The 138,384-nt window shown below is 36.7% G+C and overlaps 6 protein-coding genes and 2 long non-coding RNA genes across 14 annotated transcripts in view; 3 read left to right on the top strand and 5 right to left on the bottom strand.

Moving 5' to 3' along the window:
* Positions 1-2,720: 2,720 nt before the first annotated feature.
* LOC127987007 (TLE family member 5) lies at positions 2,721-30,184 on the bottom strand. 2 transcript variants are annotated; one of them, XM_052589274.1, is made up of 7 exons: positions 29,787-30,184; positions 17,136-17,224; positions 12,852-12,915; positions 10,610-10,654; positions 7,032-7,094; positions 6,632-6,706; positions 2,721-5,937 (listed from the first exon to the last, which is right to left on the bottom strand). In XM_052589274.1, exons 1-7 carry the CDS (start codon positions 29,811-29,813, stop codon positions 5,710-5,712), a joined length of 591 nt encoding a protein of 196 aa, XP_052445234.1. In that variant the 5' UTR covers positions 29,814-30,184; the 3' UTR covers positions 2,721-5,709. The 2 variants fall into 2 exon arrangements, with proteins under 2 accessions (XP_052445234.1, XP_052445233.1); XM_052589273.1 differs by having other exon boundaries at positions 2,721-5,940; positions 29,787-30,178.
* Positions 30,185-31,122: 938 nt separating this feature from the next.
* On the bottom strand, positions 31,123-53,684 carry LOC127987912 (guanine nucleotide-binding protein subunit alpha-11). Of its 2 annotated transcripts, none has more exons than XM_052590365.1 (7): positions 52,743-53,684; positions 42,005-42,189; positions 41,490-41,644; positions 39,608-39,736; positions 35,803-35,932; positions 34,971-35,124; positions 31,123-34,839 (listed from the first exon to the last, which is right to left on the bottom strand). In XM_052590365.1, the coding sequence occupies exons 1-7, from the start codon at positions 52,876-52,878 to the stop codon at positions 34,649-34,651; spliced, it is 1,080 nt and encodes a 359-aa protein (XP_052446325.1). In that variant the 5' UTR covers positions 52,879-53,684; the 3' UTR covers positions 31,123-34,648. The 2 variants fall into 2 exon arrangements, with proteins under 2 accessions (XP_052446325.1, XP_052446326.1); XM_052590366.1 differs by lacking the exon at positions 39,608-39,736 and adding an exon at positions 40,056-40,184 and having other exon boundaries at positions 52,743-53,640.
* LOC127987914 (uncharacterized) lies at positions 53,624-58,571 on the top strand. Its single transcript, XR_008161469.1, has 4 exons — positions 53,624-53,756; positions 55,673-55,822; positions 56,286-56,399; positions 57,492-58,571. It is a non-coding gene; the product is annotated as an uncharacterized LOC127987914 (long non-coding RNA).
* A 2,697-nt stretch (positions 58,572-61,268) lies between these two features.
* On the top strand, positions 61,269-66,181 carry LOC127988016 (guanine nucleotide-binding protein subunit alpha-11). Of its 2 annotated transcripts, XM_052590512.1 has the most exons (8): positions 61,273-61,485; positions 62,643-62,809; positions 63,394-63,578; positions 63,806-63,960; positions 64,150-64,278; positions 65,184-65,313; positions 65,410-65,563; positions 65,679-66,181. In XM_052590512.1, the coding sequence occupies exons 2-8, from the start codon at positions 62,665-62,667 to the stop codon at positions 65,879-65,881; spliced, it is 1,101 nt and encodes a 366-aa protein (XP_052446472.1). In that variant the 5' UTR covers positions 61,273-61,485; positions 62,643-62,664; the 3' UTR covers positions 65,882-66,181. The 2 variants fall into 2 exon arrangements, with proteins under 2 accessions (XP_052446473.1, XP_052446472.1); XM_052590513.1 differs by lacking the exon at positions 62,643-62,809 and having other exon boundaries at positions 61,269-61,485.
* Positions 66,182-69,387: 3,206 nt separating this feature from the next.
* LOC127988015 (guanine nucleotide-binding protein subunit alpha-11) lies at positions 69,388-81,240 on the top strand. 3 transcript variants are annotated; one of them, XM_052590510.1, is made up of 8 exons: positions 69,388-69,895; positions 70,456-70,611; positions 71,552-71,736; positions 72,268-72,422; positions 73,673-73,801; positions 75,030-75,159; positions 76,671-76,824; positions 80,716-81,240. In XM_052590510.1, exons 2-8 carry the CDS (start codon positions 70,461-70,463, stop codon positions 80,916-80,918), a joined length of 1,107 nt encoding a protein of 368 aa, XP_052446470.1. In that variant the 5' UTR covers positions 69,388-69,895; positions 70,456-70,460; the 3' UTR covers positions 80,919-81,240. The 3 variants fall into 3 exon arrangements, with proteins under 3 accessions (XP_052446470.1, XP_052446471.1, XP_052446469.1); XM_052590511.1 differs by lacking the exon at positions 80,716-81,240 and adding an exon at positions 78,138-79,918 and having other exon boundaries at positions 69,394-69,694; XM_052590509.1 differs by lacking the exon at positions 80,716-81,240 and adding an exon at positions 78,138-79,918 and having other exon boundaries at positions 69,400-69,895.
* On the bottom strand, positions 73,072-93,575 carry LOC127988017 (uncharacterized). 2 transcript variants are annotated; one of them, XR_008161491.1, is made up of 6 exons: positions 93,385-93,575; positions 92,888-93,068; positions 80,825-80,947; positions 76,637-76,769; positions 75,003-75,138; positions 73,072-73,504 (listed from the first exon to the last, which is right to left on the bottom strand). It is a non-coding gene; the product is annotated as an uncharacterized LOC127988017 (long non-coding RNA). The 2 variants fall into 2 exon arrangements; XR_008161490.1 differs by having other exon boundaries at positions 76,554-76,769.
* Positions 93,576-121,789: 28,214 nt separating this feature from the next.
* LOC127987042 (C2 calcium-dependent domain-containing protein 4C-like) lies at positions 121,790-126,574 on the bottom strand. The gene is made up of 2 exons (XM_052589317.1): positions 126,317-126,574; positions 121,790-124,688 (listed from the first exon to the last, which is right to left on the bottom strand). Exon 2 carries the CDS (start codon positions 124,654-124,656, stop codon positions 123,391-123,393), a length of 1,266 nt encoding a protein of 421 aa, XP_052445277.1. The 5' UTR covers positions 124,657-124,688; positions 126,317-126,574; the 3' UTR covers positions 121,790-123,390.
* Positions 126,575-130,286: 3,712 nt separating this feature from the next.
* LOC127987995 (ubiquitin-conjugating enzyme E2 R2) overlaps positions 130,287-138,384 on the bottom strand; it is a 9,373-nt gene continuing 1,275 nt past the window's right edge. The window contains exons 2-5 of the mRNA XM_052590477.1: positions 132,883-132,969; positions 132,415-132,512; positions 131,898-132,032; positions 130,287-131,499 (exon numbers count right to left, since the gene is read on the bottom strand). Coding sequence (XP_052446437.1) covers positions 131,283-131,499; positions 131,898-132,032; positions 132,415-132,512; positions 132,883-132,969 — 537 coding nt within the window. The 3' untranslated portion in view covers positions 130,287-131,282. The remainder of the gene's footprint in view (positions 131,500-131,897; positions 132,033-132,414; positions 132,513-132,882; positions 132,970-138,384) is intronic.

Raw genomic sequence — 138,384 nt, forward strand, 5'->3', positions numbered from 1 at the left:
GTCAATCATGATTAATCAACGGCCTCTCATAACCACCCATTTAATAATCACCCTTCCGCCCATCTCTCTTTCCACACTTGACACAGGAAACCGGCCGACATCAGCAGAAAATGTGAAGTGAGTCGCTATCCAGGCAAATCACACGAAACAGGTCAACAACCGGTCCATGCCATGCCAAAAATAAAATAATATAATAAGGTAAGAACGTTTTTACTATTATTTTTAGATTTTACTCCCAAATTTTTTAAAATCTATTTCTGAGCCCATTAACACTGAAGTGTGTTATTTTTTTCTCTTAACATTCTCTTAAGATTTAAGGTAAACCCCCATTAACACACACACACACACACACACACACACACACACACAATCATATATACATATCAAGAGTATTATAAATAAAACTGAAACTAAAATTAGAACCATGAAAAACATTTTCATTACTTAGAATTAACGTAAACAAAATAAAATACTTAATGTACTATAATATCTAATACAGAAAAAAATGTATATATTATATATATATATATATATATATATATATATATATATATATATATATATATATATATATATACACACACACACAAAAACTTCCACAAATAACAAAACCAAACAACATAATTTTTTTTTACAATAAAACTGGAAACATAAAATGTGATTCAATATATTACTAAAAACTATAATTGTATCTCAATGACAATTAACATAAATATACACATTTAAGAGTATATTTTTATTTTATATTGTTTTATTATATACCAACGTAGTGGGCTTTAATTAATGCGGATTTAGAACTATAATTAAAAAATACTGTAATTAAATTGTTTAATTAATGAAAACCTAATGAGAGCAACCACTCAGAATAATTTTAATTGCACACAAAGAAACAAATACACAACAGTAAAATGTACAGGTGCATTTAACATTTTAGTTCAAATTTGATTTTTAATACATATTATTGTGTTTTTCCCATGTATACAACAGCTAAATTAAAAGCTCAACAAATACTTTTAAGTATTACAAATATATTGAGTAGGTAATATATATTTATTTATTTATTTTTTAAACCTATTACAGTTGCAGGGAACAAATTCTCTTTTAACTGTTTTCCCACAATACACTCCTAATTACTGCATATTAATAGTAAGGCAGTTCTTAAGTTTAGGTATGAGGATTAAGGGACCTAAAACTTGATCATGCAGAATAAAGCATTAATATGTGCTTTATAAATACTAATAGACAACCAATAAGCTTGTAACATGCATAGTAATAACAGTTAATACTGAATGTGTTCCCCTAAAATACAGTGTTATTATAATGTTTGATACATAAATTAATGTTTGGTAACACTTAGGGACCAATCCTCACTATAAACAAGTTGTTTATTAGCATTCCTATTAATAACATATTGACTGTTTATTAATAACAACTACCTTACCAACTATTAATAAGCAGCAAATTAGTGGTTTATTAAGGAAAATGTCATAGTTAATGGACCTTAAAATAAAGTGTGACTGAATATTAATACATTAAAGGTTTTCTTTTATAAGTTTTGATTGTTCTTTTATTTGGGGGTAAATGTAACCAGTCTCTGTGAGATTCACCCATACGCTTGCAACTATTTTATATCGTGATCCATTTTAATCTTTAAAGCTGGCTTGATCTCATTCCGCTCTGTAAATTGATCATAACAGCTTTTAAGCATTAAACCATTGTGCTAAACGCGAGAAAGTGAAGCGAAATAAACAAAACCCTGCCTTTCTGACAGCCTTCTGACAGAAAATAGGGCACTTTCATATTTTTTTAAGTGCTGGGCTCAGATCCAGAGAAATCCTGTGAGAGTTTAAGACAGAAAGAGAGTGAGAGAGAGAGAGGGAATGAGAGAGAGAGAGAGAGGGAATGAGAGAGAGAGCTGCCAGGCGCTCTGTGGCTTCCCAGCAGCAGAAAACACAGAGACAAGGGCAGACTGTCATTCAAAAACCACAATCACTAGGGAGCTTGTGAGAGTGTACCAAAGAGACGTGGAAAAAAAAAATCCTACAGATCACACTGTCACATTTAGATACAACTTAGACGGTATCTTATGAAACCAAATCAGGTTGAGCATCTCTAGCACCCTGATTAAAACATCACAATGTCTGGATTGCACAAATAAACACTATTCAAAATGAAAAGCAATCCATCGGTTTCTGTTAATGAAACTGTTGACTGACGTAGAACCAAAGACTGTAATTTTTCAATTAACATAATCCAGAGGGGATTTCATCTGAAGTGTTAAATGTCAAACATTTCACTGAGTGCATGTCACTTTAGTGAAATGTCTGGTTATAGCCACTGTGGAGCAATGCTGATCAGTGATATAATGACTCTAGTTGCAATTAATTCCTTATAGTGATAAAATTATGATACAAAGCATTTAAAGTCCTTTAAAATTGCTTGACGAAAATACTATTCTGAAATGGGGAACAAATTATATTTTTTTAATGTTATTTTAAGCTTTGTTTTGGCCTAAAATCTAATTTTGCATTAAAATTAAGTATGAAATTTTGTATTCGTTTACGATAGTTACCAAAGCTCTCTAAAACTTTACATTCAAATTATTCAACAACAATGCTATTGGTTGCTTCCAAACATTGTCAGAAAAATATTACTTCATAACTGCAGTGTTAATTCCCACAAGTATACAAACAACAAAATAAAAACATTGACGTTCTACATGGATTTGATTGATTTTATTTGTAAGGCACCAGAAGCATTTCCTTACTGCAGAAATTTCCATTTATGTATAGCAAATGATTATGTACTTTGCCTGTTTTAATATGGAATGAAGCTATTTTATAACACAATTATTTTTGCACTGTTGGTGGTACAATATATATAAAATGAGGAGTTGAAAAACAAACAATAAGACTTCTATAGCACAGAATGCTTACAATGCTTTTAACAAATGGTAAAAGGCAAGCAATGAATTCTGGGAGTAGACGGCCGTCAGGGGTTTAAGAAAGAAAGGAAGGGGCGACAACCTGTTCTCAAGTGCCTCATGAGTTAAGAGTCCTCTAAAACACAGATGCATCATTCAAGACTGACACAAAAGCATCCATTTGCACATAAAGCTTTAGGTCTATGTATAACGTACACGTACAGTACACCTGCGGCCCATCTTTATAGCAAAACAGTTGGCATTAGGCTAGATCTGATTCTGTACTCTTAATGCTTATGCAGTGACCACTACATTTTCATCCTTACTTTAAAAAGAAAGATGTCAACCGAATATATTTGAGCATATTTAGCAAGCCACGAGGATAAATCCTGGCACTTCTTTCATAAAAAAAAAACTTGAAAAAAATCTAAAACTTGAGTAGATTTGTTTTGAAAGCACTACGATATCGTCTGGTGGCATTTCGTTGACATTTCTTATGTTGGCACGGTTTCAATTGAAAAACTGTGCACTGTCCCATTAAGACGCATTAGGAAGCAGCTTCACTCCTGAATCCGATATGGTTTAGCTGTGTCTACGTTATAGGTGCCCATTACAGCAACATTTGGTCCATACAAATCTAAAGAATACACAAAATCACAAGCACAGAAAAAAAGGTGTGAAAAGTCTGGTTTGTATTTTCAGACTGAGAAAATCGCGAGGATAGAGTGTGATGTGTACTTTGGCATGAAAATGCGCACAATCTATAACTAGAATACTCCTATAGCTGCAAGTAACTTTTTAAATACGAGAAGAAAAAAATTCATCTTCAAGCTTTTTCTTGATGCTTACTCCAGACTGAACAAATGATAGACGGATTATTTATTTTTGGGCAGGTCAAAAGAAGCATTTTATATATGGACACTAAAGTGACCCTGAGGGGGTTAGTGTGGACTTGCTATGGACTTACTGCCCCCTCTTGGTAGAATCACATACTACATAATACAACATGACACTGGGAGACTGAATATTCAAAACTGCAAATCTTAGCTTCAACCTTAAGTCCACTTAAGGTAACGTATTGTGCTAAAAATGTATTTTGTCTGTGTTGGGAGGGCTTACTATAAATCAGATTTATGACTTCACATACTTCCTGTTTCTGTAGTGCTATCAAAAAAAAAAGGAGGTGTAAGAAGGTGCTTCTCATTTCTCAAATACCTTATTCTCACAACTTACTAAAGAAAACAATATGACTCTTACCATGCAGACAATCAACATTACTATGAAAAATCTTTTAAACATCATTCCTTTTCACTTGGTGAGCAGGTTAGCTAGCATCTCAGAGGATTCATCTAATATTCTCTAAGACAGCACAACAGCTTCCAAACACATTAGAAATATAGATATACAGTACATTGAAGGGCCTAGTACAAATGTTCTTTCTTCTTTCAATACCGCTTATTAAGCATTTAAAGGGATAGTTCACTCTAAAATGTAAGTTCTGTCACCATTTACTCACCCTTGTGTCCTTCCAAACCTGTATGACTTACTTTCTTACGTGAAACAAAAAATGAATATCCAAGTCGCTCTTTTCTATACAATGAATGGTGACCACAGCTATCAAGCAAAATCTCCAGTAAATAATAATTGAAATCTCTAACGTTTTGCACACAAACAGCTTCAGAGCACTTGAAATATAGTACATGAGGGCATATGGATTAGTTTTTTGAGGCTTTTATGGTGATTTTTGTTCTTGACTGCATTGGACTCCATCCAATCACAACTATGAAGCAAAGTTTGCAATGATTAATGACTTAAATTTCTCTTTTAATGTCAGTTTCTCACACAAACAGCTTCAGAACATTTGGAATATAATACATGAATCATATGGACTAGCTTCTGATTATTTGTTGTTGTTGTTTTGTCCTTTCTGACTGAGTTAAACTAAATGTTTATAAATGTAGTATTTTAAGTGTTGTGAAGCCGTTGAAGGATAAATGTAAGAAATTTAAGCTTGATGGCTGTGGTGACCATTTGCTTTTATAGTATGGAAAGGAGCAGCATGAACACTCTTCAAAATATCTCTGGGATGTCTTTATCTTCATCTTTGGGATGACATAAAAATGAAACAAATCCTCATTTTAACTTGAACCGTCCCTGTAAGGTAGGATAGATGCAACAGCCGTGCCTTCGAACAATAACATCAATCCTTTAAACTCTAAATGGATTATGCCGCGGCTATGTTTTTAGATTCAAAGTTGCTTTTAGTCTCAGAGTTACTGCCTGAGGCCAAAGTGCTTTTGACTCAGTTATTGTAGATTGTAGCTTTAAAAGGTGAAAGATTTTAAGAGGAAGAGAGAAAGCGGAGGAAAAAAACAAAACAAAGAGGAATTATTACTGAAGGGTCGATGGTCCATTAACGGTCGCACCATTTGTAGACCATTTCCACAACGAGCATAAGAAATATACTATATATATATATATATATATATATATATATATATATTACATACAAGCAGGCAAGAAATAGTGTAAATAAAATAAAATCAAACATCTGTAACACAATAAAAAGGTGGATTGGTATAAATACATATAGAGAGCTGGTGGAATGAACCAAAAGGAATGACATTAGGCATGTGAACACAGTAGCAATTTAGAGGGTAGATAGAAAGATGCAAGTAGACTAGAAAATGAAGGAAAATAAAAAGGGGAAAAAACGGGAACAAGTGCCTCTGCTCTATGTGGAGCTCTGGAGGATAATCGGATGAAGGAACCAGTTTGCCGGGCGACTAGTCGGACTTGTCTCCGTCTTCCTCGCGATGGCTGTCCGAGGTCTCGCGTGTGCTCTTATCCTCCTTAGCCAGCTGGGCTTGAGAGGCCAGGATGCTGGAGAGGGAGAAGAGGCCGGAGCTGGAGGTGACGGCGGGGAGGCCAGCCGGTTGGCTGAGGCCGAGAGGCAGAGGGGTCATGGGCAACGCCAGCCCCTGCAGCTGAGAGAGCTGGTGAGCCTGGAGCTGCTGCTACAGAACACACACATACAGTGTTGTTACCCAAATAACTGATTAGTTAATGGTAACGTTCAGTTACACTTTATTTTAAGCTGCCCTTGTTACAGTGTAATTGAACATTTAAGTAGAGAGTAATTTTAATTAACTACATGTACTTACTATATGGTTAGGGTTTGGCTTAGGGTTACTTGCACGTAATTATGCATGATTCATTGTTTATTATTATGATAGTAAGTACATGTAACGTGTAAGGACGACACTTTAAAATAAAGTGTTAACTTTTCATTATATTACTGTAAAACAGTTTCAGCTCTAAAGTATGACTGGATAAACAACGAATGAAGCTGTAATGGATCAAAGTGTACATTCAAAAATTTATTTTGCATTATTTTCAAATTTACAAAGCAAATGCTGCAAATCTTTTCACAAAATAAATGTCTCATGCCAATCAAGCATGTCAAATTGAAACTGAAATTTAAAAGGGACAGAATTAACAAATTTAGAGCCATATAAATGCAATAATTACCATTAAACAATTCCTACAGAAACAATAAACAAAAAGTATTAATAATGCATTTCTTTATACATAATAATTAGACTGCCATCAACCAAGGCAGATGCATTTCCATAAACATAGCCTACTGTATATACCTGTGTGTGCCCACATGAGCCACACACACACACACACACACACACAGTTTACCCGTATGATGGAGTTCATCTCTGGTGGGGTGACCTGTTTGGCTCTCTCTATCGCCCCCAGAACTTGCTGCTGGTGCTGAAAAAGACACACACACACACACACACACACACACACAAACACATCACATCTTGTACAGTATGTTCCCACACTCATATTACTATCATTATGCAAACATAATCATGCATTTACACTATAAATACCTGCCCCTCCAAAATAATGCACTGAACCCATAGATTTAATAGTGAAATCTTTACATCCCTAGCCTGTTCACATCAGTTATGTATGCATAAATAAGCAATATCATGAATAAGATGACAAATTAGACTATCTGTGAGCATTTAAGATGAGGCGTAATGCTATAAACTACATGTTGAGGTAACACTGCTATCGCTCTTTGTACCTCTTGAGACAGGTAAGGCAAGACTTGAGCACAGATCCCATTTAATCTCTTCACAATCTCTGCCTGCAGGGAGAAACACACACACATATACTTTTCTGTTCAGCAAATTCTTCCTTTTTAAAGTCTGCTATTATAAAAAATAAAAGCTTGTTATATATAAAACATACAGTTTAAACACACACACACACACACACATACATACATGCATATATAAACACATACTTAGTTAATTTAACATATTAACATTAACTGACAATGAAAAGGAAAAAGATATGAAGAGAGAGCTCACATCTGGAAAACGTGAGTCCTGAAAAAAATGCCTCTAAGAGCTTGAGAAAAAAACAAAAAAACAAATGGAGAGAAACATGCAGTGGGACAAAGGGAGAGCCAACAATAACCCTGTTTCAATAGCCTGCTATGCTGACACTTCATACAGCATACAGAGGAAGGAGAGAGAGGGAGAGAGAGTGTGTGTGTGTGTGTGTGCATGTGCGTATGTGTGTGCGGGTGTGGGTGTGCGTGTGTGAGTGAGTGAGTGAAAGAGAGAGAGAGAGAGAGAGAGAGAGAGCGCGAGCAAGAAATGACTGCATACCAAACACTGGAATGCTTTATTCTTTGCATTCATGCCCTGTATTTCTGTCTTGCACATACTCTTCTGTGCCTGACTGACTTTTTAAAAACATATTTCACCCGTGTCACATAAAGGGGCAGGGACTGATGAATTGTGCTCGTGAGACTGGCTGCAGCAGTGGCAATGACGCATGCCTAGATTTCCACGTGCAGTCTGTCAGACTAACTAACTGTCTGCCATATACAGATCACACTATAGACATTACAAGGTTATAAACAGCAACACTTAATGGTGCATTCCACATTTTGTGGAAAATGAAGCAATTTCAATCCCTTCATTTACTTATTTATATGTTTATATATAAATGGTATATTTGTACACACACACACACACACACACACACACACATATAATGTGTGTATAGAGTAGAACAGTAGAGTAAGAACGGTAATATTGTGCTATATTACAATTTAAAATGTGTTTTGTATTTTACTGTTATAATATAATTTATTCCTGTGATGTAGCTGAATTTTCGGAATCTCTTCAGAGTCACATGATCCTTCAAGAAATTCTAATATGCTGATTTGCGGTTTAAGAAACATTATTATTAATAGTTTTGTGGAAGGATTCTTTGATGTATAGAAAAATTATCAGAGGAACTGTTTATTTAAAACTGTTTAGTAAATAATTTTTAACTTGTTTATTTATTAGTTTTATTTACTTTATTTAGAAAAGCTTGAATAATTTTAACACATCATTTCTGATTAAAGATATATAGGACTATATACTAGATTTTCCGAAGATTCTCTGATATATATATATATTAGTCTCAACTTAACGCAGTACACATAGATGCACACAGGTGCATCTCAATACATTTGAACGTTGTGGAAAAGTTCATTTATTTCAGTAATTCAACTCAAATTGTGAAACCTGTGTATTAAATAAATTCAATGCACACAGACTGAAGTAGTTTAAAGGGGTCATATAATGCTACATGCACTTTTGCTTGAACTGAAATGTGTGTTAGCAGTGTGTGTACACAACCACCCTACAATGATAAAAATCCACCAAGTGGTTTTTCTGTAATCTCTTTAAATGTTTCCCCCTTTCTCAAATTAAGCCGTCTGACCATGTGACGTCACACGGTCCCAGGCCCCTCCCACGATTGTTTGATTGACAGAAGCGTTTCAGCACAGACTTGGCTTGTGTCTTACCTCTGCTCTGAGTGAGCTGCCATCAGTCCGAGATGCAGACGAGCATAACTCATAAGTGATTAAGGAATTTTTTTTGTTGGATTTTTTAATGAACATAGCAATAGTCATTTACTCCCGACATCTGAGTGACTGAAATCGCAGAGGATTAACTTACGTTTGGAGAAATGAAAGAAATGCGCCCTTGATCTACTTAGATGCGTTTATGTTCGCGCGAATCCTTCATGATCCAGCCTCCAGCAGTGAGTATAATGTATTTAAATTAATAATTGAAAATCACCTTTCCTAATAATGTGCTAATTAGCAAGTTTCACTATGAATGTGGCTAAAGTAAACCGCCTTTCAGAGAGCAGATCTTAAGAAAGGGGCGGAGTCAGCAGAGTTCATTAGCATTAAAGGAGAATCCCACAAACTAGCCCATTTTGAAAAGAGCTGTTTTTGACAGGGTTAAAAAAGGTGTTTTTTTACACTAAGAAATTTTAAACTATGTTACAGACTTTTCATTAAGAACCTAAAGAGTCATATCAACTTGGAAAATTGGCATTATATGACCCCTTTAAGTCATTCAATTAACAAAAACCCACCAATTCTCTATGGGCTTCAGGTCTGGTGAGTTTGCTGGAGTGTCAAGCACATCAACACCATGGTCATTTAACCAAATTTTGGTGCTTTTGGCAGTGTGGGCAGGTGCCAAATCCTGCTGGAAAGTGAAATCAGCATCTTCAAAAACCTGGTCAGTAGAAGGAAGCATGAAGTGCTCAAAAATGTATTGGTAAACGGGTGCAGTGACTTCAAAAAACACAATGGACCAATACCAGCAGATGACATTGCACCCCAAATCATCACAGACTTAACACTGGACTTCCAGCAACTTGGGCTATGAGCTTCTCCAGCCTTCCTCCAGACTCAAGGACCTTGGTTTCCAAATGAAATACAAAACTTGCTCTCATCTGAAAAGAGGACTTTGGACCACTGGGCAACAATCCAGTTCTTCTCCTTAGCCCAGGTAAGATGCCTCTGATGTTGTCTTTGGTTCAGGAGTGGCTTTACAAGAGGAATATGACAACTGTAGCCGATTTCCTCGACAGGTCTGTATGCCTTGACCCCAGCCTCAGTCCATTCCTTGTGAAGTTACTCAAATTCTTGAATCGATTTTGCTTGACAATCCTCATAATGATGCAGTTCTCCCGGTTGGTTGGGCATCTTTTTCTTCCACACTTTTTCCTTCCACTCAACTTTCTGTTAACATGCTTGGATACAGCACTCTGTGAATAGCCAGCTTCGTTGACAATGAATGTTTGTGGCTTACCCTCCTTGTGAAGGATGTTAATGATTGTCTTCTGGACAACTGTCAGATCAGCAGTCTTCCCCATGATTGTGTAGCCTAGTGAACCAAACTGAGAGACCATTTTGAAGGCTCAGGAAACCTTTGCAGGGGTTTTGAGTTGATTAGCTGATTGGCATGTCACCATATTCTGATTTGTTTGAATAGGTGGGATTTTGTTAAATGTGAGCCAAAATCATCACAAGTTTCAAAATTTGAGCTGAATTACTTAAATGAACTTTTCCACAACATTCTTCGAGATGCACCTAACCTATATAGCCATGAATAAACCAATTTTCTTGAGATGTTAAGGCATAGTTTGGTACCACACTGACACTTCTGCGTATAGTCAGTCTCAACTGAAGCACCAGCATTCAATAATGCTGAGGAAAAGCAATGAAGATGGAAATGTGAGCGTGTAAACTGCCTCTCAGGGATGTGTGTAATTCGTCAGATTAGACAAACTCACCTGCTTGTGCATTTCAATGTTCAGCCCATAGGACATCTCATAGTACTGCAAAAAAATAAATAAAGCAAGTCAGACATGAACACGCTGCATTACAGCTCTAATACACAGAACTGAACATCTAGTCTAGGACCTCAGCGTAACGTGTGCAGGGGTACTGGTGAATAGTACGTGCTAAAGTGTAAGCTTCGCTCATCATCCACACGTCTACAAGCAGCACAACACAACCTTAGCCGCTAAGCAAGAGCAGAGAGCATCAGTGATGGAGCCAGAGTTGGATCAGGGTCGGCTCTGCCAAGCAGCAGTAGGTCCCTAAAGCAATTACCACCCACGCAGAGCGGACGCCCACCCTCCCCATCTTCCAGCGGGTGCGGACAGAGCGGGGGAACCCGATAGGCTATTAGAGGGAGGGAGGGCTGGCTCTCTGGCTGATGCGCGTGAGAGCAACGCCGCACAGATTAAATGAGATTAAGCCGCTCGACGGATCAATTAGAGGCGGAATATCAGACGGCAACACGAGGCCCGGTCCGGAGACAACGAGGTTAGAGAGGAGGGGAGGGAGTATCATCGGGGGGATGGAGGAGAAGAGAGAGCAGAGCATACAGACAAAAGAAAGAATGGTAGACAAGGTGGAAAAGGAAGGGATGGGGGTGGATGACTAGGGAGGAGAGGAAGTCAAATCATACAAGATGGAGCCAGAGGCATCACAGCCAAATTTAAACTGATAGATTTTTGAGGCAAATGGATTTAGAATGCAACTTCTTAAAAAAAAAAAAACTTGCATTTTGGAAACATAAGTTACGCAGTTATTGAAAGTAAAATATTTACTGAAACATTAACTGAAGTAAAATATTTATTGAAGTAATAGAATAAACCCCTATCCGAAATGCTGAATCTCTGACAATTTTCAAGCGACAGTTGAAAACTCTTCTCTCTCTAAGCTACTTGAATAATTCACTGTAAAAATAAATAAATAAATAAATAATTAAAACAAGTCTCACTTTATTTATTCCTTCTCTTTCTAGCTTGCAGTTACTTGAAAAATGTGTAAAACTTTTAAAAGTTTATTAAAAGCACTTCCTGTGTCTGTTTGCCTCTTTAAGAAGAATCACTTTATGTATCCTACAATTGTAAGTCGCTTTGGATAAAAGTGTCTGCAAAATTACTAAATGTAAATGTATTACACCAAAAAAATATAATATTTTATAATGTCATATTATATCTATATTATATATATATATATATATATATATATATATATATATATATATATATATATATATATATATATATATATATATAAAAAACACATAAGTTTGCACACTGCAGAAACTAGGATTATATTTCGTTCAAGAAACTCCGATTGGAGAAACTAAATTAGCTCCTACAATTCTGTAGGAAATATCAGTACGTTGATTCACCAAACAGATATGAAACACCTGCTACCCGGCATTTTTTTAAAAAGCAGTGTAAACATAACTACTTCTTTTCTCAGTCTTGATGATTACACTACAAGTGATACCACTACACTACACTTTCAGTTGCGTAAAATGTGCATTTATATTCTATCTCCGTTATCATGAAACCTACGACGAAAACAAGCTCCGAACATGGTGCCCTCCATTCACCGGTGGTTGATGATTGTAAATGCCATGAATAAAGATGGTGCTGTCGGCCGCCTCAGAATTTCTACTGCGACTGAAACCAGGAAAATGTCCCGAGGGAAAAATGGGTTCTTCAGGAACAACCCTGCTGGCTAGTTCCTAGAACTACATGGTGTGAAAGCACCTAATATAATATAATATAATAGAAAACTGGAGAAAAAAATAAAAATAAAATACAGGCATACTAAGAACCTAATAAGAATAAGAAGTTGTTTGTAGTTTGCAAATATACTAAATATAGTAATAAAATATATAAATGACGATCAAATTTTAAGTAAATAAATAAAAATAGGTAAGTAAAGAAAATATAACTTCCTTTAAGTTACTAGAATACCAAGTGAGCCCAGCTACGCCACTGATGTCCCCTCAAAAAAATAGGTGCATGGCGCCTCTGGGTGGACAGGAGGTACAGAATGATAATAGAGCAGCAGCAAAGACAGTGCAGAGTCAGACAGAGAATAAGACACAATGGAATCTGACAGGTAAGGGCTAGGTCAGTTTCTTGCGGATGTGAATATGTTCAGGCACATCTAGCCTAAGGCACGTCCCTCTGGAGGAGAGCGCGTTCCGTGCAGACATACCATGATATAATGACGTTGCATTTCTGACTTCTCACTGGCCAGCTTGTCACATTCGAGCTTCAGACTGGAGAGAGAAAAGAAAGACTGGTCAATGAAAAAAAAAAATTGTAGACACTAGACATATATTATGCAACAGAGGCCAAGGCTTCAGAATGCTTCAGACATTTTTTTTAAGATTACAGGCTTCACAATTCCATTATTATGTAATTTAATGTAAATAAACGATTGAATTTTAAGAAAACCATACAAACATTAAAGGGGGGGGGGGGGGTGAAATGCTATTTCATGCATACTGAGTTTTTTACACTGTTAAAGAGTTGGATTCCCATGCTAAACATGGACAAAGTTTCAAAAATTAAGTTGTACGTTTGAAGGAGTATTTCTGTTCCAAAAATACTCCTTCCGGTTTGTCACAAGTTTCGGAAAGTTTTTTTCGAGTATGGCTCTGTGTGACGTTAGATGGAGCGGAATTTCCTTATATGGGTCCTAAGGCACGTCTGCCGGAAGAGCGCGCGCTCCCGTATAGCAGAGCAGAGAGAGCAGAGGCATTCAGTGATCAGAGCGAGAGCGTCGCGAAATGTCACAAAAGAAGTGTGTTTTTGGTTGCCAGGGCAAGACAACCCTGCACAGATTGCACTTTCCACATGTACAGTTTAACAGATTAACAGAATATTGAGTGAAAACGAGCATTTCACCCCCCCTTTAATTTATTATGCATCACATCTATAGACTCATAAATAAATAAGGGTCACTGATTTTTAGCCAGTCAAAAAAGCCATCTGGCTGACAATAATTTTGTATTATTATTTTTTTTTTTTATTAATTTGTGATGATTTTGGGTGGCACAGTTTGAAGAAAGCAAAATCGTGGACCTAAGCAAAATTGCAGAAAATGATTACATAACATTTAGTCTGTTGATTAATTTTGTGTTAAATCAACAGGGGTGTAAAAAGAAAAATGTCTCAAGGATTATTATTTTAGGGAACATTTAATCACTCAAATATTGTGTGAAAAAATTAATTGGATACAATTTCGGAGAATATATAAAAAAAATATAACAATACTCAAGTACAGCAATAAAGTGAAATTAATCGTATTTTACACCCCTGTAAATCACCCAAATCAGGATCCAAAATCTGCCACATTTAAGAATCGCTAAAATAATAAAATTAAATAATTTACCTGGACAAAATAAAAATGCCAAGAGAACATTTTATAAGTCAAATATTTGTGTTATAAATTACAATTTAACAGAATATTGGCCTCACTTCTTTATATATTAAATGTATAGATTTAAACTTTTGTACACACACATGCATACATATATATACACATACATATATGTGTGTGTGTTTATATTTATTTATTTATATTTATATATATTTAAGAAAAAGTGTCAGGACAGGATTTTCATACAATATTGACTGGAATGGAACCCGAACTTCCCACATGAGTACCACAGCCAACTGTGCCTTCAGCACGTGTGCAAACCCATGCTAAACCCCAAAAATACCCTTGATTATGCTTTTTCAGTATGTAGGAAATTGAAAAGGAAGTTCCATATGGAAAAATATCTAATCTATATATATATAAAAAAAAAAAAGTGCCACGACATACTAGAGGTTTTTGTTTTGTCGCCGTATGACAAGCATTCTGTCTCTTCATTCCTCTCCAGTCTGCTGCTTCCACTTATCCCAAAAAAGGAAGAAAAAAAAAACTGGGCTGTTATGACTGTGTAACATACATTGGGGGTTGTCATGGTGACCATCCTCCCTGCTGCCAGGCTACCTGTGATTGGCCATGCAAGCCACTGATTGGCCGAGGCCTCCTGAAGGCTCTAAAGATGCTCTCAGAAGAAAAAAAAGACGCCAAAAAAACGACACATTGATGGAGTTTTATTGCCGCTTCTTTCCGCCTCCAAATCGCTCCTGCTGTCATCCTTATTTTGATTTATGTATTCCCTGATCTATTTATGCATTTGTACCAGGGAGCGACAGCTCGGCGAGGCTCTGGGGAGCGCCTGCAGTACATTTCCTTTAAAAGGCTGAACACAGCACCAAAAAAAAAAAAGCCCTTGTCTTTTGAATCTCAATTGAAGTCAATGGCGGCGAATCCATGCTCTGAATACACACACAGAAAAACGTGGGGCCTATTCTTCTGTGAAGCAGGGTTAAATGAGGGTTTGCTCGTTGTCATGGGAAAAGGGAGGGAAAGACATGTTGCCTTAAAGACGGGACAGTAGCAACGTCTTTGTGTCTTTAAAAGAGTCCTCCGTCTCCGTCTACAGGAGTCAAGGCATTAGACGGATCAGATCACAGTAGCTGCTCCGTGTTAATTGCCAAGGGAATGAGGCACTAGGGGAGCTCGTTAGAAAAAAAAGAAAGCCTGCTAATAGTGAGTTTGGTCACATTGGTTTGTAAAGGACCTCCTTAAAGAAACGGTTCGAAAATGAAAATTTCTGATTATGTGCTGGCCGCTCTTTTATAATATAGTCTGATTCAAGAGCAAATCACTCTCATGAACTTGTTATTTTAAGGGATCGCACAAGAGACTCACAAGTATGTATCAATCTGATGATTCCTTTTAACATTTGACTTGATAAATCACCAGCCATTCATTTTGGATGTGTAACTTTCTGGTTGCTATTTTCTACTATAGTCGGATTCTAGAACACATGAGCTTTATTGAATCACACAAAAAAGAATCATGAATTATGGGACATTGAAATTCCAACTAAAAGCCCGGATCAATTCAACTGAACTGAATCTGTAAGATTTGTGAAAAAATAATTCAGACTAATTCTCATGAATGTATCAAAAAAAAAAAGTCAGGATTATCTTTGAAAAATGACAAATTTTTGTCTGTTCCTTGCACAAAACCACCACATGATTTCAGAAGAGTATGAATAAACAAATAAATTATTGAGTAAACTATTAATATGAACCAATTTTATGATGCTTTCGAGGCCTTTTGAAGCTGTTGTAAAAGAGAGTCCACGGAACACTGTTACTGTTGTTAACCAAAAACTTTAAACATTTCAGTAAAAAAAATAAAAATTAGATAAACTTAAATTTAAGTTTTAAAAGCAATGCTTCGAATTTTTATTTTTATATTTAAAAATTGAAATTCTAAAAATGCTAAAATTTACACTTATATAAATATAAATAAACATCTGACAAAATTGATAAAACAAACTTCAATTTAAATGAAAACTGAAAACATAAAAAACTAAAGCTAATTTAATATATTAATAAATACCATAATGGTTTTAGGGCTGGTGAAATAAATTGATGCATCGCAAATGGAACAATTTTCTGAATGCATCGCAATTCTTTCTTTAGTTGATCCTGAGCTTAGTTTTAAACAGCAGATGACACTGCATGCTTTAGAAACAGCCTTACTCTGCTCGCTTCCAAATCCTTACACACACTTGAACCTAAAATAATCATTTATAAAATACGAAAAGTTTGAAGCGAATTTCAAGTGTGTTCACAGTGGGCTGTTTTTATTTTAATCTCGCGTCGTGAAAGCATTTTAAGCAGAGGTGAATTTACAGACTCAGCCAAACACACAAGCGCTCTTCATCACTCTTCTTCACGAGCGTTTAAGTGTGCGAATAAAAACTAGAGTAGAGCGCCACCTGCTGTTAAAATCTAAGTTCAGAATCTATTCAAGAGACAATCGCGATGCATTCGTAAGATCTCAGAATCGATCCATGAATAGATTCTGCACTGATTTATCTCGCAGCCCTGAACGGTATATAAGAAATACTACAGTAAGGGGCCGTTCACATATCACGTCTTTTGCGTGCTCAAGTTCGTTATTTCCAATGTAGGCACGCCATCCTTTCCTGTAACAATGTTGAATCCTTTCCTGTAACAACGTTGAAAGCTCTGCCAAGATGAAGGAACAGCTGATCATAGCTGTATATGGATTGTCATTTTGAAATAAATTTAGTAGCAGAGCTACTGCGAGCGATTTTTAGTGCTGCAAATCCATTTATCCTTTGCTGAAATTTCCGCGTCTTCATGGAGAGAGCGCGTCATTGTTGCTTAGCAACGGCAGATGACTCAGGAGCGCTTCTGCCAGAGCGCTTTGGAAACAAGGAGAAAGCGGTGCGCCTAGTGCTTTCCACGTGTTTTTAGGCGCAATATGTGAATGGCCCCTAAAGCTGCCAAAGAAAGAACATCAAGTTTGAAACAATGTGGGTGAATAAATGACATTTTTAGGTGAACTATTGCTTTAAGGTACTGAAAATGCATGCGTGTGTGTGTGTGTCTGTACCTGTGGTATTGTGCTTGAAGGAACTGGAACTCGTCCTTGATGCGGTCGCACGAGTCTGACGTCGTGAACTTCAGCTGCTGCGATGAAGCCTGGAATGAAAGCAATTTACGCTGGTCAATTGCATTATTCAGAAAATGTGTCTCGCAGCATCATCTGGGCATCCGGGGGAAGAACCAGAGCTGCCGTTGCAATGCCAAGACCAGAAGAATCCGGCCAAAACAGATGCGGCTTTCTAAACACAGGGAATTTGGTAATCAAGAGTGGATTCAAGTGTACGGTATAAAAAGCAGCAAATGAAATCTCGAAGGCTTACTGCGACATTCAAAACTCATAATTTAGAAAGCGTCTGTCATGTCTGGAGCGCGACGCCACCCAAGGTTTTTGAATTACATGTATTTCGCTTGCAGGTGAGCTTATTTCCCCAGTGTGGGGGCCACACCTGTAGGGAAAATGCAGATGTTATTGGAACTGTTTTGCGCTTTTCAGGTTGGATTTTTCCTAGACTTGGTGATATGTTGGTGGTTTTCCCAATAAGCATCTGCCACACTCTTATTTTGATGAATGCAGGCCTTCCAGCTTTCAATGTAATTCTTGTAATGCAGAAATAAATAAATAAACAAACCAGGAAGATCTCTGCTGTTACCAATGTTTTCAGAGTCTGGCTACTGAAAATGAACACTCGAAATTACCATTTTGGTCTTTTTGAAAGTAGAACTGATATTTTCCTGAGAAGGATTGGTGTTTTCTGGCTAGGATGAAGGTTGGCAATGAGCAAGCTTTTTGATATTTGGACCTTTGGTCAAAGCAAGGAGTGAATTAACATGTAATTTATTGCATTTTTCTTCATTAAAAAAATATTTATTTTTCTTAAAAAAAAAAGTTTTGGTTTAGACCACATTATAGAGTCAATTTTTTAAATATTTTTTAAGTATAAATGAGACACTATTATAGTTTTTATTCATATTTTGAATTCTTTTAATTTTCCATTTTAGTTTTATTTAAAGTGTTAGCAATATCTGTTGAGTGCTTTATCCATTTTATTATATTTTTAGTTTTTAAATATCTACATAGTTTTTTTTATTCATTTTCATTTCAGTTTTTACTTTTATTTACTGGCAACTTGCTGAAAAAAGTTTGTTAACATTTATATAAATCAAAAAAAATTCCCTTAGTTTTCGGTTTGTATAATCACACTTTTGAATTCAACAATATGACATGTTAAATTTAATTAAATACAATAATAGAAATTTAGAACCGAATTTATTCTTATTATTTCCAGCTTCAAAAGATTTTAAAATTTAGATTTTAACAGTGGATTTTGGCTGGTTAGCTAGCATATTTAGTATAAAATAAAACAAATGTTAATAGTAATATAATATAATATAATATGATATTATTAATAATAATAACAACAATAATAATATTTTGTTTTCATGTTCGATACTATATAGTCCCATCAATACAGAGAAGCAAAGATAAGAAGAAACACACAAAACAGACACAAATTCAGACACTTGTCATCCATCAGCATGCAGGACTTGGTTGTTTTTTGGGGTTTTTTTTTATTGGCCGCTCTGATCTCTTCTGAACAATAGAGCAGCTGATTCATCATGTTATTTTCCAAATTGCGAACCTGTTCTTGACTCCTTTCGAGTGTTTGCCTTTTTCCGTTTAAAAAAAAAATCCAGAGCCACTCCGCGGGTGAGAGCTCGACGGATGAAATTCTCAGTGCAAGCGGACCAACTTTTAACACAAACTGTGTACTTAGCCCAAGCGCTCTGTGCTTCGCTGCATATGAAAGAGAGGCTTGTGTCAACAGCGAGCACTTAGTGCCCAAACAGTCAATCTTTTTCAGACGTGGCTAACAGTAGCCCTCACATCTCTGCGTGGCTACAGAAGATACGGTTTCCTTAGGGAATGCTGGGGAACAGGGCTGACTGGGAATGTGTTTCGAGTCGACGACTCTTGGTGGAGCGTCCGGCGACGGGGTGTAACGTACACACAATACTAGCTTTCAACAGCGGCCATGTTGACCTGCTTGCTACACCATAACGTCATCTGGACTGTTTAAGCAGGCATTGAACACTTAGCTGTTTGTCAAACAGAGAGAGCACTTTAAAACTGTGGTTAATACATTAATACAAGTGTGCTGAAACCGATTTACATTTGCTGTGTGAATGAACAAGTGCTTATGGGCCCTAAAGAAGTTAACAGTGAGCAGAATTGAGCGTCAGCAAAGAGATTGATTGACAGGTGATCTGACCAATAATAACGATGAATCCATCATCTTGAAAAATAAATCAGACAGCAGAGCAGATTAACTTCGGTGGACACTTGAAAATAGTGTGTACTAATTTCTTTCCACAGTCAAAATAAATCACGTTATGATGTTCATTCATGTTTATTTCGTGCTTTGTTAAGAAAAGAGGACAATAGTACGAAGGATACCAAAATATTGTTTTAAGTGTGAAAAAAATAGCAGAAGTAGCACCGACATTCAAAAACAAATGGACTTGTGAGAAGGCTCCTGAAATAATCACGTCTTCACTTTAAGTTTTCATTTAGTGATGAGGGAATTTTTGCTGGAAAAAGAGCAGGAGAAATAACATGCAAGTGTCTCAGAGCTGGCAAAAGCTATGAAAAGAGTGACGCTTCATCTCACAGGGTATGACGCAGCTTGCAGAAGTGGCATGCATGCTTGTTGTCACCACTAGAATTACCTACTGTAGCAAAGCAAAACAAACTCATTTGACCGCTTCCAAGGCCCATATTTACAAAAAAGAGACTGCATAAACACATTTCATTACACAAAATAATGTTCTTTTTAGCAACATCATATGACCCCTTTAAGAAAATACATGTGAGGTGTTAGTGACTGTTGCTACATCCGACAAGCCATGCCTCTCTCACTACACACCATGTTCACGAGCAGTAAAAAATACATCGTAGAGCAAAGAGGACACTGACAGACATGACGGAACTAGTTACTTCTGGTATGAAACAATGTCTCTGCTTTAAAATGTAGTCTTTAAAAAAAAAATATTAAGAAACTCAAACAATAAATAGCTTTTTGTGGCTTTTAAATGTGTCGTGGCAGGTGGCTGTATTGCCTCAGTGAACCAAACGCCACAAAATAAACATGAATGAACATCAAAGTGTATATTATTTTGACTGCAGAAAGAGGTCAATACACAATTTTTAAGTTTAGTTTAGTTTAAGTTAATATACTTTCCTTCTGTCTGATTTGTTTGTCGGGCAAGATGGCGGACTTGGTGTTATGATTGCTCAGTTCGCCGGTCAATCAAGCTCTCAATTCCACTAATAAATGGAAAAAATGTCATGATAATGTCTATTAACATTAGCATTGAAATAAAATTATGATTTTTTTTGGCTAGATGAGCTAAAGAATCACAGCTTTTAATACCATTGCCGTCATATTTTATTGCAAATTTGAAATACGCAAGTGACTCATTGCTCTATTCTACCAATTGAGCAACCAGTTGGCTTTATGGGATTCAAACATGCAACCTTTTGGTTACCAGGCCAAATCTTTAATCACCGAGCTACACCCGCCTTAATAAAGTGACGGAAACCTTCAAGGTTGTGAAGCTTAGTCTAATGATTTTAAGCTTTAGAGCAAATCCCATATTCACTTAAAAGAAAACCACACACAGGCGCACTCATGCAGCACAAGCCAAAATATGGGACAATCCCTAATTTGACTCTGCTTCTGTGCACTTCTCCTTTGAGATGCAATTAAACCATTAAAAGGCTTTATACATTGGTGGGCAAATTGTGATTCTTTTGTGGCTAAATGGGATTCATCATTCCCATAATTTACAGTTGTGCCTCCCACCCCAGCGTTTAACAGAAAAAGAAATGTTCTAGAAAATTCTTTCAACTTTAATGTTGGTAGTTTTTCCCCCCCATCCCAAGGGATAACATACAAAAGCCCAGATGTAGTTATCTGAAGAGGAGAAGAGAGTCTTTACACTTGAATTACAGTGAATGTGGTTCGGTAAAATGCCATCCAAACCAAGAGGTACTAAGATCACTACAGCAAATCCTCAACCCCAGTCTTCCTGTATCTGATGCTATGTTTGGAATAACATACTATTACTCTATTTCTGCAGTATACTGTATACTGTGCACAGTATCCAAACAGAATACACAATGGACTATTATGGATTAGCTTAAATGTGCAGTACATAACAGTACATGCTGTGCAAAGTACTGTATCCAACAATGCAATTTTCTCAGCTTGAACCTCCATTTCTTCTTATTAATTATTTAATCCAACAGGACTCCAGACTGAAGTCCTACAGATGGTGGTAGACCTTTAAATAAACCATTATTATTAGTCATATTAGAGTACTTTTTGCATCAAAAGCTCCATTTACCAATTTAGCTTTTGACATATAAACACATACATTTACTGGTAAAGCATTGGGTTTGAGTTCGTTCTAAAACTTATAGAAAATTTGTGGAGGTCCAGCATAATAGGGATGCATCGATTCGATACTCGGGATTAGTATCGAATCCGATACTGGCATTTTCTGTGGATCGGGTAACGGTCAGACGAGACCGATCCAAATCTGATATTGTGCGTATACTATTCTGTGTTATTGTTGAGCCCCACGAAAGGCACAAAAACGTTACAAAGCACCAAAACATTTGCGTGCACATATTTCAAGTGTCCTGAAGCTGTTCCATAGTTCAATGTGAGGTACAGATTAATATTGAAGTCATTAAATTCAAGTTCACATAAACTCTTCTTTCCGTTGCGGCTGTCATCCTCCATTCAGCAATTCAACTGCGTGCTGCGTTTGCTTACTACAGTCAAAACTATGAAACTCTCTTCCAGAGCGCACAGTAACTGAGGTTTAAACATGTTCATAGAAAAGGCTCATTAAACTAAAGCACACATTTAATACACTATGTATCAATATCTCTTCCCTTTGTACTAATGATGTCTGGTTCGCAAACGAATCGTTCGATTTAACCGGTTCTTCTCGGACTGAATCGTTTGAAACCGTTCATGTCTCCAGTAAGCATTAATCCACAAATTACTTAAGTTATTCACTTTTTACACTGACTGAACTGCTGTGAAGAGAGAACTGAAGATGAACACGAGCCGAGCAGCTTGTGTGTTGTACTAACTTTTCTATGTGGACTTGGAAGTCTGTGCAGATTGCACACTGTGACTCAAGTGTTGTTTCAAGCTCGTCATTCTGTGCACAGGATGTGCATAAGCACTCTGTGCTGCTCTATATTGGGACCTTTGGTATTATAATACTTGTCTGCCCAATCAAACAATATTAATCATCTTTCTTGTTCTGTCCCATCTATCATATGTTGCTGCCTTTATTACTGTGCTATACATTTGAAAGAAACGTATTTTAGATTTCTATATAAATGTATGTACTTGTTTTTACATTAATGTATTTTACAACAATACAAAAAGCAATGTGTATATTTTACCAGATTTTAGACTTATTCACTTTTATTTGTAAATAAAATAATTCACTAGATTTTATCAAATTATTGTACACCCGTGATTTTTCTAGAATCTAGAGTATCTTTTGCTGCCGAATTATCCACTAATCTAGTTTATTATAGTATTTTTTATTGTTGTGATTATAGATTTTTTCATTTTCTTATTTTTCATTAAAATGAAGTTGTTTAAACAAAGGAGTGATAAACAAGTCAACACAAGATTAAAAGTAGTAGTTTTTTTGTAGAAGATTAAAAATTCTACATTGCTTAAAAAAAAAACTGTGCTGGTATCGGATTGGATCATTATCGGCTGATACTCAGAATTTTTGGTATCGGATCGATTACAGTATTGGATAAAAAAAAAAATACAAAAAAAAAACCAAACCAAACAAAAGTGTGTAAAATGTTGAACTCTCAGGTTTTTATAAAGTTTGACTCACTTATTCATCATTTCGGTTTCTGACAAAGGTTTGTAACAAGATTTCTGTGCTGAAAAAGATGTATGGCAATACATGACGCATGTACGACATGACGTAATGTAAAAACTTGATGATTTAACAAGACATGCATTAAACAACCTTTACTTAAAACCTGAATCCACATTAGACTTAAAGTATTGTGTTTCTTCACAGTGGCTTACGCATCATAAAGGGGGGTGAACCGGAAGCCACCCTGCAAAATAATAGTGGTAGCTAATCACGTTTGGGACAGGAAGTTGATTTTGATGATTATCTCTTTGCCTATTGCAAACCCTCACCCCCTTGCACTTTGAGAGAAATGGTGTTATCCCACTTCCCGCTCCAATCCGTCCTCATCGGGTCGTTTGAAAGGGGATTATTCACCTTTTATCACATCAGGCGCCGCATGCACCAAACACAAGCTTCCTCTTGCTGGAAAGGCCAACGGTGGCAGTCAAATTACAGACAAATAGCTGTCACACGGCATAAAGGATACACAACACAGCAGGAGGGGGGTAGTGAAAATGGGAATGTCAGTCAAGAAGAGAGCGTACAGCACAGTGGCTCACGATTGGAAATTAAAAGCAGGAGGGTCAAGGTGATTGTGAGATTACAGGTAGAACAGTAGTGATAGTGATTGATGCCATGTTGGTAAAGAGCTCGACACGGGTCAGAGACTCCGGAAGACAGCCGATTACTCCCGACCCTGTAACAAATGGTGTAGCCATGGGAGGAGAGCGACTGCCCACATAATGACCCTTTGGAAAGAACCCTGCAGACTTATGGACTTTAGTTCAACTTAAATAAGGCCAGACTGGTTGATTAACATTCAGCTGATGGTGCCAGTGTTATTTATTACCTATTAAAGTATTATTTTACCTTTATTTTTATTTCAGGTAATTTAATACTTCTACTTTTATTTTAATTTAACTTCACATTTTTAATTTCTGCTTTATTTCAATTATTAAAAAGCATTAAAAAAAATGTTAGTTAAGAATAGCAACACTAATAAGAGTTAAATACAACTTATGATTCATCAAATCATTTTTAAACGCATCTTTCTTTTAGCTAGTTGTAAAATAAAAATACATTTTCATTTCTTTTAACTTCAAATTAAATAAAAGCTGTGTAAACATTTAAATTAGGTCTGTCAGTGGATTAATGCTGCGATTAATCGCAAATACCCTAAAATTGAACAAAAACACAGAATATTGTGTTAAAATGTAGCACAATAATAAAATGTTGTATGTTCTTCTTGACAAAAACAGCAGTTGTGTGATATTGCTCTCACTGCTCGTGTGAGATTACTTATCATTTGATACGAGACAAAACTTATATTTTGCCCCAATATCTTGAATTTTAGGGCATAATGGAGTTGTTGCCTTGCATCATATTTGTTAACAGTCAACTGTATGAAATGTAAGATGACACACAGGTCTGGGGGTAGCACAGTGTGTTAACTGCATAAAAAAATTAATTGCGTTATTTTTTCATAACTAATTAAAGTTAAGATGTTAATTTGACAGCCAGAATTTAAATATATATCAGTGATTATGGATGCTCATTTTAACTGGTCAACCGACCGTGTGAGAATTTTGACCAATTATTACAATTAAAAAGTTGTTTTTTTCAGCAATTTATCAAAATATCTAAAAAGGTTTGCTGCATGGTTAAAATACACTACGCATATAAAAGAAAATTGATTTTTAGAGGAAAAAAAATTGTCGCATTTTGTTATTTCTTTCAGAAATAGACCTAATGTCGACGCAAAATGTTTACAAACATTATAATAAACACTAGCCGCGTTTCCACTGTCGGGCTAAAAGCAGTCGTGCTAGTGCGTGCCAGGACCAGTCACGTTTCCACTGTCACTTCCGGGGCTTGATACTGCCTCGTCGGGGCTTCCTCGTGGCCAACGGTCAGGGTTTTTTGGCCCGACGAAAACATTGGGGCAAAGCAGACCAGCTCGGGCTAGAGGAGGGGTTATGAACAAAGGTGGAGTTTCTCAGAGCTCAGCGCTGCGGATCATTTCAGAAAACTAACAGCTATAACACCAGCATTAAAGACTTTTTAAAATAAGTTGAGCTCAAAACTCACTTTCAAATAACGTGCTCCAATGTGGATTATAATCACTAAACAAGGTAGAAATATTTATAAGCGATGTAAAAGACTATGCATGCTAGGTATTAACGTTACCATAGTAAACATGGTAAATTTGACCGTTTGAAGGAATCAGACGTCAGCTTCTTAGCTTCTCTATAACAATAGTGTATTTATTTAGTAACTTATATTATCTGTCATAAGTCTCGTCTCGAGAGTTTAGCTCCACATAGCCTATGTCATAAAAATATTATAATGTTTTTTGTTCGGGAGCTTTTATAAAAAGAGAGAAATTATCATTCCTTCTTAATGTGACGTATATGCTACTGTGCTATAAAATTAAATAAATAAAATAGAAAGCGCTGCAGGAAAAATAACTGAAATGAACATCCCGAATAACACTGATCACTGCAAAAGGACACAGTGAGCATGTGATAATTTTGCACTGAAGGCACGATGAGAAGAAGTGAATGAAGAGTGGCAATCATAGCCTTTGGTTGTGGAGGTGGAAGCGATGCAGGAAGGCTTCTTTAGCCTGTTGTGTATGTCGACAGGCAGGTCTGAGCGAGGTGCTGCCACATTAAACAGTCCCCCACCAGGCTGCTTTGTTTCATACCGCTGCTTTACTCTGGGGTGCAGCTTTCCCACAGCACAAGTCCATCACTGCCAGAGAATACTGATGCAGCACGTCTGTCTCAGCGCACACACAAACACACACACACACACTCAGAAACATGTGTGCAACATACAAAGCCTCTAAGCCACAAGCAACTGGCAAAAAACCTGTGCTAGTAAAAATAATCCTGCAACGCAATTATCCCAGCACGCGTCCTTCACACCAAAGGCCAGGAGGAACACAAACAGTCAGACAAGCTAATTAAGCCATCCGCGCCTCGTTCTTTCACGATGGTACAGGCCGAGCCTATTCAAGGAGGACAGCGTATTGTCAGCGGCTCTTCTGAAATGGCCTGAATTCATCATGTAAAAAAAAAAAAAAAAAAAAAAAAACAACAGGGAAATAAAGGAATTGGTATCACCTATGTGCACGTTTTTTTCCTTGTCCTCTCCACGTATGCTTTTCAGTCCAGAAAGGTGTTTGAAGACCTATTTGTGATGCTAATGAGCAGTTATGCCATCAATAACCAAGACATCTGTTTGGTATTGTGTGCACTACTATTCCTACCTGCAGAAATGAACACTGAATTTGTTGATGCCTATATATAAAATATTCAGCACAATTTTATTGATCGAAGATTATCCATCATCACATACACAATACAATAGATTATATTATATAATAGACAATAGATTATATTTTATATACTAACATTACATATTACTTTTGAATATTGATTTAATTGCTTAGGCAAGAATTGCAAAAACTACATTTATTTGAAGATTTTCTTCATTCAAATTATATTTTTGTTTCATATATGTATATATGCATGTGTGTGTGTAAAATTAGAAGTTAAACAATAGATAAAATAGTGCTAATTGCATAAAAGTTTGCTTATATATATATATATATATATATATATATATATATATATATACACACACAAATAAATATACACAGTACACATACATATATTATGTTAAATTCATTTTGAAATGTGATTAATTGCAATTAACTGACAGCACTAGTATTAAATATACAAAAATTTACTATAGAATCAGTCTAGTATATAATATAGGTTATAAAAATAGGTATAAATTATATTATAAAATATATCAGGTATAATAAAATAAAAATAGAAAATAAAATAGGTATAAGTTATACATTTATGTATATGCTAATTCTAGAAGGCAGATTCAAACTTTCACAAGTATACAAGCTTGAGAAGTCTTTCTTAAATCCATTTTTTATCTTAGCATGACAAAAAAGGTAGCTTGCAATAAGTTTTTCGTCATGCATGCATGAGCGTGCAGGGGATAAATGGTGAAGTGGGCCTTTTCCCATGCACGTATGTGTGTGTGTGTGTGTGTGTGTGTGTGTGAAGAAACAGAGTTTATTTAATGAGCAAGATGTGGGACAACAGGGATTATCCGCCGCGTTGAGGGATTTGGGGAGGGAAAGATGGAGGTCTGTCCTGCTCACTCAAGCAGACTTAATAAATCTGCTCCGAACGCTCCACCCAAAACATCAGGTCGAGGGCAAAACACACACACACACACACACATTGGTGTGCATACGTTTCTGTGCCAACTCTCGCTTCTTTTTCCAGCCATTACTGCAACAATGGCTTTCAGAAGCGACTCCTTGAAAAGCCACAATCAATGGCGCACTCCAATTCACAAATCCCCACCATTATGACATCACTCGTCTGGATCTGGATTCAACAAACAAAATGGAGGACAAAACGCTATTAAACGTCATCAGACGCACAAAGAAGTCAGATATGGTTGCAGGTAACATTCATGCAATGTTAAATGAACATAACAGCTGGATCCGTTTGGGATGTGTGGGGTTAAATCCATAATCTTTAAACTTTGTGTGCCGGGTCTTAATACTCTAATTAAGGAAAAATTTCACCAATATTGTTAGATGACCTTGAAAAGGTCTTTCCTTGCAGGAATCAAAAGGCTGCATGTGCGGCTACACCGAGGTGGACAACTGAAGTCATGAAGCGTTCAGGCTGGTCAGAGTAAATACCTTCTGTGTAAAGTCTGGTCAAAAGTCGTTGCTATGGAGTCACAGCACCATGGCAAAAGAGTAGCACCAACTACAACCGGGCTCACATTTTCACATGTTCCCTGTCGGGCATTCATTATCAGCAGAAAAGGAGCCGTTCAGTTCACTACCTCAGCTCAAACACCTGAAAAATATGATTTATATATTGCTGGATGAGATTTTTATCCAACAATTGGCCTAACGCATAGGAGTTTCAGATGTTCAAGTCAATGTGACATCAAAATTGACCCTATTTATTTCTTTAGTACAAAAGTGAAGAGTGAAGTCAGACATACAAGAGTTCACAATTAAAAATATAGGTTAAAACGAGTGTAAAGTTCTTTAAAAGGAACTCTTAATATTAATATCGCTTTCACATGATGTCGAAAAAGTTATTTTGGAAAAAAGATTTTCAAGGATAATTGAAATGTCAGGTGGTTTAGCTATCAAGTAAAGTGCAATGGCATTTTCAATTTTATTTGTCAAGGTCAAAAGTCTTTTTTTACAAATATAAAAAGTATTAATAATTAAAAAAAAATCCTTCAGTTTTTTTCATGCCACATGACATTTTACAAACTATAATAACCCTGCCTTCTCATTAAAAGGTCAAATTATGTTAATTATATTTTATATTATGCCAAATTAGAGACTTTGTGAACTGAGAATTGTGCAAAAATGTTACTCTTGAAAAGAAAACCTTTTTTTCCATCATTGACCCATATGTTTCTGTCCTAATTGTTCACGGTTAATCACTGCAAGTCAATTTTCAAAAAACTGCTCCACCTCCCAAATGACTTTCCTTTCTGTATGACATCACCAAGTCCACTTTACACAAGCCAATCAAGAGCCACCCTGCATTTCTGCTTACAGAAAATTCAGCTTCACTCAAAAAAAAAATGGCATTTTTTGATGCAAAATGAGTTGTGGATGCCATTTATGTTGATTTTTAAAAAGGGGCAGCGATTAAACGTTACAAAATAATTCTGCAAAGCAAACCAAATCATGTTGCTCAGCGGCATCTAATTCATTTCCAGCCATACGCCTTTAATCAAGAGCGGCTAATCAAAATATCTGTCATATTAGCTCATTAATCAGCAACAGCCTGCAAGAAACTTAACATGTAACGAGTTATTGCATTCAAACCAGTCTAGGAATACACTTTTAATGACTTCCAGCGTTAGTTAGGCTGATTATGAAGCGACTCTCTGTGTGTAACTCGATCCATAAACGAGTTCATAAGCAGCGATACTACAGACTCTCTCTACTCTGGCTAAAAGATCAAGGTAGTGCGCAAAACACACCTCGTATTCGCTGCAGGGAAAAAACATCTTGCACAATGCAAATTCATGTCATTACAGATTTACACCTTGGGTTTTTTGGCAAAAGTCTTGCTGTTCTTACAAAAAAAGAAAAGAAAAAATAAATCAGCTTGTGTTCTTGAAAAAGTGAGATTGTAGTGTTAGTTAACATCAATCTTGGCACCCCATTGGCAAATTAGAAAAGATTAACAGAACCTGAAAAGATGTCAACGTAAACACGAATTTGGTGCTTAAACATCATAAATTCATGCTTTGTTGTAAACTACAGAGTAATACACGTATATAAATGTGTAGTAGAATAACGTACCAGAATTAGGAGGTTTTGAGACTGAAGTTGCATATATTAATACACAATTCACCAACTGTTAAATGTCACAGGCGCACAACATCTTACATTGTTTCCATTTGCAACACTGCCACATCACACATTAGTGGATTTTACTGTGAAAACGTGTAGTTTAGAAAATATAAGAGGTTAAAATGATGATTAATATTTAATCTTCGCGGTAAGTTTCAGCATACACGCACTTGCACGGATGCCTATGCTAAGCTCAAGACAGCTAACAACATCAACACAGCGCCAGGAAACCGCTCGATTTACACTCACCGAGTGCCTGGATTGTGGAAACATCATGTCAGTTTTGGTCTTCGGGGTCTTGCCTTCTCCTCTTCGAAGAACAGGGAAGCAGTTTGCTCAGCAGACGGTTATATTGGTGTGTGTTTTCTTTGTTCCGTCGCTAGCTGAGGCTCCTGGACAGCTACAGGCAGCTCGCGCCGCTGCTATGTAATAAAGCAGCCTGATGTGTGCCGCACTGAGCGCGCTCTTTAACACGCAGTCGGCATGGAGAAATAATGATCCGTGGGCGATTTGCTGGAATCTGTCGGATTGATATGGTGTCTTTCCTGTCCCCTTTCCACGTTGGGAATGAGCGCAGACAAGGGCTGGTGGTGTATCTCTCCTCGAGTGGCTGACTGAGCAAGAGATGAAGTGGAGTTTGGGAGCTGATAGCTGCTGCTGCTGCTTTTTCTGTATGCATGCCATTTTTTACTACATATTTATATAAAATATAATTACACTAGTAAGTAATAATCGTTTTTCATCGAAACATACATTTAGATGAATAACAACTTTGCTACTATTAATTAACATAAAACCAGCACCAGTAAACAGAATATATACTGTATGTATATATATATATAATGTGTGTGTGTGTGAACTGATTAATTTTGTACAATTTAAATATGTAAAATTTATTAAAATCATTATATATATATATATATATATATTCTACTATATTCTATAAATATTAATAAATATTCAGATATTTGTATGTATAGGATGTTTCATTATATTACCTGTATTTAAAATATTTTATATTTCATGTTTTAATGTACATAAATATTAAATATTTTTTAATATGAAACTATCAAAACAGCACCAACAGCTCACACACACACATATATATATATATATATATATATATATATATATATATATATATATATATATATATATATATATATATATATATATATATATGCAAATATTTAAAAAAAGAAACGTAAATAATATCAGCATCCACATCAATACAAATGACCGAACTCTGATTGGATTATTCTGCTCTATTAGAATGAACAAAGATTTTTAAAATAGCTACTTCACATTTCTGATGTTCAAATCTAACCTCAACACTAAAAATAGCATGCATGTAATAAATATGCTGAAATGAGATTTAATGACATCTTTGTAGCTGAAGAAATATTAATACAATCCATGTGAGGCATAAGAATAATTTCGTCATGTATTTAACTCTTTATGACAAGAGAGGGTTATCATTACGACTGTCAGGACACTTTACCTAGAACATGTTTTACGAGGAGGACCATCTACCTTATTCATCTTTCTTATAATAAAGGACAAATAAAAGCTCAACACGCATGCAAACATATAGGAACAAATTTTATTCCAATTTAAAATGGATATTTTTTTTCTTTAAAGGAGAAGGCTATGAAAGTCATTTTCATGTATGAATGAGGTTCAGGCAAAAGTGGTTGAAATGAAACATACAAAAAGAGAAATGTTTAAAATACTGTAAATGAACAATAATTAAGCCCCTTGTCAGCAGGGTTTCGCGTTAATACGGTTTCTCCTTTACCCGACCCTCTCCGCCGAAACAAACACATGCAATTAAAACGTCATTTCTTTTAAAAACAGCAGTTTGTCATCTTTAATCTTAAATACAGAATAAAACGGTCCTTTTCCTGTTGCGCATTTACCATAATCACATACTTAATGTTTATTTGTTTTTAAAAACCGGACCATAAAACACACAAGTCCTTTTTTAAATGATTTCCACAACATTGGCACTTATAAAGAGTCTGGCTCTACAAATGAAAGGGATTGGCACACTCAATATAGTACATCATTTACATTTGGTATGCTTTAAAAAAAAAAAAAAAAAAAGAGAGAGAGAGCAACCAACCGAACAAGAAATACATTACAAAGTAATACAATACTTTGATTTTATACACCACTACACAAATGTTTATTTTAGCTGTTTTATCAAAAACAAATGTATTATATTAAAGTGTCCTACATACAAGTGTTCAGGTAATGCATCAACATCAGAAATAAAAAAAGAAAGAAAGATAGCTTCATATTGTAGGCATCCATCACGTCAGCGTGGACCCCAAGCGAAAGCGTCATTTCTATTCATTAGTGTGTGCATCTCTCAAGAGTACCAGGAACAAGTTTGGAGGAACAGATACGTCACATGAGTGGAGTTCGTTCCTTTACTGCAGAGTAGGTTCAGTGCATTAACCCCGGGAGGAAAAACATATCAAACTTAAATCACAAGATGTTGAGAACGACTAAAAACAATCCTTAAACATCAGCCGAACAGGATATCAAAGCTACTTATACCATCTGCACAACATATTCTGATGTTTTGTGAACTTAATTGGTACGAAATGACTAGCTGTAGTGTTTCTGTTTCTGATAAAGAACGGTGTTTCTCAGATTAGGCTTAGCCCTTCAAAATAAAAGCCGTATTTACAAAAGCTTGTGTTCAAAAAGGTCGTCGTAAAGTTGCAGGTCCACTACTTGTACAACAACGAAACAGTTTGAAACTGGTATATGATGACTGATAGTTTCATCCCACCCAAGTGAACGGTTTAAAATGATTGAAGTGTGAAGCCCCGCCCAGAAGAATGACGTATGCACATCTGGATGTTTGAAAAACTATAAACAAAACAAAAAAAGCAGCTTAACTGGCCTGGCACGGGAGGACTGTTTAGTTAAAGAAGAAGAAAATTTGCAATTTGGCAAACAATTCGTAAAATGCACTAAACGGTCCAAATGTATATGTAAAGACGGTTTATAGGATTAATTAAACGCAACAAAACTGCAAATATACAGGGAATATTGCGTATACGCCTTAAACTACACTTCCAAAGTAATTCATCACAAAAAAAAACAAAAATCCTCCTACAATACATTCAGTTACTAGTTAAAGAAATAATAAAATCGCGCCAATAAGTGACCATTGTGATTCAAATAATTTGCTTAATCATTACGTTAGATCTCGTGATTTTTTTTTTAATTTTTCACACATTCAGCTTTTCTCAAGTTGTTTCAATAATACGAACAAAGCCAATAAGACTGTACGAGTGCTAATGTGCGATAAATTCATAGCCAGTCGGCTGAAAAAAAATCAAAATCGTAGATATGAGTAAACAGGACTCAAAAGCAACACAGTCACAGCCCCCGACACCAAATATGGCAAAGGGAAACGTGTGACATCACCGCCACCGAATACTTCATTCCTAAACATACAAAATCAAAACAGCTCATTCGAAGTCGTTTGATTTGCGGCAAGAAATAGCATACATTTTCTGAAGATCTCCGAAGGTGATCCCTGGATGCACTGCAAGCTGAACCTACGGTAACCGCGGCTCCCGCGGTGTCACCCGCGCTGTCCCTGATTCAGATACCCACTTCGGCGTACCTATTGCTCTATCGTCTCCATAGAGGCCTTTCATTCTCTGCCCACAATTAGCCCTTGTAATGAAAAGTATGAAAACTCACCTGAATTACATCATAAAGACCCCCCCCCCCCCCCCAAAAAAAAAGCCAGCTAGCTATGAAATCCAAACAGCTAAATAGAGCGAGAACTAAGATATGGTTCTACGAAACCGAGAGCGAACTCTCAAGAAACAACGCAAGCAGAGGCCAGTGAAGAATTCAACCACTGATAAAGTTCGCTTTCCTATTTGCATAAAGCCATGTTGATAAAATGGAAATTCAACTCTCCATTTTCAAGCATTTCAAATATAAAAAAAAACAAAACAAAAAACAGATCGTTGATAATCGATTAAGGAAATATCAAAAAGAAAAGATCACTTGCCAATGGATTTGTTTTTTTTTTTACAGCAGAAGAGACTCAAAAATTTAGTTGGAAAATGAGTCCGACTAATTACATATCTGGTCCATAAATTACATAAATAAAACAAACTAAATCGATTTCACCCTTAAAGAGCACTTTTGCGCTGAGTTCCAAGTGATTCTATGAATATTTAAATCGCTAGATACTGAATGTGATACGGAGTAAAATATGAATGAATCGGCTACGAAAGGTGTTTAATTTGATTCCTTCGGTCAAAGATTTAAAACTGATGTGACGAAGCATGTAAACAAATCACGATCTTTCGGTAAATATCTCTGAATACTAGCTGGATCCCTTTAATTATACGGATTAAACACCCAATACTGGCAAAACATCAGACTGGAGGAAACCGTTCGCTGCCTGAATGATAAATTTAGCGGATACACAAGCGAACCAGGTCGTTTTTAGAATATTTCGGGAAAGCAATTTGAGCGTTTTTGAAAAAAAAAAAAAAAGAGAAAAAAATAAAAAACTGGTGGCTTTCATTAGTCATTACGAAAAAAAATAATAATAATAATTTCACATGGTGTGTGCCATCTCTTCTCCAGTAGTGATGGGAAATCTCAATACATCACTCCTAAAATAGTATCGAATCAAATCATCTCCACCTCTAGTGTTACAGCATGTGATTGCACAACGAACACCTGGTTGAATTCAGCGATGCAAGGTGAAGTCCTTCAAGAATGTCGCCCTTACGGACGATCCACCGAGTGTTTCCGTTAAGTTCGTACCTCAGTTTCATTCAGGTAGAGCCCACCTACAGCCCATCTACAGAGCAAACGAATGCTCCTTGTCATCAGGCACCGGTTTAACGGCCCAGCCTTCGTGTTCGAGGAAGATTAGATGATAAAGCTATGAGCTGGAGGGGTCGACACTCAGAAAGAGAGGAGAAAACGGCCAAAGAAAAGGACTATGTGAAGATCCAGTGCCCAAAGGGGGTGAAGGTGTGTTTCTGTGTGTGAGGGGTGTAGTGCTTTCGGCCGTGTGTGGGCTGCAGGTGTCTCGCTCTCGTTCGATCTCTCGCTCACACTAGGTTGTACTCTTTGAGGTTGTGCTGCAGGATGGTGTCCTTGACCGCTGCGAAGACGAAGCGGATGTTTTCGGTGTCTGTGGCGCAGGTGAAGTGCGAGTAGATGATCTTGTCGCTGTCTGGGTTCAGGTCCACGAACATCTTCAGGATGAACTCGCGGCCCGCCTGGGCGTCCCTCTGCGGACCTGTGAGTGGGTAAATGAGAGTTTGGAGACCAAACAGGCTGTGGAGGTGTATTTGGAAGTGGATGCAGTTCACAAGTCTACCACATGGTGTCAGAGTAGGCTTCATTTGAAACCTGTGAAAAGGCTGTTACCGTCAAATTCAGGGAAGTAGTCCACCAGGTGAGAGTACATGATCTTCTCCTCCAGAAGGTCCTTCTTGTTCAGGAACAGAATGACTGAAGAGTTCTGGAACCAGGGGTAGGTGATGATTGTGCGAAACAGCGCCTTGCTTTCCTCCATGCGATTCTGCAGAAGTCAGAAACAAAGATATCATGATAAAAGCTTCGACTGCACTGAAAACTAATGCAGATGACTAATGCTGAAGAACCTCTATGAATGATTTATGTATTTACATATATACTCCGTTATATTGCTCAATTATAATGCACAATTTCCAGATAAAATCCCTATAAGTAGATACTAATAATAAGTGAAATTTACATTTATAAATGTGTAATGGAAGAAAAATATTTACTTTTACACATTATAAAACAAATATCTAATACTAATAGTAGAAAATAGATTTACATTACAAAAATCTATAAAATATAATCAAAATACATCAAAAATGTATAATAAATTAATTAAAAATAATAAATGTGCATTATTAATTTGAATATATCTAAATTATAAATATAATTATTACAACTAGGAATAACACTAATATTAATAATTTAAAATGATTAAATAAATTAATTTTGATATACACATTTAAAAAAAAAAATGAAATTGCTAATACAACTAATAAATAAATTAAAATGTATAAATATAATTAAACATGTAAATAGTTTGTAAATGTACATTATATCCATTTTAATCTTTTAGACATTATAAAAAACAAATGCAATAAAAAAATACACAAACTACAATAACAATTTTAATTCTAATTAAAAATAAATGAAAAATAAGAGTAACAATAATCACCTCATTGTCAGATTCCACAAGGACCTGGTCGTATTCGCTCAAAGCAACCAGGAACATGATAGACGTGACGTTCTCAAAGCAGTGGATCCACTTCCTGCGCTCGGATCGTTGCCCTCCGACATCCACCATCCTGAGACAGAGGTGACAAAGTATGAATACACATAAAAAGACTGCTTTGATGATTATGATGACTATGAAAAAGCCTGTGCCAGTGTTGTGTACGCTATTGAGATCCTGAACTGAAATGACTTTAAATTCATCCTAAAACTAAGCTACATACACATTCAGTCAATTCTGAAACAGATTTGCAACATTTTCATTGGAAATGGGCTACTAGATATCTATTTATCAAATCAAATTAGATCTAGAGGCCCTGCAATGCCACCAGAAATGAATGAGTACTTAAGCATGGAAACCACTTGTCATACAAAATTAGATGCATCTCAAAAATCACATGTCTGTTATCATCGTTATATTAACATTTTGGCAGAAAAATCTTGAGGTTAATTGCATTACATCTGGAATTCATTCTCACATGCATGCACAAATTAGGTCGTGACAATTTTGTGGTTTCCAGGTATCAACCGTTTAGATAAAACTCTGACTTGTGCGTTTCTAACATGAACTGAACAAGACCAGCTCAAAACATGAAAGCAGAGGTTCATTTAATACAGAGAATTACAGAAGAATCGAAACGGGGCAATAAGCAGGTAATTCTGATTTCATCGTGCCACCGACCTACGGTCACGTATGGAGCCGGCCGTCTTCAGTTCTGGTAAAATGGTGACATTGTAAGCGGTGAATTTCACAAAGGAACCAAAACTAACACACAAACATTCAGAGACGCCACAAACAAAAAGAGAACTGCAGAGTTTCAGATGCATGCTGGGATTAGTAACATCCAAGAAAAACGGACAGGACGGACAGGTGAATGAATGAGTGATGAAAAAGCGTGTTGGCACTGTATTAGTAAAGCCCTGAGACAGAGAGAAAAACAGATACACAACTGTACAACTGCATGTCGGGGCCCAACAACAAAATTATTCACAACGCAAATATTGATTATGAACTAAAATACATTCTTGGGCCTTGGAAGGTCATGAACAAAAATTAATACGATGACAGTTTTTTGGCAAACCTCATTGAAACAAAAAGTTTTTAAAATACTTTTCATACTAGTCTGACAAGTCCAGAAACATATCCGATATTTCATTAGATTTTTTTTTTTTTTTTTTGACATGCCTCGACAAGTACACTAACTTTTGAAAAAACTTTTTTTTCCCTATTTGGTTTGCTATGATTAATTCAAATTTTCTATTTTTTTTTTTTTTTTTTTATAAACTGATCATTATCAATAAATATTAAATACTTTTTTTTTTATTTCTTTGTTGTTTACGTTATCAGTTTTAAATACATCAAACTACTACTAATACTATTATATAGATTTATAGAGCTTTATCCTATTATATAGCTTTACACAATCTTTTTCTATATTTATAATAGGTACATTTTTCTTGTTTTTCTTTTAATTTAGTACGTTTTGGAAATTTTATAGCATGTTTGCCATTTTTATTAATTTTAACAACTATAGTTTTTTATAGTTTTTCATCAAGTTAAAGGAAAATGAAAAATGTTAACGTGGCAACTAGCTGACTTTTAAAGTAAAAAAATAAATTAAATACCTTTAGTTTCCCCCTGCCTAGAGTTGAAGAAACACCCATATGTAACTATTTTTCATTAAAGTGAGCCAAATAATGTGGTTTCATGTTCTAGGTGTTGCATTAAAGCAGGTTAATGTCTAAACGTTTTTAATTTTTGTAATTTTCTGAGAGTGGAAATGTATTAAAAGAATCCAGGCCATTCCCAGTTCAACAGTCAGGTAATGCTCACTGCTCCTAAATGAACGGAAATCTACGGAGACAAACTCACCGGAGATTCCAGCTAAAACAGAAGGGAATAATCAAAGCAATTTTTAACTGTGCCACCCCCCCCCCCCCCCCACATCACACCTGTACTTGGGCTCAGTGAGGGAAAACATAAGAGAAGGCTTATTTTATGTAGGCAACACAGTCTTGTAGACCAGTCTCTAGTGGCCAGGCGTAAGGCTTTGATAAATGGACTCCTTCAGGAGCTACAACCTAAAATAAAGCCTCTTCAGCCAGCCTCCGTTCCTGCAGGAGGTACAGCTGACCTACTTACGAGGATAAGCTCTCTTACTCTGGAGGACGAGGTGCCGGAGATGAAGACAACTCCACCAGAATGTTTAAATGGCTGAGGTTGAGGAGTTTAGTGTGCAGCCATGTAAGTTACTCATCTAAAACTCTTCACCTGTATTTCATAACAACATCTATGGGTTTTCTGCATTCAGTAGTAGCAGTCACCTGAAACCACACGTGGCCTTAAAGGTGACATTACAGATCTACCTTGACATTTACCTGGAATGGGAACCTGCCACCTTCCAGATAAGTTTTTGAAGTGCTTGTTTGTTTGTTTTAAATACCCAATAAACATTCACAAGAACGTTATTCGTACATGTCAAGCGTGGATCAAGAGGGAACCTTGTTGTAAGCGAAGTTATTTCTGGCGCCAGCGTGCGTAGGAGGGGTTTGACACGCTGGCTTCCAATCGATTCGCAGGCTTTTGTGATCACCTCTCTTCAGAGGCATTTTCTCTCATCTCAGCTCTAAACAGGGGGTTGTGGAGGGCTTTTCGTTGCTGCATCACCTGCCGAGCAGTGGTTAGTAAACGTTCCCCCTTCACTGGGCCTGAGCTCAAACTCCTGCCTGTGTGGTAATGTTCTCGCATCTGCAATGGATTCTACTTTAAGGCCTTCAGTGGTAATGTTAAAAGATAAAATTGTGTCTGGTGCTGACTACTGTTTAAGAATTCTGACTGGTTTCATACAGTTTCTGTAGTATGGACTATTTATTTTATTATAAATAATTAATAATTAATTAAAATATAATTATATAATTTTATAAAATATAAATAAGTCCAAAGGTAACATTTAAATTTTTCATTATGGAATTAATAACCATCGTCAAATCATTTAGTAAAGTAAGCTTGGTAACCGAAGAAAACATTGCTGGTTTTTAATAAATAAATAAACTTTACATTCAAATGCAAAATATTGGCATATATTTAAATAAAAACACTTTAAAACATTTAAAAAGGCAAATCAAAAGAAAGGATAAAAACTAATTTAAAAGGCAAAAAGAACTAAAAGACAAAAACAAAAGAAAATGCAAATCAAATGAAAAGACAAAAAAAGCAAAAATAAAACAAATCAAGAGAATAAAAACAAAATAAAGGCAAAAAGAAAACAAAGCAAAGACTAAAACAGACACAAAAACAAATCCAATCCAAAAACAGAAGAAAAAAAAACCTTTCTGCTTTTTTTAAATTTTATTGCTAAATACGGCTTAATATTTTTAAGTAAACAGATTTTGAATTCAAAATAAATGCAAAGACTAAACAGACTAAAACACAAAGCAATATAATTATAATGCATAGAAACTGTGTTGCTATCACTTCTAAGAACTTGGTTCTGGTTAAAACATGAATGAACCCTTATCTCTCGTAAACAAATAACACTAAAGACAAAAAAAGGATGAATGTTAATAAAGTTTATGATGCAAAGAGGTTAATGACTAAGAAGGACATTAACAGCCAGCAACGTCACAGAAATATTGATAAACGTATCGAACCTTGTTCGTTCAACTGGCCGAAGTGGACCAGATCAAAATGTTACAAACATGAAGACATTGAAACTGGGGGAGGAGTCCTCTCCGACATTATGATCTACCTGAAAATGATGCTTTGCAAGTCGAAGGGATACTCAATAATCCCTGTGGTAGGGATGCGAACCCTAAGCACGTCTTGCTGAGTCGGCAGATACGAAGGGTCTGCGATACGGTCCAAATCACTTAGATAGCTAGAGACAAGGAGAGACGGAGAGAGAGAAGGAAGAAGAAAGAATCAAGCATGGCAGCAGACCCCTACAAAAACAGAGGGAACGCTGCTCGGGATCCTGGGATGCGAACCCACAACCTTCTGCTTACTCCGCTGACGGTCTTTACAGAGAGCTCCCCAAAAACAACACTCTTTAAGAGTCGCAAAGAAACAACAATTAGCAAAGGTTGAGCCCCGGTTGTGAGAATGCGATCAGGGAAGGCAGCAGTGCAGTTGCAGCAGCAGGTTAAAGGTCAGGAGACAGTGGCGGCAGTGTAGGTGTGCCATGGGATTGGCGATACCTGAAGATTATATTTTCCAGGTCAAAGGGATACTCTATGATGCCAGTAGTGGGCACTCGGACCCTCAGCACATCCTGCTGGCTGGGCACATATCCCGGAGACGATATACGCTCTAAATCGCTAAGGTAACTGTGGGATGAACCGGTGAGAAACAGAGGCATGTACATGTGCATATATATACACAACTTTACAAGTAGTCCCAAATGTAAACTCGCATAAACACTTCCTATTTTCCAGGCAGTTTTGGAAAAAAAACTGTAGAATGGATTTAAATATGGTAAAAAAAAGAATATTGAAAGTATAAACCTGTAAATATTCAAACCCAAAAATACAAATTTTAACTCATCCCCAACGTTCCAAACCTGTCTTATTTTCTTTAGTGGAACACAAAAGGAAGTGTAAAATTTTTATGCTGCGTTTAAACTTGTCGAGACTTATTCGATTACAGGTCACAGAGTGTCAGTGTCAGGTCAAATCCATTAAGATTTAAAGGGGTTCTCAAACTTGCATTTTTTTGCTTTTTCTGAAACGGGGATTCAAATGTTATAATAGCGTCATTTGAATTGGTGTCAAATCCAGCCGCAGTTGAAAACTTGAAATCAAGTGATTCTCAAGTGCTGTTTGCGTATTTGATATTACATAAAAATACAAATAAAATTGTATTAAATGTAATATTTGTCCCATATGGACATTTCAGACGTTTTAATGTAGAAACAGAAAACTTTTCATAGAGAACTTTTAAACCCTCCATAGACTGCAATACAACTAATCACATTCAAGGCCTAGAAACCTAATGAGGACATTGTTAAAATAGTCCATGTGACATAAGTGACGTCACAATGTCCTTACTACGTTTCTGGGCCTTGAATGTTTCAGTTGCATCGCTGTCTACAGAGGGTCAGAAAGCTCTCGGATTTCATCACAAATACCTTAATTTGTGTTCAGAAGTTGAACGAAGGCCTTACGGGTTTGGAACGACATTGGGATGAGTTATTACTGATAATTTTTATTCCTGGGTGAACTAACACTTTAAACTGTAACTATATGAGAATATGGAAGTCCACACTACAGCCATAAAAAAAAAAACCTAAGCATAATAAAAAAATTTTTTGATAAATAATTTTTTTTTTTTTTTCAGCTGAACACTGACAACCAATCTTTATCTTCGAGCCTACGCATTTAAACCAGCAGAGGACAAAACTGAACCTTGCTTACAATAAACAGCATTATCATCCGTTGGTGTGGTTAATGTTACAGTTATCTTTATAGATATGATTAGTAGTATGAACAGGCCATAATACTGCATCTATACATCTATGTCTTATTACAAATAGGCTTCTAACTGACCGCAAGAAAAGATGTAGCATTCAACAATTCAATTAATAGCAGTGAAGTTAAAAGGCGCTAATGGCTACTAACAGCACACACACTTACTATTTAGTGGAGTCAGAGAGCTGGTACTCTCGCCTGCGGTCGTAGGCTTCCTGGATGCCTGGATCTGACCAGAGCTTCTTTATTGCACTGACATAGGGCTGGTCAAAGGAGCAAACCTTCTCCACGTCGACCTCTCGCACCAGCAGAGCATTGTTCTGTGCACACAGTAAAAATCCCATTTTATGACTTAATGGCTGTGTAATACTAATGACTTCCAGCGGGGTTTCGACAAACAACTAGGTCACAAGTTGTCGAGTTAAACTTTAAGGGTCTTCTTAAGGAAATATTAACTGATTCTTCAAAACGGAAACATGAGAATAATTAACCGTAATCCTGCACTGAAGAAAGATCACCGTGTCACCGTGGTGTGACAGCAGTAAAATTTACAAGCGAGGCTTGTAGTGCGTTTTATAGCCACGTTTATGGCCTATCTGGGTTTGATTTGCATCTCGACGTGCACTCTGGGCATCAAAGAGATGATTACAGCAGGGGATTGTTCAGTGTACAGCAGTCACCTTGTTCTCTTCGTATTTGAACGGGATCTTGAGGTTCTCGGTGGCACGGATCATGGCCTGCATGGAGGTGAAGATGTTCTGGTAGACGAGTTTGGTGAAGCCGCGCTTGTCCTCGTCAGTGTAGCCTGTCCCGTGAATGATGCGCATCTGTTTGATGAACGTACTCTTGCCGCTCTCGCCCGTGCCTGAGGATGAATAAACAACAACATTGGAACAGGATTAGATCATATTTTAGCCTCCGTTACATATCAGCCTTTGGACTTTGTAGAGTATAAAGGATATCAAAGCCTATCTGGAGCGCTTTCGCATTTGGCTCCAGTTTGGATCTGGCTTTTTTAAAGGTATCAGACGAAGACAACACTCACGAAGACTCCAGATGATGCAAGCTTTATAAGGATAACAGTTTTATATGTTGATCCATTCACACGTTTTGTTATTTGCTTAATGGATTTCACGATGTTAACTAACCATATAACATTTTCATGTATAAAATTATTATTCTACATTGGATTTAAGTATGATAATGTGATAAGCAAAACTAAGATTACTAAACACTTAATTGTATTAGAGAGCCTTTAATGAGGCAAATATTTAATAAAATGATATATAGGAAATGTAAATTTAACTGGTTTATTATATTAATCTTCATTAGCCTCATGTAAAATATTTTACATGTACACACATTTAATATTCTTTAAAAAAATATAAGGCAACACCACAGAACAGGTAAACTTCAATAAAAATCTGAAAAGAAAGAAGCTTCAAATAAATATTTCAAAGTGCGTGAATAAATCCAACCCCCCCTATAGATTTATGTTTCACGTTCCATAATCCGTGACCAACAGAGGAGCATCTTGGCGGCAAAGATTTAAAACTTAAAAACTGACACAGGTAGAGATTTTTTCGCTCGGTAATCTGTGAAGTTTATCTTCGATAATAATAATTATGTTATTAAATAATAATATTTACCTGATACAAGTCAAGCGCTTCGTTGTTCTACTACAGTGACTATCTTTTCAGCACACCGCGCGAGCAGCACAAACAACAATGCAGAATATAAATAACAATGACTGGTACTGTCATACACAGTTATAATGAAAACACCATTATAATAAAACGCTGAATTATATATATATATATTTTTTTTTTTAAGTTTAGCTGCAGTGTTTCTGCATTACTGTCATATAGGCTAACGTTATAATGAGCACTATTGTTATAAAAAAAAAAATGAATTGTTAGGGTTTCGCTGACATTTAGTGTTAACTATCTTTCATTACACATTTTCCCTGTGTTAACGTCAGTAATTATGGCTGTCAAATGTCTGACCTGACTCAATGTATTTTGCCCCGCCCACAAAACTATGATTCGACTATCAGCTGAATATCGGCAAGATTCGAAAAATCTGATTCGACTATGAAAATCCTTAGTTGACACACCCTGCAATTTATAATCTTTATTATTTACAACTTTGAAAATCATTTTTACATTTTTGTGCTGAAAAAGCAAGTCGAGTAACTGTTCCAGTTTTCTAAATGCATCACTTTCTTGACAATACAGTGTCAACAGTTGGGGAAGCTTGGATTGGTATGATAACCAGTCGCACAGGTTTAATCTTGGCGTACGTACGATTCCAGTACTGACATCCTTGACAACTGCCATTTATTTAAATAAACAAGAGAGACCTAATTCAAAACAATGACCAAAGGCCTATGAATGGTGAATGGCTACAGAGGAACCCACCTTTCAGCTAAGGTAGTTTTGTGAATTTTTTATTGAAAATGCCACAATCATTTGGGCTTTATCAAATTCCATGAGACACAAACACAAGCCATTTTAAATTACATTAGCCTCAAAAGCATTAGAAATCTTCTCTAGAAGCCATGGCCGAGTGGTTCGTACACACGCTCAACTTACAGGGAGATCATTTGGGAAATGCAGGTTCGATTTCCCATCGTTTTCTTGTCCCATCTCTCCCTGAGCTGAGTCATGGCTAGTTTTAACCCCAACAGCTGGATTGTCAAGTCTCCCTGCTGACTATCTGCTCGCTGTCTTCCTCTCCGTCTGTCTCTCTCTCTCTCTCTCTGTACTGTCGGTGGTTTTCTAACAGGGGAAACCCAATAAACAGCCTGGTTGCATAACCACTGCTCTCCTGGCTCCATCGGCTTGCCAAATAGCTGCACCTCCCTGCAGCTTTACAACAATTGAGCCACAGAAACCAAACCAAAACTGTCTGAACATTACCGGAGCACCTTGATATCAGGTTTTCCTCCATATTAGGTCATTTTGTGGGAATCAAACACACAAATGTTAGATTGATGACAATATAAAGGCCTTAAGAGGAAACTGGAGACCTGGTATTGAAACGGATGAGTGCACAAAACAAACAGCTGGACGAATTTAACCGTGTACTGAAATAATAGAAAGGTATTTGTCTTAGTGGCTGCAAATTGCTGTTTATTTCCGTAATTGGATGCATTTAAGCAAAACGGGACAGGCAATAAGAGGAGGAAACAAATAAAAATATTCCCTAATTTTATCAATCAGGAATTGACTGGATGACACCAGACCAAATCAGAATTAGCCGAAAACAAGACCTGAGCCGAAAACAAAAACTATCTGACCGTTATCTCACATGAGCTATTAACCAAACCATTAGCCAACTTGCATTAGCAAGGAGAAATCACCTAAATAAACAATTTATATTAACAAATAAATGAAATAAATGAATAGTTCATATTAAAAATAGTAATAAAATACATAAGCAAATTATTTTTTATTGTTGTTATTGTGATAACAACAACTAAAAACAATTACATAAAATAACGTTGTTTTTTTTACGTACACTACCAATCAAAAGTTTGGGTGACTAAGATTCTTTTTAAAGAAATTAATATTTTTATTCAGCAAGGACGAATTAAATGGATCAAAAATGACACTTGTATTTAAAAAAAGATAATTTCGATGTTCTAGAATGTATCCATTTAGGCCTGAACCAGCATTTAAGAGTGTTTTCTGAAGGATCATGTGACGCTGAAGACTGGAGTAATGATTCTTTGCATCACTAGAATAAATTACATTTTACGATATATATTAAAACAAAAAACTGTTCTTTTAAATAGCAATAAAATTTCACAATATTACTGTTTTTACTACATTTATATCAAATAAATTCAGCAAAAGAAACCTCTTTACAGAACCCCAAGCTTTTGAACACCAGTGTAGGTTTGCATAATAGGCCCACGTGAGAAACGTTTAGGCTATGTAAATGGATAATATTAGTTCCCAAGCAAATATAAGCGAATTTCCTGAGGTAGAAAGAAAAAAACCCTTTAGAATATGATAAACTGATGAATCCCATTGATATGTAGTGAAGTAAATGGTGTCAAATTTGATTTCACTGGGCCAATCTAAAGCTAGTTTTAAGAAACTACACACGACAGGTCAATCATCGAGGCCCAACTATAGTCTCTTTATTGGTGAACAACAGCAGTGAGTCTGGATCCATCCTATATTCATGTCTGTGAGCTTACAGTGCAGCAAAGCGGGTTGCCATGGCAACATTTTTACAGCATTTAGCACACCGCAATGATTCAAAGAGGAGCCATACATTAGCGAGCCCTGCTCTTCTCCCACCATCAAACGTGTCCATGCTCCAGCGGAAACCAAACAATATGCCATGCAGGAAATGCCAGATTTCTGTTGCTCTGAGCCGCACAATAACACAAGCATGATTTTGTTCATTCATCAACTGAAAAACAGTGAAAGAAATCGATGCATGATCTGTGAAGCGAGTGCTTTAAAACTATTTCGAAACAATATTGTTGGTTGTGGAAATGTCAGTACATCGCTACTATAAATCAAATATACTGCCCTCATCATATCTATACATCAGCTTCAACAATTTAAATATATAATGAACAGCAGATGATTCGGTATAAAATTAGACACTTTGTTTTCCATTTTAACCTGTTTCCTAAAACTTGCACAGCCATTTGATTATGCTTCAGAATTTGTGTTGGTTCAATCAAAAGTTCCAGCTCTACATAACCGGTTTCCCCTGCTGGTGTAAAATGGCGGATATCCACAGAAAATCAGCTCACATCAGCTAATACACCCATGCCGGGATACGAGTGTGTGTGTGTGTGTGTGTGTGTGTGTGTGGGTGCTTGCTGGAGAACTGGAAGCCAGGGTAAGACAAAGCTTCCCTATCAACAGATGTAACATTTGAATCATGCACTGAAACTACAGTCTGCAATGTTTTTACATCAAATTTAGCAGTGACAGTCACTGAGGTCCAGCAAAACCATAAACATACACATAGACCTAAACTCCAAAAAGAAAATAATTTAAATAAAAAAAATAGGAAATAAAACAAATAGAAACAAAAAATAGAAAAAGCAAATGTGAAATAAATCAAAATAAAACTAATGAAAATGTTAAAATAATAAAATACCAGTAAAAAAATAAAATAAGATCAATAAAAGGTAAAAACCACAATTATAAAATAATGAAATCGCAGTAATAAATTAGCAATAAAAAATTAAATAGAATCAAAATAAAATGACAAAAATTAAAACAGCATCATGAACAAAAAACAAACCAACAATACAAAAAATAAATAAATAAATAAGAAGAAGTCTGCACCATTAGCCTTGTGGTTTGTGCGTTGACATATAGCGCAACTGAGTTCACAACGACCAGAGTTCAATTTCCTTCTCAAAGTACTTTGCTGATCCCTCTTCCCTCCCAATGCTTTCCTGTCTACTCTCTACGGTCCTGTCCATTAAAATAAAATAAAATAAAATACAAAATACAAAAAGAAATTGATAAAAGGTACAAATCCAATTATTAAAATGCTATAAAATAAACTAGCAATAATAATAGCAACAAAAAAAAATTAATTGTCAAATAAAATTACAAAAATGAAAGAAAATTTTAAAAAGCATTTTAAGGAATGAAACAAAAAATAAAAACACATCAAACACACAAATATAGCATGGTGTTGTTTTTAAAAGAAAGTCAGCAGCTACTACTTTGCCAGTTGCTCGCAAATTCCAAGAAAAACAATGATCTAATAAAAATTACACAAGATATATTATTTATTATTATTATAAATTATATTCAAGATATTGAATATATAAAAACTAATTTAAATACAAAAAGTGCAATACTACAATAATATATAAAAAAATAACTAAATATCTAAATATTTTTTTTAAAAGACTGTCCTCTTTCGCGAAAAATATATATATAACAAAACGTAATATAAAATACATTTTAAAAAAAAAATTATATATATATATATATATATATATTATACACAAATAGCACTTTTTTCCTTTTAAAAGAAAGTCGTCTACTTCAAGACTCAACCGGAACACTGTTAAACAAACAAACACTACAGTCTACAGTCTCTGCAGCTCCAGCTCACTGGTTTGAACATGGAAATCATGAGGTGTGTATTAACGGGGGATTTGCATGGTTTTAAACTCGCATGCAAATTCTGAAGCCTTATCGTTGTGTGGTTGCAAATGCTAACCCAGCGTTTCATAAACATCACCACCACAGTGGCCAGATTGCTTCTCTTGAGTGAGGAGCAGAGTTTGAAATCCGCTACGGCACTTTGTCCGCACTCTCGAGAGCAATTCATCGCGAGTGGGATGAGTAATACTTCAAATGCAGCTTCCATGCAGCTCGTATAGAGAAACTGAAAGACACAAAGACTTCACCAGTGATAAAGTGAAATGAAAACAGGCCATATGTTGGTTGCATGAGAACAGTGTCGGCTTTGTTCTAGGTGTGTCCAAAAAAAAACAAACATTCTGTACAATCTTTATGAGTCATGCAGCTCCTCCGCAACACTCAGGTGTTATAGACTCTATACGCGGCGCGCTTTCGACTCGGCTAGGTAAATATTGGCTAGAGCCGACCGTGTGGCGTAACAAGAAACCTGGAAGTCCGGGTTTGTCATTCAGACGTCCCCGTGCCAGAAACGAGTTGCTTAGTAGCACGTTTTTCATGAATACGGTGTTCAAGTGAGTGATGGACAAGATTCTTTTCCTTGCTTTCTTTCTCTCTGGATCTCTGCATCCGGATCATGTGACACAGCAACAGCGGGCATTCATGTGTGCAGCAGAAGTGTGGGCTGAAAATGAAGAGTGGTTGCCCTCGGCTCAAGTCCCCCCAGCAGAGAACGCCAACACACACACACGCACACACACACGCAAGCTTCTCTCTACCTCGATCACCCTGTATCTTCAGTTCCTCATCCAAAGAACAAAACGCAGCTTATACACGCTTATACAAAATGATACAAATCAATGAATGAAAATAGCTGATGAGGAATGCGAAATTGGTTCATTGAGTTTGTGCGCACATTTTGCAACGTCTGTAAAGATGCACAATACATTGGTATTGTATCGGTCGATACAGAGGCTCATTTTCCAACTGCCTTAGTGTTAAACAGTTGTGTTTTACTGTTTTTGAATCGATTCAGCCGATCTCTGGGTCTGTCGGTAGCACTTTTAGCTTAACTTAGCATAGATCATTGAATCGGATTAGACCGTTAGCATCTCGCTCAAAAAATGACCAAAGAGTTTTTATATTTTTCCTATTTAAAAGTTAACTCTTCTATAGTTACATCGTGTACTAAGACCGACGGAAATGAAAAGTTGTGATTTTCTAGGCCGATTTGGCTAGGAACCATATTCCGGCGTAATAGTAAAGGAACTTTGCTGCCAAACAGAAAATAAGGAGTTTACTGAGGCTAAGTTCGTAGTAAGCCTAATTGTTTGTTATTAGTGAGAAATGGGACCTAATTTTAAAATAAAGTGTGTGATCAGAAATTTTTCTAATCAGCCAAAACCTTAAAATAACTACTGGACGGATTTTATTTTTATTTTTTTAAATCGGCTCATCCCTCTTTATATATTAACCTATATTTTAATTTCATTATTTTTAAACACAATGTAAGATTTTCACTTAATTTTACAAAAACAAAAAGCTTGAAAAAAAAGTAAAAAAAATACTTTTAAAAAGTTAGTCATGAACAAACATTTCTTCCATACTGTGACATACATTCAAGTGTGGATGATTATCGAAACAATCATCCAAAGTACTAAAAGTAACTAAAATTAGTTACCATTAAATATGCTATGCTATTAAAGTGATAGTTCACCCCAAAAAATGAAAATTTTCATTATTTAATCACCCTCATGTCATTACAAACCCGTATGAGTTTCTTTCTTAAGTTGAACATGAAAGATTATATTTTGAAGAATGAAGGACCTTTCGCACCGCAGGAACCTTTTTATAGTACCAGAACTACTTGTGGAAATAACCACACTGGGTGCGATTTTAGTACCGGACTGCCTTTTTCGAGAACCAAATTAGCTCCTACACCAGAGCAGGGTCTAACCAGCACAACTGGTACTAACTGTGACGTAAGTAGACATTGATTGGCCAGACGAGTTCCAAAACCGCCTGGTAGCTCCATGATTTAAAACGCTGTGTAAACATTGTGTCAAATTATTTCACAAGTATGATGAACAGCGACAGATGGACAGATGCTGAGGTTCAGGCACTTGTAGCACTGCCAGGTGTCAATGGAGATTCTTAGTCTTCCTTTTCCGTTCTTTCAACCCTAAATAGTACTGGGAAATAGTTCACGCAAAATTGCCCCAGTGCAATTAGTTCTGGAACTAAATTGGTGCGAAAGGCCCCAATAAGGCCCCACAACTGTTTGGTTCTTCAAAATATATTCCTTTGTGTTCAATACAAGACAGAAACTTACATAAGGTTTGGAACGACATGAGGGCGAGTGAGTGATGACAATTTTCATTTTTGGAAATGCTACCAGTTGTTGGGAGATTGATTAAATATTTTTACGCTTACCAACAACTGAGCTTTGGAGATTCTGACCATTTCTAATGGAATATTTAGAAAATAATGGAAAATAATTTAATGCAAGTAAAAATATGGAATTCTAGTAAAACAGAAAGCAATGTAATCAGCAAAACGTGTTAAAATAGTTGGAATACAGAATATAAACACCTTCTAGAGTTTGAAATAACACTGAACCTCAAATAAATGTCAAGGATCATATGCAGCAAACTCTTCCAACACATTACTTTAGAAGGAAGCTAAATAATGTCAGGAAAGAACGAGTTAATCAAATATTCAGAGTGAGGGCAAAGGGCTTCAAATAAGACACATTATGCTTATTTAACCAAGCTTTAAGAATCCGGTTCAACCAGACATCCAAAACAATAGTTTTTCTTGGAATAACCTTGGGGGAGGAAGTCAAAGTGTTTGAGAACTTCTGAGGAACACCATAAGGAAAAAAAAAGAACATTATAAACCACAAAAAGGACTGGAATTACAAGAATAAACAAAGTTTCTGCAGGTTTTTACGATGGCAATTTTAAGACCTTTGGAAGATCAAATCAAGATTTAAAGAATCAATTGAAGGGAACACAATACAGCCATTTATTGTTTAAAGGTAAAGAGTTGTTTTAGAAACACTTCAAACTTCCAACCAATCTCCATTATTTTTTATTCTTTTTACAAAAAAAAAAAGGTCCTAACTTCTAGAATTTAGAAATAACTTTTACTGCACCTTCTGATCTGCCAGCAATAAAAGGATATTAAGTATTTTTGGCTTGGTTTCCAGTAAAAATGTCAAAAGATTCTTAAATCAAGACACGGTTATTTGAGAAGCAAAATGACATTAGACAAGCCAAGTTTCTGTGAAACGGATCAAAATGAAGAGAGCTTATGTCACTGTGCTCACAAACAATTCAGATTTTGTTCAGTTTCTCAGAAAACAAGATTTCCCATGCTCGCTTTGCATGTAAATGTACCTTGATTTTAAGGATGTTTCATAATTTGTATTGGAAAACGAGTAAAAAATACTGAGGAAAATTCTAATTTTTAGCGATTAATGCAAGCAACATTTAATGCTGTTACAATGAATTTAAGGCTTTTGTCTTTGATTTAAGATCTTCGTAAGGCCTTCATTTGTGGAAATGAGACTAAGACCTTCCCAAGACCTGAAGAAACAAAATAACAAAACACAAATCTGTTGCTCTTTGAGAATGTGGCCTTACGACAACTTCCTCTCAGCTTTCAGACGGAGCAGTCGAGAGTTTACCGAGCTAGAAGCAGAAGGTTAACAGTGCTTGTTGGTCATGCAAGGCCCTCTTCCTCCACCGAGGCGTATCTTATTGCGGTCTTTCCTCTGCAAGTCTGGACACAAAGGCTGCTTGTGTTGCATGAGCTTTCTAAAGACATGCGTTCTGTGAAGCACATTTACGGGTCAGGCCACCCTACACAACAAGGCCCTGTGACCGTGTCTGCTCATCTACGCAATTTGAGGATCCCGCTCTGTCCAAATCTGCCTTTTTTTTCAGCAACTTGACGCATGGCATCTGGATTAACCGTTTTTGCCATTTTTGGGAACAGGATTGGCTTGTAAAACCACAACCTGGCCAGAACAGGTTTCATTCTCGACGTTGGCGCTTCATGGTTTCGTCGTGCCTGCCAAGGACAGTAAAAAAAAGATGCAACTACAGAAGATAAAATCTGGACCTCCGCTGACTTCCACAGTCATAAACTGGGATGCAAACACTGCCCTAAATAGATTTTGCAACCCGAGTTTCAAATTAAGCCTCTGATCTAATTATTTTCATAGCTACTGCATCGCTCCGATCTGAAAACAATGTAAGGACGCGTGTTACGAAACGCTTTATGCTACTGAAATATTCAGATATTATCTCTCAGGCTTAAATTGCTGACAATCTAGTTTTGCTTACAGCCACAAATGAGCTAATGGCTCTGACACCAAAACGAAAGCAGAGAGAGGCCTAATGGTCAGATCATGAGACGAATGTAAGCTGACACTAGTCCAACTCAAAGACTCTTGAAAACACTTACTAATGTTCATTGCTAATAAATTAACATGGGGACTTTCAGGAACGGTTTAATGGCAGAAGAAGAAAAAAAACTCCCTGCAGTTGTTTTGTAGTCTCATAGCCTTGTCCTCTATATATATATATATATATATATATATATATATATATATATATATATATATATATATATATATATATATATATATATATATATATATATGTACATTAGATGATTTAAATATACTTTTAAAAATAAGTACACTAAATTTAATATTTTAAATATTTTTTTAATTTTTTCTTACCTTATTACCAAGCAAAACACATTCATTTAATAATATTAAATAAAGAAATACATTAAAAAAAATTATATATATATATATATATATATATATATATATATATATATATATATATATATATATATATATATATATATATATATATATATTTTTTTTTTTTTTTTTTTTTAAGCACAGATTTATTCTCCATGTAAAATTCCATGAATTGCTCTTATATTTTTCCACGAAGGTGTAAACGCAGGATCCCTCTTGAACTGGGTCTACATCAAATCTACATATCCCATTGGCCCTCTTTTTAGGATTTCTGACATGTGGACATAAAACACAATGCAGATCAACACGTGCATGCATTACATAAGGTGAACTCGTGCACACGAATGACAGACAAGTAGTGAAAGCGACGCTTCTGTTTCGACTTCAACAGCATGATTATGCATCAAATTCACAAAGCAATATGCGTTTATGTCAAACCTCATGCATCTCCTGGCCATAACTGACGGTCCCAGCAGCTGTCAGAGATGCACTTACCCAGTAAGAGGAGTTTGAGCTCTCGTCTCGCGTCTCGTTTGTCTCTCTTAATCTTCTTCTCGATCTCGGCGTTGATCCTCTTGGACTCCTTCGCCTCTTCACTCATGCAACAGGCCATCATGGACTCCAGAGTCATCCCCACAGCGTTTGGAGATCCCAGCCCTGATCTGACACACTTCTACGGAACCGCTTCCCTTAGCAACCGCGTCGAAAGAAGAACAGGATGGATTTGGGGGAATGTTGTTTAAAAAAAATGCAGGATGCCTTATGGTAGACGCAGCGTTAAATCGATGAAGCGAAAGAGCCCTCAGTCTGCTCATACACACGCATCTATCAAGCAAGGCCAAAGACTGGATGAGATTGTGAATCTAGAGATCTCCTCTGCTATCAGACCCACTCGAGCCCTGGTTTTAGTATTTGTAATGACTACCAACTAGAGTCCCGGAGGGACACACTAGCCTGCCACGACATCCGTGCTGTCCTTTGCTGTCTCGCTAAGCTAACCGCCCCGATGCCCAGATTCACCGCGACACTGTCCATCAGCCGCCCGGATCTCTAGCTAACACACGGAGACAGGTGCCAGAAGACGACAGCCAGCACAGAACACTGACTACAGAGCGAACATTTGATTCTGAGCATCCAAAAGCCGAAAAGTTAATTAGCTACGCGCACTAACTAGCTTAATTGGGTGGGCTAAGCTGCTAGCTAGCCGGAATCTTTATTTACACTCCACGCGCTGAGTTCACCGCTCATTTCTATGCATCCGATTTGGGCTTCGAGAATATTTAAAGTCGAAAGAAAATGACACAGATGTGGGCTCCTGGGAAAAAAAGAAAAAAAAAAACAAATCGACGGAGTGATTTTTTTTTTCCCAGATGATCGCACCGTCCAGTCCGGTGTGAGTCGCACACAAACCCGGAGCTGCGACAGCTGGAGAATGGACCGTGAGTGACGGGGCAACGAGCCAATCGGAGGAAGGAGCGCGAGAGAGGGCGGGGCGTGCAGTGAGGCGAGGTTGGTGGAGGAGCGAGTGTGGAGCTCGCGGGGCGTGGCTCGCCACAAACCCTGCTATTCGATTGAATGGACAACACCCATTACCAGTCAAACATATCTGGAGAAGTCTTAATCTCTCCGTGTTTTTATAAAACAGCTTTAATAGTTATATATTATATGTACAAAAAATATAGATATTTACATAAAAGGTTTATTACTAAAAAAAAATCACAAAAAAAATCACAGTCAAATGGCGCTTCTGTTCCGTTTATAGTGTTGAAGTGACTTGAGAGGTGTAGTTAGCACAAACTGTGAGAGAATTAATGTGCAGATTTGCAGGTGATTTCTAGCTCTTTATCGACACCGTGTGGAAATAGCTGGAAAGAAAAGAGTCAGAAATTATTTTACCTGAAGCTATTTAGAAGTTATCAGTAGCCTGCTGATGCTGTTGTTGCTAGTTTCCAGCACTTGAATTCTTACCTGCACTGTTACAAATTATTTTTTATTTATATTCTTTTAATTAGGCCTACTAATAAAATTAAAATGAGAAGGAAAAAATATGCTACTAGTAGCAGGTTCTACTATGAAAATAAATAAATGAACTGAGCTCTCAGTTTCATCAAAAATATCTAAATGTTTCGTTGGTGAACAGAGGTCTTGCAGGTTTGGAACCACATGAAGGGGAGTAATTCATGACAGAATTAGATTTTTTTTTTTAGGTAAACTAACCCATTAAAGTTTTTCCCCGAATATCATTTTTGACAATGATGCTTATAATATAATTGATTTTTCTGCAATAAAACAAAACCTAGGAAAATATTTAAAACACAGCAAACCATTGCTTTGGTCAAAAGAAAACAATTAATGAATTGTGATTAACAAATTAGACAACCAATCCCATATATATATATATATATATATATATATATACCAACTTCCATGTGCTTCTCTAAGTCAGGGGGAAAAAGGGACGACTATTCCCAGTTATACTCCTTTGCTCTGCAAAATATCCAGGATTTTGTGAATTGCAGTGCATTAGTACTGAGACTCAGGCGTGGCAATGAACAACTTGTAAATGTAGGCTATGAAAATAAATACGGTCATGATTTTCTATAATCATTTACTCCAAACTAAAGAAAATACAGGTCGAGCCACTGTCTGATTCAGAAATAGACATCATGAAACATGATAGAAAGGAAGGAAGGGAACATTTTAGGGAATTCCCTTCAACAGATCAAATAGAAAAAGGGATGAGACAGAGAAGGAAGTGGATCCACTCCTTTTAAGGATGTGACATCACACAATAGCTTATCTCAGCGACAACAACCAAGTTTTGGAGTAACAACATTTCTTCTAAAGGCTCCCGTGTGTAGGTTCAGTCATTTCACTCAAATTCAAACTCTTTTTACACTCTTAAAAAAAGGTGCTTCACAATGCGATAGAAGATCCTTTTTCTGTCTAAATGATTCCACATAGAGCCTGTAACATCTGAAGAGCCTTTCTGATTCACAACAGGTTCTCTGTGGCGAAAGAAGCTTCTTCAGATTAGAAAACGGTAAGAAAGAGATTGACTGAATGGTTCTTTGTGGAACCAAAAACAGTTCCTTTAATGGTTCCTTTAAAAAGGCTGCCATTGCAGCATCAGATCTGATGTATTATTAATTATGCAGTTTAGTTACTCGTTTTAACTGCTAAATTATTTTTCATAGCATCAGCTGTGACTATTAGTAAAAGGTTGAGCATATTTATTTAATATCACATGCACAAGCTTGGTATCTGAATGCCCAATCAATTTTGACTATTAAACATGTAGGCCTGATTAATATCTAATAACTTAATTTTCAGATTAAAAAAAAGGTAATTCCAGAGGCTATAAAATCAATGGGCCTACAATATGAACACAAATGGCTTTTAAAATTATTTTTGTTTATTTGCAGTTATTGCACCTCTACTGGAGAAATGGGGGATCACTACTTCTGTAGCATCTGCTGTTTGTCTAAAGAAGAGAGGGACGACATTGCCAAAAATAAGACCATCAACCTCACCCTTGCTGAGCAGGAGGAAAGAAATAAAGTTGCTTTTATAAGGTGAGATTATTCTGTCAGTTTTTAAATTAAAATAGTTTTTAAAAATTACGTCATGACTTTTAGAAACGGTGCAAAGATATGCTCAGTATAGTTTGTACAGTTAATTAGAAAGTACAGTAAAACTTGAAATGTGTCGTTAAATAATTCAAATTAGCTACTCCTCTCATTAACCCTGAATCCTGTTTTTGTCATTAAAGTGGGAATACATTTTCTTACATAGAGACATATTTTCTGGTTTCATAGAGACCGAGAAACAGTCAAACTCACCCAGCTTTCTGAAGCAATTCAGTCCATACACTGTTAGATCATCAATTATCCTTATGCAGGAAGAGAACATTCTAGATAACAAAAGACTGTTTTTACAGCAGTGTAAAGTTATATAAACCTCTATTAGTAAGTGCATTTATTGTCTTTTTGCAGGTTTTCAATGCTGAATATGTGATTATTTTTCCTTTCATTGTAGGCACGGCAGAAAGTAGAAAGACAATGTTTATGGAGCAGCTGAGGATGATTCATGGAAGCGGATACAAATGCCATGAAGACGCTAAAAGTCCCATACTCCAACCCGCAGAACGAGGTGATCGAAAGACCGAGTGTGTTCTTGCAAATTCCTGTCTTTTACTGATTATCTTAATCTTTGTCTCTTATCTTTTCTCCTTCCCTGATGCCACTGATAATTCATGAGATGATTATTAAACAAATAAGGCCTTCGTGAGCAAATGGCATTGTTTTTAATCAAAGTGATGATATTATTGATAATAATGATAATAATATCATGTTTTCAAAGCTTTATTGATAACTTGGAGCTCATTGCAGCAGAAGACTACATCCCTACCCATCAAGATATTCTCTGATTTCCCAGCACTGGCATCATAGAATATTGCATTATTATACAGAAGATCGTTAGCATGTATTTCAATGACCAACCAAACCTACTGACAATGTAGATCTTGCTGGCATTTAAAAAGACACCCTCATGATTCTATCATCATTTACTGGAAAACTAAATGGTACAGGAATTCAAGGTTGAGCCACTATCTGATTCAGGAAAGGACACTATGAAATATGACAGAAATGAGGGAGGAAGAGATTTTAGGGACAAATGTGGGCCTGATAAATATTAACCACACAGCAGATCAAACAGAAAAGTGGGTGAGACAGCTGAACTTGATTTCTGGTCTGTCTGTCTTTTCAGGATTTCTTTAAAAATGGTATTCAGCAAGCTGTATAGTATTGCCTTACTTACTAGCAGTGTTGGGGAAAGTTTCTTTTAACGGTAATGCATTGCAATTTTGCATTACTCCCTTAAAAAGTAACTAATTACGATACTTAGTTACTTTTTATGGAAAGTAGTGCGTTACGTTGCATTATTACATTGTTTTTATTATAAGAAGTTCTATTTATAGCAAATGTAAAAGCCCTTTCACACCAAAAAGTGTAATGAATAAACCTCAGGCTGAAGGAAAAGTAAATACACGTCTGTAGAGTAGAACACAGGAGAAGAAGGTTCAACACTCTTCAGCAATAAAATATAATGAAGCACAATCGTTCGTTTTTATCTTAAGCCATCAGCCATGCTCTAAATTCTTGTTTGTCTTCATATGTCTCCAGTCCTTCCTGTGTAATAATGATACATCTGTTCACCTTTGTTCCTTCTCTATGGCTCCAGATCCATATGAAAGAGTTTGTCTCTGTTCGTCAACATGGTCATCAACTCACTAGGGTTCACCAATTCCTCCATCATCCTCTACCTGAACAAAATGGACATCCTGGCTGAGAAGATTCAATTCTCTGATCTAAAAACATACTTTCCTGAATTTGAAGGTATAGGTGCACATACTGGTAAGTGCCGAATTACATGTGTGACCTCTAGTTTGACACCTGATTTGCTTATCCATCTGTTTTCTTTTGTGATTTAGCGCCACCTTCAGGCAAGCTTGGGGACGTCCATGATGCCATGCTGTTCATCAGAAATGTATTTATGCAAAAAATGGTTTTACTATTACTTATTTAGTACTAACATTTTGTATATTCTAAAATGAATAATGCAATAATGCAATAATAACACGGTGTCATAGATCACTATAATATGAGTGTACACTGTAATTTTGATTATACAGTGTTGTAAATCAAATACAAATAATTGAAAAGACCCAACCTTTCTTCTATTAGTGCATCAGGGAGACCAAATTTGCCAAATTAGACAACTTCAAGCTGTTGTGGTCACGCCACGACTCCGCTCGCGTCCGTTGTAGACATCACAATCCACCAGGCATCATCTATATTAAAGAGAAAAGAATCACTTCATCCAATGTTTAAGTGAATATGTTTGTGTAGATGATGCAGCCTTGCCATTAACTTTTGTACAAATCTGAAGGATTTGTTTTTTTCCCCTCCATTAGATCAGAAGTCTGGAATGTAGACGGACTGCCTCAAGATTATCCTGGAGAATAGCCAAAAGCAATGCCTCACCTGTGATTTCTGACATGTTAATAATACACTGATGCTCAGTGAAAAACAACCTTTAACACCTATCTCTGTCTCACCTATATATCTTTTAACACCTACTGCTTTCATTTCCTTTTAGCCCTAACGGCGACTATAACATTATAGTCTAATACAGTGTTTCCCAAACTTGTTTTAGTCATGGAAATTTTAACAAATTTGTGGCACCCCACAAAATTAATTTTGTCATCACTCTTGAATTTCTAACTTCGATATTGTACTTTGAAAATTATAGATATTCGATCCAGCACAATTATTTAAAGTATCTATATTTTACAAAGGGATATTTGCTTTTTAATGTGATGAGAGGAAATTACCAGTTTCTGAAGATTAAAAAGTGCTTTGTTCTGAGGAAAGCTTCAATATAAATTAATTTGAAGGGGTCATGAAACACATTTTTTATTTTATATATAAAATATTACATAATTTATATATCAGGGGTGTGTCTGAGGTGTCAATGTGAATGCCCTCTAACATGATTGGCTATCATCTTTACATATGAAATGAAAATAACATTGCGCTGCACCGTAGCTAATCACAGTCATGTCTGCTGAGCACATGATGCAATGATTTCCTTATTGCAAAGCGATTTCTGCAATCTCACAAAATATTTTAAAAACAGCATGCGATCGCAAAAAAAGATCTCTTCCATGTTTTATTGTGCTTGAATGGTCAAATATGAACACAATTATGTCAAAATGGCCATTATGTGGCGTATTCCCGTAAATACAGTCGGTTATGTGTTAAAGGCGTCAAATGATGCGATTTCAGTTTTCCTTTCTCTTTGGAGTGTTACAAGCTCTTGGTGCATAAAGAAGATCTGTAAAGTTGCACAGACTAAAGTCTCAAATCCAAAAGAGATATTCTTTATAAATGTTAAGACTCATCTACGCCCCACTAAAACGGCTCATTCAAACACTCCCCCACATGTCTATCTCACTGTTTAAGAAGATTTTCATAATACCACCCAAATGTTCACGCAAAGAAAGGAGTACCTTTGATTCTTGTTGTAGTTTTGTTTATTCGTCATGCCTAGAGCTAATCAGTGCTGGTCGATGAGGAAATACTTCAACTTTGTGCTTCGTGGATGAAGTGGGGTCCAGCCCGGGGTCGTCACATTTCACACCTCAATTCCACTGCACGCTCCTTCATCGAATCCGCCGGCTATTCCTCACTCAAGCCTGCAGTGTGTAACGCATTTTATGAAGGACTGTTTCCTGAACCTGCAGAGTAGCCTACAATACGTCTACAATAGTGTTCTACAGCCTGTTATTATTATTATTTTTTTATGTTTAAAGAATTTGCCACTGATGGTTCAAATGCAAGTTTTAAGGAGTGTAGAGAAGTGCTTGTTGTTTGTTGTTTCTCCGATCACAAATGCAGACATGGATACTGCGGTGAGATACGCAATGCAACGCATAAAAACACAGTATAAGTCATTTTAATCAGTAATTATGTCCCCACTGGCTGCAACAAATGTCTCATTTGTGATGGGTTTTATTGGTTTTGTCTCATTGTGCTGGTAGATTACACCACAGTATGTTAAGGGGCGTAACATTTCCGTCACACGCTTGAAGCATTTGGCCAATCACAACACAACACACTCGATTTACTACAGGAAGCCTTTGTTCACCCCCCAGAGCTGTGTGAGACACTTTTTAGTAAGGATGGGTGCGTTTTATTTCACTTCTTTTGGACAGCTTAAACAGCTTTTAAGATTAAAGACAATTTTTTTTTATATAACTCTGACTGGATTTGTCTAAAAAAAGAAGAAAGTCATATATCTAGGATGAAAGTCTAGGATGACTTTAGGGTGAGTAAGTTATGGGCTAATATTAATTTTTGGGTGAACTAACCCTTTTATGTTAATCACTCACTGCACTGGACTGAATCACTTTGGGATCTTTACTAAGAATCAGTTCATGTTTGATACTATGAAGTGTTTTATTTATGCACTTTATTCAATTTCTAATATGTTAAAAACAAAACATATGTAAAATAAGTCCACAGACGTTAATCTACTCTGTCTTATTTGTCAGACAAAATGGAGGATTTTGCATTATGATTTGGTCAGATTGCCCTTCAATCAAACTCTGTTTGAAAGATCAACACGATGTTCAGCGAAATCCAAGTGTCCAAGTATCGTCATGTTTACTGTAGATATAATTTTACTCATGTCAGTCACTGGCTACCACCAGCTGTTTTCTAACCAATATTTTTCAAAATGTCTTCTTTTGTGTTCAACAGAACACAGAAACTCATATTTGGGACAGCTTTAGGATGAGTAAATGAGTACATTTTATTTTTAAGCACCCTATTCATTTAACAAGCTATCTTCTATTATATTCTCTATTCTTTAGTCATGTAAATAAAAGCACATGCTTCAATTAATTGTCATTTAAAATAGTTCAACTAATCCAAAACAGTCAAATCATTTTAACATCAAAACTAAACCGCTCTTGGACCTCCATCTTTATTGCATTGCATCTTGCGTGTTTTGACTAGTCTATGAGCCCTGCCAAGAAACAAACAACTTTATGCTTGCATTTGGAGCAAACACCAATTCCACACCAACGATCTTCACAACAGATGGTGCAAATATGCTTCATAAACAGCAACCTATGCCAAAAGATTTCCTCCTCTTCCTGGAAGTGAAAATAACATTATCACCTATTATTGTGGTTTTATAGGCTACTGGAATTTCTGCTACGTTTATACAGTAAAATTATTAAAACCCAGAGTAAACCATTGTTTTGGTCAAAAGAACCCAACATTAACATATTGTGAGACACTTCACTGCTTGTAAGTGTGACAACCAGTCCTGCCAATTTTCACAGTATGACAACACTATAAAAAGTAATACTCTTAATATAAAAACTAATTGTGTTGGTCACTTTAAATAGTTACTAAGCTATGCGGAATAATGTCATGGTTCATTCTTCTGACTTCCCATTGGTTCTCTTCTGCCCTGCAACATACCTAGCATATTGTAAAGCAGACTTTCAGGAAATGCAAGTAGTTTGTCTGTAGTGAACCAAAGTGGCTCAGTTGATAGAAACTCTGTTTGGGAAAATTCCTTCAAGGTGGCACAGCCACGGTTTATTTGGAAAAAGATGGATGTTGTTTCCCTTTACACACCGTAGGTGTTACAAATAAAGGTAAGTGTTTCTCTTTGTCATGTTTACTTAGTTTTAGAGATTGTGTAATACAGTGAAACACTGTACAGTACAAGTGCATTTGTCGTTCATAAGAACTTTAACATTTCCATTGCAATCAGTGATTGATTAATTAAACATTTCTGTGTGCAACTGTTCACACTATTATTAGTGATGTTAGAAGCCACACATTATGTTGAAATAAAATTCAATAAAAACCTTAAGCTTATTTCAATTTGGCGATATCACACAACAGAATTAATGCGGCTAACATGAATGTTAATTTTGATTGTAACATTTGGCTTTGATACATTAATTAAACGAGTAACGTTAGGCATAGTTAATACATAGCCATGACCGTGTCTTGAACATGGGGAGAAATCAAAATTTATTTATTTATTTTGTTCTAGTTCAGGTTAAAGTATTAAAGTTCAAGTTAGGGTATGAGTTAATCAATTTTAAGCAGGTGCATAACATGTTCATCAAATTCAGAAATAGGCCTGTTCACACATTCATATGCCTGCTGAAAACAGCTCTGTGGTGTAGCCTATATTGTCACGTTGTTCAGTTACGAATAGTTTGCATAGTTGTTAATGTCAATCATTTAATATTTTCTTTATAGTCAAACAATGGTCAAATATTACTCGTATAACTACTTAAATCTTACCACACACTCTCTGACTGTTAAAACTGTGGCGTAGCGCTTTGAATTCACACGGCTTCTGTTAACGAAAGCCCGCCATCTTGAATTTGATTGGTCATCCAAATCGTTTTGACGTTGAGGAGGGCTAAGATGCTGATTGAGTAAGACGTCCAGCCAGAAATGTACATTTAGGAAGTAAATTTGGCCGTCTCTAATTGTTGGGGAAATCTTTGTTCTCCTCAAAGTATAATAAAAGCAAACTAGTTAGTTTTATTTTTCCACCAAGAAAAAATGTTCCAGAAGAAGTCGAATGCAACGCAAAGACTAAGGCCGGTCTGAATAAGTGTTCTGTAATCACTAAACCCAAACTCCACTCCGGGTTTTCCTTTTGCTTCCCGCACACTAACCCAAACTGTCAAATCTGCATTTCATTTCAAAGACGAACACATACTACAAAATAATAAAAAAATGATAATGCTGGACATCATAAATTGAAGAATTGTTTATGTTTTCATAGTTACTCCATTTCTGTTGGAGAAATGGGTCATTACTACTTCTGTACATGTTTCCTCTGCTGCTTGTCTGAAGAGGAGAGGAACGCCGTCTACATAAATAATGAAATCAAACGCATCCTTGCAGAGCAGAAGAAAAGACAACGGAGAGAAATCAAGGTGCTTCTGTTAGGTGAGATGATTCTGTCAGACTTTTATCAGACGTGTATTAAAACTGGAAACATGCTGATCTCTATTTCAACTTACAATTTTTCTGTAGTGAAAGTAAATTTAATCATAGCAATAAATGTCGTGCCAAAGAATGTCATCAGGTGTTTGTTAGCTAGGCCTACATCATTTCTTGAGGGTAACTTCCTGTCAGGTGTTCCTAAAAGAGCTGATTAGACTTGTAGTTATAAAAACTAACTTCCCTTTTTGGTCTTGGGGTAATTTTAGTAAATGTGTGACTTCAGTTCCTCTTCCCTCCCTAAAACAGGAGCAACGTTTTTTATGTAATATGGTACATACAGATATTTTTCTGGTTTGATCATAACTTAAATAAACATTCAAACACACCCAGTGCTGAGCTTTTGGAAAAGACAATGAAATGGACAATTAAAACTTATATAGGACAGAACACATTCCACTGAGCGCAATGGAAAATTACTATTTTAGAGCTGTGTAAAATTTTAGTAAAGTAGGTCTAGTATGCTTTTTTTCAGGTTTCCTGTTCGGAGGTCTCTAATGTTGACGCATGCTCATTTCGTTTTCGTTTAGGCACAGGAGAAAGCGGAAAGACCACGTTTATGAAGCAGATGAAAATCATTCATGGAAGCGGCTACTCTGAAGATGATAGACGTAACTACACTAAACTGGTTTTCCAGAATATCTTCCAATCTATGTGTGCAATGACAGATGCCATGAAAACGCTTAGGATTCCCTACTCCAACCCACAGAACGAGGTGATCAGGAAGCCAAGTGTGTTTTTAATGAGGATCATTGTATTATCAACAATCATATTAGATTTATTATGGATCAGAATCAAGTATGTTGAAAATTATGGACTGCAAGAATTTTTGGCATATTGTACATAATAAAATACCAACATCATATCTATCTGTATGTTAGCACCAATTTAGGATAGCCTGGATCCTAATGTAGTGTCTCATTAAGTCTGTAATATCCATAGATGTATGCCCAGTGGTTCCAGGATCTGGATATACATCAAATAACGCAGCTGCAGAGAAGTTATGTAGAGGCTATTCATCATCTATGGGCAGACAAAGGCTTAAAGATGTGTTACAGTCGGCGCAGAGAGTATCAACTGCTAGACTCGACTAAATAGTACGTGTGTTTAACACAGTTCCTGTCTTTTCCTGATTACCTGCATCTTTGATTATTTCCTCTTCGCTTTTCCTGATGCCATTGACAATTCCATGCAACAAATAATATGCAAATAAGGCTTCACAGGGAATTCTGTGGCACATGGATTTTCAATCAAAGCATTTAAATACTGTTTTTTTTTTTTTTAAGCTTTATTGATAACCTGGACCGCATTGCAGCTCAAGGTTACATCCCTTCACCTCAAGATGTTCTTCAAGTCCGATTCCCCACGACTGGCATCACAGACCATTGCTTTACTTTGGAGAAGATAACTCTCAGGTACAGCAATGAACAACCAAGCCCCTTAAAGGGACAGTTGACCCAAAAATGAAAATTCATTCACTCACCCTCATGTCATTCAAAACCCATATTTTTGATGAAATGCAAGAGCTTTCTGACACATTCAAGGCCCAGAAAGATAGTAAGGACATCGATATAAAAGTCCATGTGACATCAGTGGATCAGCCATAACTTTATGAAGCTACAAGAGTACTTTTCGTGCACAAAAAAAAGAGAAAACTTTATCCAACAATTTCTTCTCTTTTATGTCTGAATTTGACGCTTGTTCATGACAGTAACACGATTCATGAACACATCCTTCTTTTCCAGCTGTTTAATTTACAATAATTACCATTTCAATAACTTTAATGCCCAAAGTATGCTTCAGTTTTGACGTGAAAAGTCTCTATCCATAGACACTGTGGTCGCCAATACTATTTTAATAAATGTTTTCACCACATTACATGCTGTTTTGGACCCCATTGACTTTTATTTAAAAATTAAATTTTTGACATTCGTCAGAAAATCTTTTCTTCTTTCTTAGAAAGTAATAAAGGCTTGGAAAATATAAGGGTTAGTTGGTGCATTTTTGGGTGAATTAACCCTTTAACTAATGAAAGCATCATATCCTGAAATACAAAGTCTTGACTTTATTGACATGCTGTGCATTGCATGTGGTTTGTTGTTTACGTTAACTTTCAAAGAACCGCTGGCAAATGAGTTAATTATGCAGACACAACATAACGTTCAAGGAAACCAAGGTGAGCCACTATCGGATTTAGAATAAATGTGACCAAAAGGGAGAAGGACATAGTTTTAGGGACAAATCTGGGATGCAAATCCACCACAGCAGATCGAATAGAAAAGTGGATGAGATGACTGAACTGGATTTCTGGTCTTTTCAGGATTGTAGATGTCGGAGGTCAGCGAGGACAAAGGAGGAAGTGGATTCATTGCTTTGAAAATGTGATGTCACTCATATTTCTAGCATCCATCAGCGAGTACGACCAACTTCTGGAGGAGAACAACAAGGATGTATGTTTCTACCTCTCTCCTCAAATATCTTCAGTCCTTCCAGTGTTATAATGATAAATCTGTTCATCTGTGTACTTTTGCTCTATTTGGCTCCAGAACCGTATGGAAGAGAGTTTGTCGCTGTTCTACACAACCATCCACTCAACATGGTTTACCAATTCCTCCATCATTCTCTTCCTAAACAAAAAGGACATCCTGGCCGAGAAGATTCAGTTCTCTGACCTAAAAACATACTTTCCTGAATTTAATGGTAGATTGGTGCACATTAAGTTAAGTGTAAGGCAAATTTATTTGTGTGATCTCTTGCTTGGCATGTCTGATTTGTTTTTCTTTTCCTTTCCTCTGTGGTTTGGCGCCACCTTCAGGAAAACGTCGGGACATTCAAGATGCCATGACCTTCATCGAGAATTTATATATACAAAAAACAGTCTCCTTTGAGACAAAGAAATCCAAAAAAATCTACTCTCACTTCACCTGTGCCACAGACACCAAAAACATCCAGAAAGTCTTCAATAACGTGAAAGACACCGTTCTTGTCCAGGCCTTAGAAGACTTTGGAATGTTCTAATGTGCGCCAGACGCACCCCTTATGGCACTCGGCATCAGACTGTATTAATCCCAATCCGTGTACATTAAGAAACACTAGTTTTTTATGGAAACACGTTTGCATACTCTTCAGCCAATCTAAATTATAATTTTTTTGTCATTATTTATAACTGACCATCCAAAATGTAATTATGGGTTAGTTTTCATGTTCATAATAAGTAGCCTATGTTTACATGTGAGAAATTGACATTTTAAATTTACACCCATTAAAAATATCACTGTGACATTAAGTGTTTTTATTATTAAAAACATGGCTCAGAAAGGTGTTTTGGTCTGAGAAAAGCATCAGTTTGTTATTTAATCCGATGAAATTCAGATTTCGGTGTGACATCTCAAATGAACTACTAATTTAAGCTTCCCTAAAAAAATATAAAGCCGTTCTTATTTAGCTATATTGTACAATTCAACGTAAAATGAAGTGGTAACTTTTGTAACTGTGAACTTCTCACTAAGACCAAGTGGGAAGGTAGGGACACCACAAAAAGAGAACTGAGGTGTTACAGATGCATCCTGAGACAGACCTGTCAAGTGAAGTGTCATTGTCTGTCAGACAGTGTCTACGTACTCAAAATAGGATGTGACAAAGACTAGCACTGGGCCTCTCATGACTGAGCAATTGTTCACTACACGGTGTAGTAGTGTGTCAGAATTAATCTCAGCTGTGGTTTTACTATGCAAATAGTGTAAAAGGTTGATAGTAATAATAACATATGTTCTGTATAATATGAATGTGTGTATGCATGTCATTTGGATGTGCCATGTTGTCTTGGTCATGGGACCTAGCAGCTTTAGTTGCTTCGTTTCAGCGCACAAATCCTCATGGAATAGTAAATTGTCCTCTGGATGCACTCTTCAGAATCTTCTACTGAGGTAGTAGGTCATTCAGGTAGTTTTTGCCCGTTGTTTCATGAATACTATGAATTCGGACACACTAGCCTTTTCATATGCTGTTTTTAAACTATTTAGAGAGGCATGCATATCAGATGCACCCTCCTAAAAACCTGTATATAATGCACTATGTTAAGGATGGTGTCCGACTCCATGGGCCTGTCCCTATCCCCACACCTGTGGTCTTTGCACTTGACCACTTGGGATTACATTATGTATTTCTAGAATTTAGCCCAAGTGTTTTAGCGTGCAGTAGTGTGGATGCAGCTTTTGATTACCTGATGGAAACCTCATACAATAGTGTTGCATAGAATGCATAAGTAGTGCTTTATTTAAACATTTTGTATTTTCAATTCATTGTATTTTAAAGTAAAAACCTCCAAATGTCTGTTCAATAGTCCCTGACAGTCAACATTATTTAATTGTGTTTCTAATGAAGTGGTAAAAAGCAGTTGTAAATGTTTTACAAAATACACATACTCGTCTCTGCGCCAATAAAATGTGCAACACTATGTTTTAACTACCAAAAGTGTATGTATTCAACTTGCACTGTTTGGGCGATTTTCAACCTTGGACAGAGTTTCTTGTCTTGTGCACGCACTCTCAGGTACACAAAACCATGAAGAAATGTGTGGGGTTTTTTTTATCCCATAAAGACCAATAAAGAATGTACAATCGATGTTTACTCAATGGCTGTTCACACAAACTGTTACTCAGTCAATCAAATTTGAGATCTGAAATAGCTGTTTTATAGACTGTAGCACTAGTTAACACTGGACCAGACACAATGCTTAACGAAATACAATGTCAAGGATTTCCAGGAACACACACACATTAACAGAACATCATCTATTCTTTAAGGTAAAAAGGACCCAGTGTCTTCTTGTAACCAAAAGAGCCACATCTCATGACCATTTAAATCTATAACGCGAAAACAGGATGCATACATTTTCCACCGAAAATAACTCATGAACAAAAGCAATAAAGAGCTATAGCCAACATAATCTTGTAAATGGAAGAACGTGCTTCAGTTTGATGCCATTTAAATCGGTTCAACAGATCCAGAATATTTGAATAATTTTAATATCAAAGCTAAATAATCCTTGTATGCCTGGATCTACATCTTTATTGTATTGCATTTTGTGTTTTCAGTAGAGCATGAGCCCTGCCAAGAAACAATTTAGCATTTGCATTCGGAGCGAACAGCAATTCCACAACAAGGGCCTTCGCAACAGATGATGATACCCTCCAAAACATTTCCCAGTCATCCTGGAAGTGAAATAAATATTGGTCATTTCACCTCCGGACTATTATTGTGGTATGTTACACCATATTATATTGAAATGAAACTGAAAGTATAAACTTGTTGAACTCTGCAGGGCACCAAGAAGACAAATTTACAGTAAAGATTTGATTCTACCTGCCTTGCATAACTGAAAGCAATAGCTGTCATTTTCCACCAGTTAGCCTACGTTCCAGGTCACCTCTTCCATTTGAATCAGTTGCACATCACATTTTATTTTGTACACTTTTTTTATGTACTTACATACAGCAGCTAGATTATCGCAGCATGTTTTTCAAAGAAAACACTATTTCAGTCTCCCTATTTCCAAATGTCATGTTTAATTTAGAGTGTTACTTGTAGTTTATCTGTGATTATTGTGAAATGTACTTTTTTTTCAGTGAAGACCTATTAGTTACTGTCAGAACCTGCAAATCTATCACTTCCATGAATTATTGTATGAATAAGTTGCTCTTGCAATTTTTGTACTCATCTAATTTTTTTTATTTAAGCTACCAATATTTTATACAAAATATAATATATTAATAAAGTGATATTAACCAACCACATTTAGCATAAACCTCATTGATGATGCATATTTTATACAGCCCTGAATATAAATGTACTGCACAAAGTTTCACATGAAGTGTTTTTCCCAGAGAAGCCATATTTTAAAAAAGTGAGAGAGTTGAGTTTGAATATTTGTGGCTTGGTGATGTTCTCTTCGAGCCACAAGACAGAAAACTTTGAAAAGGTTTGGTGAGAGGTGTGATGATATTACAATTATATTCTATATTCCAGTTGGGTAGATTCTCCTAAAACGTGTTTAAAAACCTTTTTCCAGGACTTTGACTTACTTGGCTGGTCCCCATGGAAATATGTGGACTATAGGCAATCTCAATATCTCACAACAAGGTGAAAGGCCTGATAAACCAGTTCTGCCAGTGAAGACAAAAGACCCAAGAGCCCAAGAGAGAGGAGTGTCAAATACCCGCACAGCTATTCAAGAACTTAACTCCACTTGTAACTTCTAAAACAGGTTTTGTACCTTTTTTCTTTTGCCTGAAACTGGATGTTTTTCTTCTATTTAATACTCAAAAGTAATAATCCACACTTATCTGCTAAAGCCACTCTTGGCAAGTATTGTAAATGCCATTTACTGTCAATATTAGTTGTTTATATGCAGCTTTTAGGTTTACAGTCACTTTAGCGCGCATTCCTCTGACAAACGGAAGTGTTTCAAAACGTAGAAAGGTGTCTACATAGACAGCATTTTTTAGAGATATGATGCCAAAAAATGCTGAGTAGCATAACCCTTGGGGCGCGTTCACATCGGGCGCGTTCTTCTCGGCAGGATTTTCGGTTTATGTACGCATGCGTCGCACGCGAGCTTGCGTCGCGTCTCCAGCGTTTCGCGTCAAACTAATCACTTTTGAGAACCCACCTCGGGACCCTTGAGTTCTACTCGTATAGGACCTTTCAAACACAAGAACGCGCCCCCTAAGATGCCCAAACCGCTGACTAAGTAGGCAGCTGACTGGATTTGGAGACAGCCCATATTCACACCGAGAGTCCGCGTTCAAAAAGGACTTTCCCGAATTGCAGGTAGACTCATCTGAAGCCAAGGAGGGGGGAAAAATCATGTGACGCTTACAGAAGAATTTGGATATTTTAGGGGGGAAGTTTTTGAGAAAAAAATCTTCAAAAGAAAGAAGTTGGTTCAAACCCAGTCCGTCTCAGAGAGAATAATGGATCGTGTTTCGTAAAGGCATTGCTGATTCCGTACAGGTGTGTCGACGAATGCAGGTAAACGATTCTTCGCGTTTATGTTGTAAACACTATTTATTAGTTTTGTTTCTGTCTTTATAGGTATTATTAAAAGCCACTGCGCACCTACAGTTAGTATTCGGCTTCTTTTTTTCTCAGGGGAAGTCCAAGATTGTGAAATGTGTTTAGATTCCAGTAGATAGGCTATCAAAATTACACAAAAGTTGGTTTTCTCCTAAATAGTCTATTATACGCATATGCGTGCATCCTATATGTAGGAATTATTGAATTTTATACATATGAGGCGAAGCTACAACAGCCTACTTATGATGGAAGTTTGGCTCATTTCAGCGAATCGGTTCTTTCGAACAGTTCGAAAACGTCAGTCGACCTTTCTTAAGAACCCCTCGGATCGATCCAGACTGATTCTGTGAACCGGTTCAATTGATTCACAAAAAAAAAAATTCGACTCAAAACAAAACCGCTGTCGCATTATTCGATATGCTGTCATATTTTCTTAATGAACATTTCATGAAATGGGATATGTATCTGTTCATGCCTCTTTAGAAAGTTGAAGTTGGGTTGTTTTTGTCCTGTAGAGGAGATGGGGGGCTGCTGGAGATGGTGCTACACGACCTGCAGCTGTTGCCTGCCCGAAGATGAGAAGAACGCCATCGCCATACACAACGAAATCAAACGAATCCTTGCAGATCAGAAGAAACGAGAACGCAGAGAAATCAAAGTGCTCCTACTGGGTGAGATATCTCTACATATTAAAGTGTTTAGGTGTTTTAAAACTAGTAAAAGCACAACTATGGACACCGAAGACATCTGCCAAGGAGCTGCCTGAGATCTTTAAATGTCAAGGATCAAGTGAGTCATCTCAACTGTGAAGGGAGTGAACCATTATGTGAAAAATAGCCTGCTTGTTTATGCATGTTCCTTCCAAGGCATTGAAATCGAAATATGCATTTTGAAAAAAAACTATATACTGTTATGTTTGTGTGTGTGTTTATGTATGTACAAACCAGAATGTTGTGGCAAGTTAAATTGATGGACATGTCACATTACCTACCCATTATTGTCGTGGCTCCTATTTGGAGATAGTACGACTGATCTCTTTAGCACGCGGCGTCTTAAGCGACACATTCTTGAGAGACCATGTGATCGGGGCATGCATGACTTTTAATATTTCTGCTCGTTGTCATAGTGGAGTGGGTGAAGACTGCTCGCACACTGATTTGATTTGACGTGACGTGTGATTGTTTGCCCGTCAAATATTTGCGGTTTGAGAAACGGCGAGAACAGCCCGAGCCACTGATAACTGGTCTGCCTAAATCACTTAAACCCAAACAATACGAGAGGAACAGTTGTAGAGTTCACAGCCGAGAGAGTCCCCCGATGTCTGCGGGACACCTCAGTTTAAAGGCATCCGAACCCGTCCGGCTGCATGCTTTCTGACAGCTGTCAGTCTAAACACGACACTCTTTGAATCCTCCGTTAACAGGACTGATAACATTCCTTTGTGTGCGAAGAAAGCCTGAACTGTTATCATCTGCACATTGCATTGCATTTTTTTTTTTTTTTTCGGTTCTCCATTTTTGGCATTCCATGACCTGGTTTCAGATCTACTATCGTATCTGACATCCCCTTTTCGGCTTCATGTAATATTGATTTATTTATTCTGGATTTCAGGCACTGGAGAAAGCGGGAAGACGACTTTTATCAAGCAGATGAGGATTATTCACGGCAAGGGCTTTTCCGAAGAAGACCGGCGTGGCTACACTAAACTGGTTTTCCAGAATATCTTCACAGCGATGAAGGCTCTGACGGCAGCCATGAATACCCTAAGGATTCCCTATGCAAACCCTCAAAACGAGGTGACCTGCCAGAGAAAATCTCGAATCGTTTCTGAATTTGATTTAAAATGAAGTGCACAGCAGTCCTTTGAAACAAACCGTAAAAGCAGAATTTACACAAGCATGCACGACCGGTTTCAGACACAAGTTTGAGATTACTACTGGATTTCTATGGGCAGGATCGTTCGATCAAATCAACTCCTGCCAAATTTGACCAAAAACTAACTTGAATTATTTGCTTTTTTAGCTTTTTTTAAACACTAAACATACAATATAATGTGTGCGATTACTATAAAATGGTTCTAAATTATTAGTGCAGTACATATTCATGTTCTTACATTACAAACAAGATAGATCACAAAATAATGTGTGTTTATTTAAATGTGCGTGTGTGTATGTATATGTGTATATATATATATATATTTACACACAAATCATCAACTTTTATGGAAAGCATGTGACAGTCGTCCTTTCAAATAGAGCAGAAATCTAGAAAGCATCCACGCAATATTTCTATAAACAAGCCTGATTTGTTGCCGTTGATGTCCATAGATCTATGGGAAACAGTTTCAGGAAGTGGAGATTCGTCAGATGGCACATTTGGACAGAATGTATGTGGACGCGATCCGCCGTCTTTGGGCTGACGAGGGGATCAAGGCCTGTTACAGTCGTCGTCGAGAGTTCCAGCTTCTGGACTCCACAGAATAGTGAGTATATGTGTCTAAAACATCATCAGAACCCTGACACTAAGCATTCTATCATTCTAAAGGGGCCGGTTTTACAATAAAGAGCAGCTGACTGTTTATAACGTGAAAACATCATTAATAAATCAACATATGTGGCCAAGAAATATTAATTGTATAATACAAGAAGCTGAATTTGAATATCCATGACATTTCTGTTGAATGAAGCATTTGAAGCATGTATGTTCTTAGAATTAGAATGATGAGTGAATGCTGATGTCATCTAATATATACATGAATTCATTTGGAATGTTGTATTATGATATTAATTTATCGAGTCTAAAAGGATCTGTATTAGCTGTGTTATTAATATACTATAACCATTACATGAATAACCTAATTAAATTTTTAAATATATATATATAAATCTAGTATTTATGTTTTAAAATTAGAATATAATTAGGTATTTATATTATTTATAGATGTTATCTGTTATATGATTTTGTTAGCTAATTAATGTTATTAAATATTATATGATTAGTATTAGAACTACATTAATAATGTTAACAAATATATATATATATCTAACATATATCATTACAGCAATGCTTACATATAATATTAATACTAATATATTCATGCTAACAAGAGTTAAAGCAGTTTTTTTTTTTTTGTTCAAATGTTTATAAATAGAATGTTTATGATCAAGACCCAAAATTGGTTTGTGCAGATCTGCGTAGCACCATTGGAGGGCAATACAGCTGTATCTTTAGACAAGCCCAAACAAGTCAGTACTGCAGCAAACCATTCGGTTGCATTAAATATGAATGAGTTTGCTTGCTTTTATTTTAGTCATATATTATTAACACATTTTCACTTTTCAGTCGTTATAAGAAGAATAATGTGAACTTTTGTCTTAATGTGGTGAATGCTCACATTGAATCCCGCTTGAATTAAGGCAGTGCTGATTATTGTGGAGCACATTTCCTGTGAAGTAGATCAGCGTGTTCTTGTTAATTGTTACCTAATCACTCCTTTACACAGTTCTGCATGTCCTTCTCGTTCTCTCCTCCTGCTTCCCCGATCGAGTTCTCAGTTCTACAAACCTGGCCGTGATAAGAAACACAAACAAACCAGGACGCTTAATTAAACTGCCGTCTAAAGCACAAACAGCAATAAAGCAAAAGGCAAACATCATGGCACATATATCACACTCACACAGTTCTGAAATGTTACAATGAAGTATGTGTTGGATATATATATTTTGTTTTTAGCTATATGGCAAATTTGGACCGTATTGCGGGCCCAGACTTCGTCCCAAATGCCCAGGATGTGCTCCGAGTCCGATTCCCCACCACAGGCATCAACGACTACTCCTTCAGTGTGGAGAAAATCACCCTCAGGTACCGTAATGGACATATCTTATCTAATAAAAAAATGTCTTGTTTTTTTTGTTTTGCTAAAATTTGCTCACTCTCAGGCCATCTAAGATGTAGGTGAGTTTGTTTCTTCATGAGAACAGATTTGGAGAAATTTAGCATTACATCACTTGCCTGATCACCGATGGATGCTCTACAGTGAATGGGTGCCGTCAGAACAAGAGTCTAAACCGCTGATAAAAACATTACAATAATCCACAAGTCATCCACACCACTCCAGTCCATCATCTTGTGAAGAAACAAATCCATCATTAAGGCGTTTTAAACAGCCCCTTCTGGCCATAATCCGTAATAACGCTTCCTCAAGTGTAAAAGTCTCCTCATCTGAATCAGGAGAGAAATACGCACATATCAAGAGCAGTTTACAAGTGAAAACAGTTCTTAAAAAATACGTGAGTAACAGATATATCGAAAAACAAATGTGGATTTTGACGTGAGATGACAACAGGAGGATGGTCTTTATCACTAAAGGAAGTGTTGTTATGGATTGTGGACTCATATTTTGGCCAGAAGTGACAGTTTAAAGTTAAAACACCCTTAATGATGGATTTGTTTGTTACAAACACACAGCTTTTCACATCACAAGGCATTAATTGATGGACTGGAGGGGTGTGGATTACTTGTGGGTTACTGTGATGTTTTTATCAGCTGTTTAGACTCTCATTCTGACGGCACCCATTCACTGCAGAGCATCCATCGGTGAGCAAGTGACGTAATGTAATGCTAAATCTCTCCAAATGTGTTCTGAAGAAGAAACAGGCTCATCTATATCTTGTATGACCTGAAGATGAGTACATTTTTAACAAAATCACATTTTTTTGAACTATTCCTTTAATCCACGAACCCCCTGCAGTCCCCTCACAAACATCCAGGGGTCCTCGAACCCACAGCAACAGCATAGCAATTTGCTAAAAGACCAAGCCTTGCTTACACTCATATTTTATTCAGAACACTTTATTATTAATTTTTTATTAAAAATGTATAAAGAAAGATGATGTGAGTCGAATACCTGACGCAATCCTGTATATTTTGAGGTAGACATGCTTGATATACGACAGCAAGGAAGTATGAACAAATAATAGGGGTTGACGGTTAGTGTTCAGTGTTTTTGGTTTGAACAGAAAGTTTCAAGAATAAACAACAGAGTTTAATCTCTAAATCTTACCACTTTTTTGGGTTATTTTCCCTGAAGGATTGTGGATGTGGGTGGCCAGAAGTCCGAGAGGAGGAAATGGATCCATTGCTTTGAGAATGTGACGTCGCTCATATTTTTAGCCTCTCTCAGCGAGTACGACCAGGTGCTGGAGGAGAATAACAAGGAGGTGAGCATCTGTCTGAATCTCTCTTGTCCTAATCGATCGCTTTAATCCGTCTGTTTTAGGTCTGGACTCGGATCAGTACTGAGGCACATTTCACCGCAACTCAAAAGTCAAAAAGAAATGTGCACATTTCTAATTTGCACACAGATATAAAGCCTGTTTTTAAAATCAGTAACTTTTTGTGACATTATGTAATTAATTAGCTAACGAAAACGAATGACTAACTAAAATGTTAATTAAAACTTATTTACTAAAAATAAATAATATGCAAATGATAAAAAAATATGTTATTATATATTTATAGCAGCTAATAAAGCCGATTGCTGTGATGTCTGTTAATCAAAAATAATAATAAAAAGAAGGAAATCAATAACTTTTGTAGCTTTAAGGATTCATCTATATTTAATTTAGAAGTTTAATAACTTTTCAATTTCTGTATATTTTATTACTTGCTGAAAGGCACAGGTAAAAAACATTTATAATAATGAGTTTATGTGAAGACTGTTGTAAGTTCACTTAAGATATTTTTTTTAGATTAAATATTTTTATTATAATGTTGAAGGGCTCTAGTCAGTGGTTAAATATTAGGAAAAAAGAACAATTTTATAGAGATTTATTGGTATAAGTGAAACCTTCAGACATGAAAACATACTGATATTAACAAATATAATAAATATACTGACTTTGTTGTTTCTACATTAATTTGAAGATGGAATGTGAAATTATTGCAATATAAATGTATATTTAAAAATGTGTGATTACTTGTGATTAATTTATTTTTGTTAATCGATTGACAACATTTAATATATAATATTATTGTTGTCATTCTATTAAAAAAATACATTTATATTTTATTCATACATGTATTTATATATATATATATATATATATATATATATATATACATTTTGTTTATATAAACAAAAACTAACAAAAATGATAAAAGCACATAAAAAAATTACACATAAGATATTAATAAATAATTTAATAGTATATAATTAATGCTAAAATAATGCTTGTTCAGCAATGAAAATCATCTATACATGCCTTTTTACATGACAAAAAATACAATTAAGTATAATAGTTTAATGGTTACATTTATTTTTGTATTACATTAGTGTACTAATTTAATAAATTACATTATCATTATTTAAATAATATTAAATAAGCCTTTATTTATTAATTAATTTCACTACAACAAATTCCAAACACAGTTTTTTCATATTAAAATAGGCTTTTAATTGTCATGAAAATAATGTCACAATGCAATGGCTCTAAAATAGGCTTAATTTAAAAAATGCAAAAACTTTTTTTTTCTTTTTTTTGACATTGAGGTGAAACACGACCCAGACATTTCTAGACAGATCCACATTCTGTTGTTTCAGGTTTGTTTGCACCTTCCCTGAAGCGCTCATTCCTGTTCTCTTCCCATGCAGCACTGATAAATTGCGTAATCTCTTGTCTCTCTCATTTAATTAACCTCTGCTGTGAATGCTTGCTCTCCCCGGCTCCAGAACCGCATGAAAGAGAGCTTGTCGCTCTTCTACACCACCATCCACTCGCCATGGTTCGCCAGCTCCTCCATCATCCTCTTCCTAAACAAGATGGACATCCTGGAGGAAAAGATCAAGACCTCAGACCTAAAAAGTTACTTCGGAGGGTTTGACGGTATGGAAATAAGTATTTGTGCACCAACAATTCAGTAAATCAGCCCCAACCTGCCCTGCCCCTTAAATAGAAATATTATGGGATGAGAATATCAGGCTGGCTAGGAAACAGAATTGACAATTCAGTTGAAACAGGTTTTGCTTCCCAGCAGATGATGTAGGACAGATGTTAGTTTCTTAGTGCTGAGATGGAGGCAGTAGAACTCGCTTTAGAACTCTCGCCCTGTTACCAACAGCAACCAATAGCCAGTTCAGTGCATTTAATCTTTGAGATTTAAAGATAGACAGTCGGTTAGGCTTGAATTTAAAGAGACAGTACGCCTAAAAAGACTAATTCTATTGAGATACATTATAAACTGTAATGTATAAACTGTCGTAAGTGGCATTGTAAGTGTCACGTGATCCTTCAGAAATCCTTCTAATGTTCTGATTTGCTGCTTAATTGTTATCAGTATTTTTGGTGCTCACTCAGTTATTAATCACGGTTCAAGACATTAACACTTTTTTAAAAACGAATATTTAAATATATTTTAGAAATTACTTAATTATATTCTGGTTATGGCAAAGCAAAATTTTCAGTGTTACCATTAAAAACGGTTCAGAGGTATGTAATAAATAATAATAAAATGACGAAAGCAATACTTTTATTCAGCTAGGATGCATTAAATTGTTTACGCTTAGAATGTTACCAAAGATTTCTCAAAATTCTAAACTTTGCATTCATCAAAGAATCCTGATGAAAATGTATCACACTTTCCACAAAAATATCAAGCGGCACGACTGTGTTCAAGATCGATGATAATAAGAAACGTTTCCTGCTCGGCATAACCAGTATATTAGAATAATTTCCGAAGGATCGTGTGACACTGAATAATACCCGAATAATGGCTGCTATTTTAACCTGCAATAATTTTTACTGAACAAATACATGCGAAAAAAAAAGAAGCTGTTTTTGCTTAAATAAACCCAGCCTTGTTTGGAAAAGAGCTGCGTGAACATTCTGCTAAACATCTCCATTCGTGCTTTACAAAGGAAAGTCAGTCAGACAGGGCCAGTAGAAGACGACTGAGTGATCTGTCCCTTTAATGCAACATTAACCGAATGAAACCGCTACGAACTTTGAGCTCTAAAAGGGTTAAACATTCATTCTCAAGCAGGAGCTCTTAATAGTGATTCGAGGAATGTCTTTCTCTCGGCTTACTTTTTATTGGGCCTGCCTCTGTAATTTGCATGTGCTCCTCCCAGTTCAATCGCTCTTACCTTCCAAGCTTGTACTAACTCCTCCCCTCCTCTGTGCTTTGGTGCCACCTTCAGGCAAACGCCGGGACGCGCAAGACGCCATGGACTTCATTCGCAATATGTATAAACAGAGGGCTTTGAAGGCGGAGACCAAGGAGTGCAAAAACATCTACCCTCACTTCACCTGCGCCACGGACACCAATAACATCCGCATGGTTTTCAATGACGTGAAAGACACTGTCCTTATCAAGTCTCTGCAGGAATATGGAGTGCTCTGACTGCCAGCCTAATAAACTGAGCTTGACGGGACGCACAGTTGATGGCTTGAACTGTTTTTCCTTGTGCCACCCCTCTATGCAGCCTTCCATTTCTTTGTGGTTCGCTCCATCTATTCCTATATTCCTGCTTTGTTGGTGGATTAAAACATCTGATTCTTACGGGGTATGATTGCAAGTCCCCTACTTAAAGAGACATCACTCTGAAGGAATGAGGAAGCTGTGACTGTCACAGGAGGCAGATTTTCAGCGTGTATCGGTTTCGAGGGGGCGGCAGGAATTTTACACATTATAGCCACAGGCAAGAATGAACTGAGAAATACAACGCAACGTTTGACCCAAATATGTGACTTTACTGATTACTTGGAGAAAGAGAATGGAGAGGTTCTTTTCAAAAAGGATTTAAAAGTAACATGGAAGCCCGTTTCTGCCAAAGAAATAAATTAATAATAGATAACTAATAATGAATACGCATAAAAAGTATAAGCTGCTGCTAAGACAAGTCTGAAAAGTGTACAATATGTGAGAAGTCGCAACTGGTAGGAAAAAGCGTTTACACTTTATTTTAAGGTGTCCTTGTTACAGTGTAATTGTACATTTAAGAACTGAGTAATATTAATTAACTACATGTGCTTACTGTATGGTTAAGATTAGGTTTGGCTTAGGGGTACTTGTGTGTAGTTAAGCGTAATTTATTGTTATTATAATAGCAAGTACATGTAACCTTAAAAGAAAGTGTTACCAAAAAAAAAGTACGAATCGTGAGATAACATCGCAATAAATGTTTTTTTTTTTTATTATGGTGGTGGAAATAAAATTGAAAAGAATTGCAAGAACTAAAGTTAAAATTTTTGGAATTGCAAGTGTGTGTGTGTGTGTGTGTGTGTGTGTGTGTGTGTGTGTGTGTATAAATTATATCACAATAGTGAGAAATAAAGTCCGAATCCTTGACGGAAACAGGCTTCCATAATTTTCTTTCTGTTACATGTAATTTTTTTATTATTACACAAACAGAAACCAGATTGTTACAAAAAGTTGGGGTCTTAAATTCTAAATCTGTCAAATTAAATCTCACTCTTTGTAATCTGTAATCATTTTTTTTGGTCTCACTTTATATGAACTACTATGTGCTTACATTTAAATGAATCTTTTGGTGCAATGTACTTATTGTGTACATGTTTTTTTACATCGTACTTATATTGTAATAAATACCTACGTGTAATTACATCTGAAATTACATGTATAATTACACTATTGACCAACCCCCCTTGAACCTTAACCCACCCTTAAACCTACCCATACCACCAAACCTGTCCCTAACCTTATGTATCCCACCTTAATAGCAGCAGAAGTGTTTTGCTATGCAGTATGAACATAATAAGTACATTGTGCTTATTTTTTGATGCATGTACATAGTAGTTCTTTTTTTCTTAAACTATTTTATTTTAGAGAAAGAAATGCTCTTATATATTTGCTCAAAATATAGGTAACACTGTTACTTTCATGTCAAATGTATGAATTCACAATGCATATATATATATATATATATATATATATATATATATATATATATATATAAATGATTCATTTAGTATTAATTTATAAAAAATTTGGGTAAACTTAAAACTGTAAATTTAACTTGAGGCCTTTATGTTTATAAACCTAGAATCAACTACACACAGACACTAAATCAAGAAAAAATATTTTATTTTTATATATATATATTTTTTTAAATTTTATCTTTCTCAACAAATGTTTGATGAAAAGGGGTGGTTTAAACCTCAGTAGGTAAAAATTACATTTGTATTAATTTAGTTCATTTTTCTGTTCTTTTTGATTTTTCACTCTATTTATGTGATCTGCAACTGTCAACAAAATTTGGCAACCCTGTTTTTATTAAATTGTTTCTAAATATAATATAAATACAGTTTACCTTTAACTTTTCTTATTTCTTACTGATAAACATGAAAAAACTAAACATTCTGGATTAGGTTTTATTATAAACAAATTGAATTTTAGAAATTTAGAAAAATAAAAAATAAAATAAAATAAAAATATATATATTTATATATTTGCTTGATTGTTTTCTTTTCACATTAAAATGGGTAACAGGGTTGAAGTTAGAGTTTTATTGATACAGTATCCTATAAGAAGTGCTGTTATATGTTATATAACATGTTATATAAAAAATAGTTGTGTAAAAAAAGCTTGTAAATTATTTTTATTTTTGCCTTTTAAAAACCAAAGTGTACCCTATACATGGAAAGTGCCTTTAATTGTAGCATTGATAAACTGGTTTTCTGTTGTTAGTTTTTTTTTTTTTTGCTTTTGTGCTTTTTCCTCAAATGTTTTCCAACTCCACCCTTTTATGATGCCAGGCAAAAAGCGAGACAAGAATGATGCGATGGACTACATCAGTGCCCTTTACCTCGAACAAGCCTTAAACCGTGAAAAACGAGTACGGAAGTGCATTTACAAACACTTTACCTGTGCCACCGACACCGACAACATCCGCAAGGTCTTCGAGGATGTCAAGAGAACCATTCTCGTCAAGGTGCTGGCGTCATATGGTATGCTTTAAGATGCAGCGCGGACAATCTGAACTGATTCCTGGAGACAAAACAATTGTTAAGATCACTAGGGATGTTATAACATGGTTGAATGGATATCTTTATTCATGTAAATACAGTTGATTTAACTTCCCTGACTGATTAATTGTACTTGCATTTGAAAGTAATTTGTTACAATTGTTTTTTGTTTTTTTTGCATTTGCTTCATTACACTAAAATTAACAACACAAAATCTGACAAAGTGACAGAAATATTTGTTGAGATTGACAATAATGTCAGTATGTTCGTGGTAAAATTTCATGAACTCTTTGATTAAACTTTGCTAAATCAGAATCAAGTACTTCATGTGTTTATATTTGCACACAATAAATCAGATAAGTACTGAGAACTAAAGATAACTAAAGTCATCTATACTGTACAGTTAAAATAATGGAAAAAAAAAGATGTTGCATTGGTTTTAATAGGATAAGAATTCATTTTTAAATAAAAAATTTGACTGATTGATTAGCTTATTTTTACCCAAGTATTCATATTTTTATGATGGGTTTTTATATTTTAAGATTGAAAGTCTGGGACAATGGTACCAGAGTAAAAGACATTTAAATTAAAACAAAAGTTTGAAAGTTTTGAAAGTTTGGTTTTGGTAAGTTTGAAAAATGACTATTATTTAACTCCATATAATTACCTTCACATTATTTATTTACCAGTATTATTTTTAAAACTTAATGGGCTCAGGGGAGGCGAGAGAGACCTTACTGCTGGTGCCGCAAGTTGGACAGTGTTTCTTTAGAAAAACGAGTAATAATTTCGTAATACTGGCATTGCTTTATTTTTGTACTACAATTTTTTTTTCTTATCTAATGTTTTGAATATTTTTATGTGCCTCCTGGTATATAAAAATATTACAATAATACCTATACAAGAACATACAAATATGAAGAATATCAATATGATTTCAAAAGAAGAAAGGCCTGTATTTATGCAGAAAGTATCTAAAAATGTCTGGTTCCCAAAAGATCTGCTCTGCTGCGCTCCATCCTGCAGCTTGAGGATATGCCTCTAATCCCCTAGCTTCACTTTCTCTTCCACACCACAATCTGGAAGCAGTATTTTATGGGTTTTAGGCAGAGAACATTAAAGGGGTCATATGATGCGATTAAAATTTGTCCTTTCTCTTTGGAGTGTTACAAGCTCTTGGTGCACGACGAAGATCTGTAAAGTTGCAAAGACTAAAGTCTCAAATCCAAAGAGATATTCTTTGTCAAAGTTAAGACTCTGCCACGCACCCCTAAAACACCTCGTTTAAACACGCCCCCACATGTCTCTGTCACCATGTGGAAATATTTGCTTATTGCTGCCCAAATGCCACACAAAGAAAGAAGGTATGGTTTCAGTAACCGCACGCAGTTAGAGTTGAAGCAGCCATATCAGGGAGATGCTGTGTATATCTTGGTGAAAGCAAGAGCATTTTATTTGGTCTTCTGAAAGTAGATGCATTTAGGAATCTTTAAAATTACTTACAACAGAACAGCAACGCATTTTATGGACGACCATTTCGTGAACCTGAGAGAGGAGGTAATTTTGACTTTGCTGCGACAGTCTGGTGCTTCTGAATCAGCTACTGTCAGTATGTTTTGTTATTAGTTTAAGTATTTGCTGTTGAATGTTCAAATGCAGAGTTTTGCACATCGCAAAAGTGAGTGAGTGAGAGAGAGAGAGAGAGAGAGAGAGAGACAGGGTCACACAGTGGAGTCAGCTGTCTTAATCGTCCGTGGCTTGTGTACTGCAAACACATACGAGCTTCATCACTGTCTGTCACGCGTCTCTGTTCCACTTTCGGGCTTGAACTGATCATAAAACTAAGGACATTATTAACTGTCTTTACATTTATTTTGAAAGAAGAAGCTCACAATTATGGTAAGGGGCGTTACATTTATGATGAGTGCTTGCAGTGTTCGGCCAATCACAATGCACTGGGTCAGTTGACCAATCAGAGCACACTGCTTGTGTCGGAAGGAAGGACTTTATAGAAAACGACGAGTTTGAGACGCGGGGGGCATAGAGAACCTACAATAATGTACAATATTTCAAAGATAATGTGTATTTTGAACATTAAAGCTGCGGTAGGTAACTTTTGACGCTCTAGCGGTTAATAAACAGAACTGCTTGCGTCTTTCGGAAGAACATCGTAGCCGGAACTACTTCTCTCTGTTTATGTCTATGAAGAATCACAAAGGTACTGGGTTACTCCGCCGCGGTACCCCCGAAGCAATCTAAAATAGTCCGAATATAAACACTTATTATAGGTGCACCCTAGTGATTGTCCTAGTCCTAGTGATTGGTGTACTCGCTTATTATATACATTTTTCTACATTTTGAACACAAACAAAGTAACGGACCGCAGCTCTGATTGGTTGTTTCTTAACGGGAGCGATGGAGTTTCTGCAAATGGCAATAGGACCACTGGGAGGAGCCAGAGGAGCTTGATTTTCTTCACAGATTATCTGTCTCATATTCTACTGTCAGGACATAATGACAGGTTTAACAAATATGTAAAAAATATATTTTTTACAAAAGTTACCTACTGCAGCTTTGAAGCATGTCAACATATTCGATAAAACCTAATACACAAAATAATGATATTTTAAAAACCATCATATGACCCCTTTAATAACAGGGCATGTGGACTCTTTTACTGCAACTGAAAAATTACATCACGCCAAATTTCACCTGTTTTCTCCCTACGCTCTTCTCCCATTCATTTAATGAATGGGTGAAAGTACTTGAACGCACAGACCGGTTTTATGCTCATCACTTTAGAGACCACTTGTCACACTTGTACCAGCTCTTTGTGACCCAAGTGAGAAAAGATCTTCTAATTGCTTATCATTTTAGCATGATGCGGGGCACAACCACTTGCAGACCTTTGAGGAGGTGTTTGAAAACAGCCACTCTCGCTTGAGGTCTACGATAAATGCGCTGTGATTCAGTGTACAATTCTCTGTTCATCCACTGTGAATGTGTAACACACGTCACAGAATAATTTTGTCAGTTTCCTAGCGTAATTTCCTGCACATCCCAAATTACATGTTTATAGCACTGTATAGTGGAAATGACGCTGATGGAAATTATGTTTCAAACACTAAAATGGCCGTCTACTTTGTCTACTTTTTGAAAATTTGTCACCCATTGATTTTTAATTTGATCCCAGGTGTGTCTTCTTAATTCCCTAATTATCCTGAGTTTAAAAGCCCCAGTCTATTGAGTTCATGTTTTTCAGGTCTACTCGTTGTCTACATGTGTCTTCCAAGCGCCATGTGTGGATGTTTCTCCTGTGATTCTTGGATTAAAACTGTAAATGTAGCCATCGCTAGAGAGATCGACAGAGCTGAGGATTGCCGCGGAGCAAGAGGCCCCCTCTCCTCTCTCCATTGTCTCTGCTGGTCCTGTCCAGCCCTCCTTCATCCATAGTTCCCTTGCCTGAGGGGGCTTCTGATCCTCCAGTGCTTGCTCTTAGACTGTGCCCTCCAGTGCCTGCTCCTCAGAAATGCCCACCCTTCCACCTGCTCCTGCCTCCTCCACCGCTGTCATCTGGCAGCCCCTCTACTTGCCCTCAGCCAATCATCTACGCGGTCGAGCTCCGCAGGACTGCCATCCACTCCCTTGACTCCGCCTCCAGTCTCCGAGGCCTGGAATCCATCTCAGCCCATTGACCCATCGGCTCCACCATGGCTCTTAGCTCGACCTGGCTCCCTCATCCCTCCAGCTCCACCTTGGTCTGACGTCAACCATCCTGTGTCTTGGGACTCCAGTCCTCATCCCTCCGGCTCCATCAGGCTCCTTCATCCCCTCGGCTCTACCTCAGTCCTCTGTCACTCCGGCTCCACCGCGGCCTCCCAGATCCACATCTCCACGTCTGTCTCCGGGGCCATCTGCTCCACCTAGGACCTTCGGATCCTTCCCGTCACCCCTCCATCTCCTCCCTCCTTCGTCACCCTTCTGGCTTCCTCCTGGATATCCATCCTCCTCCAGATCCTCCTCCCAAGTTCCCATCCATGTCTCCCTCTTTTGTTATTATGGTGCGAGGACGCACCTTTTGGGAGGAGGCATTATGTCAGGACTATGGACTTATCTGTGTGTATTTCTGCGTATAAAAGCCCCAGTCTATTGAGTTCATGTTTGTGGGGTCTACTCGTTGTCTACATGTATCTTCCAAGCTTCTTGTGTGGATTATTCTCGTGTGATCCCTTGATTAAAGACTGTACATGTTTCCATTGTGCTCCTTACTACAGCATAGTGTGACACAAATACTCAGAATTAAAGCATTTTCCCCCTAATTAAAAAAATTAAGCTGCATTCACATTTTCTGTTTCTTTTGCTGACAAATTCAGTCCAGTCATTTTAACAGGAATCACTACTGACAACTATAACGATGGAGAATGTACATTTTTGCCCATGGAAATGGGATTTTGGATGAGTTAAAAAAAAAAAATTATAAAAAGTTAATAAAAATGAACCCTCTTGAAATATTAAAGAGCTAGAAGTGTAAGAAACCCCATTATACTACACGATATGAATAACTGAGCATTGATGGATAAACCTCTATTTAACAAAATTCAACCATATTAACATAAAATAAAAGCAAATTAAATTCAGTATAAAATGAAATAACAATGAGCAATAAAATAAAGAGTGAAAACTGTGAAGATTCCAAACTCCTGCAAGAACTTTTGCTTGGCTTATTTAAAATGGCAAATACAAATCTTGAACCTCAGGTCAATTTAAATTTGTAATTGGTTTGGTCTACTCAGTTTCATCTCCCTGTGGGTTACAATCCCTTTGAGGCCTCAAAAGAAAAAGCTACGGATTCAGATCTCTCAGAGTGTCATTTTTGTAATGAGCCGCCCCATACATTGATTAGCTCATCTGGCTGAAAGCTCAGTCAGGAAAATGCATTCCGTGGCCTGCTGACAATCACCCCGGGCAAGCTGTTCAAGCTCACATCTAGAAACCAGATCTTTCTTAAATCCCCAGACCCATTAAAGATGAAATTAGGTGAGGGAGAGAAGACTGGAGCTGAAAGAAACACGGATGATGTTCATACTGTGAACTCAGATGGGCAGTTTACAGTGTCCACACAGTGACACAGATGTCGGGGCTGCACTCTTGGGTTTGGCAAAGACCACAGATTGTTTAAAGGGACAGTTCACCCAGAAATGAAAATTCTGTCATTAATTACTCGCCCTCATGTCGTTCAAAAACCGTAAGGCCTTCGTTCATCTTCAGAACATGTGTTTAAGGCCGAGAAAGATAGTAAGGACATTGTTAAAACACTAAATGTGACATCAGTGGTTCAACCTTAATGTTATGAAGCTACGAGAATACTTTTTGTTCACAAAGAAAACAAAGAGGGGGAGTTGCTCAGGTACATATCCAGGTGCAACATTATAGTCGATGAAGTCCTAGGTGTAGACAAGACCAGACAATGACTACGTTTACATGGACATCAGTAATCTGATTATTTACCTTATTCTGAATAAGACAATATTATGATTAAAGTGCATGAGTTACATGAGTTGCTTTTAGAATATTCCTTTCATGTTCCCGTTTTACATGTTATATATTATTGTCACATAGTTGCACGCACCCTGTTACTGTAAACTGGCCTGTCACTCATCTTGTCACAGTTAACACTCCACATTTCATTTAATTTAACTTCCTACCATCCTGGAGAGAAAAGAAGTAACCAGTTGATCTGCCAGTCCCGGGTCTTTCATGCAGAGAACACTGCTCACATTTTGTGCAATTAAAAGTTAACGGCCACATTTCAAATTTCACATTACTGTTGCAAATGGAATACAACACAGATAGCATTGAATACATTTTTTTACCATGTTAAATGTTAATAGACCCCTTTTCACATGACGTCATGCAACTTCGCCGTGTTTGAAGTTAATTAATGCATTTTATGTGTGTTTGAAGTTCTGAACCGAATCCTTCACCAAAACTCAATGGATTGTTGTTAGAGTGTGCATGGATCCACACTTCAAAAATTGACCTGAAATAGTAGACCATCCTGGGATTTTTGGCATACTTATTTCAACATACTATGCTTAAGGACACACTTACTCTAATCTCACATACTAATATATATATATATTTCATTTTTAATTGGCTTTGGATAAAAGTGTCCGCTAGAAGACTAAATGTAAAAGTATTTAGGATGGATAGTATGAACAGTGGGACACAGAGAAAGACTGGTGATCTTGACAGAATGTTTGTTTACCAACATTCTTCGAAATATTCTCTTGTCCATGGAACATGAAAGATGTTATATTGAAGAATGTTTGGAAACAAATGGTTTTGGAAGCTGTTTGGTTACCAGCATAAATATTCTCCTTTTCCTCTGGAACATGAAAGAAGATATTTTGAAGAAATATCTTTTTATCTTTTCTTTCACAGAAGAAAGAAAGTCATACAGGTTTAAAATTACACAAGACTTAGTAAGCGATTACATAATTTTCATTTCCATGTGCAGGACTATCCATTTATATAGCCTATGTTTGGAGGCTACATGAATTAGTCGACATTAAGTATCTACAAAGAAAAATGTGAAAAACTGTCAAGTAAATGCAAAAAAAAGTCTATACACTGGAAACCTAATTTCTGTTTGTTTCTTGCTCTATTTGTAAGAATTATCTAAAGACTGAGCAACCATAATGATCACATAACAGTGCAGTCCTTGACCCAGTGATTCACAGGGGTATCTGCTATTGCTCAGTGTCATGAAAGATTGCTCTGCCAATTACTGTGCTAATGTACACAAGGAGCAAGTTGGACCAGCCTGAAAATACTTTTTGTTTTTTTGTTTATGAACAATTCAAATTTAATCCGAAGCATTTGTAAAGCCCTCCTGAAATCAGGCTTGACGTCACGCAAGTCAACGCTATAATATTTTAAAGGATTGTTGTAAATTCTAATAATAGGGTTTAAAGTTGACCTGCTGAATAGGCAGACACAGAATTGCAGTCATGACACTAGTTTATCTACCCACGCGCACTAATAGACAGTGAGTCGGAAACGCGCACTGAAGTGCGTCTTGATGTGTGATCCGGCAGCACTGGTGACTGTCATTCTCCATTAGTTGAGTTGACACTCTTCCCACTGGGCACCTCGTGTGTGTGTGTGTGTGTGTGTGTGTGTCAACTTCCTACAAGTGACAGCCACAGAGCAGCCAGTCTCACTGCCCTTGTCAGAGAGACAACTGGTTAGATGTGCTTGCCATTCTCTCCAACAAACTCTGCTGCCCTTCTCTATTTGCTGCACTCAGGGTAGATGTGAAACCAGTCTACATTCATCAAGTTCAAGTTTTGTACTTTCAACCTGTACTTTCTTCTCTTTTTTTCCATAAAGCATTAAAGATGATGTTTGGCAGAATGTTCAAGCTGTTCTTTTTTTTTATACAACGAAGATGACAAATATAATAATTACCATAAAATACACCGTGTACAAATGTCTTTCAGAGGCTTAATTTGAGGAACAGATTAAAAAGGGGTGATTTTGTGCTTAACGATTGCTTAAATTGCAATTGTTTTTCCTTCACATATATTAACGATCATTTATTGTGACTATTCGTGTACCAGAGAGACACAGGTAGATCGAGAGATCCAATTGTGGGTATTTATTAATGAGGGATAATCCGAATCGTAGTCAACAAGCCAGCAAAGGTCAAAACCAAAACACAGTCCAAACAAAACAAACAAATACACAAAGGAGGGAACAGGAAAGGGAACTCGGAAGACAAGAAGTTAGGGTGAATCTCGGGAGACGCGAAGACGAAGGGGAATCTCGGATGACGAGAATGCTGCATACACGAAAGGTAAGGACTCCATACAAACAACAGGAAAAGACTGGAATGTATAGGGAGGCTAATGACAATAGAGTTCCTGCACCTGGTGCAATTAACAGGAGTGCAATTACTGTGAAGACAGGACCAGACTAGAGGAATTCTAATGCCTACGGTGAAGTGCCTAAGGGGAAGTGAGCCCACTAGTGGACACCCAGAGAAACAGAGACTAGACAGCGTGACATTACCCCCAAGGGAAAACCAAAGGGAAAACCAAAGACACAAAGAGACCAGGAGGGAGGTGGAGCGGCAGAGGATCAGGGGGAGGGACGGAGGGCCAGATAAAATGGTAAAACAGAGACAAGAGGACCAGGTAGAATGGGGAAACAGAGACAAGATGACCAGGTAAAATGGGGAAACAGATACAAGAGAAGTGCAACACAAAACAAGGAGTCCAGGAGGGTGGTGGACCGGCGGAGGATCAGGGGGAGGGACGGAGGGCCAGGTTCTTAGAGGGAAACAGAATGAAAGACACAGACAAGAAACCCAGGGGGGAGGTGGACCGGCGGAGGATCAGGGGGAGGGACGGGTCCATTGGAGGAAACAGAAAGAAAGACACAGAGAGAAGAATAACAAAAAATAAACACAAAAACACAAGTCCAAGAAGGACATCACGTGACGCCCACCAGGGCAGAGCAGAAGACCACCATAACCGTGTGGTCATGACGGACGCCCCCAGGGCAGAGCAGAAGACCACCACTACCGTGTGTTCAGGGCGGAAGCCCCCCAGGGCGAAGCAGAAGAACGCCACAACCGTGTGGTCAGAACGGGTGCCCCCCAGTGCGGAGCAGAAGACCACCACGTCCGTGTGGTCGAGACTGGAGTTGTCACAACAGGAACAGTCGGGTGCTCAGAGAGATCGACTGAGACATGACGAGTCTCTGGAAGTTCCGCAGCGGCGAGGAGAGACTCTGGTAGTTCAGCAGAAACGTGGAATGGTTCTGATAGTTCATCAGAGAAGTGGAGAGTCTCTGGTAGTTCCACAGAGGAGTAACGAGACTCTGGTAATCCCATGGTGTTTATACTGGATTCCAGAAGATCGTTGCTGACTTGACTCTGTTCATGAAGATTATTGGTGACTTGCATTTGTTCATGAAGATCATTGGTGACTTGTATTTGTTCATGAAGAACAATGGTGACTTGCCTTTGTTCATGACGATCACTGGTGACTTGAATTCTCCCATGAAGAACCCCGGTAATTTGACTCTGTCCTTGAAGATCACCAGTGACTTGACTCGGTCCTTGAAGATCACCAGTGACTTGACTTGACTCTTAAAGGTCAACGGTGACTAGCCTTGACTCTGGAAAGTCCATGGTAACTAGCCCTGACTCAGGAAGGTCAACGGTGACTAACCCTGACTCTGGAAGGTCTACGGTGATTAACCCTGACACTGGAGGGTCCATGAGCACCTGACTCGACTTTGGAGGGTCAACTGGAACCTGACTCAACTCTGGAAAGTCAACGGGCACCTGACTCGACTCTGAAAGGTCATCAGTAATCTGACTTGATTCTGGAGAATCAACTGGAACGTGACTCAACTCTGGAGGGTCAACAGGACCCTGATTCAATTCTGGAGGGTCAACGGGAACCTGACTCAACTCTGGAGGGTCAACGGGAATATGACTCGACTCTGGAAGGTCAACCGGAACCTGACTCAACTCTGGAGAGTCAACGGGAACCTGACTCAACTCAGGAAATCCCACCGTAGCTGCCATCCTCTGCAGTGGCTCCGGGCTGGCGGCCACCTTGTGCAGTGGTGCTGGGTTGGTGGCCATCTTGTACTGTGGTGCTAGCTCAGCAGACGTGACGTGAACAGTCTCTGGATCGGCAGACGTGACGTGAACACTCATGGGAATCTCTAGGATTTTTGTCAGCTTGGAGAAATAATCAAAAAATTTCTCAGCGGCCATCTTGGGCGTTGGCGCTGAGCTGGCGGCCATTTTGCACCGTGGCGCTGGGCTGGTGACCACTTTGTGCTGTGGCACTGTGCTAGCGTCCATCTTGCCTCGTGGCGCTGGGCTGACGGCCATCTTGTGCAGTGTCGCTGGACCTGCGGCCATCTTTTGCTGTGGTGCTGGGCTGGTGTCCATCTTGCCTTGTGGTGCTGAGCTGTCGGCCATCTTGTGCTGTGGTGTTGGGCTGGCTTCCATCTTGCCTCGTGGTGCTGGGTTGGCAGCCATCCTGTGCAATGGTGCTTGGTCGGCGGCCATTCTGCGTAGCGGCGCTGGGCTGGCGGCCATCTTGTGCTGTGTTATGTTGGGCTGGCTTCCATCTTGCCTCGTGGTGCTGGGTTGGCAGCCATCCTGTGCAATGGTGCTGGGTCGGCGGCCATTCTGCATAGCGGCGCTGGGCTGGCGGCCATCTTGTGCTGTGGTGTTGGGCTGGCTTCCATCTTGCCTCGTGGTGCTGGGTTGGCAGCCATCCTGTGCAATGGTGCTGGGTCGGCGGCCATTCTGCATAGCGGCGCTGAGCTGGCGGCCATCTTATGCAGCGGCGCTGGCTCTGCAGACTGAAATATGAATAGACATAACGCTGGATCTCTTTTGGATGGAGTCCTTCTGTGACGATTCGTGTAGCAGAGAGACACAGGGAGAGCGAGAGATCCAATTGCAGGTATTTATTAATGAGGGATAATCTGCATCGTAGTCAACAAGCCAGCAAAGGTCAAAACCAAAAGACAGTCCAAACAAAACAAACAAATAAACAAAGGAGGGAACAGGAAAGGGAACTCGGAAGATGAGAATTTAGGGTGAATCTCGGAAGACGAGAAGAAGAAGGGGAATCTCGGATGACGAGAAGAAGAAGGGGAATCTTGGATGACGAGAATGCTACATACACGAAGGGTAAGTTCTTCATACAAACAACAGGAAAAGACTGGAATATATAGGGAGGCTAATGACAATAGAGTTCCTGCACCTGGTGTAATTAACAGGAGTGCAATAACTGTGAAGACAGGACCAGACTAGAGGAATTCTAATGCCTACGGTGAAGTGCCTAAGGGGAAGTGAGCCCACTAGTGGACACCCAGGGAAACAGAGGCTAGACAGCGTGACATTTATTCTACATAAGAAAAACAAATTATGCTTTGGTAAATCATAATTATGATGTAAAACAATATGATTAAGATTATGAGATACAGTAAATTATTACAAAAGGCCATAATTTTGACCAACATATTATATTTTTGTCAAAAATATTTTTATTATAACAGTTACGACTTTTTGTCAAAATTATGACCTTTTATCTTATAATTTTGACATATGTCATCATTTTGAGATATTTAGAATGTTCAACTTTCCATCTCATAATTTAGACTTAGTATCCCATAATTTTGATTTGTCATATTTTCGACACAATTGTGACTTTTTATCTCATAATTATGACTTGATATCTCTAAGAATATTCAAATCTGACTTCGGTCATATTTATGATTCACCATAATTTTTATGTATGTATTTATTTATTTATGTGGGACAAATGGGCATCCACAAGCTATAAAATGACTTGGGATGCATATTTTACTGTATTTTTCTAATGCTTTTGTGAAACTTAAATCACCATTTGCTGTCATTGTATGGAAAATAGCAGCTTGGACAGCTTGGACATTCTGCTAAACATCTTTGTTTTAAGAAACAGAGAAAATGTTCGAAACAGAGAAAGTGATGAGAGATGAGTAACAGAATTGAAAAGCTGGGGTAGATTATCCCTTTAAGCTTTTGAAAAAATAAATTTTTCTTATTTACTATTTCAGTTAAATTGTGAATATCTCTGTTGCTTTTTGAATATTTGTGCTGAAAAAATTATATTCCCATGCCAAGTCATTTTGAGATTGCGCTTGTATCAGGTTTTTATTAATCTCAGGGTTACTTCTGTGCCTATTTAAGAATGTCAGACAGTTATTATGTGACATTTAGAAAGATTTATTCATCTTCTCTGTGTGAGCTTGATTATTATGGCAGGTTTGTGTGAACGTGGGTTAGACCGAAGGTATCCGATCGCATGAAAAATTGGTTTAAGCAAAACTTAATTTACTGAGTCAAATATAACATTATAAACTCGGTATGATAGCTCACCGAAAATTGATGTCCACTTCCAGGTTAATAAAATATGTAGCATACTGTGGCCGAGCTGCTGGAGTTCAGGTAGCTTTAGACTCAGACTTTGGAGAGATGCTGGTGGCATTAGCTGCATGGGCAGCCATGATGTCACTGTGGCGCAGACTTTGTTTGCTGATAAGACGCTGCCAAATCCATCCTGCCTCACACACACACACACACACACACACACAGGAAGGAACAAGCAATTTAGAAAAGAAATACACTGGCTAAATCCAGTTTTTAAGTTCCTCTATGTATTAACATCTCCTGTGCTGATGTTTGGAAAATGTTCTTTACGTAGCCAAATAGCAACCACCCTGAACACCCTGCAACCACATAGCAAAGTCCTGCAATTGTGCCAGCAAGTTTTGCATGCAACAAAATTGTAAAAATCCACCCTTGTTTTTATGAATTTGTCTTCATTTAGGACCCAACTGTCTGTTTCGCTCTTGCTGGAACACATGCATACGCACCTGTTTTGAGGCCATTAATTAGATTTAACCAAAACAGCTCAGGGCTTTTGGTTTATTAATGCTGAGAAACACCAAACACAAAATGTTCCCAATTAAAATGAAGATGAATGGCAGGGCACGTCCCCCCGTTGAGCCGCCGCGTCTAAATTATCACCATGCAGACAAACCATTAAACACGCAGCCCTCACCCCGTCCCGACAGACTGCGCCCGAACCACCCACTGCGATCTGTCTTTCTCAGTCTTGTTTTCTATTTATGTCTCTCTCAGTCCCTGTTCTGTCACTGTAGGTGACGAGCCAGGGGACGGCGCATTCAAAACAGCTTAAACAAAATACTCATGTTTTTTTAAATGAGATGCATATGAAAGGATTTCACAGCTAACAAGAGATAAACAGTGTAAATAAATGCCTGTGATCGATAATAAAGTAAAATATCAAAGACTTTGTACACCATTTATCTCAAGATTAAAAGGATATAAGATGAAGGCGCACCTGAAAGTCTTTCGACAAAGAAAAGAAACTTCAAGTCAGTGTTTTAACAACATTACAAGGAATCCAGTCAAAACATAGGCTTTAATTTCCTTGATCTTTTCAGAGCAGCCTATGTTGCTAAACATCCTGTTTGACTCCTTGTGCCACATCCTGAAAGTTGCATGAATAAATTACCAATCCGCAGCTAGTTGTGAAATGGTTGCGGAAAGACTGTTATGACTGTTGACACAAGTGTTGTTGGAAAAGCAAACATGCACAAGAACAAAATGGTGCCACCAGTGACATCCAAACACTCGCTCTGGCCTCTGATAGAGCTGGGAGTTGTTGTTTTTTTAGCTTTTTGCTACTGTAACTTCTGATGAGAGCAAAGGATAAGACTAATATTGTAAATCTAGGCTTGTGACATAAAACAAAAACAAGTAATTCGGTTATTTCATGCATAGCATACATCTGAACAAAAACAAAACAGCTTAACAAAGCTTAACAGCTTAACAAAATTTTCCATATCCATGTCCACCAGTGCATTGCAAAATAACTAGATAACAATTTCAGGTGTGATGCAAGAATTTATATATTGAAGCAATAAAATGATCATGTCTTTTCCTTGCGTCACCATTACTTAAGAAACATTTTGGGAAATGCAGATATGGCTAAATGTTTCAGAGAACACTGATTTTTATTTTTTATCAGAAATTACCAGAACAATTCAGTATAAAATCTTCACTTTCATGTTTTTAGAAAAAAAGTTATATTTATAAATAATTATAATAAAAAATAATAATTGCAATCAGAAATAAATCGGGGTACAGGGGTACAGGTACAGGTACAGTATTTATATATATATATATATATATATATATATATATATATATATATATATATATAATGGTCATAGTTTCATGCATATAATATATATATTAATATAATGGTCATAGTTTCATGCATATAATATATATATTAATATAATGGTCATAGTTTCATGCATTTTCATAGTGCATGAAATTTGTTTCAAAACAATTTAAATTACACAAGATTTTATTTATAGAATTTATCAAAATTAAAGTTTGGTCTTTACTTTGATTTGTATTTGTTTTCTTTACACATCTCAAGCTCTTTACACACAGTATTGTCTCCTTGGCAATTCAAGTGCACTTAAAAAATTATTTGTTGTGATGTAAATAACACAACTGAAGGACTGTGTTAATTGTGTAAATTGTATATTAGCCAAATCATTAGCAAACAATAAATCTTAAAATAAATGTGAAATTGCATTTACACTCGACTAGTTACCACAGTGTCTGAACAAATCGTTCAGTGACAAAAATCGCACTCTGGAAATCAGTCCTGGTGCATGGACAAACCCGAGACAGTTATGTCTTTGGTTGGAAAGAGCAAGCTCTTGTATCTCCATATTGAATAATAATGAGTGTTTGATTTGAGGGGGTGAACGAGACTGACCTTTCCTGCCACACTACACCAGTGATGGATCCCACACACACACACACACACACACACACAGACTAACTGTAATGGATAGACACCCAGCAGAGACACACAAACTAAATCTTGCAATCGATTCCTGCCATGCAAGTTTCAAAATAAACTCAAACACAAACACATGACACTCACAGATCAGCCTCTGCATCTCAATATTTGAGGACATGAACACATGAAATTCATCTCTAGAGCTGCTCTGAGAGTCACTTCACCAGCTTTACACCATTTCAAGAATAACTGTCAAATACAACGAAACTCAAAGATCTTCACCACAAACCACCAAAATAAGAGTTCAGCTTGACTTGAAGAAATGATGAAAGAAATATATTAATGTGTACTAAAATATAATTCTCAATCTAATCATACTGTTCATATTTTTAAGGAACCAAGTTGTTTTAAATAATTTATACAGTTCTGTTGTGCAGCTTGCTTGATAATAAAAATGCAATGTTTTGTTGTAAATTAATTTCACATGACCATGCTTTGAAAAGATGATCAACCTGGTACAGATTTACTAATAAATTTCATTGGACATTAAACAACACATTTGAATCATAAAAAAAAAAAAACATAAAACATAAAAAAAAAGAAATTAGGAATTACAGTGTAATTTTGAATAAACTAATTTATGTTTACTCTTATTCTCAATGCCCAATTTATTCTCAATTTAATATTATATGAATATCGCTCTAAATATTGATATCGTATTATATGGAAAAAATATTGTGATAATATTTTTGCCCATATCGCCCAGCCTTACTCTCATTTTATTTTAAGTTTTGGCAAACTTGCGGCTATTTTTATAGAAGTTCATACAGTCTACACCTGACTGTCAGATTGAAAGGTGGACCTTCAAACTTAGATTTTTTTATAAGTTGAATATATTTTAATACAAATCATAGTACAAATTCACACAAAAATGTAAAATAATACTTAAAAAGAATACATAAAATAGCTGTTTTCTCTTGATATCAGATTTGACTGTGCAGCTGTTGGGGCTGCCAGCTTATAAACCAACTACCATGTTCAAAAAACCAGCCTGACCACTTTAAACTGGTATGACCGAGTTTTCCCATTATGGCTCTGCAAACGAACAATGCAACAGCACAAAATTAGCAAGCTCCTGTCATAATCAACACACTCATTTTCAGTGTAGACCACTTTGTTGATTGCAACAGAAGCATTATAATTCTGTTGCTCGTTTGCTCACTTAGACCCACCACACAAAGAGCGCAAGGGCGCACACCATCACACCTACAGAAATAGAGCAATACGGACAAAAACCACATAAATATGTATTTATACACAGAAATATGAACCCACACAGACTTCAAAGCAGACATCCAACCAGAGAGAGCGTTTGCTAATCTGTACATCGCAAGTCATTTTCTCCTTGATGGAGTTCGGAGGTGAGGTCAATCTGCTATAATGTATTCTGTAATTTCAAGGCTGGTTCAGTTAGCAGATCTACGGGGAGGCTTAAAAGCCTAGTTGACCTTTCCGAAGAGACATTAGCAGCACTTACAGTGATGGGCCGCAAAACCTGAATAGTTTATAGACAGGAAAACTAGATCTTTGTCAGCCTTGGAGCAGTGAGGATAGCATGAGGCTAATGCTAAATGGCCAGTTCGCTGCAGTCAGTGCCATTACTGGAGTTTTTGGGACTCAATATCGCTGTGCAATAAGATTAAGACAAGAGAGTTTGTACCTGTCTGAGTTCACAGACGTTTCAACCATTTTGTCATTTACAGAAATACACCAAATGCTAATGTTGTGCTATTAATGTTGTTATTCAAGCAGCTAGCTATAAAACTCTGAAAAGTTTAAGTAACTTTGCGTAAACATGACAGCCGTTATATAAAAAGAGGCAAGCTTAACTGTATTAAATGTGCACTTGTAGTGTACAATATTCAGTTCAATTCAGGTTTATTTGTATAGCGTTTTTTACAATACAAATCATTACAAAGCGGCTTTATAGTAAATTAAGTTTCTACAATATTTAGTAGTAGCTTATGACAGGGATGTGGAAAATCAATTAAAAATTTAATCAAACAGATGATGAAAACCATTAACAGCAATTACTACATGATGCATTATAGCAAAAATTTGGTAGTTCTGTATGTTGTTTCAGGGTTAGCATCATCTGAGGTCTTCTGAGGGGTCAGCATCATCTCTTCTCAGGTGTTCTGGATCCAGACTGGAGCTTGTGGAGAAATAATTGGCGTAGCTGCTGTTCCAGCCAAGTAAAATTAATTTGTTTAACCCAAGCTAAAGAATAATAATGCACATTTGATCAGATACAACTGGCGTCCAAAAAGTATGAGTTGCATTATTTGAATGCTTGGTGAAAGATGTGTTTTTAATCTAGATTTAAACAGAGTAAACTGTGACAAACTTATTTACATTATGTGATAGATTTTTTTTTAATGTTGTATACATTATGAGATTAATAAAAACAAAAAAACAATAAGGTTCTATCTACACAGTCGAATGGAATGCAAAAACTTTGAAGCTCAATATCTCAAAACCACTCGGAATGCAGAGAGAACCGTATAATTCCAAGGGGACGAATTTGTAACTATTGTAACTTAATAGTTAGCCAGTGCAGAGACTGTAAAATTGAAATTGAAAGTTACATGACATTCAGTCAAGTAGGGTGACCCATACTCAGAATTCATGCTCTGCATTTAACCCTTCCAAAGTGCACACACACAGAGCAGTGAACACACACACACACACTGTGAACACACACCCGGAGCAGTGGGCAGCCATTTATGCTGCGGCACCCAGGGAGCAGTTGGGGGTTCAGTGCCTTGCTCAAGGGCACCTATGTCATGGTACCCACAACCCTAGGGTTAGGAGTCACACTCTCTAACCACTAGGCCACGACTTCCCTTTATTGGGGTAATATGATCATGTTTTCTTGACTCTAGCCACTGCATTTTGGACTACCTTTAGCTTGTTTATTGACGAAGCAGGACAACCACCTAGAAATGCATTACAATAGTCCAGTCTAGAGGTCATGAATGCATGAACTAGATTTTCTGCATCAGAAACAGGTAATGTTTCATAGCTTGGCAATGTTTCTAAGATGGAAGAATCCAGTTTTTGAAACATGGGAAATATGGTTTTCAAAAGACAAGTTGCTGTCAAATATAACACCCAGATTTTTGACTGTAGAGGAAGTAACAGTACATCTGTCTAGTTGAAAATTGTAATCTACAAGGTTTTGGGTCCAATAAATAATATCTCTATCCTATCTGAATTTAATAGGAAAAAATGCTTAAATGATTAGCTTAAATGATTCTGAAGCTTCATATGCTCTCGTTGAGATATATAGTTGAGTATCATCAACATAACAGTGGACACTAACTAACTAACAGTGGAAACAGAATTTTCTAATAAAATGCTCTCTAAAGTATGCATTTAAAAATACACTTTTAACAAAAAAGTTGCTAGACACATTGAATCTACTCTTTTGAAACAGTTTGCTACAAGGAGTGGCTAAAAATGATGCATGTCGAAAGTGCATAGATATTGCATTCAACTCCAACTCCATTTAAAGGCTTTGGTTTGGAATTATGCAAGCAAAGACAAAGTTGAGTGATATAAACAATAAAATGTGGTGCCATGTGGTGTAACTAAATTGATCATATATTCTATGAAAATAAAGGTATTTCCATCTGGATTGATTATAGATTGCAAATAGAAGATGATCATCAAATTAAAAGTATATATGTGCATCTAATTAATCCTCAAAATTGATAATGTGATATAATTAGAATGTCCATGAAAATACTGAAACTATAATTTTCCACTCCTGTGGCTGATATTCCCCAGTAGATTTTCCTTTTTTCCTTTCCAGAATGAGGATGCCATATGATAGTGAGATAATGAGCCAAACACACACACACACACACACACACACAAAACGGCACTTTCATCTCAAGAAATCTAATTAGTCAAACGCCATTTGAGAGGAGAATTGTGGCAACTTCATCTTCCCCATCCTCACCAACACTCCCACACTGATTTACTCGGGGTGAAGGTTAGCATGGAAAAATGTGAGCAATTACAGCGCGACGCATCTGAAAGATGAACATTTGCGTTTTTAGAAACCAAAACGGTGTAAACAAGGCCATCTAAAGAGCAAACGGAGAAGGAAAACAAGGAGAAAAACACAAAAAGAGCATCCACAAAGGCTCAGACTGCAGGCTGCTACAGAGATAAATAACTACGTGCCTGCTTGGCGTCTGCATCCATCCATCTCTCTCTGATCTTCTCAGCCTGTATGGACACTGTTATGAAGCGGACCATTTGTACTTCTGACGTCCTTTACTGGTGAACTGCATGAGATGAGACAGAAACATAGAGTGATGATGGGCACAAATAGAATTACAACCCCCACAAAATGTATGTATAGGTTCTCGCACATATAGTAACTGCAGTTAATAATATAAATATAAAAACAAACCACCTTAAACCATATAAGATAACATATTATGTTTTAGAGCATGTCAATTGCTTAAAAAAATTATAATAATAATTATAAATTCAAATAATATTTTAGAATTATTTAACCAAGTGTTTTAAAAACCGAATTATAATAACTTGAGACATTTACTATTTTTGGTCACAGAAATAAAATGACAAGTTAAAAACATCTATTTTTTTTTATAATTAATACATAAAATTGCTGATAAAAATAATGTTATATTCATATAATTAATCTAAAATTAATAATAATGTTTTATATTAACCAGTTGTAAACAAGTAATCAAACAGGCGTGGTCAACAATAGCAAACAATGATGGCAGTGGCAAGGCAAAAGAGTAATCCAGAAAATCTCAATGTTCTCGAAGCGTTTAATATTCAAAGTATTGTACAGCGAGTCCAAGAAGCAGAGGTCAGAACCGAAGTGACTGAAAATACATGCACTGCCAATGAAACCAAGATTCAACACTTGGAAAAACAAATACGTGTTTTGACACAGCAAGTAAATGACTTGGAAAACCGTGGAAGGAGATAAAGAGGATACGGAGGGATCGAAAAAAGAGAACATTGGCATAGCTCTATTACAAGAAAGAGAGCTCTATTACATGAACATTCGAAGTTAAAACAAGGGGGATATAATCAAGTATACACCTCATCCTTTACATCAAAGAGTAGAGAGGTATCAGAAAATACATCCCATTGAATGTTGTTAAATTGACAGAAGATTACAGAGGCCATTTTGTTGTTATAAATGGCACCTTATACAGCAAGTCTATTTCTTTGTTTAATATATATTATCCTCTAAGTCATTCCTATGATTTTCTTATTAAAGCATTTGTTGACTTTCATTGCTGCAGGTGATTTTAACTGTATGTTAAATCCTCTCATTAATCGATTTCCCCATAAAATATTGGCTCCATCTAAGCTAGCTAAACAAATTAATGTCATTTTTGAGCACCTAGAATGTATAGATGTTTGGAGAGCTCTTGCACCCATCTGGTAAAGAATACAGTTTTTTCTCCCCACCACATCAATGTTATAAAAGGATTGATTTATTTTGAAGTGTTCAGTGCATTTAACCGTCTCATGTTGTATTAACAATATTGTAATCACAGATCATGCTTTGGTCGTTCTAGATTTAAAGGCGTCAAACGGAGATCATTTTCGACAATGGAGATTAAACACTAATATATTCAAAGATCAGTTATTTAAACCTTTTTTTGGTCACACTTTATTTTAGGGTCCAATTCTCACTATTAACTAACCATTAACTAGGACTTTTGCCTCAATTAACTTCTTATTTGCTGCTTATTAATAGTTTATAAGGTAGTTGTTAAGTTTAGGGTATTGGGTAGGATTATAGATGTTGTATGTACTTTATAAGCACTAATAAACAGCCAATATGTTAATAATAGACATGCTAATAAGCAACTAGTTATTAGTGTGAACTGGACCCTATGCTAAAGTGTTACTTTTTTTCTCTATAGAATCTACATCTTTCTATGATATTAATGCTCAAGCCACACAAGACTCTTGTCTTTTATGAGAAACTAGTGAAGCTTATATAAGGGGATTAATTTTGTCCTTTTCTAGTTCTAAGAAACGTAAACATAAAGGTTATTAGAGGAGGCCTTGAAGAGGAAAATTATATTAAGACTGCAGATGTGGCATTACTTAAAGAAATAGCAGCATTGAGGCGCTTTACAGACTCACTGCTGACCCAGGATGTAGAATATAAATTAAAATTTGTGAAACTGAAATTCAATGAGCACGGAGATAAACCAGGTACATTTTTGGCATACCTTCCTAAAAAGAAAAGTGATTCACGTTCAATCATACCAATACCAGACAAAAAGGATAAGTTACATTATAATCGTGTGTCAATTGATAACACATTCAGAGTTCACTATATGAATCTATACAGTACTGAAGTGTCTAGTAGTAATACAACATTATTAGAAGCTTTTTTTCTATACAAAATTAGGTTAACAACCATCTCAGTAGAGCAGAAAGCAAAATGAAGTGCTCCTATCTCTAAGGAAGAGTTAATGGAGGCAATTTCAGAGGCAGAATGGAAAAGTGCCAGGCATACGTTGTGAATTCTATAAGGAATGACACAATTTGTTACTTGAACCCATGCTTAATATGTTTAACCATTCATTTAACATTGGGCAGCTCCCTGAATCTCTGAGAGAAGCTAATATTTTTCGGTCACACTTTATTTTAGGGTCCAATTCTCACTATTAACTAACCATTAACTATGACTTTTGCCTCAATTAACTCCTTATTTGCTGCTTATTAATGGTTTATAAGGTAGTTGTTAAGTTTAGGGTATTGGGTAGGATTATAGATGTCATGCATTATATGTACTTTATAAGCACTAATAAACAGCCAATATGTTAATAATAGACATGCTAATAAGCAACTAGTTATTAGTGTGAATTGGACCCTATATACTATAATGAAAAAAGGTAAATCTCCTGAAGCCTGCTCTTCATATAGACCCATATCTTTATTAAATATGGATAGGAAGTTGTTAGCCAAAATTCTGGCTTCTCGTTTGGAGAATATAATAACCGATGTTATTAAAGTAGTGACCAAGTAGGTTTTATAAGAGGCCGCTCATCTTGCAATAATATAGATGTCTTCTTAATGTTATACAAGACTTTAAGCACCGTGAGATTGATGGGTTAGTTCTCTCTCTCGATGCAGAGAAAGCATTTGACTGCATTGAGTGGTCATATTTATTTTTTGTTTTGGAAATGTATTATTTTGATGACACTTTCATCAGATGGGTTAGAGTGTTATATGAAGAACCTAAAGCTTTTGTTCTTACTAACGGTTCTAGGTCAGCAAGTTTTTCATTACATAGAGGGACTAGGCAGGGGTGCCCATTGTCACCCTTGCTTTTTGTGCTTGCTATTGAACCCCTAGCTGAAGCGATCAGAGCAGAGACTTCAATTGAAGGTCTACAGACTGATGAAAAACATCATAAATTGGCCCTTTATGCAGACGATGAGCTCATTTTCATTTCAAATCCCGATTCTTCAGTACCATCTCTTCTTAATATTATTAATACTTTCTCAGGATACAAAATCAATTTAAGTCAGTCAGGGGCTATGCCTGTTGGTTCTATGAAATCAGTTCCAGATATTAGCCCCCTATTTCCATTTAAGTTGTCCCCTGGAGGATTTATATATTTGGGTATTTTTGGGAGCCGTTTTTAAAAATGTATTCAAAGACCCAGTTTACCCAGTTGCTTAGTAAAATTAGAGAAACCTTATACCGATGGGACAACCTATTTCGTGGCTGGGTAGAGTGCCTCTTGTAAAATTGACTGTCCTTCCCAAGCTTCTGTACCCAATTCAAATGATCCCTATTCTGTTCCCTAAAAAAGGTTTTTTAAAGGACATGAGTTGCTGGCTTAGCTCCTTTATTTGGAGCAAGCACAAACCAAGGTTTTCTGCACTACAATTACCAGGTTCAAATGGATGTCTGGACTTACCTAATATTAAGCTATATCAATGCTCTGCTCATTTAAGATACATTTCTGATTGGGTTGTTCTCAATAACTCCTCTACTTGGTGGTACGATTTTTTGGTTGAATCAAGGTATTAACCGGCTATGGATGTGTTTGATGAAGAAGGCCTACTTCATTCGTTCTTACAGATTAGAAAATATGTATTGAAGGATATCTCATTATGTACTAATAGAAATCTGTGTCATATAGAAAAACTACTTTTTCAAACACCTGGAAAGTGGGGAAAAGTAGTTTTGAAAACTAGACTTGCTTGGGAGAGGGACCTTTCTATCTCTATAAGTGAGGAAGAATGGGATAATATTTGGAATTATGCAAAATCCATTTCAGTATGTACTGTAACTAAGGCGATACAATTTAAAATTCTACATAGAATGCATATTTCATCAAACCGTAGACATGCATTTAACAATACCCTTTCAATTCTATGCCTCAAGTGCAAAACACAAGTTGGCACTCTCACTCACTGTCTTCAGTCATGTAATCGGTTGCAAATAGTGGACCAAGATTGTACCTGAAATGAGTAATATCTTTGAGAAGGATTTGGTTTTGGATCATCTATTGTTGATCCTTGGTTTGCCAGACAAAGCTTTGATTTTATCAAATAAAAAGAGACTTTACACATCTTCTCACATTTGCAACCAGGAAAAACATATTAATGAGATGGATAAGTGATAAGTGTCTGACTATATCTGGATGGCACAAGATTTTAATGGAACTAATCCCACTGGAACATTTAACATGTTTAGTTAATGGTCAGCCAGGTCAGTTTTATAGTGTCTGGAAGCCTTATATCAGTAATCTAGGGATTGATTTGTCATTTATCCTGTTGATGAGTATTCCTATTCATGTACCCCAAATGAGTGCATTAGAAGTTGAACTTGTATTGTATTACCACTATGTATTTAGCATGGTTATCCACTTAATTTTTGAGTATCTTATATATGACAATCTATATATATATATTTTAATGGCCTAGGCTATTCTGATTATGGTCTATATTAATGTGTGTTTTGATTAAATTACTACCATTAACATCCCATCTGGGTAAGAATGATTTTTTTGAGGCTCATTGAGTCCAAAATGGAACAAGTCCTTAAAGTCTTATCATGGAGTGCTCAAAGAAAAGCTGCTGAATCCGGGTATGGCTGGTGATTATGTAATGAGGGAGGCATGACAATGAAGTGTGGATCCAAATGCATGGCTGTAATAAGAGCGTAGTCAAACAGGTGTGGTCAACAATAGCAAACAATGATGGCAGTGGCAAGGCAAAAGAGTAATCCAGAAAATCAGGCAAGGGTCAGGGCAGGCAGCATATTTGGTCAGATGTAACAAAAAAATAAATATTTTAGCAGCAAACGCTCAATATGTGTTTGGTGAATACGGGGATTAAAAAGTACCCCATGTCTACAATTAAATATTTTTCTGTATCTTTAATGTTGTGGGCCTATATTTCAGCTGGAGGTCCTGGATGTCTTGTTTAGATACATGACAGCATTAATTCTATCAAATACCAACAGATAAAAAATCAGTAAGTGACTGACTCTGTTAGAAATCTTATAATGGATCATGTTTGGATCTTCAACTGTACAAAACCTCAAACATACCTCAAAAACAACACAGAAATGGGTCACTGGGCACAAAATCATGGCCATTCCAGTCCTCTGACCTGAACCCTGTAGAAAATGAGAGGAGTTAACTGAAGAGGAGAAGCACCGTCATGGAGCTGGGCATCTGAAGCATCTGGAGAGCTTCTGGATGAAGGAATTGTCTCTGATCTCTTGTCAGGTGTTCTCTAACCAATATAGGAGAGAAAACTCAGGGCTGTTATTTTGGCAAATGGAGGTTTCAGAGAGTATTGAATAAAAGGGTAACATTCATTGTGTCCAATGTGTATTAGAGAATGATATTTCCCCCCATTTTAAATTCTTATTCTCCAATGAAAGGTTAGATTCTTGTGAAGTTTTTGCTGAAATATATATTTTAAACTATACCTTTTGGATCATATTTATATAATTGGATTTTAAATAATATAGAAAAAGGGGAAAGGAATATTCTAGGAAAAATTTAAATGTAAGTATATGTAATATATCATAAAAAAGAAAAAAGAAGGCTATATCCAAAATATATTTGTATATATGTGTCCTCCTTTGACCTGAGCTAGTTTCTCTTTTCTTTGCACATTCTGCCTTCACTGCCGCGCACTAGGGCTGAGGAAAGCATGAAATAGAGCTTCATTAGCCATATTAGATTATAATAAACATATAAAATCACTTCTTGAGCTTATTCGATCAGTCATGCAATCCTGCAAGCGTTCAGCATCTAATGCCTCTTGCTTATGTTTCAGAACTTTGTTAAGTCCCAAAAATCTAGCGGATAGAGTCTGGGAACGGGGGACCGTGGATGGGAGAGAAATAGAGTGGATGGGGAGAAAAAAGAAAGATCGAGAATGTGTTCGAGAGATACCTCATTGAGATGTGCTCTCTTCGCTTTCGAGAAAAGCTGGATTGTGAGATGGGTGAAGCAAATCAGGAATGAAATTAAAGTTGGAGCCGCAGGAGGATGAGTTGAAATGACTGGGAGAGAGAAAGAGGGATGGAGAGAGGACCCCAGGGAATTGAAGAACAACCTGCTGCTTATCAGGGCCAAAGACATGGGCTTTTACAGATATTCCCTTTCTGGTACAACAAGGTGGAACTAAAACTGACCGTTAAAAATCAACATTACGCAAAAAATCCTGCGAATGATCTCTAAATGTATTCTGGAGAGAGTGACAAACTGTAATATAAAATGTGAACTCTCTCTCTCTCTCTCTCTCTATGTCTTTCTATATATATATATATATATATATATATTACAATTAAAATGAATTGAATATAAAGCATTAATCAATTATTTGTAATGATGAATATATATACAATTTTTATAAGAAAATAAAGTTACATTCATATAATTAATATAAGCTTTATAATAAAAATTAAACATATTGATTTATATTCAGAATTAATACTATTATATTCAAAGGCAATTAAATGTAAACCAATTTAAATCAATGATATGACATGCTGATCTTTATTAATTATCTCGTTAAATAATCTCAAATTATTTAACCAACTGCAAATATAACATTTCCGGGCAAAAAATGAAGGATATAAACACTATGTTCTATTTTTCAATTTATTTTAAACTATACATTTTGGATTATATTTATATAAATGGATTTTAAAATCTACAAAAATGGGTGAAAAAAGAAGTAAAATACACTGAAATATATTTCTATAAATAAAAAAGTGATATTATAAACATACTGTTGCTGTTTATCCTAAGAAAATTATTAACAACAAAATAACATTGTTTCACATGTTTTGTTTTGTTTTGTTTAATTTAATTACTAATTATATGTAAGTTAATAACAGGTGTCATGATAATATTTGTAAATACATATTAATATTAAACATATGATAATAAATAACAATAATGCTGTTTACAGTACGTATCATGTACTGTATGCAATGGACAGTCAGTCATGGATGTTCAAATGAACCTATTATCATCAGGTCAGGTATTTTACATAGAATGTCATATGGAATTTTTTTATTGATACTTTTATGGTGTTTTGTGCTTCTTTTTGAAGAAATGAGGATGACAGTTCAACCAAAAATCACAGAACTGTTCACAGTTCCAGGGTGTTTTTAAGGCTTTGTTCCATTTTGTCCCAAAGGAGGCAGAGAAGAAAGGAAGCAAAGATGAAGGAAAATCAAAGAGCACAAGAATGTCAGAGAAGCGCCGAGGGCAGGTGAGAGAAGAGGAAACATCTTCTCAGCACTTACCTTAAAAGCCCAGCTGGGAGAGCTCAAACACACGACGTCACCAGATTTACCCCCCGAGGAATCACTACAAGAAGCAAAGCAAACAGATATTTTCTTTGTGTCGCGCCTGATGCAGAGCCGAGCTGTTATTGGTCACTGGCAGGAAATCACAGTGAGTTTTCCTTTAATGGAACAGAAATCAATACAGCTGCCAGCGGGGATTTCAGTCCGCCAACAGAGGCAATCTGAAATAAAGCTAATCCTCTCGCAGCCATCCTAAAGTTGCTAAAACGGGACGTGAGATTTCAAAGCCAGATTACCATCAACACAAGAGGGGAGCTATGATAAGAGAGAGAGCCAAAAACTGACCGAAAAGTTCACCTTGACTGGTAAAAAAAACTCAAATGTGAGGTCAAGAGATAAATGACCAGATCCACACGAGAATAAAGGAAGCTAAAAGGCTAAATCATAAGTAGCTGAATATATTAGCTGAATTAGCTAAAATACACGAAATAAAGCGATACATTAAAAAACTATATTCATGATAATAAACGTGATATGCACAATAGATTAAAAAAAACATGAATTTAATTAATTATATATATAAATAATTAATAATATATAAATGACACATTAACGTCACAAATAAGGTCTATCGATTTAAACATCTATATGGCAAACACTTAAAAAGATACATTTCATTTGTAAATGGTAAATGGACAATTTAAGATTAAACGATAAAAAAGAAATCGACTGATAGCCCTAATTTTTAAATAATATATCAATAAATCTGTAAAGACTATCATCAACACTGTAACAAATTATTTATAATAAATAATAACATTAATTCTTTAAAACAAATAACAATATTAATTATTTAAAAAATAAATATAATTTCTTCAAATTATTAATCAATTTGAAAAATGTTGTTTACAATAGTTATTTTATGTTGTTGACACCTTAACATACACATGGTTAAAAAATGTCTAGAAACTGGAAGGGATCGAATGTAAAATATTACAAAATGGTCATTGAAAAAAAAAAAGAATGACTGGCCATTAAATACTTTTAAAAAAAATAAAAAACTTATGCTGATTTTGGTGTCAATACACATGAAAGTTATGATTTCTAATGAGTCATGTGACACTGAAGACTGGAGGAATAATGCTGACAATTCAGCTTTGCATCACAAGTTAAATTACATTTTAAAATATATTCAAACAGAACACTTTGGTAAAATAACTTTTTTTATTTAAAATGATGATTACTTTACAATATTACTGTTTTACTGTATTTATTTTTGATCAAATAAATGCAGCTTTGGTAAACATAGGATTTATTTTTTATATATATATATATATATATATATATATATATATATATATATATATATATATATATATATATATATATATATATATATATATATATATATATATATAAACTCTCTATATATATGAAGATATACACTAAAAACCTCAGTAGAAAACAGCAGAAGAGGAGCACTCACCTCATCTGTGACAGGCACAGTGCTTCAGAATGATCCGGGCCTGTTGCCTGCAGGACCATCTGGGAGGCCAGCTTGAGTGACAGTGGGAAATCGAGTGAGCAAATAGTCGGACTGCAGGGATTTAGAGAGAAAGGAAACAGACAGGAAAGCAGAGGTTGATGAGAGGATCTCAGCAGAGAGCTTGAAGCCGACATGTTCCTCTCCCATGAGCGCTTTGAGGTGAAGCCCTCGTGTGGTGTGTGTTGTGATGTTATTACGTGCTATATGAGGCGAGCGCAGATTCCTCTTGTTAGTGAGATGAAAGATGCACCTGTGGCTTCAAGCATTACTCAAACTTTTTTTTTCCACTGATGCTCTTGGGAAAACCCTGCTCAAGGGAGCGAGCTGACGTTCTAGGAGGATCCGTTTATTCACCAGCCAAACTCATGCTAGAGAAAACAAAAGTCTACAAGGAATACATTATACATAAATGTAGTTTAAACACCCACATATCATGAAATGCATGACCTGTTTATGTTGACCTTTCCAAGATTGCCACATTCGGATTAGGCCAATGCAAACAGTCATTCATTTCCATCTAAAGTAAGATGCGGACTATCTCACCCACAAATGTACTGTAAATTCTGTCATAATTTACTCACTCTCAGGTTGTTTCAAACCAGTGTGATCATCAGTCTTCTGATGAATAAAAAAGAAGATATGTTGAAGAATGTTGGTAACCCAACAATAGCATTTGTAGCCATTGACTTCTATTGGAATAAACATACTATGGATGTCAATGGCTACCATCAACTGCTCGATTACACATGTTCTTCAGAATATCTTCTTCCGTGGTCAACAGAAGAAAGACACACATACAGGTTTGGAACAACTTGAGAGTGATCAAATAATGAGACATTTTTCATTTTTAGGTGAATTATCCATGGTAAGTCACCACATGTATGATTGCTCACCTGAGAGCATCTCATGCTAACGCCGTCTTTGTTGTGTTAATCACACTCTCGGCATCGAGAACGACCACACTCTTCAGCAAAACACACACACACACACACACACATTCTCGTATCACAGACAGGCAGAGCAAAAATTAGCCTCAGTACAACAGCAGAATATTGACGTAGGGAAGCAAACATCTCCCATCCTTTCAGCAAATAATGAGCATTTCCCCTCACAGCCACCTTTTCATTTGAATGGACTATTTTTATTCAGATACAGCAGCAATTTAGGCTAAATTAATTTTTTCTCTCTCTCTTCTCTTTGCTAAATAACTTGTAGTATTAGCCACTTCACATCAAATCCTCAACCCCATTTGCATTTGCACATCACGATAAGCCGTTTTTGTCAATAGCTAATATGAACTTGTTGAAAGCAGCTTGTTTTCTTTCTATCTTTGGACCGGAGTTATTATATTATTATTGAATGGCTATCGACAGACAGCATGTCGGTGGTTGAGTCATCGCTGACGCTATACAGCATATGCTATTGTTTTCGCGCTATTGAACCTAACAGCTGCAGCGCCTCCAATAAAAACAATTTTCCTGGAACACGGCTGTCGTTGAGGTTGTGGTGCTCACTGTGCACAGCTGTGAGCTACGAGCTGCCCCAGTGTTTTCCGTAGAAGAGGAGACATCAGGGCTTCCTGCTGCTGATGATCATAGCAGTAATAATCAGCGCTCCGTGCTGATTCATTGTATTGCCCCTTCCTGGTGAGTTTCGCAATGTTGTGTGATGGAAAAGAAGACACTTTGCACAAGTATGGTGCAGATTGTTGTCCCATTCGTTTTTAGAGAGTATTAGAAACAACAATTTCCAGGTTATTGTTCATCTGACATAAAATGAACCCAATAAAATGACTGTCCAACATTGGAAAGTATTAATGTGTATCTATAGTAATATTCAATTGATCGTAAAACTTAATTATGCATGGTGCAACAGTTTCTAGCATGGTGGGTTAATATAAAAAAAAAAAAATATTTAAATATTTAAAAAATTTGCTCTTTCATACAAATGACCATAAAGTCATGCTAAAATGAATAACAACAGACATTAATTAATTAATTAAATATTTTAGTTTTTAAAATTAATTTAATGATTGGTATGTTTTATAGCATTAACATACAGTACAACTCTTTTAACTGTTCTATTTAAGAATATATATATTTTAAGAATATATATATATACACACACACACACACAAACACAATATTACATTTATGCATTTAGCAGACACTTTATCCAAAACAACTAACAGTGCATTCAGGCTAACATTTTTTACCTAATGTGTAATTTACAAACCCACAACCTTTTGCGCTGCTAACGCAATGCTCTACCACTGAGCCACAGGAACGCTATACTTGTATATAACATACAGAGAGAGAGAGATAGATTGATTGTTTCTTTGTTTTATTATTTCATGTTTACTGCTAAAAACACACACACAAAAATAATAACTAATCTAAAATTTTTAATACTTCGTTTGGTCTCCTATTCATACTAACACTTTCTGAAGATTAAGCACCACATCCTAGTTTTATATTTTTACATGTGCCAGAAACTTATATTCTTATGTGTAATCCCCAAAAGTGGCAACTAGATAAAGAAAAAAAAAAAAAGGATTCAGTTTAAGCCGCATTCATAAAGGGCAAAACTATTTCTCCAGTGTTCTCTCAAATGATCTGGCTCAGGGCAGCAGGCAAGTCAAATCAAATGATAGAGCAAAGAAAGGCACCTCAAGATTTCATGTATGAGATAAAAGACAGTAAAATGCATCGAAGAATAGCTCACTCATGATAAGAGCTCAGAGAAACACCTGTCGCTCTCCCTGGCTGATGCAGTGGAAGTTTTCATCTATATCGTGTGCATGACGTCAAAGCAGCCTGTCGCCCGAGCTACAAATAAATCCCATTCACTGGCTTCCCTTCAACAAACCCTCAGAATCCCAGATGCATTATGGACTGATTCACATGACTGCAGTTCTGTGCTAATTTAGCACATTATTATGGGAATTCTACATATTTCAGTGTTGATTATGTATGTGATATCAGCAATAGACAGTCTTGCTTCACACAACCCTCCTAGGCAGCTACGTCCTACAGGTGTTGTCACATTAGCAAAGTTTTAGTGTAATTTCGGAGACAAAAAGGTCCATTGTTTATTGTCCATTGTGTAGCGGTGCTTGAAGCACAACTCATATTGAAGTTGCTTTCAAACCAAGTGTGCATAGAGTTGCCAGAGTTAAACTGTTGGCAAATGTATGCACACTTGGTTTGAAAACTGCTTGGTTTAATTTTTACACATTTTTACGACTTCACTCGTATGATTCTGTACAATTTGTCTAGACCCAAGTGACAGGTAGGTTTAGGGGCAGGGTTAGGGGTAGCTCATTCATACAAATTCATATAAAATGAGAAACTAATAAAACATGTACGATTTAGCAAAAATCGTACAAATTAACCACCTCATAAAATATAAACAATTTACCATGAAATCGGGTTGGATTTGCGCTAACGGCAATTCCCTTCACCGTCTGCGTTTTGATTTTGGCAAATCAGTTTGTGACCTGAATGTGACCTCACCTTCTAACCGGAAAGAAATCACAAAAATGATCCATTTCGAACACTACATTGGCAGCAAAATCTAAATAATCCCACTCACATGGCAGACGCTGAACGTGCATTTCAACAGATTTTGGTGTAGCATGTTGCTAATAACGGCGCAATACTCTAATAAACATAAGCATGCACACCACACACAAATATTGAGTAAATTAATTCATTTGAAAACTAATCAACATTTTCTATAAAACTTCTCCGAATTGAATTATTATAATATTTCTCTCACTTCGTCCACCATCTTTGATTATTTTACTGATTTCCTCTCATTGTATTCTGGGATTGCCTTCTCCGAGAAGAATATATGAGTATATAATATATGCTGCTAAGCTAATGTAAATGTCTTGATACTCTACTAAGCATAAAATATATAGCACACGTGCAAATATTAAGTAGTCAATTTTAAATGAAAAGAAATGTGATTAAGAGTTTTTATAATAGACAAACTTTCATCATATTGGAATAAATTTTTGATTGACGCAATGCATTCTGGGACTGTCTTCTTCCCAAAAGACACATGAGATAACAATTCACTCCAATATGACATTTCTGTCACTATTTACTCACATTCGTGTCGAAAACAGGTATTTTTTCAAGCTTTTTGGACCCCAATGTTCTTCCATTCTTTGCGTGTTCAACAAAAGAAAGAAACGTATATATGATGGTGAATAAATGATAACACTATTTTCTTATTTAGAAGATTTACTCCTTTAATATATCCCCTTCATATCAGACAGCTGTAGCTCGCTAGATTGGAGCACAGCCATCAGCTTCACACAGACAGGAGTGAAAGAAGAAACAAGATAAGAAATCACTACATCTCAACTCGCTCTTAATAAATCGACTGCAAACAGACACCTGGAATTTAACAGAGATGTTATAACAGTATATTGTGTGAGTATTTAATAACACGAAAGATTAAAAGGATATAGCCTTGGCACTTTGAGGCCATGGACACCTGTTCAATTGTGAGATAATTCTCTTTGATTTTATGGAAGCAGTGCGTTAAAAGGGATGCCAAAATACGTTTTGCCGTTCATTATGCCCCCCTCCCCATACTCTAATTAAAGCTTGGGCTGTTGTTGCTCGCCGGCAGGAGGTTATTAATTCACAGGTGTCCGCGTCGACTGTGTCTCCATGGCAATGCCGAGGTGTCCCATTAATCCCTCCACATTTTATCGATGCTGATTAATCCAGAATCCAAACAATGACTGCAACCTCACCTCACCCAAAAAAAAAAAAAAATGGGGAAGAGTTAATTGCAATATGAGCGCTTTCATGTGGAAACAGTAGAGGGTTTGAATACAGTTTTGGGCTGGATTTTGATTTGCACCGTTCTCGTTATGACGTGTCAACTGGAAATGCCTTGCAAAGTGTATTTCAGCCAAACCTGATTTGGATACGCGACGGTTCGTTGAGCTCAACAACGCGCCCCATTGAACCTTGTCAAATCAAGTCCAAACATCTCTTTCTTAAAAGGATAGTTACCCAAACATTCTAAATCTGTCATCATTTTCTCACCCTCATGACATTTTTGAAACCGTAAGACCTGTAATTCAATAGGGCATATCTTATAAAAATATCTTAATTAGTGTTCAGAAGTTGAACAAAGGTCTTGCAGGTTTGGAACGACAAGAGGGTGAGTAATTAAAGACTGAATTTTTGTTCACATTTTTGGGTGAACGCTCCCTTTAAATGCCAAATATACATATAGTCTGTCTTAAACTCTCTATATTAGTATTGTTCTTCCACTGGTGGAAAAAAAAGTAACTGTTTTAATGATGCCCTCAGACTGACTGAAAAATTAAGTATTCGGAGACCTTTAAAAAATCCAAAGCAGTCAAGATTCACAAAAAGTTTATAATAGCAGCTTTTACTTTAAGTGATCAGTCAATGAATTTGCCAGGCAAAAGAAAATCCCAGCCATATCTGAGCATGGAAACTTGAGAGTGGACTATTTTGCCTAGTCAAGACCCTAGCAACCACATAAATAAATATTCACTCGTTTCTCAGCATCATTCACTCTGGCTGTGCATATGGTGCAATCTTCATTAACCTGAGTGGAGTATTTCACAGAAAGTCCACTCCAGGAATTGCCAATCAGAAAGATGTGCTTTGTTTGCCCCCACAGGCTGTGCAGCTCTGAGTAATTCCTCCGAGAATCTCTTTTATCATGACAGACAATGGTTCCTTTTACTTTTTATACATCTCTGCAGCAAGTGTAAGGTTCCTATGATCTGTACTCTTTAAGTGGTAAATATATAATTCATGACAAAAATGTTAACATACTTCTCAACCCCTCTACTTACAATGATTTTTCATAAACGAAAAAGAAAAAGAAAACACTTTGAACACATAAAAATATGACCGTTGAACATGTATTTGAGTTTGCTGCCACAATGGCTGGTTGCTAAGGTTAAGGTAATGTATTGAGTGATTGCTAGGGCATTCTTCATTGTTGCTAGGCTTGTTTTAATGTTTAGACATTCTGCCTGGTAAATGATAAAAAGCCTGTTAAAAAATTATTGTATCTTACAATTCAGACTTTTTCCTCGCAATTATGAGCTTTTCTTTTTCTCAGAATTCCAAGATGTAAACCCAGAGTTCTGAGAAAAACGTCAGAATTGTGATATCTACTCAGAATCATGAGATGTAAAAAAAAATAAGATGTAAAAAAAAAAAAAGAATTCTGGGTTTATATCTCACAGTTTTCACTTGTTTTTTCACTTGTTGTTTTAATCCTGTTCCAGAAACCCAAGTCATAGCTAAAGACCCTAATATTATAGCAACACCTCCTCCAACCCATACGACCTTATAGTTCCTTTATCATGTAAAAAATGTAAAAAAAGGTCCATGTAAAAAGGTCCACTGATGTGGACTTGTGTTTAAATATATCTACATTTTGATCAGTACAGAGTGCACCTGACCTGGGGCAAAAAAACGAAATTGTGCACACAATTTACTAATTCGTTCCCTCATATTACTAAATAATGCGTAGGATTTAGTCATTTGTTTCCTAATTTTACTAAACCATGCGCAAGATTTACTAATTCGTTCCCTTGTTTTACTAAACCGTGCGCACGATTTAATAAATCGTTCCCTTGTTTTACTAATCCGTGCGCACGATTTACTAAATCGTTCCCTTGTTTTACCAAACCGTGCGCACGATTTACTAAATCGTTCCCTTGTTTTACTAAACCGTGCGCACGATTTACTAATTTGTTACCTTGTTTTACTAAACCGTGCGCACGATTTACTAAATCGTTCCCTCGTTTTACTAAATCATGCGCAGGATTTAGTAATTTTTTTCCCTAATTTTTACTAAACCGTGCACACGATTTACTAATTTGTTCCCTCGTTTTACTAAATCATGCGCAGGATTTAGTAATTTTTTTTTCCTAATTTTTACTAAACCGTGTGCACGATTTACTAATTCGTTCCCTTGTTTTACTAAATCATGCACAGGATTTAGTCATTTGTTTCCTAATTTTACTAAACTGTGCGCACAATTTACTAATTTTTTTCTGTCATTTTAAGTAAACTGTGTGCTTGAAATAACAATTTGTTCCCTTGTTTTAAGTAAATTGTGCACTCGACAGTCTTTATTAAATTTTAGGTACAGTCACGTTTAACGTTGTTCAAGTGTTATCCAGTTATTTCAAAAGAATTTGCGCAATCAAGAATTTTGCATAATGTCAAACAATTTCCCAATGCAGAGTTCGCAACGCTCTGACCAACAGAAAGCTGGTTGGTTTTAAAGTGGATTCTGCTAAATGTTGGAAAAAATGTTGACTAAGTTATCACCACATCTTTGGGGTTGGGCTCAGTATGAGAAAAACATTTTGAATGTAAAAACTTTATTTCAACAAGCCAACATGTTTGGATTCAGAATCCCAATGTGGAGAAGAGAGACCCAGCATAATCTCCACTGCTGTTAAGATCACATATTCATGTGCTTCCCTTTTCAGGGAGCAAAAGGTAAGGGCTCTTATTGGCTGGGGGATTGCTATGGCAACAACAGAGTCGGGGAACAAGTAAAGGGGCTGCTGTCTGTCCATTATGCATGTGCTGGAATGAAATCAGAGAGAGACGGCCATACAGGACGACGGTCTGACATATCATGCAAGATGAACTGCAACTGGAACAGTTTGTTACATCGTGGAGAAATGTGTAGCTTTTCTTTGATTGTTAACAATGAGTGTGAATCAAGCATCCAAAATCTCACTGTCTCACCACCACTGCCTCTTACCTCTGTTCATACATTCATCTGTAGTTTATAGAAAATTGCAATAAATAATTAATTCCCAAAAAGTACCATGACTTTTTCTTTTCTCTTTTTTACCATCATGATACACAATGATATTCTTAGAAAAACCCTGAGGTATAATTTCCATACAGTGGTTTATGCATATTATAAATGTACAGAATGATAGATAAGTTCATTAAAAGATACTAAAATAGTTTTTCATATATATATATATATATATATATATATATATATATTACATAAAATATATGTTCAATTAAATATTTATTCAATTTAATAATAATATATACATTTAAAATATTTATTTTAATCATTTTTACGACATTTTCAGTGTCTATGTTGTTAAAAGAGATCAATGTTTATCATGAATACTCTTGCAGACGGATCACTCACATAGACAACTGTGATATTTTCACTTTTCTCTCGACAGTTTTGACCTTTTAGGATGACCTGTACTGTCTTAGATTGGCTTCTGTCTTTCCATCCAGCGTGAGCAATGAAGCTCACTCCAGCGATCACAGGCCTCCTCTCAGTTCAGCTTTATTGCACCTACAGGCAACAACCGGCCAATCTAAATCAGAGTGACATGCGCTCCCATGGAAACCCCAGGAACATCTGCCCCTGATGATAACAGAGGGGAAAAAAACATATGGCAGAGGTTTGATGATCTGATATAAAAATCCAGATTTCTTGTGGACACTTAACCAAAAACATCCTCACTAGCAAGTAAACAGAATAAAGACGAATTCAGAAAAGCACTGATTTCCGTTCCCTTTCTATCAGTCTGTTATGAGCAACGTGAAAAACTCATTCCAGCACATGTCAAAGAGTTCATGCCGCAACATATATTACCCCAGCTTCCAAAATAATACACAAAAAAAATCAATTTCTGAACTGTGTGAGAGGGCATTTTCAAAGAACATCATGTCAGAGGTGGAGAAAGGCTGTGGCGAGTGTAATTCGACACAAAGGCGACTTTAATGTCACGAACAAGTCTTGAACAAATCACCGTGCTGATAGGGACTGAAGGGCTTTTAATCACAGCAAATTGTGAGGAAGTAGTTGTTGTTTGGCCCTGAATAATGTGCCATTTCTTGTGATAAATGAAACATTGTCTTCTGAGACGTTTTATCAAGATGTAGATGTAAATAAAGTATCAGTTAGATAAAAAAAAAAACCACATTATTCCACAAAATGCATTTTTGCTACTCTTATCTATCGGATATATTAAAAATAGAAAAAAAAAGACACTTTACTATGCATGGGGTTTATTGAGCGTTAGGACTAATTGTAGCTACATTATTCGGGTACATAGCTAACTAAACATTAAATTCTGATTTGAGTCGAAATGGTTTTATAGCCTTATCTGTGAAGTATTTTAAAGCGTATTCCACAAAAAGTCCACTACAACGTACAAAATCAACTAGAAAAACAATGCAACAGTTTTAGTAATATTTATTTTCTTACTAGCCCTTACAAAAATTAACCATATGGTTTTACTACAAATAATAATAATATTAAAAAAACAACCTGGTTAAGATCTTTCCGCGGTTGAAACAAAATACCTTCTGATGTTCTTTCATGTACATCTTACACTTTAAAGGGTTAGTTCAGCTGAGAATGAAAATTCGTCCATCTTCTACTCACCCTCGAAGCACCCTAGATGTATGTGACTTTCCTCTTTCAGAATAATCCAATCGAAGTTATAATAAAAATTGTCCTTGCTCTTCCAAGCCTTTCAGTAGGGGTAAGCGGGTATTTGTTGTCAACAGTTCAGAAGACATGAAATAAAGTGCACGCATCTGTAATAAAAGGTACCTCACATGGCTCTGGGGGTTTAATAAATGCCCCCCTGTAGTGAATCCATGCGTTTTTGTAAGATAAATAACCTGATTTCAAACATAATAAACACTTCACCTCACTTCTGCTGACTGTTGGGAACCAGAAGACGTGCCGGCGGATAATGCAGTTAGTCTGTGCTGCGTGGTTAGTGACGAACGTAGAAGGAGAATTAAACAAAATTAGGATTTGTAAAGAAAAACATTGGAGGATTTCCAAATAAGCAAAGAGGAAACTTGGTTTTCTTTTGCTCTTATATTTACACCTGCATGTCTTCCGGTTCCCAACAGTCAGCAGAAGGGAGAAAAAAAGTGTTTATTACGTTTGAAATCTGGAAATTTATCTTTAAAAAAAAAATGCTTGGATTCGCTACAGGGGGCCTTTATTCACCCCCCGGAGCCGTGTGAGGTACGTTTTATTACAGATTAGAGCACTTTATTTCACATCTTCTGAACTGTTGACAACAAACACCCACTTACACCATTGAAAGGCTTGGAAGAGCAAGTACAATTTTTATTGTAACTTCGATTGGATTATTCTGAAAGAAGGAAGTCATATACACCTAGGATGCTTCGAGGGTGAGTAGAAGATGGATGAATTTTCATACTTGGGTGAACTAACCCTTTAAGTAAATATGAAAAGATGATAGGTACACATGGGCCTCTTTAACTGAGGCATTACAGTAATCTGCCACGAGTCATGAGTCACAACACATTAAAAAGCAAAATGCAAAATCCAAAAAAAAAAAAAGGTATTTATTGTTTGAATTTCTTGAAGAAAAAATAAATTGAAAGCTGAGACTTTGTCTCAAACCAATACCTGCTCTGTCTTGTCTGTCAGCATGTTGTCAGTTTCCTCTTTGCTCTGTGATGTATTTTTTACTGCATGAGAACATGATGTGTAGTGTGTGAGCGCAGGGACATGCAGAGTGTTCCTCAGGGCAATGTAAAAAAAACAATAACTATTGATCAAAAGTTTGGAAACATTACTATTTTATATTTTTATAAGAAGTCACTTATGGTCATCAAGCCTGCATTTATTGGATCAAAGTCTTAATATACTTTTCAAAACATATTTTATGCCATGCTGATTTATTATCAATTTTGGAAACCTGCGGGGGGGTTTTTCCAGGATTCTTTGATGGATAAAAAGTTTAAAAAGAACATCATTTATTTAAAATCTAACTTTTGTAACAATATACACTATGTTGTTGTTTTTTTTGGAAATATATATATTTTTATTTAGGAAGGATTTGCTAAATTGACAGAAACAGTGATAGTATTGATATTGTTAGAAAACATCTCTATTTTGAATAAGTGCTGTTCTCTTTTTACCTTTTTATTTATCTATGAACCCCTCCAAAATATGTGTTATTGTTCCAAAAATAAATAAGTAGAAATTTAAATCAAAACAATGGCAAATGACTTCAATTAAAATTGAATTAAATGAATTTTGTCTGGTGTCACCAGGTGATTCTCATCACATCAAATTTTATTTTGTACAACCTTTTGATCATAAACTTTATTTACATTTCAGAATAAGCCAATTTGCATGTCTCCATTTAACACAACAATTAAATGGGTTATATTTCATATGGAATATTTCTGTTCTGTCTCCTAAAATGTTAATGAAAAATAAGGAAAGTATCAACTACGGGAAAATGCACAATTATATGGGGTGTGGTACAATTATATATATTTTTATTAGTTAAGACCATTAACCATTTTTCACCGACATTCATCTTTAAAACATTTTGAGTTAACATGGAGACACAAAACATTTTAAAGAGAAAGCTCACGTTTTTCTTTTTTATATATTTCTATCTTAATATATCAGTTATCTTGATTATTAACATCTGGATTTGAGTTTAACGATAAATTGATGAAAAGTTATGAAAATCCTATTTTCCTTCCTTCATTATAATAAATTCATTATTCACACATGAAACACTACATCAGATCATGCGTGGTGAATAATAATGAGTCATCAATGCCACTTTCACCCTCAGTAGTGATGTAAAAATACACCACAGTGGAGTTAAAATGAAGTAGAGATGTTCCGATACCCTTTTTCTCTTCCCGATACCGATTCCGATACCTGGGCTCAGGGTATCGGCCGATACCGAGTACTGATCCGATACCTGGGTGTATATCTGTATATACAGCTGTATATACTACTAGCCCTGTGTAAATTGCTAGAATTTTTTTATGGTGTGCTTCAGACAGATCCCTCAATAAAACATGAACAAATACATGGTGAACTACTGTATTTATTACAGTATTTTTATTATCTAACATGAATTTGACAGTATTATTTATTTTCTTATGCAAAAAAGAACTTCAAATGCAGCCAAAAATCTAACACCGCAAACTAAAAAAGGTATTTAAGTTTTACAATATAACTGTATAAAAAAACTGCAACAAATAAGTCTAGGAATATAAAAAAAGATCTATTAATCAGATAATCTCTAACAAGTAAAAAACAAGTAAAAAACAAGCAACCATCTAGGCATAATTATTATTATTATAGAGATGTATTATTATTACTGTAGGCTACAACAGTAGCTTTATATATTGTCAATTTACTCATGTAAACCAAACATTTATTTTAATGGGCTGCCATGAAGATCTTTGAGTGTCTGTGTTTATGATATGACAGTATTCTCAAATGAAACGGTAAATTCTCATGAAGTGACGGTTTATGCGTTCGTGTCCTCATGACACACAGCAGAGACTACAAAACAGCGAGCTCTCGCGCATCTGTGCCAGTCACCCACAGAGATGTAGATTTTGCGGGAGTAATATTTAAATAGTATTTTGCAGTTTAATATTCACAGACACTAGTATATATTCGGCTACTGTCTGGAGCCCTGCGCTTTGACTTACACGGAAGCGACTGAACGCAGCTGCCGGTACTGAATATACTTGAGAGTCTGTAACTACCGGTACTACAGAGACATACTGCTAACCACTGATCTATAATATAGTAGCGGCTTCACTGTCTTTTGGCAGTTTAGAATGTGATGAGTGATCCAGTCATATATAGATAAGGGCTGCTAACGCGTTTTCATTTCTTCTTCGCTGCTCTAAACAGGGGTTGCTTGTGGCAACACAGCACAACTTCCTGTGTTTTCAATGCATTTTGAGCAGCGAAGAAGAACCGTGCAGCGGTTAGGCAAAGCTTGCGGTCATAACTAGGTCTTTTTTAAGAAAATGGTATCGGATCGGTATATGGGTTCATGTACTCGCCGATGCCGATGCCAGAATTTGTTGTGGTATCGGAGATATTTCCGATACTAGTATCGGAATCGGAACAACTCTAAAATGAAGTAGGCTATAAAACACAAAAATGGCCACAAATGTGTTTTTATTATTTTACACCAGTTGAACATCCATGCAGAGGTGCAGAAAATTACACTCCATCAAACAGCTCACACATCCAAAAAAAAAATATTACAGGTTGATTACCACAGTGAAAATATTATCCATGCACACAAGTTACAAACACCAGAGCTGACGGGATCCACTATGAACAAATGACGGTAAACGCCAGGTGAACTTCTACATCAAGTACATAGGATTGGCACTTTTTTCATTTCGCAAAATACACCTGTCAAAACAGGAAGACTCCAGCATTCGAGTGGTTTAGGAAATTAAAGACTTAATGAAACACTTGAATATAAACGAAAAGCTTCATATGCTTTTTGCACTCAAATAATTACTGCACAATCCACAGATCATAAATATAAAAATTGTCTTGTCCATTCCCTGCATCGCCTTTGAAACCAACAAGCTATTAGTTAGTTTCAATGGGGCCATTTCTGATGCTTTTTTTTAGCATTTTAATGAGCACTTGCTGCCTCATTACCTCAAAAATGCCTTTTCTGCTCTTTATCTATAAAGCGGAGCCAGAAAGGAAATAAACGTTTACTAAATTTATTTAATTTAGTATGTATCAAAGGAGGGTAGATACTCTTTCCAATAATTTAATAGCTATTTGGTCTTGTGTCAGAAAATTACCAATATCTCAAGCCAGAAAGGAAAGATCCATGCATCCATCCATTCATGATCATGTCTGTGTCCAATTGTAACCACTTTTCTCTTTATATGGTTTCTGTCTGTTGAAAAAGCAAACTACACATCAGATTAACCATTTGCATAATGACACATGCAGCATATACAGTTTCCTTTCCATATGATTTTACTGAATTTAACCGAATCATTTTTGGCTAGAGGATTGGAATTTAGATCTGGGAAGGGGAGTAGATAGTTTACTTGGTACTTTCCTCTGGATAAATTGAGTGCATGGAAAGACTTTCAAAGAAAGTATTTCATATGGATCCTGTTTCATAAAAGGCTTTTGACAAAGAGTCCAAACCAGATGATGTCCAGCAAATAGATACTGATAACGAGGCTCAGTCAAAAAATGTTCCAATCTGAGCAAAACGAAACACACAAAAATCGCTCTTTAGTAAGGCTTCCGGGTTTCACCAAATGACATTCTGCACATTTGCCAGAATACGTCATCGCATTTACAAGTTTACGCCAAAGTCTGACGCCGACACATGCAGTGTGACGCAACATTGTTCAGTCTGGTTATTTGTCCTCCAATTAGCCAGCAGATGCATCCAAGATCAAAGCTAACATTAGCACAGAGGGCCATTGTGAAGGTTCAAAGGACTGCGATCAAAAAGGTAAACGCGAAGGCTAAATGCGTAGACCAATCAAAATACAGAAGGCAACATACGAAAAGAGTTTGTCATAGACTCTTCTATATTTACAGGCAACAGATTTAAAGCTATGCTAATGCCTTGGTCTGAAGCAGGTGGTGGTTGTTGCTTCTGAATCTGTAAATACCAAATTAACCACCGCTACATGAAAGACAACAAAGCAAATATATAGCACAGAAGAACTTATTCCACCTTTGGAGACACGGTCCCATTCTGTAGGCCTAAAATCCAGACAAGAGCTTGCACAAAGGGACCTCCCGTTCACCTAACAGCATGTCTCTTTTCAGGCTAGTGCCTTTATTCACAACCTTGATCTTCAAAGCTAGGCTCTTAACCTGAGCCGAAGCCACCGAATCGAAAAAGAAGTCCTCGTTGAAGACGGGATTGCGGCTGTTCTTGATTATCGTGCTCCTCTGCTTCTGCACCTTGCCCGGATTGAGGTAGAGCGAGACACAACAGTTGATGCTCTTAATATCAAACACGGGATCATACAGGTCCTCGGCCGCCATAATGCGGATTCGCAGACGGGCCGTACCCGCGTCGTAGTCTGCGCAGAGTCGGATGGTGCCTCCTTTGTGCATGTTGATGGTGTGCTCCTTGTATTGACGGTCCGCGCCATGAAGATGGTCCAGAGCTCCACCAGCTTGCAAGGAGGAACAGTGGCTCCTTCTAGGAACGTTAGGGCTGGGCTCCGCCGAGCTGCACTCGTCCGTGGATAAGGAACTATGCCTGGCAAATGTCCGCTTGCCTTTGGCCACCCTGGCCTGTGTCTCATGGGTGAAGATCTTCAGTAAAGAGGCGGAACGAGAGAGCAGTGGTGAACTGAAGGGGGACGACTCTGCCGAAGAGCAAGTGTCGCTCTCGCCACCGCTGAAGTATCGGTAGGGGTTTATGTGAGAGGTGCTGAAATCCGGAGGGTTGAGGTGGTTTCCCTCGTTGCTGCTCTTGCCTTGGGACTTGCGTTGGGTATTGGGGGAGGTAACTGGACTGGTGTGGTCGCAGTGGAACAGGGACTCTTTTCGCCGGGTGTGAGGACTCTCCATCAACGTGGCAAATCCGTAAGAAGTCTGAGTCTTTGGAATGTAAGGAAGGGACATGGCAGTCTGGGATTGAGGGTCGGCGTTGGTGTCGCCCGCTACGACGTCGTCCGCAGTCTCGATCTGAATGATGTGCCGGTTAGCCGCCCTGAGCAGGTTCTTTGTGTCTCCTGCTAACTTGCTGACCAGTCGTGGGCTACGAGGGCAGCTGATCTTCTTGTTGCTGATGGTTTGCTCTGAGGTCGAGGGTCTCAGGCTATCTTTGGACTTGACGTCAGAAGCTTCAGTCTCTGGTGGGCAGCTTACCAGCTTTGGGGGGATGAAGAAATCTGGAATCTTATCGGGTGTGAGGACGTTGCTATAGACCGGTGCCTTCCCCTTGTCACCCACCTCTCCTTGTCGGAGCACATTTGTTTCGACGGAGTCCCGGATCTTCTCCAGAACCCACATGATCCCTCTGGGCTAAACCCGCTGGGTGATGCCTGTAACCACAAGCAACAGAACGTTCAACAATGAGCACCAAGCTATTAATAACTTACGATTGACCATTGCAACAACAGTGTACCATTGTCACACATATGTGAAGTTGTAGGGTGAATTGTGCAGTAACCTTCAGGGGTGGACTTTGAGGATTGCAAATTAAATGTTACGTAATCCGAATTGTATTTAAACATTTTACTAACAATACACTAACCTTTAGATGCTATGTAAGTGGCAAGCAAATTAATAATCAAATGTTTTGTCAAAAAGTTGTCAGTTTTCTTTCGGTCTTATAATGATACTAACGAAAAGTGCTTCAGCAACGCACTGTTGCTATGGTTATCTCTTCAGGCAAATACAAACATTCCGTTTCCGAGCATCTATTTTCCGCTAGGTGAAAACAGATTGAGACTCCTTAACCTTTCTTTTTTTTTTGAGGTAGGAGGAGGTTTAAGTCTTAAAACTAAGGACAAATCCCCTTGATTTGCATGTGGGCAAATCATTCTAGACTTCAATAAAACTACATGAAGTTCATGTACAGTTTACAGACTTGGTATGAAATGGCATTTCTTTTAGAATGTTAGAAATCAGTAAGTCATATAATTGTATATAATTGTTTATAGATTAGGAAACTTTGGACTAAATTGCATTTAAAGCTTATTATGCAAAAATAATGGAACACAACTGTAAAAAGTGTACATCAACAAATCATATGATATTTAAAACACTTTATGACTGCAAAGAAAGACAAATGCTTTCTCGTTCTGGTCCTAGATTACCCAATCACTGGACATTTTGTCCTTATGTAACACACCTGATTATTATCATCAGCTTATTAATATAGGCTCTGAAAAGATCTTCGCTGAGTACTTCAGATAAGGAAGACATCCAAAATATGCAGTTTGGGGTACTCCGGACCGGAACTGAAAACAACTAAATTAGTCTCGCCAAAAATGCTTGATTAAGAAACTGTTCAGATTAACACATAAGTGACTAAATTATTATTATTAATTATTATTATTTATTGTATATCCAAACTGAGACTAAATTCACAGGAATGGCAACAGCTTGCATAGAACTTCTCTGACAACTGACAATAATTAAAATTAAACCTGCCATTTCTTAACAGAATTCTTTTGAATTTACACTGTTCTCAGTGGGTTTTTTTGCAAATAAAAAAAAAAGACACAATCTGAATCAGATTTTTTTTACATTTAATATGTAACATCCACATCAGCCTTTCATTTACAAAAAATAAAAATAAAAGAAAAAAAGGGTAACCATATAAAGTTGTAACAGTTTCAAATGTGCTTGTAATAAGCCCACACACACACACACACACACACACACACACACAAAACGAACAGGGAATGCCTGTTAAATGTGTATTTGAACTTGTTGTCTTTGTCTTTTTTTCCAGTAAACCTAATGTAGTTACAAACGTCTTATGACAATAGTTTCAATGTGAAACTACATGTCTGCTGTCTTCTTTAAAATATAAAATAATCAGTAATTTCTCATTAATATTCACCGTCATCTATAGCTTACAAAATCTCAATAAATCTCAATCACAATGAAGTTTAAGGAAAGTAAACTTTTAAAACTGTCGCTTTGAGAGTCATTTACTCACTAGATTCCCAAATGATGTTCCTCTTCTCAGTGAATCCTCCTCACACAGGCACTTCAGTGTTCATTAGGGTGAGCTGTGCTTCTTGTCCCCAGGCTGCGGTGAGAGAGGTTCAGATCTGCAGGTCGCCTGTTGCGCTTATATAGTCCTCCTCAGACGCGCGCGCCTGAACGAGCCAATCAGAGGAAACGAGGCTCGAGATGTATCGACTCCTGGAAACCGAGCACTTTCAACAATCAACATGGGTTTAAAACACACACACACACACACACACACACACACACACACACACAGGAGTGCCTGTTTGATATAACTACTGTCGTTTCAGGTGTTTTAAACGAGGATATGTCTGTTGCAATACCTAAAAATAAAGTCAAGTCACGGTTTACGAAAGCTAGAAACGGAGAACCGTCTCTTTATTCAAAATCTGCTCTAATTTTCCTAATGTGCACACGTTTCCAAAGTGTTTAAAGTTAATATTCGGTGGGTCTTCAGTGACACAGCTAATACATTTTCGTCTCTACAACTACAAGTATGTTCAAGTTTGATTCTTTATGGTGAATCAAAAACATTTACAGCGCGACAGGTCCGAACGAATGACTCTTTTGACTCGGTTAGTTTTAGTGAATCAAAAACATAAATTGGAGCTTTTGAAGAATGATCTGACTCTACTCAGTGTTTCTGGTTGCTCCTATGATAACATGAATTTAAAGATGTACTTAGTGATTTGAAGTCATTGATATTTAACAATTAATAAAACAATTATAAAATATTCCCTTTCCATACTTTACGTATGTTTTGCATGTTCTATTTTAATGAATAGTCGTTGCCGATTTAAAAAAAAAAAGAATTCCAGATAATACATTTTGAAATGTGTTCTATTTATTATTTTCTGAATCTGAAAAGTTCTCAGAATTTATAGAAGAAACGAAAACAGATCGTTCAATTGCCTGATTAATTAATGTATTATTATTGGCCATTGCTGTAATTGTCTTATATAATTAGCTTTAGCTTCAATCAGACAGTAAAGGCTGCAGTTGATTAAATCTGTACTCACAGAAGAGGATGCACTACTCCATCATCGCTTGTTAGTTGCTCAGTCATTGCTAAAATTGACTGTTCCGAAAAAGTGAAGTCAGTAGAGCACAAAAGCACTCGACTTAATTTATTTTAAATCACTTGCCCATCTTCTGCTGCGATCTGACCATTGGTTTCCCTGGAGACCTTGCCATATCTATGGCAACAAATAGATTTTTACAGGAGTAGAAATAGAACAGGTTCCAAATAGTGACCCGAGAAACCCCGGGGCGATGCCGGGTCTCCAGGAATAGAAGACATTGAATTATAGACATGTGCTCTCAAACTAAAATAAAAATTGTCATTACCTACTCACGTCATTCCAAACCGGTATGACATTTGTTCCATAATATATATATATATATATATATATATATATATATATATATATATATATATATATATATATATATATATACACATAGGAGCTTTAAGCTTAAAAAAGGATGAAGAACTAAAAATAGAACTCAGTCAATTCATATGGGATGCCATACAATATTTGTGTGAGAAACTAAAAAAAAAAAAAAAGTTTTGTTGAATAAAAATATTGAAATGAGCAGAGCTCTCCTTGGCAAGTTGAGAAAAGTAACGATTTCCGATTCATTCCATGAATCTGAATGATTCATTCAGGAATCAGAGGGATCCGATTCTTCGCTCAACTCACCGATTCAGTCGCAACAGTTAACGGCTTAATTTTGGGTGTCTCTCAGAAAAATATACTTTTACTTCCAAAGACTTGGAGTTATTGCCACATGGATGACATTTGTGACATTTTATGGTGTTTTGTGTCATTTTTTAGGCTTAAATACCAACCGCATCAAGGAAAAAACGATCACCTATACATTCTTCAATAGGAGTAAGTTAGTAGGTCTATGCGTTTAGAACAACATAATGGTGAGTAAACGTGACTGATGTTTTTTGAGTGCTAATTGTGGTATATATATATATATATATATATATATATATATATATATATGAATAATTATGGCACAGAGCTGTGTCGCTGTATTGAAACCCTGCTGAAAAAGACAATAGAAACCATCACAGAAATTCTAATGGTTTCCATTACAAACCATCAACTTTTAACCATTGCAAATGGTTTCCTACCGTGAGTTTTGGGACATATTCTATTAAGATGTAGCACTTATCAAACCACCAATAGGAGGATACCAATTACCCACAGAGCGCAACAGGCACCATTACAATTCCCATTAAAACCAATACAATTCCCATTATAACCAGTAAAACCATTCCAAATTATGTGATGGTGTCTGTTGTTGTATTTTTCCACAAGGAAGCATTTGGTTGGATGGCTCTGACATTTGGACATATATAAGAATCAGGAATATCTGTTTTTAAAAACATCCTGACCTTGCAAATAAATAAAAAGGTCAAAAGTGAGCAGCCAAAAGGCCCAGGGTACTCCATGTTCCAACAAGTTATGTAGCGCTCACATGGATTCACAAGGTGTGGAAGAGAATAAACACCACTCACTTATTTCACAGTAGGGCTTTTTGGTTACGCTCCATTCCCCGTCATCGGTTTCCTTGGAGACAACACCACATTCATACCCTCCTGGGAGACTTCAAGTTTTTCCTATCACCCTCTTGTCTGAATGGCTCGACCCAGCAATCTGCAACAGTCGAGGAGTGGTTGAGAACAACACTCCTGTCTAGAGGGCAAGGCCTTGTTATAATGGGTTAAGGACGCTTCAGATGCAGTAGTTCTACCTGTAAAGCATCACAAAGTCTCGGCACAACACAGAATGTGGTTATACCTTGAGTTTATTCGCCCTCCAACTGTTTGACCAATGCAGTGATATGGGAATTTTGGCAACGGATCTGGGATGGACCGATCAGAGACTGTAGATCATCAGTGCTTTACACTGTGGTGCCTCCAATCAAAGAGCTTTCAGTTTAGCTGACTTTCAAGCCAGGTGTGTCGACAACATAATGGAGCAGCAGAATGCCAGACTGCAATGACATCGTTCAAGGACTTTCATGATAGATCCTGGCACACGAGTGCTGTGGCAAACTCCTTTCAGTCTTCATTCAAATGAAAGGTCAACCACCTATGATCAATGCCCTTTAAATGCAAATTATTCCTTCACATCCATTTTTCCGAGCGGGAGCCTTTTTCTCACTTACACGGTACGATGAAGTAACTTCACGTATACAAGGGAAGTACATCATACACATGTTGTGATTTTGAAAGTATAACGATCACACTTTATTTTAAGGTCCAGTTCTCACCAATAACAAACCTTTAACTACAACTTTTGGCTCAAACTCCTGATTGGCTGCTTATTAATAGTTAGTAAGGTAGTTGTTAAGTTTAGGTATTGGTAGGGATGTAGAGTATGCTCATGCTGAATATGTGCTTTATAAGCACTAATAAACAGCCAATAAGTTAATTATAGGCACACTAATAAGAAACTTGTTTATAGTGAGAATTGGTCCCTTTACTTAATGTTTCCATTTGGACTGTAGGCCTGTAATGATCCTTTTGGCACACTTTAATATACAAAAGCAAGGAAGGACATAATGGCATTACTTGATTTCATACTTCTTTACTTTGAATAAAATGCGACAACTTTACTCTAATGTTTATAAAAATAAAAAAAAGGAGTATAATCTATATGGTTAGCTTAGATTTATCAGCTAACAAAACCATAACACTAAGGAGGAAGTCCACTGCTGCCCTCTTGTGGCAAAATTTGTATTTTGGGAACAGTTGGCATTTGGCAGTCTTAGCAAAATATACAGGAACTCAATTCATATTATAGAATATATACACACACACTTTGTTATGTCATTGTTTAAAATATTATACTCCGCTACCTTACCGTTTTATTATTCATTATATCGCTGAATCTTATTATTCATCAACAACTGCATTACAGTTATAAAGATCTTTATTCAGACTTTAAATAGATTTACAAAGCATAGCAAAAAGAAGAATAGCAAAAAAAAAAAAAAAAAAAAAAAAGTACAAACAAGGAGGGGAAAAGTGTCCCAAAATACCCTGTGTGCATGAATTTGCTGAAAGGGTTTAAAAAGTCTGTTCGGGGTCAAGATGTCGGCCACAAACACACCAAAGTCTTGTGTCCATTTTCCTGAGGAGGGTTTTAGGTTAGAGTCACCTCAGAGGCTTAAAATGAAAAAAAGGATATAACTAAACTAAAATACCAGCAAAATGTCAAAGAGTAGCTAAATATAGTGAAGATTCAAACGCACTACCTCGCAACCCCATAAAATCGAAAACAAGACAAAGAATACCGGTTTGTTGATGGATAAAATGAAATATTAAAGTCCAAAAAGCAGATGAAGCTTAGAATGGTGTGAACTGTGTGTGATGCATCCATTTATTAAACCTCTTGCCCCCTTGCCTTTTATCTGAGAAGCATGTTCAGTCCTTGGCTACAGAAGCAGAATATGATGCATTGTGGTGTAAGAAACAAACAGCCCTGAGAACGTGTATTAGCTACCTTTTTTCCCCCCACCAAAGACGCTGACACTGTTGAATCACAGACACTGAAACCTGAGATCAGGTGCCTCTGAAAGGCGAGTTATGGAGAATCAAATAAACATGAGCTGGGCTGTTTCGCACTGATTGGGCGAACCCAACCTGCCCCCCAAAACAACAAGAAACAAAACAAAAAACAAACCCCCTCAAAGCGTCTCGGCTTGGAGTTGACTCCAGCATTTGGTTGCTACTTGAACAGACTTTCAATTAATTCATCGGGATCCATAACCTATACGTAAATCACCTCTCGCCCTTGGTGATGTCTGGGATCTCAGATCTACAAAAACTGAAAAAGTCCTTTTCGACTTGATTTAAAAGCTACAAAACCAAACTGAAACCCGGAAGCGGAGAGCCCGGCTGCTCCTCATCAAGAGTCCTCAGTCCCAGAGTCGTCTTCATCATAGCAACAGTCCTCATCTTCCTCTTCATCATCATCTAACTCATCATCATAGTAGTCATCATAGAATAAGGTGGAGCCCTCGTCGGCAGGTGGGGCACGGGTACGGATGCAGTATTCGGCTAGTGTGGTGGGCACTTTCACCCCGTCCCGCTCTGAGTCGGCTTTGGTGGCTAGAACCTGTTTCCTGTGAAAATGACCAAACCAAGCAGTTGAGTGCAACGCACAAAATACAACTCAAATGATATTCACGCATACGTCTAGATGCATTTTATATATGCATGATGCATCATATTCGCAAAATTAAATCCAATACTCGTTGCGCACAAATTTTTGTGTGCCGATTACAAAAATAGTTCCCATTTTGCTCTACAACACAATCACAAAATATGATGCGCATTTTTTAGCCTTTTTGCTTTTGAGAACCATTTGTAAGTCGAAGTAGTCTTGTATTATGACTTAATCATCAGCAAAGCCGCCACAAAAATTAAAAGAAAATTAAAAACGCTTTTTTTTTTTTTGCAAATCAAATGCAGGGTTATGTAACAGACGTGAACAAATGGATGAAAAGGTTTTCCCTCACACCTGATGATCTCTGCGTATTCGCGGTCCTTCCCCTTACTGTCCCTCCATTTGCGGTACATGACGGAGGCGTCCACGTTGGCAGGCGAGGAGGTGTTGGGCTCATTCAGCAGCGAGATCACACTCAGTAAGATTGTCCTGAAAGGGAAGCAGATATCAGCTGATTAAATTAAACTAATTGCAACCGTTTGGCTTAATTATTGATCTCAAACTGTCGAGGCGTAACAGAGGAGAAAAGGTAACGCGCAAAGGGTAACTGCTATTAGCATTGGGATTAAGAATATGTAGATGATGGCTTAGGCCAAAACGTGTCTTGTGTAAAACATGGTACGAAAAATGTATAAAGAGATATCTTGAGAGTGCGTTTTTTTCCCTCTTATCTCCAGATAACTTTATTACTCGCACTGATTAAACGACTTGGGAGTTGAGCGCGCCCTTTCCACTATAATTACAAATATGTAGAACATTGCAGTCTAAATTTATGAGAGAATGTGTTTTAGTTTTTTAAATTCTGTTGTACCTCACATTCTGTGTTGGGTTCCACCTCTCCGACGGCAGTTCCCCGCTCTGGGGATCGTCCACTGGAGGGTGCAGTATGGAAATACATACATCGCCATTCTGAAATGATGTTAACTTGTTAAACATCCGTCATGATCATCGCCTAAAATAGTTCATACTGTTAGATTTAAATTAAATTAGATTTAAAATGCCTGATTTTCAACATGGAAATCTGCATATAAGCATATACATATCCAAAATATAATGCATTCAATTTACTACATTCAGTTCCTCATTTAAGGTAACAATTATGATGGTAGTCAAATTATTTTAATTTTTTATTTTTTTAAAGGTAACACTGATAATGAAAACATTGTTATAATATATTTTCATAATTAAATTAATTCTAGATTCTAGTAATTCAGTTATTTAAATGTAAGTGTGTTATTTTAAGCCACACAAATGTTGCTCCGGCTTTGTGTAGACCAACCTCATAGATGTTGGGATGCCACATCTTGGTGAGGAATCTGAAGGCAGGGGGAGAGTACGGGTAGTCGATGGGGAATTTGATCCGTGCCTGGAAGAAAAAACATACATTAGGGAATGGATGCAATGGCTCATTGTCTTCCAGTGATACGTGATCAAGCACTGAGCCACTCAATGAAGCAATATAATGCCAATATCCACGATCTCTACCGGTACTGTATAGCTTTGTCAGTCAACTACTGAATACACCTCCATGACACATTTTAGTGACATATCTATTGTTTAAGTGGTTAAAACGTGGGTTTATTAAAACAATACCTCATGCACCAACAGACAAGATGAAAAGTCAAGCGGTACATTAGGTATGTTTTTCATTTGAGAATCTGATTTAACTGAAAGCTACCATCTGCAACACATCCAAACAGCATATAGACTGATTTGTGGCACAGGCCGTTATTTGGACAGAAGACTCTACGCATGTAGAAAAACACATCCTCAACATGTAGAAATACTACTAGTTGAAAGCATGAACTCTACTGTAGGCTTCATTTGGGTGTTAACGGACAGAATTGGCAACACAAGTATCCAGGTTGTATGCCCCATCTACTTTTTCCAGTTCAATATTCACAGGTCCCCTACAGAGCAGGGGTTCCCCGAACTTGTTCCAACTTATTCGTAGTGCTAAAATTTTAAGAAAATGTAAGCAGTGCTTGCCATGCAAAACTTGCTGCCACGATGCCAAAGTGTTTGACTGTTCGGCTGATCAGGTGTTTTTGGTGGTTAAAGCAAAAAGAGGGCCAACATTTAAGTCTCTGTAGTATTTTAGTCCCTAGATAAGACTAGACATGGATTAGCATTACCTATTAAGAATGTTTTAATAATTGATTTTTTGAAATAATATATTTGCATTATCTTGAATAATATATGTAATCTAAATTTAAAGGTGTATTATTCTTAATGCAGAATCTCAACAACCCTCTTTTAAACCTTAGAGTAGGCAGCACCAAATTCGAGGTCTGAACCCAAACAATCACACACTGAATCTGTGACATGCACATCCATATATATGCGAGCATAAACAAACCTTTTATACATACATCCACTCAAACCCTTCACAATCTGTAGCAAGCTGAGCCTGGTGCCTTTCAGTACAGTGGGTGGTGGGCACACATGCATACGGACCACTTCACAACCCCCACAGCACACACATTTGCTGATTTGGCACGGTCAGCTGGTGTGTGCTTCAAAGGCCCAGCTATCGGGAGGGGTACTGGGGGGTTGGGTCAACCAGCAACCAAACAAGCACACAAACACAGGGGCACCTGTACGTATCAAGTGCTACTCAATTCCTGAAACCCAAGTAGTGTAGGGCAACTTTCAAGCAAGCAAGCCTATTAAACCACAAGTAGGGATCCGTGTGAGAAGGTAACGGTGTTAAGTTTCGCCGGGGGCAGCTTACAGGAGTCCTTCGCTGCTGCACATGACCCGACACACAAGAGCTCTTGTGACAGCCTGTCTGCATAGAGTCTCGCTTTAGCTACGTTACCCAATAACTAGATGAGCCTCAAACTTTAAGGACAGGGATGTGCAAAGCTACAGATTTTCTTTATGTCCATTTATATAGACTGGTTGAAAACCCATCTAGCTATGTAAATTTTAAGTCATATTTTTACATTTAGTGCTTGCACAGCATCAACAGTATATAAAATGGTACGATATACATGACAGCTAAGACTTTGGCACCAACCGACCTGTTAACTGCAGTCATATTCTTACAATCAAATACAACATCAGTCTATCAGACTGTACGATATACAGCATAGCCCAGACATTGGTTCCAATCAGTCTGCTGAATGCTGAAATGGCAGTTTACAATTTTTACAACACGTTTGGGCAAGAGTCGTCTACCAGAACGCACAATAAGCAACATAGATAAGAATATTGCACCAGTCAAACGTATTGCTCCTAGAACACAACTGTAAGAATTTCTGACGCTGAAAAAACTTTGTTAGAGGCAAAAATTTTGCAAACTGATACTATGAACAACAGATCAAGTTGAACACTTTCAAAGTTGAGAGACAGGGACAGCCCACAAGGTTATCATGCCAACAACTACAAATTTTTTTTCTCAAATTCTCACAAACTACTCGCAACTCTTCAAAACGCCAAAGTCAATTATTTCAATGTAATTTTTCCCAACCATGACAATACAGAAAAAAAAACTCAACGTGGCTATACATCTGAGAAGTAACATCTCTAATCTAAAATTAAAATACTTTACATTCAGCGAAAAGGAAGTGGACGCTTAAATAGGATTCATCAGGATGAGTGCTGTATGAAGCATTACTGCTCAATGTTTCTGTACCAGCCGATTCAGCAGATGTCAAACTTCACGAATGAGCCGAGCACAGCATTTGGTTTACATGAGCAACTCGTTCTGGAATACACTCATATCCGCGTTACGCAATGTATTGGTTTAATGTAAAATGCTAATGACAATGTGGGCCACATGGAAAAAGTCGTTTTGGCTTGAAAATCCCCATCTCGGAGTGAAACCTAAAAATAAATCGCTCTCCTACGATCCCATTTGAGAGGAAGAGAATCCCATGGACATTAGGTTGGAAGAAATAAACCAGGTCACTGCTGCTCTCCTTGAACAAACGGTCCTGTTCTCCTACACCACCTTTATTCTCCTCATCTTCAAGTGATCTCACTTCCTCCATCCCAGCTGAAACAGAGAGAACTGGGAAATGGTGTCCTTCAGTGTAAACTACATGAGGGAGAGACAGTCCCTGAGGGCCAGAGGTAGTAACTTCTTTTAATTCACACCATTGCTTCATCAGACACCAAAAGCTAGTTAAAAATAAACTGGGATCCACCAGACGCAGGAAATTAGCCTAATTAGTGTGCCATAAAGTTTTCTGTGAAGAACTAGAGCACCTGTCGACCGATCCATCAGATACATTTGTTCAGACTGTGTAGTCTTGTATTTTGGTGTAGTGGCGTTTACATCTGTTGCGAACACCTTGCTGATACCAGTGACAGCTGCTGTAACACTGGAGTGATGACTGACAATAGATTGGGAGCCTCCTTCTGGCTCAGTGGGAAAATCAATGAGCCAATAGATCACAGGAAACAGAGACAAATTAAACATGCACTTCTCAATCATAATCTATAACCACCATGCATTTGTCAATTTTTTCAAAGTTATATTTATGGGCTTTTATGCCTTTAATGGACAGGACAGTAGAGAGCAGACAAGGCGGCACTGGGTTGAGCGAGGCGAGCGAGATCAGCAAAGGACCTCGAAACGGGAATCGAACTCGGGTCGCCACAGTAATTCATTGCATTATTTCCTGAATTCTTAGACAAATCGATTATGAAATTGTGACTTGCACCAATGGACTTCACAGATAAATTCACAACCTGATATTTAAAAAAAGTTGAATATTGAAAAAATAAATCAAGACGATCTGATGGTCAAAAGTTGATTTATAATTTGATGGATGGTTTGATATAACAATTAACGGTCTAATTTTTTTTTATCAAATTGTGAATTTACCAGCGTTTATAATTGACTGTTCAATTTGTCTATCCGAGTGTCACATTCAAGGCTACACAATTTCAAACTAAATGGTCGTAAACATAACTTCTAGCTTTGAATTGGACATTTTCCCTATTTTTTTCCCCAGGTATTGAACAGGGAGGCTTGATACTTGCTTCTAAATATGAATACAAGACCAACAACAACTACATTTCTTTAACACGCTTGATTCTCACAAAAGTTAATTACCGGTTCTTAGTCATATCAGACATCTTGAAAGAGTTGAACGGAGTTATTATGGGCTGACTCACTCCAAACCCCTTCCAGATACTAAAGGAAGCTAGAACAGGCCTAGTTAGTGTGTCAGTCTGTGGTTTGTGTGACACTTTGGGGTGGGGGGTAACATGACTCAAGCTGCCAGGCTGAATCAAGCACGGCCCAGCCCAGCTCACCTCACCTGCCACAGGGCCTGGGTGTGTGCACGCTTCACCGGAGCGACCTGCTAGCTGTCAGCCCAGCGCCACGTGTAAGAACTTGAAGCCTGCTTACAGAGATCCCACTCATGAGAACTTAACGACTGCACCAAATCTCTCTTAGCTGGAAAATGGAAGCTAGATAAAGAGTGACGCTAGGGGTGGGTGATATGACCAAAATCTGACAAATCACCAGAGGAGTAATTTTGTATTACAGGAACATAGTCAAATTTAAATTAAAAAGCCTTATTAAAAAAATGTTTTTATACAATGTAAATATTTAAATTCTTATTAAAATTTAGACACCACAACATAATTATGTAGGCTATGACATGAGAAAAAAAAAAAAGCATTTTTAGCACCTTTCGATGACAGCAAAGGTAAAATTAAGTCAAACACATTTCTAAAAGAGATTAAATGGGGAAATTGGCAGCACCGTTTAATTAAAAATCCAGTACTGACTAAATCAATTGATAAATGATAAAGAATAACAATAATTATATTAAAACAACAATGTTTAAATACTATATGGGCCATTCTACAGAACTTGTGTAAAGTCAGAGGTGTAAACGACTTGCAAATTTTGTGCGCGAGCAAATTGTATAATACCCAAGGTAAACATTTCTACTAATTGTGCAATTAAATCTTCATATTGTATCTTCAGGAAGTTTGGTAATATTTGTCACTACCGAAACTCAGTAATATATACAATTTATTAAAGGCGGCTTATATTGAACTATTAAGATATTGCTGACATCTTCCTTGTGAATATATTTTTCTATTTTATTAAAACATTTTCAGATGTAAATAAATGGCAACTACAATTTGAACAATATTTCAAGTGATTTAAAAGATTTGTTGTTGGTTCCAAATTTTCTTTGTAAAAACGAAAAAAAAAAAAAAAAAGACCATACTGATTTCCAACTTAAAGACTCTTTTGTTTGAATATACATTGAACAATCACAACATAAAAAATAAATAAAAATAAAAATAAATAAAAATACCGGAAAAAGAATGCAGAAGGGAAACCTGTCTGTTTTGGTGAAGTTCAGTAGTGTGCAGGAAGTCATGGTTACTCATCTCTTCCTGTTGGATGAGATGTTGAGAAGTTCCCAGACTGACCTACTTCCTTCCTCACCACTAACAAACAGACACGGTTTTCCACTTCAGTGCAGGAAAACAGCAGCTATGCATTGTTTCTGAAGTTTAAACAATAAGAGAGACTCTACTGGGCCAACAGATCTGTTTTCAACCCAGGCTGTGACTCCGTAGCCAATGTTCCCAGCAAGTCGTGGCCACTTGCTCAAGTCATGATGTGTGGAGGTTGGCTGGCCAGCATGCAAGCCCGTGACACACAGGCAGAGCTAAGAAGCCAGGCTAAATATAACTGCCATTGTTGTGGTCTGACAGGTTGGACACAACAGAAGTTATTTAGCAGCAATAGGTTCAAATAAATTATATGTACGTGTTTGTCTTCAGAAAAGGTGCC

Source organism: Carassius gibelio, chromosome B22 (assembly GCF_023724105.1).
Source record: "Carassius gibelio isolate Cgi1373 ecotype wild population from Czech Republic chromosome B22, carGib1.2-hapl.c, whole genome shotgun sequence".
NCBI classification, from domain to species: domain Eukaryota; kingdom Metazoa; phylum Chordata; class Actinopteri; order Cypriniformes; family Cyprinidae; genus Carassius; species Carassius gibelio.

Excerpts from the sequence above, each read along its gene's own strand:
- LOC127987007 (XM_052589273.1), bottom strand. The coding sequence starts at position 29,813 with ATGATGTTTCCACAATCCAGGCACTCG. Across the intron at positions 6,707-7,031 it reads TGCCTTACCTGTCTCAAGAG|CACCAGCAGCAAGTTCTGGG; the intron begins GTACAAAGAGCG and ends TGTCTTTTTCAG. Across the intron at positions 5,941-6,631 it reads AGATGAACTCCATCATACGG|CAGCAGCTCCAGGCTCACCA; the intron begins GTAAACTGTGTG and ends TGTGTTCTGTAG.
- LOC127987912 (XM_052590365.1), bottom strand. The coding sequence starts at position 52,878 with ATGACTCTGGAGTCCATGATGGCCTGTTGCATGAGTGAAGAGGCGAAG. Across the intron at positions 41,645-42,004 it reads TCAAATACGAAGAGAACAAG|AACAATGCTCTGCTGGTGCG; the intron begins GTGACTGCTGTA and ends CTGTGTGCACAG. Across the intron at positions 34,840-34,970 it reads CTACTTCCCTGAATTTGACG|GTCCGCAGAGGGACGCCCAG; the intron begins GTAACAGCCTTT and ends ACCCACTCACAG.
- LOC127988016 (XM_052590512.1), top strand. The coding sequence starts at position 62,665 with ATGGGTCATTACTACTTCTGTACATGTTTCCTCTGCTGCTTGTCTGAA. Across the intron at positions 62,810-63,393 it reads AATCAAGGTGCTTCTGTTAG|GCACAGGAGAAAGCGGAAAG; the intron begins GTGAGATGATTC and ends GTTTTCGTTTAG. Across the intron at positions 65,564-65,678 it reads ATACTTTCCTGAATTTAATG|GAAAACGTCGGGACATTCAA; the intron begins GTAGATTGGTGC and ends CGCCACCTTCAG.
- LOC127988015 (XM_052590510.1), top strand. The coding sequence starts at position 70,461 with ATGGGGGGCTGCTGGAGATGGTGCTACACGACCTGCAGCTGTTGCCTG. Across the intron at positions 71,737-72,267 it reads ATGCAAACCCTCAAAACGAG|ATCTATGGGAAACAGTTTCA; the intron begins GTGACCTGCCAG and ends TGATGTCCATAG. Across the intron at positions 72,423-73,672 it reads CTTCTGGACTCCACAGAATA|CTATATGGCAAATTTGGACC; the intron begins GTGAGTATATGT and ends TTTTGTTTTTAG.
- LOC127987042 (XM_052589317.1), bottom strand. The coding sequence starts at position 124,656 with ATGTGGGTTCTGGAGAAGATCCGGGACTCCGTCGAAACAAATGTGCTC.